Source organism: Perna viridis, chromosome 8 (genome assembly GCF_037379345.1).
Source record: "Perna viridis isolate PV_CMFRI_1.1 ecotype Kerala chromosome 8, ASM3737934v1, whole genome shotgun sequence".
Classification (NCBI taxonomy): domain Eukaryota; kingdom Metazoa; phylum Mollusca; class Bivalvia; order Mytilida; family Mytilidae; genus Perna; species Perna viridis.
Genome location: NC_142452.1, coordinates 31970050 through 32114228, shown reverse-complemented (window position 1 = coordinate 32114228; position 144179 = coordinate 31970050). Strand labels below are relative to the sequence as shown.

The 144179-nt window shown below is 32.4% G+C and overlaps 6 protein-coding genes, 2 long non-coding RNA genes and 1 pseudogene across 27 annotated transcripts in view; 4 read left to right on the top strand and 5 right to left on the bottom strand.

Annotated features, from left to right (window-relative positions):
- The window catches only part of LOC148610257 (uncharacterized), an 18682-nt gene extending 16555 nt beyond the window's left edge, over positions 1-2127 (bottom strand). Inside the window, exon 1 of the mRNA XM_088542563.1 lies at positions 1773-2127. Coding sequence (XP_088398689.1) covers positions 1773-1812 — 40 coding nt within the window. The 5' untranslated portion in view covers positions 1813-2127. The remainder of the gene's footprint in view (positions 1-1772) is intronic.
- A 19132-nt stretch (positions 2128-21259) lies between these two features.
- On the top strand, positions 21260-24952 carry LOC148610256 (uncharacterized). Its single transcript, XR_015914526.1, has 3 exons — positions 21260-21452; positions 23533-23661; positions 24743-24952. It is a non-coding gene; the product is annotated as an uncharacterized LOC148610256 (long non-coding RNA).
- Positions 24953-32888: 7936 nt separating this feature from the next.
- LOC148610255 (uncharacterized) lies at positions 32889-35238 on the bottom strand. Its single transcript, XR_015914632.1, has 3 exons — positions 35104-35238; positions 33642-33790; positions 32889-32941 (listed from the first exon to the last, which is right to left on the bottom strand). It is a non-coding gene; the product is annotated as an uncharacterized LOC148610255 (long non-coding RNA).
- Positions 35239-42155: 6917 nt separating this feature from the next.
- Positions 42156-54273, bottom strand: LOC148610254 (RING finger protein 141-like). Its single transcript, XM_088542562.1, has 6 exons — positions 54175-54273; positions 51770-51990; positions 50793-50901; positions 50202-50359; positions 49029-49142; positions 42156-47359 (listed from the first exon to the last, which is right to left on the bottom strand). Exons 2-6 carry the CDS (start codon positions 51901-51903, stop codon positions 47209-47211), a joined length of 666 nt encoding a protein of 221 aa, XP_088398688.1. The 5' UTR covers positions 51904-51990; positions 54175-54273; the 3' UTR covers positions 42156-47208.
- On the top strand, positions 54261-98406 carry LOC148610253 (uncharacterized). 14 transcript variants are annotated; one of them, XM_088542551.1, is made up of 8 exons: positions 54261-54337; positions 60113-60198; positions 62154-62273; positions 69051-69124; positions 78020-78118; positions 89776-91437; positions 92503-93075; positions 95191-98406. In XM_088542551.1, the coding sequence occupies exons 6-8, from the start codon at positions 90021-90023 to the stop codon at positions 95310-95312; spliced, it is 2112 nt and encodes a 703-aa protein (XP_088398677.1). In that variant the 5' UTR covers positions 54261-54337; positions 60113-60198; positions 62154-62273; positions 69051-69124; positions 78020-78118; positions 89776-90020; the 3' UTR covers positions 95313-98406. The 14 variants fall into 14 exon arrangements, with proteins under 14 accessions (XP_088398677.1, XP_088398674.1, XP_088398681.1 ...); XM_088542548.1 differs by having other exon boundaries at positions 62126-62273; XM_088542555.1 differs by lacking the exon at positions 78020-78118 and adding an exon at positions 93929-93951 and having other exon boundaries at positions 62126-62273; positions 69051-69128; positions 89780-91437; positions 95191-95318.
- A 975-nt stretch (positions 98407-99381) lies between these two features.
- Positions 99382-107729, bottom strand: LOC148610252 (uncharacterized). Of its 5 annotated transcripts, none has more exons than XM_088542556.1 (7): positions 107558-107729; positions 106692-106750; positions 105417-105528; positions 104442-104521; positions 103983-104051; positions 102940-102996; positions 99382-101870 (listed from the first exon to the last, which is right to left on the bottom strand). In XM_088542556.1, the coding sequence occupies exons 1-7, from the start codon at positions 107635-107637 to the stop codon at positions 101149-101151; spliced, it is 1179 nt and encodes a 392-aa protein (XP_088398682.1). In that variant the 5' UTR covers positions 107638-107729; the 3' UTR covers positions 99382-101148. The 5 variants fall into 5 exon arrangements, with proteins under 5 accessions (XP_088398682.1, XP_088398686.1, XP_088398683.1 ...); XM_088542560.1 differs by having other exon boundaries at positions 106692-106760; positions 107558-107687; XM_088542557.1 differs by lacking the exon at positions 102940-102996 and having other exon boundaries at positions 107558-107728.
- Positions 107730-108786: 1057 nt separating this feature from the next.
- On the top strand, positions 108787-133833 carry LOC148610250 (uncharacterized). Of its 3 annotated transcripts, none has more exons than XM_088542539.1 (17): positions 108787-108854; positions 109635-109707; positions 112803-112986; positions 113434-113733; positions 115457-115511; positions 115990-116054; positions 118126-118182; positions 118927-118977; positions 119761-119925; positions 120197-120526; positions 123708-124025; positions 124809-125126; positions 128361-128639; positions 129129-129373; positions 130267-130479; positions 131179-131308; positions 132280-133833. In XM_088542539.1, exons 2-17 carry the CDS (start codon positions 109663-109665, stop codon positions 133320-133322), a joined length of 3798 nt encoding a protein of 1265 aa, XP_088398665.1. In that variant the 5' UTR covers positions 108787-108854; positions 109635-109662; the 3' UTR covers positions 133323-133833. The 3 variants fall into 3 exon arrangements, with proteins under 3 accessions (XP_088398665.1, XP_088398666.1, XP_088398664.1); XM_088542538.1 differs by having other exon boundaries at positions 108788-108854; positions 109640-109707; XM_088542540.1 differs by lacking the exon at positions 118927-118977 and having other exon boundaries at positions 109640-109707.
- Positions 122823-123302, bottom strand: LOC148610251 (uncharacterized; annotated as a pseudogene).
- A 7748-nt stretch (positions 133834-141581) lies between the features above and the next one.
- Positions 141582-144179, top strand: part of LOC148610249 (uncharacterized) — an 18491-nt gene continuing 15893 nt past the window's right edge. The window contains exon 1 of the mRNA XM_088542536.1: positions 141582-141719. Coding sequence (XP_088398662.1) covers positions 141718-141719 — 2 coding nt within the window. The 5' untranslated portion in view covers positions 141582-141717. The remainder of the gene's footprint in view (positions 141720-144179) is intronic.

Sequence of the window (144179 nt, the reverse complement as noted above, 5' to 3'; positions counted from 1 at the left end):
GGGTCTATTTTATGAAATGTGTAATTATTCATTAAAATCTTCCTGCTCTTAGGAGATAATCAACATTGAAAATCCAATAGATTCTATTGTATTTGAGTATTATTTACAGTGTTATCTCCCTCAATCTGAATTCTACAGTGCATTCTATATAATTTTTATCTCCTAACAACACGGGTTATATGAAAAACTGAATGTTAATTTCTGTTTACTATGGCAATTTAAATAAATAACAAAAACAATGTGTAGCCTTTTTTACTTAATATTCACATTTTGCATGATTCGTAGCTGGAGTGTTTCTTAACAACAAATAAACCAAAACAATGTATTTATTCAGATAAAATATATTGAACACATTTATAAATTTTCCTTCATATATGTATTTTAACCAAAACACTACAGAACAATGTAACTTTTTTCTTATTTGCATTTTATATGAAATATGATGGGCTGCCTTTGGGTTGCTGTGCATATATTTATTTCTTCATGATAATCCGCCAATGCTGGATAAGGAATTGTTAAATAACTTATATATGGTTGATTAAAATTTTATTTGGAATTACGACAATTCTTTTGTTTGTTATTGTAAAAAGTGGACAGTTGTTTTACTAATGATTCAAATAGCAAGGCCCATTAAGCATTCTGGCGTGTTCGTATCAAGTGATACAATATTTATAGTAGGAAGGTTCAAAATAAACTATTGACAAAAAAGAGCATGAACAATGGACAATTCAAACACTTGAAAACACAAATACATTGCCAAAACATGAACGAATAATCAAGGGAACCAAAATTCTAGCGGAAATCGAAAGAATGCATTACTGGAACAAAGACCAGACATCATGAGAGCAGACAAAGACAATAAAGAACTCCACACAAAAACTGTGAGCGTGAACCAGGTGCACTGGTAGGGAAAACAGGGAACAAGGGTGATCTACATAATGTACACACAGAACAAACTATATAACATATAAGAGCAAAAATAAAGTGCAATAATTGCATGTTACACAAATTCGGTAATAGTATACCAACAACAATGCAACTCTCCGACACGATGCATTCACATCAAAAACAATCCACATTTGGGCAATATTATTCAATTAAACAAAGCATCATGGTGAAAAGAGAGTAAATAATAAGAAAATGGTGGAAAATTATCCGAAAAAAAAAATTAAAATAAATTCATATTATCAAAAATGGCCATACAACATGGGGCATTTACGAATTATATATATGTAAAAACACCGGAACATTTAATTTTACACTTGATATATAACATAGCAGTAAACCATGTGAAAAAAATGCCAGCTGGTCATGAATCCAGTTGAAGATCCAAATGGAAAAACAAATGTATCTTTTTAAAATTCTAACGTGATCACATGATGGTAGCGGGATTAATAAATGTAATTGATAAAATACCTTGGTGTATCATATGACCAAGCTCCATTGACTTTCTCCGATTCACGTACACAGTGACACTATCCGAGTACAGGTCTGTTATATGAACTCACTTTTTGAGTCTCCTTAATACTTATTTTATTTGATACGGTATGTATAAATTAATGTGATTATTTTTTTTGTTTTTTTGTTTTTTTGTTTTGTTTTTCATTACGTTAACTGGCGTTATTTGGTAAAACAAATAATAGCAATGCTTATCATGATTAATTAGTGTTTCGCTTAAATCTCACTTTAACAATCAATTGAAGAATGGAAAATACTTTTATAGAACATATACCGCATATAAACTACCTTGCACTATTTACACGTAGTCTTACCTGTATGCATAACAGTTGTCAACAAGAAAAGGAATTCCATTCATTTCATATAAAATAGACATAAACTTGTGCACGTAAGCTTCAGTATATGAAGCGTCAAAATTAGATTGCTCCGTCCAATCAAACAAATGAAAAGAAACTTCTCCTTTCTTTGGATGTTCACTAAACATCTATTAAAGCAATGATATTTCTTATGTTATAAAATCGGTTCGATATTCGTATTAGGATATTCTGTTTGGGTATCAGCAGTAAGCCCTTTGGAACGCAATTAAGGCAAAATCCTAACGCGCTACATGATTGATTCTACATTCCTTAATCACCAGAATGTCTCATATCAGTCATATTTTCTCGGCAATACGTGAATGGCAAAGATTCTCACTGCGATATATAATCACAATGCTGTATTGATATAATATAATTGCTATCTGTTAAATAATGGCAACTAACGTCAAATACATTGTAGCATCATTGTTATCACATTGTAAAGATGAATAACAAATACATGACAGGTAAGAAATACTTTACGTATGCAAAAAAGGTTGATTATATATCTTCGTAAATTTTTTTTAATTATGGTTTTAATATCTTTCGGTGTTCACAGTATGGTAGTATCAATTTAATAATGTTTTAATAGGTATTATATTTTCAAAACAATCATCGTATCTGCAAAATTAATATTAGTTTTCAAATAAGTATTGAGCTCTACGTCATCCTGTATTTCGTCAATAAACAATAAAAAGTAAATTGCATGTATAAAACAAACATCCACGTTTGCTCTAAAAGACTATATGTGTACAAGAATTCATTGAAGGTTTGATCAGGAGGCTGGAAAAAGTGAAGCTTTCGGCGATGAAATTTTTAAATGCAAGTAACTTAAGTTTGTTAACTTCCTTCTTATTTTAAGAAATTGTAGCAAACTTCTTAACATGCAAGTGTAAGTTTAAAAATGTATTATTTCGAATGATGTGACATAGATATCAAATATGTCGACTAGAAAAATAAGATATCGAAGCAAATCTGACTGGATCGTGTTATATTTCTATGAACAAATGTCACATATAGCAATAAATGAGACACAGGAAATACGGAAAGATAAGACTTGGAAAATAAACAAACAATAATGTCTTTCGTTTCCATTTCCTGGAAAAGACAAGTTACGTCATTGCCATGGGACATTAATTTTTATACACAAAATCTGGTTCATTTCCACATCATAAAAATCTTGGTCGATACACAAGTAGGCGTATAATTCAGTAAAACCTAAAACGCTTTCCCTATAATATATTGAATTAGAATGAATTGATGGACCCAGGTGGTTAGAGTTTACTATATATATGCGCTTTCATTTTGAGAATTCATCTTGTTCCTCTATACGGAATATACATTTATCAAGTCATATTCGTATATAATAAAAGATTAACCATTTTACGATTGGTTACAATGCGTTCATAGTGCTTTTATCATGGCGTGTCACCATCATTTTCTAACGACTACAGCTAGATAACACTAACAGCACTTCTTCATTACCTAGTTAATGCCCTTGAGTAATTCAAGATAAGCGATGTCTTATGACTTTGTGAAATTGCAATATTAAAGTCTCTTTTTTAAAAAAAAAATGAAGGCATGTTTCGAACTAAAGTTGACAAATATCAAGCAATTGATTTATAGTATAAGCGGCATTTGAATTCGAATAATAAAGCCGGTAAGAGCTGTGTCGAAATGGCAAAGGAATTAGGTATACAGCTATTCATGATCTTGTGCATACCGATTTTCGACCATTAATTGAATAGACTTTCGTCATCTGCCATCAAGAAGTACAGTAAACTCCATAAATTCGGTACTACCATTTCTACTATAAGCACCAACAAACTCAATCAGACCTACAATCGAGCTAAATGAGATTACTCGAAGTCCGCAAAATTTGAGTAATGCCAGAAAGCTTTAAAAGCTAAAAACATATGTTTGCGTTTTTGATAAATGTAGAATTGTTCACGTAAGAGTAATCAATGGCACCAAGGTTCTTTCGGAAATCAAAAGAAAAATCCAGGGACAAAGACCAAACATGGAAATCAGGCATACACAACAAAGAACGTTAAGTAACTGAAACAATATATACACAGTAACAAAAGCAAATGGGCAATTCGGACTCTAAAAACTTGGAGCATGGACCAGGTGCACCGGAAGTGAAAGCTTTCTCTGCTTTCTAAAAACACCCGCTGAGTTGCTCATAAAAAGTCAAATCCGGGGTAGATAAAGAGGAAAGGAAAACTATGACACGATGAACAAATCAGTTTTCATAGTGTAGATGGATACACCGTAACGATCCACGAGTTCATGGTAGCCACCATAAAACTTCTGTAGTGTTGACTTCAATCTTGTAGCAATATAACCCTGTTCCAGAAGCCTATCTGTAGGAATTTTAACGTGACACAAAAAGTCAGCGTAGTTACGACAAGCCCTGTCATAGCGTATGATATGTAAAAGTGGGCAATCGCAGAATTTTAATTTGCAAAGATTAGTTTGTTTAAGTCTGTGTGTGCCCAAAGTTGGTAACAGTCGTCAGCGCAACTCTTTGTTAACACTCTCAAATTAGCAAATCAATTACATTCTTGAAATACAGGGTTTGTAAAACGAGTTAATCGTTTTTTTAATTTTCAAAATTAAGCCCCGAAGTCCTCGTTTTTTTACTGATTTAATACAATTCGTTTTATCTATTTTCAGACAGAAAAGTCAATACTACGAATGAAAGACGATTCACAAAGAGGATTACCAAACCAGTTGAAAGTAATCTACGCTTATAATACCTTATGATGTAATGCATTTTTCTCGAACACTGAGATGGAGTGGGGGACTTTGAAAGGCGTCGTTGAAATCATTCATCTGAATTACTCTTGTTTAAATTCGAATACAAATACTAATTACGTATATTGATTTTATAATAACATCAGCACCAGCTTGATAAACTAAAGACCAAGATCGTAAAGTAAAAGTCATCGTCTACAGTAATTGACAACTCTTATAACATTATCAAGATACCGTTGAAGGGCAACGTTTCTCCATGTTTTAGGCGACCGTTGTCAGTCTTTTTTTTCAATATTTTTTCTACCCTAACGTAGGTCGTAAGGCCAAAATTTGGGTCCCGTATTATCTTTAAACAATCCTAATTTCGGGGATTTGATACATCGATTTTACTCCAAAGAACTTAAGATAAAGGATATTGCTGACACTATGAGGTCAGCCTCATATCTTGACATACACTTAGAAATCGATGGTAAAGGAAAACTATTTACAAACTTTACGACAAACTTGATGACTTTTCATTCAGAATTGTCAACTTTTCTTTCATTTGTGGCAACATACCTTCAGCATCTGCGTATGGAGTGTTCACATCACAACTCATACGTTATGCCAGAGTTTGCCGAAACTACGCAGAATTTTTGTATCGCGCTAGAACCCTAACAAATAGGCTTATGGAACAGGGTTATGTTGCTACAAGATTGAAGTCATCACTACAGAAGGTTGTCATCATGAACTCGTGGATCGTTATGATGTATCCATCTGCACCATGAAAACTGTTTTATTCAACGGGTCATAGTTTTCCTTTCCTCGTTTGTCTACCCTGGACTTGACTTGTTATGAGCAACTCTGCGGGAGTTTCTAGAAAATCACAGGACGCTTACCCTACCGGTGCACCTGGTCCATGCTCCCAGTTTTTAGTTGAGTCTGAGTTGCTCATTTGCTTTTGTTACTTTGTATGTATGATTTTAGTAACTTTGTGTTCTTTGCAGTGTATGTCTGTTTTCTATGTCTGGTCTTTTCCCTGGATTACATTCTTTTGATTACCGCTATAACCTTGGTTCCCTTGATTACTCTTTATATGTTTTACGTTCTACTTGTATTTTGTTTGTATGTATTTCCTTTTCACCTTTTAAATGTGTCGATTGTTCATTTATTCATTATTCTTTTTCACGTTCAACTAAGGCACTTTACACCATATTTCATTTTCATTTGGACTCATACCTTTGTTTTATGCCGTTGTCACCATATCCTCTCTTAAACACTTCTCTTCAGAGTAGGACAAATTTGAAGATCTTTGCTCACCGTTTATCCCCAACACTTAAAGAGAACATCAATTGACCTATACAAGGTCACTACGAGCCTCCCTAAATTTAACAGTCATTTAAGTTTTCTTACACGTTGCATTTCTCCTCTCGTAGTGGCTAAAAGTTTCAATTTGTACTTTCATCCCATTGATGACATTTGCAACAACGAGGAGTTTTATTCCGAGTTTCAATTCAATTCCTTTCTCGTCAATACTCGTTATCACTGATGCTTATGACCGTTCACGATGTCCAACATAAAACGCCTTCGACTTACAAAGGACCTTATAAAAATACAAGCTCTTTTTTTTATTGTAATCCGAATGTTGCAAAGGATATTGTCGGAAGAATTCGTCAACACAACAATGATTTTGTCTCCTGGCAAACAAATCAAAATAAATCGAATCATCCCAGATCGTCCTCAGAAACTTTTCAATCGTTCCAACCACGAACCCAACAAAGGCAAGATTGACGGGATTTTCAATTATATTCCAGATTCAGTAGTGCTTATCGATCTTGAAAAAGGTTTCTGTCAATTTGTTTAAATTCTGTTCCTACACATATGATCAATTCATTCCAAAATCAAACCAACCTCTAACGCCACGGTCGATTTATTCTCCAAATTTCAATGTAAAAAACTGATTTTACCCCTTATTTCCTAGAAGAAGCCCTGTGTCAATAATACAAAAGACAATCAGAAAGTAGTTAAGGAATTCATTTCAACATAAATAGATATTCAGGATCTCCCAAAAGAAGCCCTCAATTTGGTTGTATCTCAACCAATAAAATCAAGCTTCTATATGCTTTTCATGATATATAAAATTGGGAACACGGGAAGACCGATTGTCGCAGCCTGTAGCTGTGCTACTAAATACATTTATTATTTTCTTAACGACGTTTTCATGTCCTTGTGGAAAACATACCTACATATATCAAGTACATTAATCTATATACAAGTATTCCAAAAAATGAAAGAGCCATTTTCTTGACAGAAGACCTAATCCTTATGTCAAAACTAGCATAGTCTTAAGTCATCAACCTCAAAGCATCATTTCGATTACAGCCATTCAGGAGGGGAGGGGATGGGAACTAAAATTGGACATAGCTTTCCTTGTCTATTTGTTTGACTTCCTGGAGAAACAAAATGTTCATAGACCCATACCAGATCTTAACATCTTGGCTATTGTTCATTTGTTCATTATTCCTCATAAAATGTTCATCGAGAACTTGTTTTAATATTCGTATGATTCTTGTTACCTCCGGCTCTCTACCATTTGCTTAAACCTAAATAGATATTTTGTATATAAATTCATTATCGAAAATAGGAACTGCTTAATGATTATTTGAATTTACTGAGTTTGACATCTTTCACCTACACACATATTTTCGTAGGTACCTTCAAGCTGTGGTCATTGTTTTACAAAAAAAAGAACTTAGTCACCACAATACTTTGATATTAATGACGACGATTGTTTTATTTTTTTTTACATTCCACATTTTGAAAGGAAGACTAAGCAATTTAAATCTTATATACGATATAAGTGACTTATAACAAATATGCAAATTCTAATGATAACATAGAATGTCTATCCTGAATTATAAAAAAAAACTTTTAGTCGTCAGTTGATGAAATCAATCATGTTCTTTTGCAATGAAGGTCTTAATTTTTAAGACTTAGGTGATCATCAACTTTTCTTAGATTAAGTTCGAATTGCTTCTCTGGGTTTTCATTTCTCAAAAAGACAGACAAACAACGGTATGGTTGACTAGTATGTACCTAAAATGATCAATCAAGCTAACGTCAATATTCTTAAACGAAGTCTGTGAAATGGGATAATGAAGTCAGATATAGAACCTTAACAAAATTGCCTAGAAAAAAATATAGTGTATGTTAGCGTCGGCCTACATTTGTATTTCTTTTTAAGTTTATTTAAATAACAGTCTGCGTAAGAGTCATGCAAAATCTGAAAAATGTGATACACCCCAAAAATAAGGCTACATATTTTTATTTTTGTAATTGAGTTGTGTAATGGGTCTATACTATGAAATGTGTAATTATTCATTCAAATCTGCCTGCTCTTAGGAGATAATCAGCATTGAAATTTCAATGGATTATATTGTATTTTAGTGTCATTTACAGAGTTACCTTGCTTGATTTTGAAATCTACAGTGCATTCCATATAATTTGTTGTCTCCTAAGAACACAGGTTATATGAAGAACTGAATGAAAATTTCTATTTACTATGGCTACTCAAACAAAATATCAAAAATAAAAATATGTAGGCTTTTCACCCATGAATCACATTGTGCATGATTCTTAGCTGGAGTACTACTTAATAATAGTTTATTTTTGTGCAATTCTGATCATGAATTGTTTAACAATATCGAATAATTATGTCCATTTCTTTTCAACCGAACTTGGTATTTTAGCCAAGCCCCTAAATACGGAACTACTTCAATGGAGTATCCCAATATACACAGTGCATGTAAATTACAAATGGCCTAAGCGGAATCGATTCGCGTTAAAAAATGTTAATAACATATTTTAATCAAAATGTAGGAATTGTTTCCCCTTTTTGCTTAAATTATGGAACGCTGTAGCATAAACACTCTTTGGAAGTTTCAAGAATGACTATGTATTCATTTTTGTTATGTTAAACCATATTATTCATTTTATTGTAAGTTTTTTTGATGTTGCGTTTGTATCTAATGCCGATAATGATGTCCAAAGTTACTTAGGAAATTGTGTTATTTAAAAGCGGAAATTACATTGACTGATATCTCTTTTTTTCTGAATGGTTAATGAAATTTACGCTGTCAATGTTCGACAGGCATTCACGAAAATGAATTTTTCGTAACATCATATTTTAGTGTTTAACAAAAACAATAGACTGTATTGATGATGTTTGCTGTGCACTGATACATCTATATATAGACCCTTATCCGAATTAACCTTTTTTATTCGGTTTACGCTTTTTTTTTTATCCTACATTGACATGACATTCAACAGGCAATACATAGAATGTCTTACAATGGACAGGACCTGTACAATCGTTTAAGGAGGTAGACCAAGGGTAAGGGAGGCAACTGTTGAAATCAGTGATATGTTTGTATCATATTCAATTTTACCAAAGCCCATCAAGCTTTCCAATGAAACAGAATGAAATCCGTCCAAGTTACCTTGAAGCTTGCATGAGATTTATGTAAAATGCTGAATACGAACGTTCCATTAATTTGTATGAGCTGTGTACCTTACCCTAGGTCTACCTCCTTAAGACACTACTGGTTTTAGTTCGGATTGCACAATTGTAATTTTGTTTTTCGGGTGTTTGTTTAATGTTGTGTTTTTGTGTGCATCTTCCTTCTTTCTCTCTCATTTTTTCGGAATAAATCAATTCACAATCACACCTGTGATAGCAACTACAAGCATACAACTACTTTCTGTTTCGTCAGATGATTGAACTATCTCTGTGTAGTGATTTTATGTAAAGCCAATTTATATATATAAAGACTTCCTATTTTATATGATCAGAAATTTGCTCTCCCTAGGAAGGTCGTTAAGACTGGTTTGACTGAATCAATATTTATGGCAATATTGGTATATTTTAAGAAAGGCCATATGTATGAGTTACGCTTGACAACAAAATTCAGATGATAGTGCCAAAATCGCAGCATCACTATCTAAACCGTATAAATTCTAGCTTTGGTTACTGCGTATTGCGTCAGTTAGAGCCTAGATTAGATATATATCATACCAATTGAAGCCTTAAAAATTATCTGTCTTTTCTTAGTACATGCCTTGCTATAGTTAGCCTGTGATTCAATGTCCAGAATTTTTCCTATACGAAACCTTACTAAACGCCATTGTAAATATATCACTTAACTCGTCGGAAATATAGATGTAAAAACCAAACAATCTACAATATATACTTCGTATAAATGAAGCCAATAAAATTTAAATCTGTAAATAATCTTGAAACGCTGAAGTAAAAACATGCTTATTTTTTTCTGATAGCTTTTTGTGTTTTATAGGGATAAGAATCTCAATGGCTAGATGGATCTACCCAGTAACTATTGTATGTTCTTCCTTCTATATAAGGATGACCTTCAATAGCAATAGGTAAGATTTCATACCGCAAGCTCTTACTAACCGCTGCAGACAGGCCTTTCGAAATTCTCTGGAGTTATTCAAATCATACGAATAATATTGCATTAAATCAATCACTTTTTCCCAAGTCTGCAAAATTCTTGCATTTTCTGAGAGGGCTAGCTGCAGCGTCTACAGTGAATATCAAACGTCAGACACTGTACCATAACTTAGTCATACAAGGAACGAAAACTGCTCATTCGTTTTTATTTGTTTTATTTGGGTGTGTGCATTTTTTGTGTTGTTCGTTTTGTTTTACGTGTGTTGTTCCTTGTGTAGTCATGTCATTTGTACTTACACTTGTACATCACTGCCACTTTTATACCACATTTACGCATTCATCATATACAATCGAAATTGGAATTATGTAATTAACAAACGTTTACTAGATGATATGTGCATGCTTATGCTACGTTAATATTTCTGGAATCCATGAGTTGACGATCTCAACGTAAAAAGTAGGTTTGGAAATGTCTGTGGAACTACAATTATTTTGGAATACCGTTAAACTCGGGGAACGTGTACGGAATTAAGTCACCTTACAAGTGTCCAACAGAGAATTCAAGATCAACTTGTAGACAAGTTGAAACAAAATTATCCATCTGCGAAATCATGGTGACATATATGCAACCAAATATCTGGTATGAAGAAACGACAAATCGGCATTCCACCGTTTTTTGAATAATGGTAGTCTCATTACCGATGAGACGGCTAAAGCGGACGAATCTACCGAATTTTTTGTTCTTCAAACAGAACTGAATGACTCTAACGCTCATCGCCCGAACCATATCATTAGTGATAACGAGCTTACCGAAATCGTTATCATTGAAACCGAGGTAGAAGAAGTACTCAAAAACCTTAATACTGGTAAGGCATCTGGCTCTGACCTTGTCAGATCGAGATTTTTAAAGACCGCGTTTTCCGAATTGAAAGGTCCATTATGTAGACTTTTCAACTTATCGCTCTCGAAGTCTTTCTTTCCCACTATGTGGAAAAGAGCTAACGTAACGCCAGTTTTCAAAAACGGGAACGTGCGAGAGGTTAAAAATTATCGGCCTATTTCTTTACTCAGTGTCATATCAAAATGTATGGAACGTTGTGTATACAAGCATGTAAATTTTTACCTGAGAGAAAATCGGATCATCACTCAGCACCAATCTGATTTACGCATGGCGATTCGGCTGTGAATCAATTAATTGACATTTCGAATTCGTTTGGGCAAGCCTTAGATCACGGTAAGGAAGTTCGTGTCGTTTGTTGCGACATATCTAAGGCATTTGATCATTTTTGGTATAGCGGATTATTATTTAAGCTACAACAATATGGACTAAATGGACGCCTATTACGATGGTTTCGTAGTTAATTATCGGACTGCAACGCTTTGCTTTAAACGGTGGTTTTTCTGGTTAGAAACCATTGAGAGCTGGGGTTCCGCAAGGATCTATACTTGGTCCTTTATTATTCCTCATGTTCATAATCGATATCGTTGATGACAATGATGCTTAAATTAAATTATTTGCCGATGACACTAGTCTTTACATAATAGTGGAGACCCCAGACGACGCGGCCATAGCATTGAATAGAGATATTGAAAAAATCCATCAGTGGGCTTCACGGTGGCATGTACGGTTTAATCCTCAAAAGACGGAAGCGATGTTAATATCACGTAAATATGTCAGACAGGTACATCATGCTCTACAGATGAATAATTTCGATCTTCAAGAGATCTTCAATCACAAGCATATAGGGATTTACTTTTCGGACGATGGTTCGTGGCATTATCATATTGATTATATTGTTAAAAAGGCGTATTCGAGGATCAATGTACTTCGGCGTGTACGTTTGGGTCTCGACCGTTTTACTTTGGAAAAGATGCACATGTCATTATTTAACAGACCTATTCTAGAATACGGAGATGTAGTTTGGGACAACGGGTTACAGATTTTGATTGACAAGATCAAAAGTGTTCACATAGAAGCTATGTGTATCGTAATTTGTGGTATAAAATTAACATCGTTATGCAGCCTATATCGAGAAACTGGATGGGAAAAGCTCGCGGATAGAAGGCGAAAGCACAAGCTTGTGATGTTTTATTAGATGATAAATGGTGACACATCCGAATACTTGAGTATCCTTGTACCAGACGCGCGGGTTAGCATCCATGACCGTTTTACTCGTCAATCTAATAACATATCAGAGATACGAACAAGAACATCCTTGTATTCGAATTATTTCCTGGCGTCCACTATTCGATTGTGGAATAACCTTCCGATCGAAACGCGCAAATCCAGATCATTAAATACATTCAAATAGCGTTTAGATGTTTCGAACGAGCGCTGACGGCCAGTATATTATAACATTCATGATATTGGAAGCAGGCCAGGACAGGTACTGCACACCAGATTGCGAATAAACAGTAGTTCACGCAACGAACACCTGTTTAAATTAAACTCGGAGATCATTCCGGTTCACCAAATGTTTTATAATACTTTTTTTATTTATTCATTTGTTTGTTTATTTTGGTCAATTGCTTTACTGTTATTTAATATTCAACATCGCATTTTCAAAAATGTTTCCATTGACAGTTTGCAGAAAGCGGAAACATGCTTAAGTGATATGTCATGATTAATAAACATTAGAGTTACTTTCTTTCATCTAAAATAATACAGTTTACGTAATAACAGAAATTCGAGCGTGATTTGTACCTTAAATCATTCTTCATCAGTAACTTAGGAACAACACTAAATTAAACTTGACACTTTTAATTCAGATTTCTAGGACATTTAAAAAATCATCGGATAATTTAGTGGATAAAAATTAACAAGTCCTTACGACTGTCATCATACATTATTGTGTATCTGATAAAACAAAAATTGTAGAGGAAGAGGCCCATTACGGGTACACAAAACAATTACAAGAAAGCAGAAACTCTTAAAATAATATAATCCTGATACAAACATAAACATGTCTGATCACTAGGATTGAAAAGGTGTAGAATTAGAGTAAGAATTTCAAAGGATTTTTGTTTAATTATTGTCACTTTCCTATCATTTCTGGCAACATTCCTTCAGCACCTGCATATCATAATTTATAAGTAATGCAAGAGATTGTCGTAATTATGCAGACTGTGTCGCGCTACAATTGATTCGATTAGGCTTCTGTAACATGGTTTTGTTGCTACAAGATTGACGTCATCGCTAGAGAAGTTTTATGGTAGTCATCGGGAAATCGTTGACCGTTACGGCGTATCTTTCTGCACCATGAAAACTATTTGTTCAACGTGTCATAATATGCATTTCCTATTTTATCTATTAGACTTTACTTTTTATGAGCAACTCGGCGGGTGCTTCTAAAAAATTAGAAATTGTTTACCCTACCGATTCACTTGGTCCATGCTCCTAGTTTTCTTTATTGGAGTCCGAATAGCTCATTACCTTTTGTTGCTTTATATGTATTAACCGGAGATTTTATGTTCTTTTTTGTGAGAATCTGTTTCCCATGTCTGGTATTTGTCCCTTGATTACATCATTTTGATTTCCGATAGAATCTCGGCTATTCCAATCCATTTTGGAAGAGTCGCAAACCAACAGTGGTACGATTTATGTAAGTGTATCTTAATGAATTGTATCTTTCACATTTATACGCATTTTCTATAAGTCGAGCATTGTTATCTCATGAACTTCATTATATTCATCTAATAATATATTCAATTATACATACTACTTATTCTGTTTTTATGTTTAGTCGAACTCTCGAATCGATAATGTTTGTTTATATGCTCATGCTATCTTGGTTATTTCGTGTTCTTTTATGTCTGCTGTTATCCTTGTCTTGTCGTTATCCTTGTATTATATTCTTTTGATGTCCGTTCGAATATCCCGGTTCCCTTGTTTTCCCGTTCATTCAAAAATATGATGTAGTGTCTGGCGGACTTATTTGCGATCCTAATATGAATGACCTGAGACGTTTTTATGTTGATTAAATCTGTCAAAAATCAATAGTGGTAAGTATCTAAGATGTCAAACCTTAGTGATCAATTTCCTTATAGTGTAAATATAATGTCCATATTTCTAATCTTTATTGCCAAAATACTTAAGAACTGTTAATATTTTGCAATATTTAAAATTTATCTGAAAAACAACTGTGCTCGAGCTATCATGATCATGACTTTCGTTATGCAGGATCGGTCGTGAGGAATATATCGCCGTTTATGGATTGCCATTGTGTATGATTTTTAATTAACCAATGCTGGTGTCACGATTTTCCTCCAAAACGCATCATTTTGTACGACTGAATATTTACTAGCATGATTATAATAAAAAAACGGAAAATTACACATAATACAAAAAAATCATAAATGAAATAGCATAAAATATCATTTACAACGGGCGCCTGTTGCGCATAAATAACGATACAAAATTCTTTCGAAATTCATATGTACAGTAACCCTGCTAAGGAACAGATGAAATAATCTCTTCTTTCTAATTTAACAATTTTCAATTATCTCAAATATTTTGAAAAATTGTTTGAAGTACTAAAACACTTAAAGCAACAGAAAGATATGTAATGATTTTTTGTACTTCTGGTATGGCAAAAGCAGATTTTATCCAATGAAATTAAAAGTAAAAGTCTGACTTGAATTACTTCTACAATGAATTGTAATGAATATACGATTACCAAACAGCAAATAACTCGAATATTCAAGCCCTTTCCGTCTCCGATTCTCTCCACCCGAATGGAGCAATCGTAAATCGACGGAATTACACGACTGTCATTAATCGGGTTAAACAGCAAAGTACAAATTTTTGTCTAAATGTTATTTTGTGAATAATCAATACTGCAAAAATGGAAAATCATCAATTTCACAAAAGGATGAGGGTCAATAAAACCTTGTTCTGCCAATTGAAATAAATGGCCAAAAATGTCCCCACATGTATTTGATATTACAAAGTTAATATATGCAATACGTTTGTTCAAGTTTAGGCATTTTTGTGTGTAAAAAATCATGTTGCTTTAGTTTCTTGTATATAAAGAAATTTTTCCAACGTTTTTTTCGTATTTAGCGTACACCTACACATACGCCAAAAAAAAAAAACATGTAGACACTTAAAATACCCGTATTTATATCAAAACTGTTACCTGATGAAGTACATTGATGCACTGCTTAGGAGGAGCATATATGTACAAGTTTATTCTTTACGTTCAGGTGTAAATATAATTTTAAATAACCTACATGTAGTTTTAGTATTTGCTAAGATAGGTCTAATATAAGCGGTCCGGTCGTCCATATAGATGCATTAATATCAACCTTTCCCACATTAATTTACTACTATTCGTAATCATAAATTCTAATGAAAAAGTTTTTTTTATATTTTTCATTCATGTATTTTTAAAAGAGTAATCAAGGCAACCAAGCGGAATCAAAAGAATGTAATCCAGGGACAAAGACCAGACTTGAAAAACAGACATACACAACAAAAAACATAAAGTAACTAAAATCAAACATACAAAGTAACAGAAGTAAATGAGCAATTCGGACTCCACTAAAACCTGGGAGCATGGACCAGGTGCACCGATAGGGTAAGCGTCCTCTGCTTTTCTAGAAACACCCGCCGAGTTGCTCATAAAAAGTCAAGTCCGGGGTAGAGAAACAAGGAAAGGAAAACTATGACCCGTTGAATACATCAGTTTTCATGGTGCTGATGGATACACCATAACGATCCACGAGTTCATAATGACGACCATAAAACTTCTGTAGTGATGACTTCAATCTTGTAGCAACATAACCCTGTTCCAGAAGCCTATTTGTTAGAGTTCTAGCGCGATACAAAAAGTCTGCGTAGTTTCGACAAGCTCTGGCATAACGTATGAGTTGTGATATGAACACTCCATACGCAGGAGCCGAAGGGATGTTGCCACATATGAAAGGAAAGTTAACAATTCTGAATGAAAAGTCTTCACGTTTGTCGTAGAGTTTGTAAATAGTTTTCCTTTACCATCGATTTCTAAGTGTAGGTCAAGATATGAGGCTGACTTCACAATGTCTGTAGTATCCTTTATCTCAAGTTCTTTTTGGTAGATGCGATGTATCAAATCCCCGATATTTGGATTGTTTAAAGATAATGCGTCATCTATATAGCGGACACTGAGATTGAAGGATCTAGCCAAACGATATTCTTTCTTTCTGATCAGATCAGCTATAAAGTCAGCCTCATAAGAGTGAAGGAATAGGTCAGCAAGTAAAGGAGCACAATTTGTTCCCATTGGAATGCCGACCGTTTGTTGAAAAACACGTCCTCCACACTGGACAAATATGTTGTCGATTAAAAATTCCAGCATTTTGTAAACATCTTCCTCTGTATATTTGGAAGATGATTTGGAATTATTTCTTACAAAGTATGAGGAATCTCTACCAAGAACTATATATTTGTATCTAGGTGTACCATTTTTTTTTTTGGAAAAAAACAACGATGTATAATGTTTTTAAGTCGGGATTTTAACTGAGTATGGGGAATAGAAGTATACAGTGTTAAAAAATCATAGGTTTTAATGCTATTATATTCAGATAATAGTCTTGAACTGATTTTCTCCAAAAGATCTTTCGAATTTTTCAGGATCCACATTGAATTAATGCCACTACGGGAGTAACAAGTGTTGTGGTAGGACTGTAGACCCTCTTCGACAGTTGTGAGTATAGAAGTTAAAAGTTTTGAAAGAGGTTTGGTGGTACATTTTGCAGATCCAGCTATGAAACGTTGCCTGTATGGATTCTTGTGGAGTTTACGAATCCAGTACATAGACGGTAAATCACAATCATCGTCCTTAGTAGAGAGACCAAACGACGATAGCACAGATTTATGGTTTGCCACATTCTCTTCTTTGGAGAGAGCGGTAGCAGTGTAGGTCCTATCACTGCTATTATTTTCTACGTCTTCCTCTGATAACACAGATTGGATATAAAACGTTTTGCAGACAAAACCAATGTTGTTTTGAGCTTTGTCTGCTGGTACGACAACATACTTGTCATGTATAGTAGACAATGTTTTTGCTACATCGGGGTCTTTTAAAACTGATGTAGCCTTGGCACTCATTGACCTACTTAAAACCTTCATTCTTTCAAAATTAAAGACCTCACGGCCTTTAACCACTCATACAGAGAATCAATGTCTTCTTGTTCTCGTTTTATCCATTTTCTTGCATAGTCCTCGACGGCATCCATAAGAACTTTAAAGTTATAATTCCAATTTATAGAGCGTGGTTCACAGTACTTGGGACCTTTAGAAAGGATATTACGCAGAGATTCGTTTTCGATAATGGTTAAATCTCCCGTAACGACGTGACCAGAAGGACCATATTAAAACTTCGCAATTATTATAGGAATTGTTGATTTAATTAGAAGTAATGATGAGTTTATCAACAATGATTGTGCATGTACGTGCTTATCATGTTCAGTTATTGTTCTCAGAAAACATTTAACACATTGCGCAGGGATCTCTCTGTTGGTCTGTCTGTCATACAGTGTTACCATATAGTCGAGGAAGTAACGGTAACACATGATTTCCTCATCGCTGTTGATTATGTTTTCTGCGGAATGTACTCTGACATTCGATGATCACCGAATTTTATACTATGGCTATTGATGCCATTAACAAAATGCAAAATTTCTTTTTATTCCATTCAATAGAGTTTTGTTTAAAGTTATATGCATATGAATTTCATATTGAGATATCATATTGAGATATAATTAACGGAAGTGGAACATTTTCTGATGTGTAGTATGAAATTTTGCGTTCTATTTATGGAAGAATAATCAAGGGAACCAAGGTTATAGCGGTAATCAAAAGAATGTAATCCAGGGACAAATACATAAAGTAACTAAAATCATACATCATACCAGATGTGAGTGTGCGAAGATTCCCATCTGGGGACATCACATACTTACAAGACAACAGAGTGTCCGATCTGCTGTCAGGTTCGGACCTTGTTATACTGGGCGACGTCCGACACCATTTTCCCACGGCACCAACCGCATAACCGCCCGAAGAGCAGTACGCTTACCATTACGCAACCATTTACCCTCACAAAAAGATGTTTAGAAAACTATTTAGTGGCTGCAAAGTAGACAAACGATGACAAAAAATGAGCTGGTTCTTGTTAAACATAATTTTTGTCTGCTAGTTAAATTTACCAACCATTTTTTTCAATGTTTGATTGGAAAAGATGTTTTATTAAATTGTTGACGGTATTCAGCATACATGGAGATACTATAAACTATACCTGAAGTTAAAGCAAAAAAAAAAGCACATTTTCATGACATATAAATTAACATATATTGTTCACATTAAATTCAATATCATCGTGAATTATATATTTTTATTTTTTGGAACGCTCGAAGCGTTTCCGATACATTTTTTTTTAAATGTCAATATAAAGTTTGAACAATTAATATGAAGATATATATGATTTTATAAAAACTGGTAAAAAAATAAAACCCAAAGAGAGTATTAATCATGTATTCCTACATTGTTTAAATTTCAATAAATCTAAATTATATGAGCCAACATATCGTTTTATTGTGACAACATGCTTAAATCATCCTTAATTTTATGTCAAGCAACTCCATCTATGATCCTTATACAATGACACATTTATTAGTTCTTATTAGATTCAAGAAATATCATTACAAAATTCAGTGAAAAAAAATGAGTTATTCGAATTGCACAATTAGTCAAAGGAAGGTAAAACTAATTGATATTTATAATTTCTAAGCTGAATTTATAGCTTATCGATTATACGTAAATACAATACTTACTATTCCAGTGAGGTAAAACATAAGAAATATTGCAATTTGAACATCAATATAAGCGATATACAATACCGAAAATGGTTCTAATTTAAATTTCAGAAGTCATTTTTTTCATTAGTTATGTGGACAAAAAAGTATAAAGAACATAACAAAACATATATTTGTATCTAGGTGTACCGTATTTTTAGAGTAGCAACGATGTGTAAGGTTTTTGAGTGGGGATTTTAATTGAGTATGGGGGAATAGAAGTATTATGAGTTGAAAAACTATGGGATATTGTATTCTAATAATAATAAGGAATTGAGGGTTTCCAGAAGATCTTTCGAATTATTCAGGATATTTATGAGTATAAAAGTTAAAAATCATGAAAGAGTTTTGGTGGTACATGCAATTACGTTCAGAATATTATAATTATATTTTTTCCAAACTCCTTCATATCCATGAAAGGTTTATCTTACTGTATTTGTGTGATAAAATGTAATAAAAGTTTAATATGACATTGGTAAATAAAAATCATTGAGTCGGTTAGTATGGCTACTTGTGGACTGTTGCTTCTGTGAGCTGGCTAAATAAAGATCCGGCTAAGTGTGTCGCACTTTTACAAAGCAGTGTCTGTAGGATTGTCAATCGTTCTAGTCCTGGAATGTATGCAATATCTGTCATAGGACATTAATTAATAATTAATAATTAATCAATCAAATCAAGACATTTCAACAAAAACATGTGGTAACTTCTCATAAGTTAAGTAATGGAATAATATAAATTCAGTGACGGTGCAAGCCGGAAACATCTATCCTATTTACAACCACATTTGATAAGTTGAAATTATTTTATAGCTAATGAAATAAGACAATGTTTGTAAAATTTAATTTGATCCACCCATCAACATATCTTTTTTGTGCATTTGTGAGCTTACTCTAAACTGCCCTTAAAAGATATATTTCCGATATCATGATTTATTGAGAAAAATCTTCAGTTTCTGGCTAACAGACTATGGACGATTGATTTTCATAATGCTATCAATATATTGTCTGTACTGTTTTGACTACTGTTTAACCAAATTTTACCTATAAGTGACAATTTTACGCTGCCTGTTTTATGTCGCAATATAACAAAAACAATTAACCGTAATGGATTCAGAAGAATTAATGGGCTTTAAAGTCTGGTTAACACACTCTTTTTATCTGAAATACCTGCAATAATAATTAAATTGTACGAGTATATTGTCTAAACGCATGATACTCTCATTCTAGCGAAAAAAAGAAGGAAAAAAAAACAAAACGACCGATGCGGTTAATGACTGTTGGTTGTATTGTGGGATAAATACAGGTTAAGCACGTGTTAACAGAAATTGACAATGCATAGTGGAGATTTGCACTGCCATGGACAAAGAACGTGGTTTCATGATGACAATTTTCACAATTGGTTAATTTGGCTTCTCTTGGGTTTATGTTAAAAGTCATTTGATATTTCATTACCTTGACATTTTAAGATAGTGTATTACTGGGTAAGCAGGAAGCGAGGTAACTTAAAGATCTTTAATCACAATATACGTATATACATATTTTTTTCAATTTGCCTTCTTTCTTTTTGGTAGTTTGTTTGTTTGAACTCGATTAAGTACCTGTCAACATAAAGTTCAGACACTGCCAATGGTGAAGTGATTCATTGTATGGAAAAAAAAATACCAAACATTTTTTTTTCAGTCTATATATGTTATATTTTAACATAACAATAATCATATCTGTACTCACATCTCATTTTTTAACACAAAATGATACATTAATCTCCCACTACAATCAACCAAATCAAAGAAAATAAAAAAATAAAACAATTCGGAAGGTTTTTAAATATATATGAATCACTTCCTTTCTGATTTTGATAAAGACTGCTACTTAATAAGACCGAAGTTTTATATCTGATATGAAATGGTAGATTTTGGTCTTAATCTTGTGAAGAATTGTCTTGATTAAATCGCCCCGTGCGGGTCCAGGTGTCAAAAGAATAAGCCTGCAGCATCAATAAACTTGTCGTCAAAGGCGATTGAATAGTGCTCAGATCCCTGTTATTGTAATCCTATATGCTAACGAAGGGAGCGTTTATATTCCGTACAAACATTTCTTTGTTTTAATTGCTTTTGCAAATTTGTATCATTTATTTACATTGATAACCACCCTTATGTTTTGCATTAATGGTTCAGTCTCGAGAAGTGGACATTAAAAAGTTAGATTTTACCTTTGAAAAGTGTGATATGGCTTTAAAGTATATGTTTTTAAACGACACGAAGGTTTTTTTATTATTGAATTCAATTTAATTTTGTATAGATCTTTCATAATTTGATGACCTTATTTCCGATTTAATTTATCCAATGCCACAAACCAGTTTGTAAATGGGTGTTGTCAATAACTAACCGTACATTTTCAAACGGTTGATTTCAATAGCAAATATTTGAATTGGTTCAGTTTTATATCCCAGTGTATGTTTGTCCTATTTGTGAGAAAGAAATTTAAGCATCATAATGAAGCGTTTTATATTATGTCTTCTGTTCGGAATTTGCTTTGGGTTTGCAACGAAGAAAAATCTCAACCAAAATGAAGGAGGAATACATCTAAAGAAGATAGAACAAGGTAAAATACATTTTTTTAAATCCACAAAGCAAATTAGGCTTTAAAAGTATTTAAAATGATTTACTCTGCAAAAGCCTTTTTTTTCAAATATCGATCCATTGATATTAGCAGTCATGTAACTGTTCAAGTTTAAAAGCCTCCCTCCTGGTGCATTACTTTGTTACAATATATATATTTTTGAACGACGTGTTATTATTTTCTTCTGTTAATTTTGGTTGGAAGCTCTTTTCATTTAATATAGTTTAGTTTAGCTCTTATTTTTCCTTTATTGTTTAAAAGGGGTTTTACGCTTCCAAAAGAGTTTGAAATTGTTTCATTTTTTCGTTAAATTCAAGAACAAATTGTAATAAACTACTATTGGAAATGTTTTAATTAATATCATGACAGCAAAGTTACACCAAACAACGAAATGACGAAATTAGGCATATCTCAGAGTACTTTGTTTAATTTCATAATTGAAGAGAAGGAGGTATTTTTTTTCTGGAAACAACCTTACATTGGATTTCATACTTTAACTCATAAGAATGTTGTAAATGCCAGACTTATAGTTAATTACCCTTTATGATGGTAGATATATGGAATATAGGTTATTTCCATACTGTAGTCTTTCCTATTGTGATGTAATAATAATAGAATAATTAGTTGGAAAAAATGAATAACCCAAATATGATCAGGAACGCCGTAGAACACCTAGATTTAACGGGTATGCTGAACTTAATACGCGCACGAGTTAAATATTAATTCGTTCGTGCATGATCATATTTTGGATAAACGCAATAAGCAATTGACTTATTATATAAATATTATATAAAGTTCCTCCATTATTCGATGCATTTTCATCATAAATTCAAAATTTTGTAAATAGTGTATTAATATTTGGTAAATTTTGGTGGGAGTAGTGCGAGAGACAAATTACCGAATTTATTTCACAGTGTGATTTGTCGAAATTTTGTTCACACTGGGAACATTTGGTAAATCACTGTTATCTATATGATATTTTGTCATACTATTTGTAACTGTAAACATATCATTTTGGTTACTTGAATGCTCTTTATTAGGGTTCATTCCCTTCGTCTTACCGTTATCCCTGGATTATGTTTTTATTTAAACTATTTGAATCCTGGTTTCCTTCATGCATGTAAGACTGTGCATGACCTGATATTTACTATTGTCTCATTGTCAAACGAAACTTATTAACATAAGAAGATGTATAACGTGAACGGAAGATATCTAATTATGGTCTTTAAAAAAATCTGCAACATTTCAACCTCTGCACATTTTTTCTAACATGTTAGTACATCAACAAATCAATAATAAAATAACAATGAAGGATACAGCATACCCATTTAAGTGGGTAAACTTGTGAAATGTGCACTAAAATGCTTTTATACAAAAAATAAATAAAAAAAAAACCTTTGCTTTTTTTTTTACTTTAAATATGTTTGTACACATTCAAGCTGCAATTATTGACATCTGCTATCGCTTTGTTCTAGGCCATTTTGCTTGCTGTATAATTTTGCATTTGAACAAGCTGTGTCGGATTGACTTACTAGGCATACTTTAAATGTTTTAACGGTTTATCAAATAAGCGGACTGGCTTATCTGTAAATATTATACTAACTCTTAAATAACTTCGCAAAATTCGTTATGCAAACAAGGTTTAAGTAAGAGCACTCTAAATACCATAATTATTTACAAAAGTGATGAATATCTTCTTGTCGTCGTCAATTGTTTTAAAAAGTGACATTTCTCAACATTTATTTTGTTAATGCATAATATGTTTGTTCCCATTAATTTCTGATTCATAAAGTCCATACCTAATTCAACATCTAATCATATAAATGCCATCTTATCGTGTGTGTCCCAGACCAACTATGAAATAATCAAAATACTACGTTCAAAGAAACCAAAGGGAAACCCGGAATCCACTAAATACTAGATGCATGGACCAGTTGCACCAGTACAGTAAGAATCCTCTGCTTTCTAGAAACACCCACCGAGTTGCCCAAGTAAACATATTACATGTATTTGCTAATTGGACATTCCGTAACAAAATTTGAGCATCTCTGATTTTTCAAAGGTTGCCACGGAGACCTGTATCCACTGTCAGTTTGCCATTACTATACAGATTATTGTTACATTACTGATATTAATTATCTATGCTGTGAGACCTGCCAAAGTACAAAGAAGACTCTGCGGGAGAGCAAAGGTAAATATTAGTTATAAAAGAGAACCAAACCTAGAAAAAATCAAATCGAATCAAAACTTAATCAAAAAGTAATCCAATATGGTCTGTAAGTCTCGCTCATGTTTCTATTTTAATTTAGAAATCTGAAGACCGATCTGCATTTTATTGTTTACTTCCAGGATCTTGAAACGCTGTGTTACGATTCAAATCTTCTATTTATTGCTTTTTCCTAACACTTGTATCATATAAAACATAGATATCTGTCATTTTTTATCGACATTTTTACACAATTTGAAACTGAACCCATAGCTCTGTCAATGATAAATCTCCATGCATTAGAATGGTAGACAAGCACCTATTCTTGTGCAATCACGGAGAGTCACATGTCGAGTTACAAACCCTATGATAACGACTAGACTTGAAAAGTAGATACACACAACAAACTTATCAAAATAGCACACACATAGATACAAATCAGCGCTTAATGTTTATTAAAACTATAAGCATAGTACCGGCACAGTGGTAGATGAGAGTCCTAAGCTTTTCTGGAAACATCTATCAAAATTTGTCGACCCCATTGTCCTTGTGTCCTATCCCTTTTTCATTTCATCATCATTTCATGTTTATTTTATCATCAATTCATCAAGTCCCTTTGACAAATAACAAACAAATATTAACAGTCACACAAATATAAAACAAAATACAGGTACACTAAAAACTCTTGAAATATGGAAAAGCTCATTAATATATTTTGAAAATCATAAATGTATAATTGCTTCTTTGCTTTTGACGAAAGGCTATATTAAAAGTTGCATATTAGCATATAAAAGAATAATGGTTCGTTATACGTAATGCTTTTACATTAAAAGTATTAGTACGCACAAATAGCAATCATTTTCCGAAAAAGTCGTTATAGTGTATAATAGAATGTGAATTTAGGAATTACTATTCTACATGAATGTTTTGTTGTGATGTCGCTACTTACGATTAACACGATACCCTGACGACTTTTTCGGGAAATCGACACCACTGGTAAAAAACATATATTGATTTCGTTTTTTTTTTTAATTCCTTTGAACCTGGATGGTGATTTTATTTTCAGAGAAATATCGATTACTGAATATTCTGAGGAGGTTCGTCGAGAAGGAAGATGACATGTAGATTGAAATGCTTTTTCATTGTTTGATTTAAACTTTCAAATTAGTTTTTTTTCCAATGTTGTACACGACATTGAGCTAGAATTCAGCATTTGTTACATTTTTGAGTGTTTTGGTGATGTTTCCAAATTAATGTCATTTAAAAGTCACGTTGATTTCTTTGCTTGTTTGTGCTGCTTGTACTGATTCAATGTTTTGCTTCATCACCATCATCGTTTTCCAAAATTATAACTTACCGATGATCTATTGCATGAATTTAACAATACTTTCAAGCACCTTGATAATATTGTGGCCGTAAGTAATCCTTACTTCGAGAACAATGTTCAAGATATCAACCCAAAAGATCTTAAGCTGACCAAGTCTAACACTAACAATACGCATAGACTTTTTCTTGTTTAAGATATTGCATTCGAAAATGGAAACCTTCAAACTAAAGTTGATGACAAATAAGATGAGTGTGATTTTCATATAGTATATTTTCCATTCCCAAATGTTGATATTCCTGAAGCACCCTCTTATAGTATTTAATTTTCACAACTGGTCCGCTTGCCTTGTATTTGTAATAAAGTGTTAGATTTTAATGACCGCAATGAATTCCTCATGGAAAAACGTTTGCACCAGGGGTATTGATATCACAAACTTCTAAAAAACATTTAGTTATTTTACCGTTACAAAACTTTGATACAAATATATAATAGCACTTGCAGGTTTTTATTTAAAAATGGTATTTTCCATCCTGTTTTTTTCCGAATTTCAGACTATAAAAACATTTTTCAGTTTTTCGACTGCCCTTACAGGTTTATTCGTACAGGATACGGTTTTCAAAATATTGTCTATTCTTATTTTGCACTACATCGAATCTTGCCTCTTTAGCAGTAGACGTTACTACCTTAAATACAGCCCACTGCAATGGCAGTGACCGATCATTCCTAATACTGGTAGTTTTTATGGTATTTTCTTTCTTTAATATGTGATTAGCCCTCAATAACTTCGAGTTTTCTTCAAGTAAAAATTTCATTGGTCTATGTGGCTTATATTGAGGAATGATATGTATTATTTTATGAATTTAATGGTGTGTTTGTTTGTTGGTTCGAATTAATATTTGACTTTACATGACAGGGAAATGGAAAGGCCTTATGAATCTAGTTTAAATCCAGCAAAGATGTCATAAGCCTGTCTTCAGTCAGGAGATGTTGGTTATTGATATATCTTTGTATCGTTATATGACCATTTAGTTTAATTTTGTTATCATTCGGTTACCGTGGATACTATTAGTTTAATCCTTAATATCGGGGCGTTCCAGAGTTTCTGTAAAGTTGTGTTAACAAATATTTACCTTTTGTGATGTTTGAAAGTTCTTTCTATTCTGTATTAGGATATGCTCTGGTGCGTTTTTTATGCTTCAATATATTCGTCATATGTTGGTATTAATGTGTTTTCCTGTCGATACTTGACTTTTTGGTTTATATTGAAGAAGTGTCATTGTTCTGTTACCATGGTTTTCTTTACATTTGTTGTCGGAGCCTTTCAGAGCTTACTGAAAGGTGTGTTTACACTAATTGAAGACCTTTTGTCTTTAGTCAACATTTGTAAACGCATTCCATTCCATTCACGTTACATTCCAAAAATAAATCGTTTGATTATTTGTATAGCATTCAAAATATACGGTTGTCTATTTTCATAACATTGCAGATAAACGTTTATGGAGTCGCACAGCATTCTAAATAAACGTTTGTCTATTCGCATAGCCTTCCAAACATTTAAAACACTTCTTCAATGTAGGTCGAATGTTTACCTTTCATATAGTAACGTTCCAGTAGTTAAAAAAAATCATTTGTGCTTAGTTGTATACTGTGTTCTATTTGTATTTACGTGTTTAAATGTTATTCAGCTATTCTGTTATGATATATTTTCAAATGTGTCAATCAAGGTATATTTGCTCTGAAGTTTGTGGTATCGAGTTCAATTACATACAAATACATAGCTATCTTACGATGAACGTAATACAGATTGATACAAAGAATTACCTTTCAAAAAGATAGGCGACGCATTTTTTCGTAATCTGCATTCCAAATCAGAAATTAGATTTATTTGGTGAATCATTTTGCTATGTTTCGTTTTTCAATTATTTAATTGGTTCAACGGGTAAGCTATATCCAATTGCTCAACATGACTTAGAAAACAATATATTTTTTTTATAATTGCCAATCAATATCTTACTCAGCCAATGATTGTTTTTTTTTTTTCTTTTTTTTTATATAATCTGACTACTTGTTTGAATTTGGTGGTAATTGTGTGTGTCCATATCATATTAATCAATTTATGATGCTCTAAGTTCAAAGAATCTTTTAGTTAATCTTTCCACTTCATCTAGTTGGAAAACACGAATTTGCAGTGATGTGGATAATGATCAGAGATTGATTTTCCGATGCACGTGTATATTTTGTCAGAAACAACATGCTTCAAGATTTTGTTCTTTACTAAATGTAAATTTTGTAAGAATCTGGCAAAATGGAGAAAATCAGAAATCAATTTACCAAATTGATATGGAAAATCTTGTCTTTTTTTCTTGATTCTGATAGAAATAGTCAAATGGCTGTTTTTTCATACCATGTTTTATCGACTGCCTGATCTTTACACAAACTGACACTGAAGTGAAAACTTTTATTTCAACTGTAGTGTACTTACATACAACTGTCATATAAAAATATGACAAGTTGACACTTGCTGTTCTGTCTGAGTTTTAGCACATATACGCTCTGATATATACCTTAAAAAAATTATGATAGTTTAAGATTTTGTTTTTACACTCCTTGAGACGTTTAGCTTTCCCACACACACGATACCTAAACGAACCCTTCTATCGTGCGTTTAAACGAACGCTCGTATCGTGCATTTAAATGAACGCTTCTATCGTGCATTTAAATGAACGCTTCTATCGTGCATTAAAACGAACTCTTCTATCGTGTGTTTAAACGAACGCTTCTATTGTGTGTTTAAACGAACGCGTCTATCGTGCGTTCAAACGAACGCTTCTATCGTGCATTTAAACGAACGCTTCTATCGTGCATTAAAACGAACTCTTCTATCGTGTGTTTAAACGAACGCTTCTATCGTGTGTTTAAACGAACACTTCTATCGTGCGTTCAAACGAACGCTTATATCGTGCATTTAAACGAACGCTTCTATCATGCATTTAAACGAACGCTTTTATCGTGCGTTTAAACAAACGCTCTCAAGGAGTGTATATGTTTGTTTGTTTGGTTTGTTTTGTTTTGTTTTCGTTTTGTTGATAATTTTTTTTCAATATTATATAGTGTACGGTTTTTTAACTCGTTTAGGTTTATGATAAGTGTTACTCAGGCAGGCATTTTCCGTTTTTTATAAGTTACAACATCAAAATAAGTTGTCTTTTTTTTAATTTCTTATATTCAAATAACGACGCTATAGCAGAAGTATAACAAACATAAAAAGCATGAATCTCCAAAACAATTTATTCTGAATAACAATAAATACTCCTTAAGCGATGTCCTTATACTTCTATGCTGTAAGAGTAAATCTGAGCAGACCATCGATGCAAGGCATGATATTTTTTAAAAAGACAAATATGACGGGGGAAAAACATATAAAATTGCAAACAAAACGATGTGTTAATAAAATCACACGAACAATATCAGAAAATTCAACGCACTTACGTAGGTAGACCTGGGGTAAGGGACACAACTCTTGAAAATCATTGGAACGTTTGTATTCATCATTTTGCAACAATCTTTTGTAAGCATCAAAGTAACATGGACTGATTTCATTCTGTTTCAAATGAAAGCTTGAAAGACTTTAGTGCAATTGAATGCGATACAAACATATCATTGATTTCAGGAGTTATGTCCCTTACCATAGGTCTACCTCCTTAAAATATAGGAAAATGTACTGGAACAATAAAAAGAAACGCATTCTAGTAAAAGTCATTTTTATGAAGAAAAATTGGGTGACAAACTAATAATGACATGGTGTTAAGGTTTGTAGTTTTATTTATTTTCTTTTGGTTATGCTATCGACGGAAAGAAAGTCAGTTCTCTTTGCAAGTCAGACACTTAAAAGCCTTTTTATTTTTTGACCTATATCCTACCCTTAACCAGAAAAATATCGTTACCGTTATTGGTAAAGACAGCACATAACTGAACGTAGCTGTTGTTGTCATGATGTCTAATACTAAACTGTTGTCAATGTTTAAAAGGAGAAGTAATTTCGAACAAAAGGAAAACACGGAGATTACAGTGAAACAAATATTTAACAAGACAATAACACGTGTAATTCTCGAAATATTACATGCCTGCTTTGCTTGATTAATCTTAAATTTGGCTCGGAATTGTGCCTGTCGTCTAAGAGACCTAATGAGAACATGACTCAAACTTAACATACCAATGAGTGGAAGAATATCACTTACTGTTACATCTACTACCCGTGACGCAAAGGTTATCTGTTCAATGAAACTATTACGTACAAACGTGTTTTTAAACCTACATGTTTCCACGATGATGTTGTTAGTAGTATCTTTAGCAAAAGCCTTTTCCAGTTTGTCTCCAAAAGATGATAAAACGACATTTGTTGCCGACACAATTGTGACAACAATTGCACATACAATGAATATCTTCCTGTTAGTGTAACGTTTATGATCTAAAGGTTTGAGAATAACAATTGTTCGTTGATAAGCGTGTCCAACTTTTAACCATTGAGAACAAGTATAAAAGAAAGCTTGAATATGAAAGCATATGATAAGAACAAAGTAGCAGTAATCGTATACAATGTACTTTCGTTTTAAGTTCAGAAAGATAGACATAACGGTACCTGAAATAATCATGGCAGAAAAATCTAATGCAGTATATACAGTCATGAATTTCATTATTTTAAACATGTCCTTTTCGTATACTGTGTATATCATTGCCCCAAACAAAACTATACATAAAAGGCATAGCGGTGGGAAAATATAAGTGTAGACAAAAATTTGTAATGGCGTCAATACAGTTTCCAGTGAAAATAAATATCGTTGTTTATGTTGTTCAGTTAGACTTAGCACTCCTTGGATGGTTTTGATCATATTCTGCATAATGTCAATATCCATGGCCTGCCTAAAAAGAACAAAAAGCGATATAATGTATACACATCAACAAATACAAAACCATCGCTCATATCAATATTGCAGATTCTTCTGCATCAAGGGAATCATCTCATCCGCGGCATCAGAACCAAATACATATAAATATCAAAATCTAACAAACATGTTTACAGGAAGTTCTCAAATCAAATTTATCGAAATTATGTGAACATTCATTAAATACATTATTAGTAATTTTTCTCTCTCTTATTTTGCAATATCATTTTGTTCAACTTGATTAATATTATTCTTCGGTTTTAAAACAACATGCAAAATGATGACCTCACATACCTATGGTTGTAACTGTTGTGAACAATCAATGATTTTCGGCTTCTCGGCCAAACTGAAGTGTTTTTTTTTCTGTTCCAAAAATACGTGTATCATCTGCTAGTTAATGTGTTTTCAATAAATAACTGGTTGCAGGCAAACTGTGATGAAATGCTTAAAAGCAATACCTTTCCTTCGGTTGTAAAGAATAAGATTAACCGACTCTAAATGCAAGTGTTTCACCAAATATATAGATTTTTGTAGACCATTCGCAGTACCGATTTGATACGAGAGACAGGGTGTGTTATTCATACTAATTCAATCAGCGGATATATCTTAAATTCGATAAGCTGTTAGATAAAGGTATATCGGGTTATATAAAGATGACACTATTTCAAATTACCATGGTTTTCAGTAATATCTTTACGGTTTGATTCTGCTTTGAACTTACCGCACGTATACTAGTCTAAAACTTTTAACTATTTTTTTTGTATAGACATAATGCAAAGTAAAATACATTTCAAGTTATTGGCTTCCAAATCATTCTAAAATTGCATATTTTAAGACATAATAGATGGCGGATTCCGATGACAGTATATCTCATTTAACAATAATACTTGAAGTGTTACTCTGAAGCAACTTACCTTTTTTTTCAATACTGACATGTAGTTTCCACACTATAGAAGAAAAACGCTCTAAACAAAATAAACATGATTTTTGTTTGTAAAACTGGAACTGCCCATATTTTACGTTCAGTTCAGACCTTTATGAGGACCTCATAAGGTATTTTTTGGAACCAGGTTATACGCTGTTGTATTTGTTGTTGTATGTCAGCATGTCCGTTTTCTCAGAGTGTTTGTTTCATACACAGTTTTTCGTTTAAACATTGGGTATTTCTACTTAATCTTGTTTCCCCGACAGTCATATAATACTGCAAACGAATTTCTATATTTGTTTATTCCGAAAGAGTAATCAAGGGAACCAAGGTTACAGCCGTAATCAAAGGAATGTAATCCAGGGACAAAGACCAGACATGGAAAACAGACATAAACAACAAAGAACATAAAGTAACTAAAATCATACATATAAAGTAACAAAACTAAATTAGCAACTCGGACTCCAATAAAAACTGGGAGCATGGACCAGGTGCACCGGTAGGGTAAGCGTCCTCTGCTTTTCTATAAATACCCGCCGAGTTGCTCATAAAAAGTCAAGTCCGGGGTAGACAAAAGAGGAAAGGAAAACCATGACCCGTTGAATACATCAGTTTTCATGGTGCTGATGGATACACCATAACGATCCACGAGTTCATGATGACGACCATAAAACTTCTGTAGTGATGACTTCAATCTTGTAGCAACACAACTAGTTGCATGCAACAGAATATTATTGCATATAATATAGGTTGCTTCTCTTCTGTGCAATGTTCAGAACTTAATTGTTTTGATTTAAAGAGTTATGTATGTATCAAGTTACTTGTAATTAACCTCGAGTTATAAAAAGAAAGTGAAAGCCCTACGGCACATAACTGTATCTCAATTACAAAAACCTTAATTCAGCTTGAAACAATTACTAACACACAATAAACATAGAAAAAGTGCATGTGATAGTGTATTTTCAATATGGTCCTTCATCAGCTTCACGAGTGGCCCTAATTATTTGGGCTCCAAGCCAGCCATAGAGATCAAATGCTACCTCCCTGTCATAAAGAATCGCATATTGGATACATGTTTTGGTTAAATGTTATTATTTTTACCTTCTGTATCTTCAAGACATAAGCATGAATATAGAAAAGTGATTAATTTCAGTCACAATCAATAACATTTGATATTCGACACTGTTTATTCTTTTATTATTATCATCTGGTTGTTAAACATCCCTTACCCTGGTTTTGTTTTTTAGTTTTTCTGTTTCGTTGTTTTTGTTTTGTTTTGTTTGTTTTTTTTCTGTTTCGTTGTTTTTGTTTTGTTTTTTTTTCTGCTTCTTTGTTTTTGTTTTTGTTTTTGTTGTTTTTCTTTGTTTTTAGTTTGTTTCATTTTGTTTTATATATATTTTTTTTATTATTTTTTTTTTTTCTTAAGTTAACAATTTACTTTTAATCTAGTGCTGTGATTAATAATAGGATTCCTTTTTTAAAAGAAAGAATATAACCAAAATATTATCACAACTGCAGAAGAACGCCTAGAAGTAACGAACTGGGCATGAATGATCATATATAGATTTTTATTCACTATAACTTATTGATTACCATATTTTTTAAAAGATTTTCTTCATTATTCATCGCTATTTCAAACATGATTTTTTACGGATTGATATAAAAAAGTAAAGTTACCGAATTTATTTCACAGTGTGAATTATCGAAATTAAATATTACGGGAACAATCGATTAAACACAGATATAATAAAAAGCAACATTTGATTTTTTTAAGATCATGAAAGTTATTGTTTTTTTTCTTTTTTTTTTTTCAATTTCATTTTGCAGTCCCATGTGTACAGTAAACAAAATATACAAATAAAATCTACAATGTAAACTATTTATGATTCATCACTGTATCTTAAATATTTTGGACTGTATTGATATGATGCTACTTTTGAATTTTTGATAGTAAGAATTGTGGCAAATTCAGTATGTTTCCAAACTGTCATGACATTGACAGAACAAAACTTAAAAGTAGAATAACAATAGCTTTAATCAGATGGTTAATCTTTGATGCAGTCTTTAGATCTGTAAAAAATAAAAGCAATTTAAAGCATTACCACTCATACTGTTTTGACATATTTGTGAGAATAATCTTACTTAGGTCTCCTCTAAACAAAAAAAAAACAAATTTCTTTTACAATTTCGATAAAATGGAAATAAAAATGCCCAATATGTGCGTAAACTCTTGACATATTAAGTTTTCAACAAACGTTCCTTTAAACTGTGATCTTGTAGTAATCCTTTATACAAAGTACCACCTAAAAGCGCACGAAATATTAAGTAAATTCACGTATTATCTTCCCATTATGCATCAGGATACAACTGCACGTTTATTTACTAATCTGGTTCCCTGTCAATATCATAAGCAAACTCAGATCACCATCGATGGATATGCACAATATATGAGTAAATTGCCGATTATGAAATAAATTGAAAACAAAGACGAAATTATCTAAATTAACTATATTATTGTGCATTTGTATCGAAAGATGATATAAGTAATTTGAGAGAAATATTTTAACGTTTCTTTTTTTTCTTAATTTGAATATTAGAACGTATAATGATAAAATAAAATAACGTCATATCCGCTCAGCCAATGAAAAAAAAGAAGACGTACATGGTGACCCGGGGTTATATTTGAGAGAAATTTGTGGAACAAAAATATTACCCGGGCTGCCAGGTTAGTTTATTAACTTGCACCAATCATACTTAAGTATATACGTACGTTAAATCCCAAGTGAAAAAAAGAAGTTTAAGGTAGATTGCTACATGTTGCACAGCACATATTTTTAAAATGATAATCTTTACAATTATCGTCTCTTTGTGCACAAAATCCGTCGGGCAATCTGTCTACACAAGTAGGAGAGGAAAGCCCTGAAACATACATAGTTTTCAAGTTGTATTATAAATACTTCATTCTTATATTTGGTTTAAGCGTATAAAATAGAATGCATTCCAAATAATATGAACACATATTCTGTCTGATCTCAATCTTACACGGTGAAGCTTGGATTTCGAGAAAATTGCAATACTTAGAATTTTTTCGATGGTATCAAAATATCAACTACTGTTTAATTGTTAACCTTCGTGTTTCATTGTGTTACCTACATATCATAGTAAAGAGAAACAGATTTACACATAATAAAAATAAAAATAGAAAACGAAAAAATGTGCACGAAGTTCACTACGGGATGCCCCCAGATCCCGACCCAGACATTGTATGCCAAAATATAATCAAAGACGTCAAGACTATGCCGTTCAAAATTATTTTCTTTGATATGGCATACCATTTTTAAACTTAGGGAAAATTTATTAATCAAATGGCTTTGTAAGAATTCTATCATGAAAATCTTGTGAACAGCTTGATTATAGAATTCCTGCTATCAAAGCAAGGTTATCACATTTAAGCACTAGAGCTGTTCACAAGATTAATCTCGTTCGTTGACCTACTCATAATGTTTCTTTAAATTCTGGTATTTCTATCTGATGTGTAACTGATGACGTATCACAACATATAAAAGCTGTGAAGTTTCTGGTTTGATAGTGCTAAAAATAAACACGTTTATTCACTAATCATCGCTAATATCATGCTATCACAATTTGTCTTAATATTACAATATCATAATTCAATTTCAGTTGTGACATCCTTTCTGATTGGATAAAAAAAGTTAGTCCATTATCTCATAAGCCAAGTTTTGTTTTAATTGAGATACTTCAATCAAAGTCCATGGTGCACACTTGAAAATAACATGCTACGTATGTTATTTATTAAAAACACCGTGATTGAGGTTATGTCTCCGTGGACAGAAAACATAACAATCATTACTTAAATAACATCGGGTGTACATTGAAGCGCCTGCCTTTTCGAAAATAAAAATGTCACGAATGTGGTGGGATATAGAGTAACAAAATTTTAAATTCAGAGAAACACGGGAAAAGTATAATACGTTTTTATTTTACCGAAGTTGTTGTTTATGGGGATTTGTTAAAGTGTTGTTTGCGTTAAAATTGGTCCAAATATTGGCAAACAATACCGAAGCGTCAGCATTGAAAACACCCAAAAGGAATAACTTTTAGTCAAATAACCCATACTTGATTGAATGAATGCATCATTTAAGTTTTAATACTGAATATTGTAAATATCAACAATATACAGGCTGTGGTTTCGATGATTATTTCAAACTTACCTTTCGTTTTAATCCTCTTCTCCTTCATTTCATTGTTGCACGTCCTGCAGCACATTGATGATACATCCTCTTCTGAACAAAGGCCCTTCAACCCCATACAAGCAACATCGTTATATACATTCACACATTCATCTGTTGTTCTTAATAACTCTGTTAAATACATATAAATTGGGCTGTTTTATGTAAAAATAATGCTGTATGTGTTATATCATTTATTTAGAGAGTGTCCATGTAGAAAAGCTATTGGTAGCATATATATATTTTTCCACATTTTTACACATTTTCATATACATTTATATCAATTTTGTTAGGGCAAGATACCGTATTTATGACGGATATGCTTTAAAAGCGTTTACGACGTTCAAATAATCCCAACAGTGGAATGAATACCCGGTGATGCAAGCCTTACGGAAATTTTTTATCATTGACCATGCACATATAAAAATTTGTAACTTACGTCTTTTATTTCGTTTTATTTTTGGTTTTGTTTTGTTTTTGTTGTCTGTTATCGTCGTTTTATTTTCAGGTTTTTTTTGTAAATGTTACCACAAATGTCGATGGTGATTTATAACAGTTATTACTATTTCTATAAATATACTAGAATAGGGCATATGTCAAAGGGACAACAAATTCACCGGGATACCGGGATAAAAATGTCAGCCCAAGGCCATCCGTTGGTCATCAATGAACGACAAGGAAACCTTAATACCACAGGGCAGGCGGCTGCAGTTTGGCCCCAAAACACCATTATACATTCTCAGGTACAGCGAAAAAAAAATGCCCTTATACTCATAAAATATATAGATATATAGATGCCAGATATCCCTGACTTGGTACAGGCGCAAAATGTACTTTGGCGTAATCACAACCTCCACCCCCCCCCCTTTAAAATCTGACCACTGTGGAAAAAAATATTACACATTTAAAAACAAATACAATATGTCAAACATTGGCAAAAATATACCAAAGTGACATCAATAGGTTGATTCAAGTAATTCAAAATCCACATAAAAAAATACATAAAAACCGAAAATAAGGGAAAGAAGTCTACCTTTTGGCTTAATCCATTTCTCCTTCATTTCATTGTTGCACGTCCTGCAGCACATTGATGATACATCTTCTTCTGAACAAAGGCTCTTCAACCCCATACAAGCAACATCGTTATATACATTAACACATTCATCTGTTGTTCTTAATAACTCTGTAAAATACATAAATGTTGTTGTTTTATCACTGCTTATGTAGATTCTACGACACTGGTGATAAAGAGAATGTTTAATCCCACCAATGTTTGTTATAATGTATTATTAAACTCATTATGATTTTAGAGATAACATGGACTTTTCTCTATCAAAAGTTGGTAACTCATATTATATGTTGAAAGTTGAGTGAATTATGCACGGGATGAATGATTTATTTTTACTTGATTTCAGAGTTTGGGTTGTTGTCTACGTGTTTTTGTCATTCTTACCTTGATGTAATTTACAAAACAAACAATCATTTTTTTTTAATCTTAAATGGATGAACTTGCTTTGGAAACAAAATTTGACATGTGCCATATACTATTTCGGTCCATGGGTACCCTCCTCTTTATTTTGAGATCAATTTTAAAGATTACTTTTCAGAGAAAGATTAGTTTTCAACTAGAGAATAAAAATTGACATGTCTGATCCGACCTAGAAAAAAATCCAATTCTAAACCAAAAACCAATCGCACGAATTTCTACAAGTAAACACATATCACAGCCATATAGTTATAATATAACACCTTTCTCCTTGCTTTAACTTACGTCTCGCGTATTCCTTTTCCCAAGGGCACGCAACAATTTCGAAAATCAATGGAACCAGTTTTCGATTACCAAAAATAAATTCCTGAGATTACGACTAGACCAAGAAAAGAGAAACACACAACAAAGAAAGTGACATAGCCAAAATAGCACACACATAAGAAGTAAATGAACAACCCACACTACAATAAAAACTTGGAACATTGCCCAGGTGCATCGGTATCATAAGCGTCCTCTACTTTTCTAGAATCACCTGCCGAGTTGCTCTTAAAATGTCACTTTTGCGGTAGACAACAGTGGAAAACTGTGACCCGGTGAAATAATTGGTTCCCATTCATCTGATGGAATAGCCTAGCTGGTCGAGTGGTCTAGGGCGCTGGACTTTGTGCAGGCGGTGTTGCCATAGATGACACAGCGGTACGAGTTCGAGTCCTGCGGAGGGAACGACCAAACATTTGCATCACAAATTTGACAGTTCTAACATCGTTGGGAATTTTTCAGACCTTTCTATACGTTTACATATCTTCCCTGTATCAATTTGATCCGATGGAGCAGAGTAGCGAATAGAGTCGTCACATTCTGAGACGTATATATATATATATATATATATATTTGTGTGTGTGTATGTGTGTGCATTGTGGTTTCTGACCAAATGAAGATTTATCAGTGCCAGAGGGCGACCTTGAAAATGATATTGAGTTATATCTCTTACCTTGGAAAGGTTTTACGTTATTTTGTGTTGACGGCATCGCCTTCACCGCAACTGCCAAGCAAACAAGACCAACGAAGTACGTGAATGTCATTCCGAAAATGTTTTCATCCAAGTAATATTGTTTACTACTTACGGTACAGCTTTTATACATATACCTTATAATTAAGATTTAATCTACAAATGTGTTGACACTAATTATGTGAGAGAACAGCTTGAAATGAACCAAAAGGGCCATTTTGAGAAAGGTATTATCACAAATATTGTCTAAATGAATTCAATTCATTCATATACGGGTTATAATTGGTGGTTAACGATCTCAAATAAATTTATATTATATAGAATTAACACTAGATACTTTAACGTTTGTTGAAATGTTGAACTTATTTCACCACTCATTTCCAACAAATTTGATTATATATGCATGATGTGAGCAGACATTTTGAAATTCTGTCTGAACAAATATATCGCTATGGGAATGACAGTGAAAACAGATATACGCAACAAAGAACACGAAATAACCAAGATATCACGTACAAAGAAGCAAAAGTGAATGAGCAACTCGGATTCCACCAAAGACTGGGATCAGACCAGGTGCACCGGTAGGGTAAATGTCCTCTGCTTTTCTAGGAACATCCGCTGAGTCGCTCATAAAATGACGGAATATCAACAGTCACAATAATTTTGTGTACATGATACGGCCAGATGAGAAAAAGTAGTCTAGCCCTGTATGCTTCGGTTGTCACAGTAAATGCTACAGTCCTCCGTGCCCCGTATTGTGGCGTGGCTAAGAGTAAGACGAACTCCGCTACAGTAGCAAATCAAGACTTATACCCAATATCATATGACGGCAGGGCTTTCATTAAAAACAAGAGAAATGTGTCTACCTTTCACGCATATATTATTTCGGTTAATTATGAATAAGCTGAAAATTGCCTTCTCAGTTTCAACCGAGAAGGCAATTTTCAGCTTATTCATTAATGTTCTGTCTTAAATTCTTGTCACTTGTATTTTATTTGCTATTTACAATGCGAACAAGGTGTTTGAATCTGTTTGGAGTCTTCCAGTTAGTCTTTATCATACAGATTCGATATATTAAAAGTAATTTAAAAGAATAATGATATCTGAATTGTGAATATACTACATTGTGTATGTTCACACACATTTCGAACTTAACGAATATTTCTTCGTTTCAAAGTACTTAAGTAGCTGTCTTTGTAAGCATCATGCAAAATCTGAAAAAAAAATGTGATACACCCCAGAAAAGGTTACATATTTTTTATTTTTGTAATTAAGTTGTTTTATAGGTTTATACTATGAAAGGTGTAATTATTCATTCAAATCTGCCTGCTCTCAGGAGATAAATAATATGGCAAACCAATAGATTCTATTGTATTTGAGTGTCATTTACAGAGTTACCTCCCTTAATTTTGAAATCTACAGTGCATTCTATATATGTTTTATCCCCTCAGAGTACGGGTTATATGAAAAACTGCAGATTAATTTTTGTTTATTACTGCAATTCAAGCAAAATATCAAAAATAAAAATATGTAGGCTTTTTACCCATGAATCACATTTTGCATGATTCTAAGCTAGAGTGCTACTTAATTATTGTTTTGAAGAGAAACCATGGCGCTTTCTCTAAAATATTTTCAGGGAAACAAATATGTGACAACAAACGAACCAATAGACGTATATGTGTGGTGGTTTATGTCATAACTGGGATACTTTCAACAATTATCGGCTTACTTATAAAAAATATCGGATAAGCCACTGGATAATATCCAGAATCAATAAGGATTGTGCAATAATAATTTCGGTGAATATAGAACATAAACAGAATGTGTGTAGAAAAAAAATTAGCTGGTATTTTTTTATGACACCTAGTTTGTAATTCAATCTGAAAGATCGTGTGTTCCGTGTGAAATAAAGAACGATAACAACCATATATCACAAAAAGTCATGAAATAAATTGTTGTTACCAAACTTTAATCTGTTGGTGAAATTTAGTCACTGCTTAATTGATATGTTATTGTATACTGTCAAGTTTATGTTTCAAAAAGCAATAAATTGCAGCTGCCCCATATTGAAAAGTTATGACATATGATACGGTTTCTCTCACACGAAGGCGGCCACGTGCAGGTCCGGGTGTCAAATGAATAGGTCTGCTGCAGCGCTAAGTTTGTCGTAAAAGCGACTAAATAGTGCTCAGAAACCTAGCCGGGGGCTAGGCGCTCTGCCCACAGAGCAACTGGGATGTGTGCCCCAGGTGGTGGAATGGGGTACCCCAGGGGTGTTACATGCAGGGGTTGTCAGGCTATAATACGGGAAATCTGACCGCAAACCATAGTGGTGCATTGTGTTGGAAAAGATGTCACGTTCCTCGCACGTTAAAGAACCCTGCTGTGGTATTCGATAGGAGTAGGAACCTTTGCGCTCCGCCCTAGGAGGCTAAATTGCCCGACCCTACCCATCCCCCCTTTTTCTAGTGGTAATTGTTTACACAACTGTGTCGATGTAATATCATATAAAAGAAATGTTAATATTTGCTTTTATGTTAATATAATTATGTATTTCAAGACAAAAGACAAAAAGGAATCGATTCTTAAAAGGTTCCTTAAAGAAGATTTGTTATCAAGTGTTTTATGAAAATTATTGCATCTATCAAACTAAAAATACAATCCGACAAAAGAAAACTTTAACTTTGTTGTCTATATATGTAACGATAAAAGCAAGGACTAAATTAATGTACCTATATTTTGAAAAAAAAAAAACATATCAAAATTCCTATTTTAGTTAAGTGATATTATATTTTGTTTTCAAAAGACCTGTCTGATGAATACTAGAACATTTCACACCAAAATTATATATTTTATAATTTGATATCCAATTGAATACAGAATGTGCAACACAGTTTGGTTTACTACCAATAAAAATATAAAGAAACATCTTTTGATAAATGATATAAATTTTATTACATAATAATAAGTTTAAAATACCTATTATTATCAATGAGAAGTTGACTATTTGGCGTCATCCCATTTGTCCTGCATTTGTTACAGGCAAATTATATATGTAATTTTGTATGACAAGTTATTTACCTCTTAGATACGGACCATTTAGCATTAATTTGAAAATGTTCAATATTCACTTACGCGAGGTAAGGATTAGGTAGAACAAAAAATTTTCTTCGCGGAAGTGTATATTAAGCATGCTCCAGTCAACAGGTAAATATATATGTAAGTAATATTTTTCATTTTTTTGAAAATTTTTGACAATACATGTAAAATTCATTTCGTCCGTCGTTAACAATTTTTCCACTCTTCTTCTCTGACACTATTTGACCAATTGGAACCAAATTTGGTATGAATGTTCATTGTGGTATCCTGCATAGAAGTGATGTTGGGATTATTGATCTGTAGAAAAACATAGCCGTCGTTACTAAAAATATAACATAATATAGAGGTCAGACAGTAGTTTTTCGCATATATCCCCAAAACCGTTAGGTTAAATCAAATTGTGACATGGGTAAAAGTGTTCAACATGATTGAGATCTATCTGTGGTCATAACTTCATTTTAATCTGTGAAGCCATGTTGGAGTTATTCCCCCTTTTCGACATTTTTTGTTTTTTTTGTTGCTATTTTTAATGTTATTTCTTTCCAATATCTTAACCTCTGACACTACATGACCAATTGAAACCAACGTTGGTATGAATGTTCCTTGGGGTATATCCTGATTTGGAAATTTTTGATCTGTCAAAAAATATGGCTGCTGTTACTAAAATAGAATATAGGGTTCATACAGTAGTTTTCCGCTTGTCATATCTCCAAAACAATTAGGATTAGCCAAATTCTTTCAAATGCTGAAATGATCCTTATTATAAGGCCTACAAAAATCCACAAGGGATCAAAGTTGTCAGATATAAGAGTTGCTGCCCCATGCAAGACGAAAAATGAGTTTTTATTAACGGTTTTCTGCCAATACCTTGAAAACTATAATAGATAGAAAGAAACTCTCAATTGCTGAAATGATTCTTATGATAAGTCCTTCCAAAGTCTTCTTAAGTCAAAATTTTTGGACAATTCTTTGTTAAAATTATTGCTCTTGAAAGACAAAATTTAACAAGGTGAGCGATTCAGGCTCCTGGGAGCCTCTTGTTACAATATGTTTGTGTTTTTAGAAAATATCAGTCCATCCTCAGTACTTCCATAGTAACTAGCTCACTACTAACCTGATATTTCAGAGGAGGATCCAAGGGTGGCCCAGGTCAGTTGCGTCTTGCCCCTTATATAACTGTAAATTGTTATATATTGTTATCTAATGTATAAAAAGAACCTGAAAAGCACTCAGAAAAAAATAATTCAAACACGCCACTAAGTTTGAGTAATATAGGTTCAATACTATTTAAGTTACAGTTTACCTAAAGTAGGTCCGCCTTAGAGCAGACTGGACAGAGTGGAGCGATTACTAGACCCACCTATGGTGACAAATTGCTAAGTAAACAGGCATGTTTTTAGTATCTAATGACAGGAGGAATAAATACAACAACACAAATGACTTGTTTGTTTTATTATAAAACAATTTCAGAATCATTAACTAACACATATTCTTCAAATTGCATAACAACAATAAAGTTATATATATATATATATAATAGTATTGTACAATATTTTGATTGTATATATATAATCAAAATATTGTACACAGACTAAATTCATAAAAGAAAATTAGAAGTTACAGCATCAGAAATACTGCATACAAAATTAGCAGTAATCTTATTCATCTATTTTTAGCATTTAAATATACATGTGCATGTTTTTTTCATAATTAATAACACTAGGCAATTTTCATAAAGTTCAAGTTTCTTCAATAATAAATGTTTCAGGTTAAAAAGGTATTTATGGAAATAGACCTAGGGTTAGGGATATATCTCCTGAAATCATTGGTGTGTTTGTATCATATTCAATTTCACCATAGCCTCTCAAGCTTTCATTTGAAGCAGAATAAAATGAATTCAAGTTGGATACTTACATAAGATTGATGTAAAATGCTGAATACAAACGTTCCAGTGATTTTTAAGAGTTGTGTCCCTTACCCTATGTCTACCTCCTTAAACAAAAAATATTTCAGGAATTATTGTATCTGTACATATATAAAGCATCTCAGAAAAAAAAACCGAACAGCAACCATACATACCGTGAAATTTTCGTGGCAGTTTTATTTCAGTTATTATCTATCGCCCCATGATTCATAAAGCAAAATTAAACTGTTATCAAATATTTTCTTCAAAAAACATTACAGTAGACTTTGAAGAATGATCACAAATTTAAATCACAAAAAACAGACAGCATGAAAATTTCTGTTTACAATATAAATATGAAGTAAGTAACTTACTGGTACTCTTGTGTTTTGTTTGTATAATGAAACCTGTCGTAACTGAACCTTGGATAAACTGGTAACCTGTTTAATCCAATCATCTTCTGATGTCCCTTCTATCAGTTTCAATACTTATAGAATTTGCATGACCAGAACACCTGTCTAATTAACTAAACAGATCTATCAGTTCACAAAGGTTTCACTGTAGGCAGGTATCCCTGTACAAAAAATGCCTATATCATATATATATATATCTGTTCTTTCTGGCAAAATCCTTCTTTAACATTTAAGGGTAACTTTTAAAAGAATCATAAATTCAAACAATTTTTTCAAGATAGGTAAATTACAAATTAATTAAAAAAAAAACAAAAAAACACAAAATGGAGTTTTGTCTTCAATACTTACAGGCAGATGGAAAGCAACAAATAAAACACTTAGTATATAAAAACTTACCGGGCAATAACTAACTGCTAGATAGATAAAAAACACAACCCATGAAAAAAAATGCTAACTTATACAAGTGCTAAAGGGGACCGAGTTATCTGTTATGCAGTCATCACTTTAAAGAAAAATGCAATATGCCATTCAGAATCAATTTTACATTAATAATTTAGGGTAGTTAAGGCCAATCCACGTTAGTTTATTGGTTCTTTGGCATAAATGGTGAAAAAGAATGAGAGAAGTTGGCATTTCATTTTACTTTAATATTTTATGTTTTTATTAAGGAGGTAGACCTAGGGTAAGGGACACAGCATTTTACATCAATCTCATGTAAGCATTTAATCAACTTGGAATCATTATATTCTGGTTCAAACAAAAGCTTGAAAGGCTTTGGTGAAATTGAATATGATACAAACATATCCCAGACTTTATGAGTTCTTCCCTTACATTAGGTCTACCCCTTTAAAATCATGTAGTAATAAAAATGGACAACAGGGAAACCTAAACAAATATTGGCAATTGTAAAAATGTATTCTCAGACTGGTATTAAAACTGGGATTTCATACATGTACGTTGCACATGTTAATTTTTCCATCTTCACTTAAAGCTGCATTAGCTGCCAAATTTGTTCAGTTTTGATTCTACTGAATTTTGCTGATAAAATGATACAAGTTAGTAGTAATGTAATTGCAGCAATAAATGTCAATAATACCTACAGAATATTGTAAAAACTACGTTTTTTGCAATCAAAGAACAACAATAGCTCAGATCTAATTATTTTTTGCCTTTACTTCCGAAGATTGCCGACAGGACAATAACCCGGGTTAAAACTACTTTAACCTTGGTAAAAAAAAAATAACAATAACGGATACTCAGGTAAGCATGTGTCTTGTTCACATTTCATTTCATCTATTTCTTGATTAGTTTTCAAATAAATAATGACAGTTACTGACCATATTTGTGTCACATTATATCAAAATACGTAAATTTCATAAGGATCCTTGCATTATATTTGAACTTTTTTCTTTTACTGCTGAAGTCTGACGGTCTTCCTTGCTATTGATTAACCACTTTTGTTTTGCAATCAGATTTGTTTTTAAAAAAAAAGCGACCCTTACAGCACATGCATGGATTAAGGTCACCAGAAGTCACATGCATACAAATTTATCTAGGTCAATTTTTTGTCCTGCAAGACAATAAATATACAGACACCTATTTCATGTATTTAACACATTTTGTTTGTGGAAATCAGATGGCATTGAACAACAAAAGTGCAGTTTTGTAGAATTAAGGCATATTTCAACAGAATTTTTTTTTTTATGAATATGACACCTGATGCATCTTTAATATTGCACTTAATATGTGGATACAGACAACACAAAACAAGACTATCTATTTGAATAAATAAAATAAATACATGTACATGGTAATCCAAGATTATTCACCGGTGGTACATGTACATTTTGTATATGTCATATGAATTGAAAATTTATGAATGGTTTTTATCTAGCCACTAAGGTATACAAATATGTGACTAGCACAATCACTTCTACATTGAGGTACAACCACTGTAAAAATCTGTAATAATATGGCCTTGAATGATGTTTTAAAAGTTGTATATCTTTCAAATTATAATTCATAAAGTTTAAAAATATCAAAATAAAGCATTTTTAACTCCCGAAACCTTCAAGCAGAGATTGAATGTAAAAAAATAAGGTACTGGTATATACAAACTACCGTTATTGCTAATTCTTTGACTGGATTGTCAATATAAGCATAGTTAAGTACTTCTCCATCTAAGAATCAGGCAAAATGTGTTTAAGGTGTGGCACATGAAGTAAAAATACACAGAAATTTCATTGCATTATCCAAGTCTTTATACCTCATAACATCAAGAAATTACTGTCTAAGTGTTTATAAAGTTTGCCTTTTTAAGATATTGATAGTTAAAATTTAGTTGAAATGCACTATGGAAAAATCACAGGAAAAATTTCACGAACTTTTTCCATATATAAACAGTCAAAAAATATGTCACCAATACTTCAGGATAAATTTAAATAGCTTTTCAGTTGTTTTCTAGATGTATTTGAATATATTTGAGGCAAAATATACCAAATTGAGATAAATGATGTGCCATTCATTGCCTGATTCATACACAGAATGGTACTTAAATTTACAGTGCAATTAGCTACAAAATCAAAATTCATTCAAATCTACTTCAAATTGTACATGACTGTAATCCACTACATGTACTAAAAAAGTTCGCAAGTAAATATTAAGTATTTTCTTCACAGAAAGAATGCAAAAAATATGATTATGTGTAATTATTTTCATTAAAAGCCTTTTATAATTGGCACTATTTTTAGATCTGACACAATATGATATTAACCTTTCAATATTAGAACTATTTTGGAAGACTGGGTGACCCTTAATAGGGTTTGTAAGTCTCGTTCTAGTTTCAGTTTCCCTTCCGGAATTTCCAGTTTAGAACGTATTGAAATCCAAAGACCGATATGCATTTTAGTGTGTACTTCCGGGTAATTCAAACGCTCCTTCACAATGCAAAATCTTCTGTTTTATGCTATTCTAAACATTTTTATCTGTTAGAACTTGACAATTGTCATTTTTAATCAGTATTTTTACCCAAAAATGATACTTCGCTTTTAATATTGAACTCAATGCTATGTTAATGACGAATCCCCATACATTTGAATAGTAGACTAGGACCCATTCTTACGAAACCACACAGTCACGTGACGAGACTTACATACCCTATAACCTTTATATATGCATATCTTTAGTCCATTGAAATGCATGGATATACAATGTTGATTGGAAATGTGTAAACTGCATGTAGTTGATCTAAATAATCAGGATCCATGATTTGTTTTAAATATCCATTTTGAATGACCAAATAAAAACAAATAACTTTTGACAGTGGTTCTACAAAGTATATCAATCTTCACTACATAGTCATATTGTCTAGTGTACCTATGTCTGTAAAGGTTTAAATCTACATTCAATGAAAAAAGGTCCTGGATTTTTTCGAAGTTTCACACCAATGTTCAACTATGGGGAAACCAATAGTGACAAATTATATGTCATTGTAAAAGAATGCAGGTCAAGGAATTAGGCAAATGATTTTTTGAAATAGCCAGGGACTACAGACCCATACTAATTTGAACCCTTAGGATGAAGGAGTTCTCTAGTCAAGTCAATCTGCAGGTGACCATGCCAAATCAGATTAATTTACACAAGCTAAAAAATAGTCAAACATAAGAAGACAAAAAAAAATCAAAGAATCTTAAATTGATTTATACATGTTTATATAAATATAACTCAGAAAAGATTTGTTTTTGGTACATACATAATAACACTTTCTTCTGCTAAATTGAAACTATTAATGCCTTTGAGTTATCTATCTTTGATGACAAAATCGTAAAGCATATCATATAAATTATACTTCAAATTACTGACACTAAAAAAAACGAATGCCATTTCTGCATTTCCGAAAGCATTTGGAATAAGTTTTTATGGAAAGAGTTGTTTTTTTTTCCCACCATGATTCACCCACTGCCCGACTCTTACAGAGAATAACACTTTAATAGAAAACAAATCAGTCAAATGGAGAAGGAAGAAAAACATACACCATGCTCACATAAGACTGAATTAGCTTTACTGGATTCTATTTGTTTACTATCTGAAGGGAGGTAACTATGTTGAGCAAACAGTAGTATATTTTTCCATACTAATAAATTCAGCATAAAAAAAAAAACTGCTGTACAACCAATCAAGGGTCTTTCCGGTCAGCAAGACTAACTAAGTAACCTTTCACGTCTTTTTCATATTCTCGAGTGTCAGGTTTCTCTGTCATTACCCACGTATCTTCAACACTATTGACTCTCTCTCGACATATTGGGCAGGTTTTACTCGAGACATTCCTGTAACAATAAAAATCACACTAATTTCTCCAATTCTAAGCAGGTGACTTACAATGGACATGACTTTTTAACACCTGGACTGTGATATACTTTCTTTGAGAGATTTCTTGCCTCTCACATTTCAGTTTTCTATGGATTTCTATGGGAGAAACCAATTCTCCCTCAGCCCATTTTGGTTTTAAATATTAAGATTTTAACATGCTCACAGAAGATTGTAAATACAAAATCTATAATTTTTTTGATAGAGAATGGAGAAATACTTTTAACTCATGAATATATGGATTGAGAATCTATATGTACCATATATGAAAAGTAGAGGCTCAAGAGAACCTGAATCGGTCACCTGGTTAACATTTGCTTATTTGTAAAACTTGAGGAATGAGAAAGGCTAAGTTACAATTAACTGAATTGTCAAAAACAGGAAATGCTTTTAATAGCATTTTTATTACCTGAACCAGAATTTTGCTAAAGCCAACAGTTTTTGAATTATTTAAAAAAAATTGTCCTCCGACCCCTATGTTCTGTTTTTAGTATAGGCACCATATCTATTCACAGATTAAAAATCATAAGTCATTTCTAGCACAACACACTAAAGAACCAATATGCTTATTTTCATTGAATGGTCTAAAATGGTATTAGAGGAAAAGATTTTCAAAGGCGTACATGTGAAAAAAAAAATGCTTCAGGGATTATAACTCCAACATCGGTGGAGGAATTGTTTTGAACATTTCTGCGTACATCCATCTCATTATGTTAAATAATATAATCCAGACAGAATTTCGCTGAAGGTAATGATTCTTGAGTTAATTGCAAATACTGCCTTCCAACCCCTTTGTTCTATTTTTAGTAACAGCGGCCATGTTCACAGATAAAAAATCCCAAAACAACAGTTCAGGGGCCGTAAATCCTGCATCAAAAGATAAATTGTTTTGAAAATATTCGGAATAGGTCCACATCATGATGCTGAACAATATTACTCTAACAGAATTTTGCAAAAGGCAACAACTTTTGAGTTATTTGCAAAGAGCTGCCTTCTAACCCCTATGTTCTATTTTAGAAACAGGGGCAAAGTTTTTTTCAAGGATCAAAAATCCCAATGGTCATTTTGTGTGGGATACCCTAAGGAACTATTATGCCAACTTTCATTGAATTCCGTAAAATTGTTTTTGAGAAGAAGATTTTCAAAGTTGTACATGCAAAAAATGCAAAAAAAAGCTGTTTCAGGGGCCATAACTCCTACATCAATCGACAAATTGATTTGAAAATTTTGGCATAGGTCTGTCGCTTGATCTATTGCTGAATAATACTACTCTGCCAGAATTTCGCTAATGACAACAGATTTTGAGTTATTTGCAAAAAAATGCCTTCAGATCCCTATGTTCTATTTTAGTAACGGTGGTCATGTTTCTTCAGAGATTATAAATCCCAACAATCATTTTATGCACAATACTCTACGGAACAATCATGCAAAGTTTGCATCCTAACGGTCTAGTAGTTTCAGAGAAGAGGATTTTTGAAAAATTGCCCATTATGATGATGATGACAACTGACGCCAAGTGATGACATAACCTCACTTGGCCAGGTGAGCTAATAAAAGATGTTACCATTTTTTCATCTCTAGCGAGTTTGGTTTTTACACATATTGATGCATAAATAATTGAAACTTTACCATTCCTGTATGCAGCCTTCACAAAATCTATGTGTACAAGGTAATATCAGCTCAGCCTTGTGTTCCATACAGATACAACACTCCTCTTCATCATCAAGAGACCTTAAAGCCGATCTAAAAAATGGGATCAAAGTTTCATGATAAAATTACATAATATTAAAAAAAACCCATATTTTTCACAAAATTGGAAGAACGAAAATTATAAGGTAAAATTAACATCTACAGTTGTGTCCTCTTTACATGTACATACCAAGTTTCTTTAAATTCTGTCAATAGTTTCAAAAGAGCTATGATGACAAAACAAGGACTGCCAGACTGTCAACCCAGAAACATTACACCCTATGTAACTTAAATGTATGAGTTATACAGGTAGTTCCTATTTGTTAGTATCATATTTCATGGTTTGTTGAATTTCTGTTAGTTCATGAAGTTCTAAATTCACAGATTTCAATATAAACTCTTCATTTTCAAAAGAAATATGCTTTTCATAGGAATTTCAATTACCAATAATATCATTGTATATGGAGTATCAAATTTCATGGTTTTCTTGAAATTGGTTAACCATCAAAATTGGTTCCTCAACAAACAGGAATAATAGGATAATTAATTGGAAGGAGTGAATAATCAAAATTTGATCAAAAGTTGTGTTTTGGCACAAGTGATCATACTTTGGTTATTCACGATAATCAATTGATTATCCTATTTATTATATATAGATTTCTTCCATTATTTATTGTTATTTTCAACATAAATTTAAAATTTTGTGAACGGTGGATTGATATTCGTGTAGTGACGTTTTGGCGGGAGAATCGTGTGGTGACGTTTTGGCGGGAGAAAGGGTGACAGTGAAATTACTGAATTTATTTCTCAGTGTGAAGTACCGAAAAAAAATACACTGGGAACATTTGGTAAATCACTGCTACCTATATAATAAATTTACAATATTTATGTAAGACAGACAGGAGTGGTTAAATCTACAAATCCACGAATCGATGAACTAACATTTTCCCCTAAACCACAAATTGGTACACATGGCCACGAATAAAAGTACTTTCATGGTAGAATACATGGTTTGTCCAAACTACAAACACTACCAAAATTGGTACTACATAGTATTCCTGCCAATGAATGTATGTACAAATTGATTAATTATATCAAATTAATGGTAGTTACTGTTCAAATATGACAGAAGCACAGATATCCACCCTCTCCCTGCTCCCAGTATCTGTGGGTAAGGCAGAAACCTGGTCTGTTATTTCTTTATATATCTCAATGTATTGCTTTAGATTCAGCAGTCTAGTTGAAAGAACTTGGTTTCTACTGGCCAGTATCTGAAAATAAATAATTGGGTGTTAAAGCTTGATGATAAGTAATTATATACCAGTACACACCTTTATTTTAGGTTGAAATATGCTTTTCAACATTTCAATGCCAAAATGACTTGATGCAGTTTTCAAAGTGGTTGACATTAATTTTTAAGCAGTAAGTAGTCTGAAGGGCTACAAGTGGTTAAAATAATTAACTAGAGACCTTCCTGAATATTTGTTGCTGAAAAGCAGTGATGGCAGAGTTAAATGCATCCAATCAATAAAAATTTGAAAAAAAATATTATTTTATGCAAATCATAGGCACTGAATAATTCTGTCTCAAGCTGTCTCTACATTTTTGTGCTCTATTTTTAATTTGTAAAAATTATCCCTCTAACATACCATTCTATTTGGTATAATTTGATTTTTTTGGTGACGAAAATGTAAATTTACACACCTTTTTACAGCATATCCTGACGGTAGTTTTCCAAAACACCGAGGAGTCAGATCCTTCCTGTACACTAAATTTTAACTGTTTCCCTCGCTGGTCACTAAATGATGAGGTTCTATCAAAATAACAAATCATTGATCTTAAAACAAGTGTACATGATTTATATGTAACAAAACCATTCTCCATTTCTACATGATTATTTTAGTTTACCTTTTATTAATAAGTATACATGAATGATTGCTTGTTAGGGTTTAAGGCCTGAGCAGCAATATTTCAGTTATATTCAGATGATGAACATAAAATGGAAGATAAATTGAACATGAATATAATATACAAATAGTGAATTAATTCTAAAGCCCCTTAAACTGAATGGCAGTAATCAATTTACTCGAAATAATCTCATAGTTTTTATTTATACTGTGATTACAGGGGAGAAGTGCCTAGTATGGCAGGTACTGCTAGAGCAATACCAATAATTTTCATTGGTATGGCATGTAATACCTAAAATTCTATTAAAAACTGTACAAACATGATGTTTTACTCATTCTGCAGTGTCAATCAATTTTGGGCTGCAATGCCGCTGGACCCTGAGTGATTCTTATGTTTTGAACAATGCGATCCTTTTCTGATAAAATCAATAAAAGTACTCTTTAAACATCAATAATTTGTCTTCAAAGAGCATCATTGTTCAATTACCAATTTCTACTAGAAATATTCCAGAAATACACGTACCTTTATGTTTAGTTTGTATTTGATAACAAAATACAAGTTGTCTATAAAATGATGTTTAAAAAGGTAAATGCAGGCTTCTTATTGTATGGTTATAAATATTTCAGACACATATGTTTCAGTGAGGAAGTTACATGCACATGTATATATACACATTTTTATAAGGCTATAACAACAAATAGTACATGTAATTAGTTTGGAAATTTTAACAAAATTAACAACATACGCTACAAAAAATTGTTGAATAAACTTACATTTCATTAAGTTCAAGAACAGATTTAAGAAAATCATCATATGACAAATGAGCAATTCTTTTTATGATTCCTATATGTGAGTGCAGCCTTTTAAATATTCTTTCGGGATCTGGTAAACTATGCCCCTGTCCCATTCTACATAATACGTCCACTCTTGTCTCATGAAAACAATCTTCTTTGTGTATGCATGCACATGTTAAGAATAAAATGTTTGGCAGTCACTGCAAATAAAAACACAATTTCAAATTCACCATAAGATATAGTTATACAATTCTTCAAAAAGAGTTTTTAAAAATCAGAAAATAAAAAAAACTGAAAAACTGTTGCAATTGTATAACATTGCTGAAGTGTAAAATCTAAGACATAATGTTAATATGTTGTTTCATAAGCATGATAAGGGTGCTATAGGTGAAAAAACAAATGCACAAAAAGTCTCCAAATTAAATCATCTTTGGACATACATGTATTTAGACCACAGATTATGCTGAAAAACATTTTTAAATCATGCAATACATGATTAGATCAAATAATAACTATTCTGCTTTGCTGCCAAAGGCAACAAATAAAAAAATCCCAGCACATGTCAAGATTTACATTTATCTGGAATATGAGGGAATACTACAGACAATCTATCAAATTTCTGGCCAGTTAAGTCCCATTGCCAATCCAACCAAAGTAAATCTGTCCCCTGTTGTTAATTCATCCCTCAATGGCACATCGAACCAGCCAATTGCTCAAGAAAAGTTAGTTGCTCTTTTCATTAATTTCACTTAAATTATAGAAAAGTAATTATTAAAATCATATTGAAATTAAATTTTATTTAAACATATTGTATTATCATAATTATAGATCTGTTTTATATTGTACATTGTAAATCTAGTACATTTTATATACAAAATATTGACAGGGCAAAATGGGCAAAATCAAGTAATGGATGTATATTTAGGAACTCTCTTAGGGCTCAACTGGTCAGAGAGTAGATCTTGCCATTTTCAAGACAGAGGCAATTCTTGCCAAACTGCTCACCAGAATAGCATTCCTCAATGAAAATCTTTGTACATGTATGAGAACTCATTTTTGAAAGCAAAATATGCATTATAGAAACTCAACAAAAGACCTTTGAAAACTATTTATTTTTCTGTGAAGTATTGACATGAACCCCATAATTATGCTAAGGCAGCTAATTTACATTTAGCATTGGTGTCTGCTCCAAGTCATTGTGGCGTGAACATCACATTTAAAAAAAAATGCCTCAGTCAATGTCACAGTCTAAATATATGTGCTTTCTTCCTAGTCTAATTGTTATTTTGCTTTCTCGCCTTTATGACAGATTAAAAAAATGTCTCAGCAGGTCATGATTATTTTGGTATAAATTAAATAGTGAGGACTGTACAAAAAACTTTCAGCAATCAGTACAACATTTCCAAAAAATATCCTTTACAAGTTAACTAATTTCTAAATGAGTTTCATGTATAGCCCAAATCAACATTTCTAGCTAGACTTGGACAGAGTAAGTAGGGATAGTAAGTCCATTATAGTCGGCGTCACATAAATAACATACTGTTAAAATTTGAATAAAAATATTTTCTACGACTTTATTGACACCTACCGTCGTTTAAATTGTCTTAAATGACTTGCTCATTCGTTTAGCCAAACGGCTTCTCCCTAAACATTGAATCGTTAAATTCCGGTCAGATTTTAATTCTAGGTGCCAATATTTACATTGTAAAAAGTCAGCCATGTTTACAGTGATCGGGTTGCTAGGAGATGTTGTTTACGTTTAAATGGTTTGTCCAAAAACCGAAGAACCCAGAATGCACTTCGGCGTTATTTCGGATATCTCGGATTTATTTTACGCGAACAACGTACAATACCGAGAAGTTGATTAAGCAGACGATTGTCACCGGAGTTCGACAGGAACTTACGAACTTCGTTTGTAAACAAATCGTCCTGTAAAAACCAACATGGCGGAAATTAGTATGGGATTTTCCCGTAAGGATTTGTTACGCATGATTTAAGCTAATAAGCGACTTGTTTTTGAGAAGCTGTTTGGCTAAACGAATGAGCAAGTCATTTAAGACAATTTAAACGACGGTTGGTGTCAATAAAGTCGTAGAAAATATTTTTATTCAAATTTTAACAGTATGTTATTTATGTGACGCCGAGTATAGAGATTCAGTGTCCGGGGCTGTTTTCTGATTTTGCCGTACACTAAATCAGAAAACAGTTCCGGACACTGAATCCCAAAAGGGGTTAGAAGGGCTAGTGAGTAGTGTGTAGTGCCAGTGGTTATGTACTAATTTGGGCTGGAAATTACGATTCCAGAACATGAAACACAAATCCTGTTTCGGAAAATATTAACTGCAGCATTATCAAAATTCCATTTTTTAAAGATATAACCTTACATTGATATATTTAAAACAAAATATCAGCATTAAGTCTAGTTTTTGCCTTCTGTCAAATGATCTCCAGCACAACCTTGTGTGTACTACGTCATCAAAAACAGTGTACACATGCGGAAATAGAATTACCTGTCTTGTTTACATCCAGTGAGATTATTTTTGTCAGGTGAGTAATAAAATTCGTTTTGTTAGATTCAAAAATTATTTTGGTTATATAATACACATAAGTAAGACTGTATGTTAGAAAGTACATTGTGTACACTAAAAGAACAAACTATTTTAGTCATTTAGTTACGAAAATGAATTCGACGTCTTCTACTAAGTTCTAGTTCTACACTGTTCTCGTAGAATAGTTTGATGAAAACCTGGCATTCAATGCCAGGTGTTCATTGTTTATTGACCCCTGATTAACAGGAACCCCATCATCCAGCATCACATGCATCCAATATACAACAGGAAATAACCAACCGATCGGATACCAAGTCCTACTGGTGGTTTTACCTGTACAGTTAATTATCACACACAGGTGGTTCACCTCAGTCCTTCAGATTTAATATACTAACAGGATAAGTTAAATAATTTAAATAATTTTTTTTTGTAGTTTACTGCTTACAAATTTTTAGAATAAACACAAACATGTAATCTGAATTTCTTACGACCTTGCAACCCTTCCCTTTTTTTATTTGAATATTGATATGTTGACATACCAATATCCAAATAAAAAAGAGGAGGAACGTTGCAGGGTAACAAGGTAAAATTTACTTCAATTCCGAATTCAGTAATGGTAACAGACCACAAAACTTGTCTTGGTTAGAGTGTCTTTTGTTCTTGCACTTTTGAGAAAAAAATCATATAGATTGTGTATGAAATTTGCACTTTGCAAGAGTTACTGTTCTTAGTTCATTTTTTTTTTTATCATTGATGATTTATTAACTGATTGGAGATTAATGTGTGGTTTTCTCAAAAGTACAGATCTGAATATACCACATACATCCCGTCATACATTTGTACCTGTCAGTTGAACATGATTACAATACACAAGGGAATGAAATACTTGGAGTGACTCCGAAATATTCCAGATGAGAGAAATCACTAGGGGGATTTTAGGGGTGGACTCTAAAACTCTGTGATCCACTGGACACCAAAATAAAAGTAAGAGAACCCTCCCTCTCTGGGTGTACTATAGTATTTAGGACTAATATTATTCAAAAGTATATGTATACCAAAAAGTATCATTTGTTTGCTTGGGTTTTTCTCCACCATGAATCACTAGTACATTAGGCAGTGTCTAAATTTTATATGGATTGGTACTTAAATGCATGTTCATGTATACTGGTCTGTGGGTAAGATAATGCTTATAGATGCTATTCTTGGTTCAAACAAGCATTTCAATGTATGTAGGACTGAAAACAGAGGTTTTAAGATGTGGTAAGAGTAATCAAGGGAACCAAAATTAAAGCGGTAATCAAAAGAATGTAATCCAGGGACAAAGACCAGACATGGAAAACAGACATACACAACAAAGAACATAAAGTAACTAAAATCATACATACAAAGTAACAAAAGTAAATGAGCAACTCGGACTCCACTAAAAACTGGGAGCATGGACCAGGTGCACCGGTATGGTAAGCGTTCTCTGCTTTTCTAGAAACACCCGCCGAGTTGCTCATAAAAAGTCAAGTCCGGGGTTGACAAACGAGGAAAGGAAAACTATGACCCGTTGAATAAATCAGTTTTCATGGTGCTGATGTATACACCATAATGATCCACGAGTTCATGATGACGACCATAAAACTTCTGTAGTGATGACTTCAATCTTGTAGCAACATAACCCTGTTCCAGAAGCCTATTTGTTAGAGTTCTAGCGCGATACAAAAAGTCTGCATAGTTTCGGCAAGCTCTGGCATAACGTATGAGTTGTGATATGAACACTCCATACCCAGGAGCCAAAGGGATGTTGCCACGGATGAAAGGAAAGTTGACAATTCTGAATGAAAAGTCATTCATGTCATGTCGTAAAGTTTGGTCAATAGTTTTCCTTTACCATCGATTTCAGGTAAAATAGACAGTTATATATGTAAATTGTTTTTACTGTTTATCTATGGAAGGGCTCATCAAGAGAAAGGAAAGATGCTGATATATTTTAAGCCAGGTGGAACACTATAAGCATTTTTGAATTACATATTCATATCACAATGTTGAAAGTACAAATGTAGCTAATTAGTACATTTACTTAGTTTTCCTTGCAGCTTTTGAAAACAGATCTGTGGGTATCATCCACTTCATACAATGGTACTTTAGCATGATATAACATCAAATTTGAAGGCATGTACATGTGAATCATGTAAGAATTAACAGCTGTTTAAGGTAATAGACAAGGGGCTTAAAAGACAGGCAAAATGTGCCACACCCTTGACAAACTGTCTGTAGGCAACAATATACATGTTTACTCAGTAAATGATTAAAAAAACGATTTCATTGAAATACATATACCAGGCATACATGTACATTATATTAAATCTGGCATCAAATCAAACACTTTGATTTGTTATAGTAGTTGTTATTAATCTTTCAAACACATTCCAATGTATTAATCCTTGTGCCCTGCCTCTTAAATCTTTAATCTTCTTCAAAAATATACTTAAACCAATTATACACACAATGAATTTTATAGCCTTCTGTTGTCCGATTGTTTATTTTTGGGTGGAAGTACAAGTGTTTAAATATTTACACTTAAAAGTCAAAAGAAGTCTTGTTCATATTCATATTTAAAGTGATGACACTTTAAATTGTTCTTAACTAAACACTATGCAGGTCAAGTCAACCAGGTACTGTCTATACCTTAATAAACCTAACCCAATAGTAGGTGATGAAACTATATGTGTCCTAGCTAGAATCTGAACATCGGAAGGGCACAGGTGCAGGGCACTTTCCCTTTTAATGCCCTGGCTAAGCATTGCTAATTTTTTTATATTCATTGCAAGTACATGTAGTATACATTGCCCATTTATATGCCCCTTGAAGGAAGTTTACTTATTTGCAATGTTTAATTAAATTCATTTAGGGATGGATTGTCAGTGACACTGTTTATTGAAATGTCATTTTGGCATCTTGAAATTACAAACTAGGGCACTCAGAGCTCCCACCACTTTGTTCAAGCGAGTTCTCTGTACATACATGTACATGTTATTGTACCAGTAGTTACTAGGACAATATACAATATACATGTACTTGTTGAACTTGTACATTCAAAGATTACATGTATATATACAAATGTATTATATACATGTAAGTTACATGTACAGTGTACCCTCCCTATACTGTCTCACTTATCGCCACACTTGTCCCAGATCCCTTTTGTCCAAAATTACTATAGTTTATATATAAATACATGTATTCCTTGATCTAGCACCATTCTCCACATCTCCAAAATTTGGCCTGGTCCCTAAGGTGACAATATAACAGTACATGTATTGTGGATGCACTGTACATGTACGATTCAATTGCTACATCTCACAACATACATGTACATGTGTGTATTCAAATTTTTTTTTGGTACCTTGATTAACGACAATTAAAAAAGCTTGATCTAGCTCATGATACATGTACATGTACTACAACTTTTTTTACTTCTTACACCGACATGTACCTGTATAATACACTTTGACATATTTTTTTAGTCATCTCCCTTTATGATGTTATCAATATATGCAATTATTAATTATATCATATCTGTTAGTTTTGTCATCATTATATATACATGTATATGTATGTAATCCTAAATGCTTTTCTAACTTGTTGATATTGTTTTTGGTTAGAATTAAGGACATGTATAGTATACATGTACTTGTATAATCAAAATAATGCATTGTATTCTGTATATTGAAGGAACCCATGTTAATTGTTATGAAATAGAAAAAGCACAGTGATTTTGTGGCATATATATATATATATATAGTAGAGCTCTCTAGGCTTTTGAAGAATTTAATAGTAGAGAATGCTTACTGAAAGAAATTCCAGGAGTAATAACTTTTATTAATTTATAAACTTGGCCAGGGGAAATAAGTCAGGATTGAGTTTTATGACTTATATCTATTCTTTCAACCTACCTATATTAACATGATGATACTGTGCTATTTTGCACTTAATTATCAAGCAAATTATTATAGAATTTCCAGGAGTACAGAACTAAAAAAAAAAAGAACTTCCTATAAATTCATAAACTTGGCCAGGGGAGATAAATCAGGATAGAGTTTTATGACTTATATCTATCCTTTCAACCTGCCTTTATTGACTTGTTTGCGCTGTGCTATTTAGCACTCAATTATCAAGCAAATTATTATAGCAGTTATTTTATGCATACATTTGTATTATAGTAAAATTTATACAATTTAAATTATAAACATTGATGAATGCAGAACATATTGTGGACTTAGAATTGTACATGTACATACATGTATATACTGAGGGTAACTTTAAAAAAAGTATCTAAGAATTTGAATTCTGACAAGTTTTTTTCTTGAGAGAGGTCAGAGTAACATGCAACTTTATCTCATTTAGTCCTTTAAATTCTTCTGCAGTACATACATGTACTTATCATAATGTGTACTGGTGCATTGTTTAGTGTCACAGTTTACTCACAAAGTATTTTATGATCAAGTATTTGGGAGAAATAAATTGAGAGAAGATTTTCAATATCCTAATGTGCTCTTATACTATACATAAATAACTTTATGTGCTACATGTACATTTTTACATGTACAATGTATACATTTATCTTATTCAATGAAAATTAAGGTAGAAGGGCACCCATTCTTAAAAAAGGAGATGTACACTTCAAATACACTTTTTACATTATTGTTAAAATTATGGTTGAATGCTATTTGATTATTTCAATTAAGCAATTGTTTATTTAAGGCTTACAGAAACTATTTTGTTAAGGGAAGTCCAACCCTACCTTATATTTTTTGTGCCTACCCTAACATTTTTTTTGTCATTTTACAACAAGCACTATTAAAGTCATGGACGGCATCCCATTAAATTAATGGAAAATAATTCTACTACCCCACCTAATATTTTTTTAGGATGTTAATCTAAAAAAACATTTTTTTTTATTAAGCCTGAGTGGATTTTATAACAGGTTTAATATAAAGAGTAATCAAGGGAACCAAGGTTATAGCTGTAATCAGAAGAATGTAATCCAGAGACAAAGACCAGATATGGAAAACAGGCATACACAACAAAGAACATTAAGTAACTAAAATCATACATACAAAGTAACAAAAGCAAATGAGCAACTCGAACTCCACTAAAAACTGGGAGCATTGACAAGGTGCACCGGTATGGTAAGCGTCCTAAAAAACCTATCTGTATAAAAGTAAAATTAATACTGAAATTTTTTGCTATATTATTTATAAAATGAATGGTTGATAATGATAGGCAATATTTGTATACAGGTACTTCTCTATTTTACGCTATGTTGCATTAGGTACTGTTTGAAGAGAAATATTGTTTGAATTTTATTCATTTATATTTTACTCCTTAGTTTTTAATGTCTCACCAATGGTGTAATATTCAAAATAGTCACTCTATTTTTACTTTTAGTCTTACCATGCTGTATGTAATACCTGATTTAGCCTTAAAACTTTAATTCCAAATAATTGCAAAATATTTTTCCTTTATGGAAGTAAATACAATGAGAATTTTAATTCGATTACAGTAATTAGATTATGATCTTTCAATACACGAGAACTTGACTTAATGCCGACCAATAGGTGATATACATTTGTAAATTGAATTAACACTTTTTCTATTATGCAATAATTCAAAAAATTAAGTTGTAAGATCAAGTAATCAGTTAAGTAAGAGATTATTTGTTTAATAGAATGGTCCTAGTGGTTTATTTTTCACTTTTGTTGAATATCTTTTGTGATTCTTTCAGATTTGGGTTACCACATTTTGGCTAACCACTTTTGGAACGTGAAGAAATTCTTAAGCAGATCAGTGGCAATCCTGGAATTTTTCAAGGTATGTGATCGATAACTTAAATACCAAAATACATGTATATATGTCAATCTTGCATGTGGAACATTGATACTTGTACAGAGTATACTTCGGATATTCATGTAATATGACAAAAGTCTGATTGTATGTATTGATATTTAATTTTGTTTTCAAGGACAATGGCAGACCCTGAGATTAACAAATTGGGCTAAAGTTTTTGCCTAAAGAAAAATGTTGAAAGATCACAATTTTCACTTATTTTATTGATTTGATACTAAATGACCAGTTTGCATGATAACATTGAACTATATTTTTTCTGAGTGTTTTTTATCTTTTGTTCATACTAAATTATGTAGAATGGAACAATTTGCAATTGTATAAAGTGGCCTGTCTTGCAAGCTTTGGGCCGTCTTTGAGTCTGCCAATAACATTTTATGATACAATTTTTTTTATATTGTACATGTTCTGTACATGTATGCATTTAATTACCATGCTGCATGTGCAACATTACCTTCAATCAGAGATAGCTTTTTAAGGTTGTAAACTGCTTGCATTTACAGTACTTACAGTATACGTACATGTACATGTATACCTTGAGTACATATACATGTTAGTACGTTTACAAATTTACATGACTGTTTATGGCGTAATGTTATTGTATTGAAAAGATAAAAAGAAAAAAACAAATTGCATAGAAAGATAGCCTGAATGCAAGAATGGCAGAAATACCGGTATGGACTCTGTCTCCTGTCAGCTTTTTAAACAACATGTATGTAATTATTATATTTCTGTCCAAATATATACATGATATTTTTATCATACTTTTAACACAACATAGTAGAATTATTTTCATTTAAATGTGGACATTTTCAACACCTTAGGCCATTATTAAACAATCATCTCACCATTCGTGGTTTAGTTGTCAATCATTCTATATGATATGGTATCTAGCTACATATATTCCATTTAAAATGGGATTAAATAAGATTTCCCACGCTGGGGTATAAATGTACAATTTTTCACTGTTATAAACAGAATAGATAAAAGGTAACTCTCTTCATTTACTTAAAAGTAAAAGGTATACATCAAGGTACAATATTACATTATATAATCTAGAACATTAATGTGACATTTTAGATAAATTAAGACTAGACTGTAGGAAATGGCTCTGGCTTGCCACTGGTGTATTTGTACATGTACATGCAGTCCATGTCTCTTACTGTGCATGTACTATTGTTCATGGGGTACCAATTTTAATGGTTTTCATGGGTAGGTCAAACCACGAAATTTGGTATCCAACACAAAGGAGAATAATATTGATGTGTGTATTAAAAACCTCAAAACCACGAATTCAGGAATCCAAGAATCTGTGTTTCTTCCCAGTATAATCCACAAAAAATTGGTATTCACGAATGTATAGTACTTGCACAGTATATGATTAAGTGTTTGGTTGAAATGAAAGTCTCAGATAACCTTAGGTCTGATTGCTGATCTAATCAATAGGGCAGTTGATGTTGAAATTGGGGAATAGAAGATGATGGTATTTTACATACATTGTATGCCTGGTCAGACTGCCCAAGTTAAGGATATCTTCAACCCTAATTAAGCCTAATGGGATTACATGGAAATTAATATAGGCATTGAATCCAATTTATTTAGGGGGACGTGGGGTTGCCTCATCCCCTTATGCTAAAAAAATTGATTGATGATGTAGAAAAATCCTGCAAATCATTGAGACAGACCCCCCTAAAAGGTCAGTCAACCCTCCTCCTTTTAGAAATTTCTGGTTCTGACACTGAACTATTTATAGTCAGTGTATATTGTATAAGAATAACACACATTGTGGAAAGTGCTATAAATAATATTGTAAAGTAGACACAAATGTTCAAGAGTATTACCTATTTTATTATCAAGGTAATAATACATCTGACATAGTTTATCCTCTATTTAGGTCACTTTATACCTGTTTATTTAAACAGTGATTTTGACACAGTGGAGGTAGTCTATATAAATTGCCCATGAGTGGACTCTCAAATTGTTTTATGGTGGATTATATTACTTTGACCAGTCATTTGTTCCATCTGCAGGCCAAAATTAAGGTAGGAGGATTTGATATGTACATGTAGGACAGGAGAGAGATTATAGATACATGTATATGTTTTTTTAAGTTGTTTTAAAATTCAATTTGTGATTCTCAGTATTGCAAACCACTAGGTTATCAACCTATAATATAATAATTGTCATTTTAATTTTGAGACTTTCTACTTTGTGAAACACTTACATGTACTTTATTGAATTCTACATGATTTAAACATCTTGATATGAGATGGTAAATGAAGTCATAAACTTACAATAGGGCTATAACTTTCATACATACATGTACATGTATGAATTTATTTTTTTAGTCTTTTGCTTTTTATTTGCTGTTTTGTTGAACCACAAGTAAAGGCTTCAAATTTAAGCTGATGTACTTTTATTTTTAAATCATTACATTGATCATATAATTGCATGTATATGTTACATGTAAATTAATATACACAAGAATTTATGTGGAATATTGTAATTTTTTTTGGAAACCTCACATATATTTGTAACCTAAACAGTAAAAACTTTTACACAAATCTTAATTTTTTATATACAAATGTATGTCAGACTAATATAAGCTTCCATATTTTCAAAAAATTCAAGTACTGTTAAAGTTCTTTAATTCGTGGATACCAATTTTCATGGATTAGGGAAGAAACAAAAGTTCACAGATTCTTGAATCCATGGTTTTGTGGTTTTCAATATACACATAAATGAAAACCTCCTTTTTGTTGGGAACCAAATTTCATGGTTTGGTGTACATGAAAACTGTGAAAATTGGACCCCATGAGCAATAATACTTTCACAGTATACATGTACCTCCTTTATCAAAAGAGAAAGTATGCATGTGACTCAGGAACTTATTGTGTATTGAAAATGTTTATTGCCCAAGGGCCACTGACTTTCTAATCTTTTTCTTTTATACTGTTATTTACTTTTAATTTAGGCTATCTTTCTTAATCACCATTATAGATATTGTTCAATTTCTATCCTTGGTCATTCATCACTATTGAATTTGTAAATGATATATGACGGTACTTTTATTCTTTTTTAGTTCAAAGGTTAATTTCCATCAGGATACCATTTCAGCAAATGTCCTTTCTGATGGGATTTTTAGAATAATAGGTCTATTTGTTCTGTCCTCAAATGAGTAATAAATGACACTTATCTTTGTGAAATGCCTTATTCAGGCATTTTGGAGAAAAAGTATGGACAAATTTGCCATTCGGGAGTGAAAATTAGAGAGGGAATGTTAAAATTGTGGGAATATTGCACGATTTTGACATGATTTTTTTTTAAAAAGGGTCCATTTATTGGACCCTGCAGAATGCTAGAAAAATCCATATCCATATATGGTATATTAACTTCACCAGTGGTTTGGTCAAGATACAAGTAGATGTACATATATACATATACATGTATTTAGAAACATTTATAAATTTTACTGGGCATTTCATTATCAAATGACTAACTGGAACTTTTTGAGCATATGAGACTACCTACGAAGACATGGAAGCAAGATTGACACCAGCTTCTTCTATTTTGATAACTATAAAAAATATGCACACTGTTCCATGCAGCTTCTGAAAAGGGCAGTGTATGCCAGGTAAAAAAGTCATTATAGGAAGTTACAGGCAAGTTGAAGCTACATCATGCACACATTAACATTTGTTCAGGGAAAATTGAAAGAAAATGGAATAAATCCTATTGAAAAGGGCAAAGGGTCAGCACCCTCCAAACACCATATGTACAAGTAGCCGACAAGGGAACATTGAAAAAAAGAGCAACATTTTTTCTAGTACCAGTAAATTCAAGAGAAGAATATCTAAATATATATGTGCACCTTAGCTAACCACATTTCAGGGAAAGACTTCACAACAAATGTGAAAAAATTGTTATTTTGCATGAAATGTCGATTTTTCAGGAATTCTACCCCCAAAAAGTCTTGTCTCGCTTCGTTAGGCCTTCAATCCTATTTATCCCCCTCATCTGAAATATCGGATCCACCTTTGTTGGCACTTACATGTACATGTATATGCATAAACTAGTCATTGGCAATTATTGCTACTAAAATACAAATGTTACAAGTCAGCAATTTAAAAAACGTATTGAAAACAAGCCAAAGTCGAACAACAAGATTATCTCTTTTTTTTTTACAAACTAGTGATCTATGGCACTTTGAACATGACTACAGGATAATATGATAAGTGATTTAACAGGATCACAATCATTGATTGGCAATTAGAGTTTTTGTTAATGAACTGAAGTTATGATTATTTGCCAAAACTGTACTGTTACATTGTAATTATTACAAATGCATTTAAATACTTCATCAACAGCTGATATACAATCTTGCCAAAATGATACCTTAATTGTGATTGGCTGGCCCATTAGATTTTAGAGCATTTTATATCATGTACATATATTTCTTCAGGTATTTAATTTTTTTATTAGTTAGGGGATGACCATTTGATTTTTTTTTATTGGATGGGGACAAGCTTAGAAGAATTCTAATATACATATTTAATCATTTACATATATAAAAATGAATTGCAAATATATTTAAAAGAGTAATCAAGGGAACCAAGGTTATAGCGGTAATCAAAAGAATGTAATCCAGGGACAAAGACCAGACATACACAACAAAGAACATAAAGTAACTAAAATCATACATACAAAATAACAAAAGTAAATGAGAAACTCGGACTCCACTAAAAACTGGGAGCATGGACCAGGTGCACCGGTAGGGTAAGCATCCTCTGCTTTTCTAGAAACACCCGCCGAGTTGCTCATAAAAAGTCAAGTCCGGGGTAGACAAACGAGGGAAGGAAAACTATGACGCGTTGAATAAATCAGTTTTCATGGTGCTGATGGATACACCAAAACGATCCAGGAGTTCGTGATAACGACCATAAAACTTCTATAGTGATGACTTCAATCTTGTAGCAACATAACTTGATGTTTCAGCTGTCCAGTTCTTCAAGCATTAATATACAATTGTTTGTTGAAAATATATTTTAACAAAATCTTGGAGCTGTTAATTTAGCAAGTCTTGCATTTTAATTGATGTGATTCTTATTTTTAGAAATAACTATTTAGAGACTTGAGATGCAAAGTTTTTACTTTGAGCAAATCAATTTCTTTAATTGTACTTCAGAGAAGTGAATGCTTTTTAATTTTTTTTTTTTATTGATTTTCCTTTTTTTCATGTAAAATTTTAATTACTTCGTAAATTATTTTCATCAATACTTGATCTCCTTAAAGCCACTGATATTTAAACACAGTATATCTTATGATCAATAAACATGAAAAAAGGACCCACAATAATAATTACCCATAGTGAATTTTACAGCATTTAAAATACTTTCCACATGAAATATAACCAGTTATGTCTAGAAAAAAAAACTATTTTACAAACATATGCATAATATACGGTAATAGAGTTAGAGAATATATATTTTTGTTATATATCTTTATGTATAACATACTGACTATTGAATCGTCACTATTTATGTCTATCCAAGTGTTAAGGCTTTAAAGAAAACAAATTGTAGTTACTCAGGTGGTACAGGCATTTGATACCAAAATTAGCTCCATTGAAAGTCGTTTCTTAACTGATAGTGTTTATATATAGCTGTCTCGTTATTTTGTGTTTATTTTTGCAAATGGACAAGAGTTGTTCCAAGTTTTTTTCCGTTGTACTTTGTAGACAAGGTGTAAACATCCTCCCACATATCTGTGTATTTAATGTAGACAACACGGGAATAACAATCCTAGATTAACGCTGTAACTTGCTCATGTGTAAGTTTTTGACGATGATTCAATTTTTGTGTTAAATTTTCTCTTCAATCTAGTTTTTCGATATTCATCTATTTGTACATTCTGTGACTAAGGACCTTAAACATTATTATGCGATATTCAATTAATAAGTAAGTAAATGAAATCATGCTTTTACTGTCTTCACAATATCATGAATAAACCAATAGTGCAAAGCACAGGGCTAGCTGGTTTAATATGCTCACCTGTAAATAAAACTATACTTTAAAATTTTTCTCTAAAAAATGGTTTGGGCTTAGCTTTTTAATGTTCATAAAATTGAATAAAGTGAAGACTGTAATATAAGTCTTATAGGCCAAGATGTTGAAATTGTAGAATTTAAGTAAGTTATAGAAACTAACATTTATCTTGTTCTTTGAGAATCAGTTGTCTTAAGTGAGAAAAAAATCATGATCTTTTAAATATGAGACAGGGGTCTTAAATCATAGGGGCTAAATTTACATATAGAACGCATTACTATTAGGAATTAAGACATCTGAATCATAGTTTTTAAGACATTTTAATGGTACAGGCGGATACCGAAACAGATTTGAAAGTTAATAGCTTCTTTGTATTGAAAGAGTTACTTGTACTTCCTTGTATGGTGCATACATGTATCTTTATGAATAGTATGCCTGCATGTATATACCATTGTTGGGATTTTTATGCAACCAAAAAAAAAACACAAAAAAAAACTGTGGTTTTATTATGGTATGGTGCTGTCATCTTTGCATTGTTGTCTGTAGACACCTAATTGGTTTTCGTGGAATACATATAACTTGAGTTTTATTACGGTAGGTTATTCTTAATAAGATTTTAAAACAAAGTCTCACATTGCATAAGGAAACTGATACATGTATTCATTTTTGGGGGTTATAGCCCCAACCATTTTAGAAAGGTAGGGGCCAAAACAAGCATTTCTTAGAACATGTAGAATTAAACTACTATACTCCAGTAAAAGCCTAAGGATGATTATGATCTATATTATTCCACTGTGTTCTTTACCGCTAAGGTCATACTGGTGTTGATTTAGCAGGTTATATATTTAATAAAAAATTAAGATATATTATTCTCAGTTTGATAAGGAAAAAAAATAGTTGCATGATTTCTATACTTGTTATAGATAAATATTATTCTCAGTTTGATAAGGAAAAAATAGTTGCATGATTTCTATACTTGTTATAGATAAAATTCAATTTCTGGAAGCAGGATCATTAGAGAGTCTATTTCCTCAAATGCTTAAATGATATTGCATCCTATGTTTAATGACCATGCAGTTACATGTAAGTTGATAGGAATTTTAAATTAAAGTGAATTTTTATTTGAATTGTTCTTTATGAATACAGCTACATGTAGGGAACAAAAATTGAGAAGTTTTATATTTATGTTCAGGATAAATATGTTTGTTTAATGTTACAATTATGATTTAATGGCATACATGTATGTTTTCACATACATTATATACATGTAGTTTTAAGTTTTCTGTACTTCTTTTTAAAAGAGTTAAAGTTACTCTGTACATTAAATTTTAATAGCTAAAATTTTACATTTTCCCACAGTGCCATCATGCAAGTATTTATTTTTCTTAGATATCAATTTTACAAATGTTTTGTTGTTAGATGCTTGAGACAAAATTTTTGAAGATTAAAATATAAAATTTTCTGTAAAAATTAATTCATTGTTATATGTATATTTCATGGTAGTAGTACAAAATGTATATTAATATACATTGTTTTTCCACAGTGTTCTGTGAATGTGTATGTGATTTTAGATAAAAAATGCACTATTTTGTAGTTCCACTGAAATTGATGCATCCATAAAATGACATTATATTTTGTTCTCTGGGCAGCCTTGTTACATCTCCTAACATCTCAATAGTACCCCTTTGATCTGTCTCCTCACATGATCTGTATTAGTGCCGCTTTGTTCTGTCTCCTCTGTCACATGATCTCTATTAGTGCAGCTTTGTTCTGTCTCCTCTGTCACATGATCTCTATTAGTGCAGCTTTGTTTTGTCTCCTCACATGATCTCTGTTAGTGCCCCTTTTTACTGTCTTCTAACATGATCTCTATTAGTGCCACTTTGTACTGTCTCCTTACATGACTCTATTATTGCTGCTTTGTACTGTCTCCTCACATGGTCTCTATTAGTGCCCCTTTGTACTGTCTCCTCACATGATCTCTATTAGTGCCCCTTTGTACTGTCTCCTCACATGATCTCTATTAGTGACGCTTTGTACTGTCTCCTCACATGATCTCTATTAGTGCCCCTTTGTACTGTCTCCTCACATGGTCTCTATTAGTGTCCCTTTGTACTGTCTCCTCACATGGTCTCTATTAGTGCAGCTTTATTCTGTCTCCTCACATGATCTCTATTAGTGCCCCTTTGTACTGTCTCCTCACATGGTCTCTATTAGTGCAGCTTTATTCTGTCTCCTCACATGATCTCTATTAGTGACGCTTTGTACTGTCTCCTCACATGATCTCTATTAGTGCTCCTTTGTACTGTCTCCTCACATGGTCTCTATTATTGCTGCTTTGTACTGTCTCCTCACATGGTCTCTATTAGTGCAGCTTTATTCTGTCTCCTCACATGGTCTCCATTAGTGCTGTTTTGTTCTGTCTCCTCACATGGTCTCCATTAGTGCTGTTTTGTTCTGTCTCCTCACATGCACTATATTAGAGGTGTGGTTAGTAATACCACTTAAATTGATGCATTATTAAAGTGACATATTTTGTTCTGTGCACAGCTATGTTACATCTCCTCACATGATCTAAGTGCTGCTTTTTTTCTGTCTCAATCATCACATGATCTAAGTGCAACACCTCAATCTGACATTCCCGACATTTGTACCTTTCTAACTAAGGAAATTAAGTACCAAAGATAACTTCATTAATGAATTATTTTTATCAGTTCTGTAATATATAATGTATGCAACCACATGTTTTCAGACACTAATGTTTTTCTGTTACAGACGAGTTGACAAAAATAGCCATAGACAGCTGGAGTGACAATCTATTTGGCAGAATCCATGTTAGTATAATACAGGTAGGTTATTTTACCTTTCACATTTAAAAAAAGTAAAGAAAATCGTGGTGTTGTGACTAGAATACTGCGTACCAGGAAATTAGGAAAGTGCGTGCATATATGTCCATGAAGTGGAGGAAGTTTTTGTTGATTGAACAGTTTGGTTACCTGGTAGATCAGTTTTCATGACTAGTTTAGGAGAAAACTCCTTAAAAATAGTCTTTTTAAACTAAGTATGGGGGTACTATTATTGTTGCATGTTAGCCATATGCTTGATAATGACTTATTATAGTAACATGTTTATGCTGGTGGCTCAGGACATTTTAATTTAGTTTGGAATCTACATGTTGCTTGGTTATATGGAAGTGTTGTAAATATAAGAATAACATTCCAACATTGAAATACATGTACATGTATACTTTTAGAAAAGACAATTTGGGTTTGGGTATTGGTCTGAAAAACATTCAAATGAAATAAACAGATAAGAAAAATCTTATGAACAAAAAACCATTCGATATTAAGCTATATGCTTCATTTTATGGGTATAAATCAGGCAAATAATGTGTATTTACCTAAATTATGTGAATTGTTCCCCAAAACTATGGTTACTTTTCTACTAAGCTTTGTGTTCCTTGATAATCTTAAGACATCATGTTCAATCAAAGCCCTGGTACAGATGTGTATTATTAAGTTACTATAGTAAAACCTGTCTATAGCAAATCCCCTATGGTCTTTAAAATTTGTTCAATTTACCAGAGTCCAAAATACATTTAAACTGATATACAGGGACTTGAAACTTGAAATTTGGCTCAGACAGGTTTTTTTTTTTAAGATTTTCAAAGTTTCGGTTAAGATTGGTTTTTCCGTACAATTGAGGACTTGCCAACCTTGAACAATCTTCCATTGATAGTGTCAGTCTCTGTTTTTTGATAAAATGCAGATTTGAATCAAACCGATATAAGAAATGCCCTCTTCTCCACCAATTGGGATTGATTTACACTTGCTTTGGATCACTGTCTTGATAAAATATAACCTTACCCGAGTTTAGTACTCCAGTCTGGCTATGTAGATATAAGTGTAATCCTCCTCCTTAATGACTAAAATTAGTAGACCTACATGAACCATTGTTTAGGGCTCTAAGTACAACTTTGATTGATATTGACTAGAGACATGGAAGTCCCCAGTCCTGATATTACCCTTGACTCCCAAATATCAATGTAACCCTACTCTCTTTGCATGAATAGAAGACCAAGTCAACCTATTCCTGGCCACATACATACTCATGATATTGCTTTTTTTCAGCAATTGTAATGTTTTTCCATTGTTCCTGTTTCCGCTGTCTGATATTTTCTCTCCCAAGCAATATCATATTGATTGTTGTGTTGCGGATAAACAGAATTGTGCCAGTTTCGAACATCTGAAGAGAACACCACATCTCACCCTATCAAATCCCAGCAGTATTTTTTTCTCAATTTCTAATCAGGTGTTATAATTCTTCTGTTTTTCTTCATACTGATTCCGATTGAGACATTTGACCTTCTGTTCTGTTGAGTTAATAAATACAATTTATATACATGTAGCTAGTAATGTCTTGGCCAGGCAAAAGTAGGAGCCAGAGAGGACCTGTTTAGGCCGCATATGTGCATGTGGATTCTACCAATTTTTTTAATGATATTAATGATATATAGAGTCCTTAGACCTGCAGTCCTGATTTGCTATAATACTTGACTTCCAGCTATCAATTTAATCCACCTCTCACGTCCAGAAGAAGGAGACAGAGTAGACTTATTTTGACCTTTTTTTACCATACACATATTTACATGTAGATACTGCTCCACTTAGATTGATAACCAAGACCACCAGTCCTGATGTACAACCCTTGTCTCCCAGCTATCAAAATAATCCACCTCTCTTGGCCAGAAGTAGACAACCAAGAGGACATGTTTAGACCCCATATTCACTTCTAGCTATAATACTGTTCTGTTTTGATTGATACCTTGGACCCCTAGTCTTGCTGAGCTATGACCCTTGACTTCAAGCTATCAATGTAATCCACCTCTCTTGGCCGAAAGTAGGAGACCGAGAGGACCTGTTTAGACCACATATTTACATGTAGATACAGTTAGATTTTGATTTGATACCCTAGACCCACTGTCTTGATAAAGTATAACCCTTAACTTTCTATATCAGCACTTCACACTACTTTAACTTACAATTTATCAAAATATAGATAAAATGCTGTTAAGGATAAATTCCTTGATTTGTTGAAATCTGTACAAGTGTTTAAATGACAAAGTCAACAAATACCATAAAATTATTGTGACATATTTAGATAGAGTGATGTTTATTTGTATTTTGTTTATCGATACCCTGAAGTCCCTTTGTCGGCTTCCTTTCGTTTGACAATCTGTTTTTACTGTGTCAACAGATCAGTAAGTAATGGTACTGTTTGTAAATATGAATGAAATAAAATAAGGAATAGGAATTCTAAATCTCCATTGATAGATTTGTACTAAATGTGTTTTCATCAGAGTAGAGATAGAACTGGTGAACTACTGGGATCATTAAAGGGGAGAGGATTGAGCTGATAAAACTAAATGAACTACTGGTATATATAAGAGTAAGGTTTGGAGGAGTTGACATGTGTATCAGTGATAATGTTTGCCTTTAATTACTGTTTCAAAAAGGCTGTTCCAGTGGAGAAAGTTTCCAAAAATGACTGAAACTTTTTTCTAAAGGGTTTACACTTCTCCCTACTTACATGTAAGTAAAGGATTGGTACCTGAAGCCAAAATTTTATCAGATAAGCATTTCAAAGCACTTTTAATACATATCTAAAGTGTTCAAAATTGATTTCAGAGCCAGGTATTGTTCACCTCATTGATTTGTTCTCTGAGAATAAATTTAGCAAGTGAGTGGTATGTTGAAATCACCTTGTTCATCTGTAGTTCCCTCCTGTCCCAGTTCGGTCAGAATTATCTCTGATATAGGTGGATTAAATTTAAATTTGATGAGTGGCATTATACATATGGGGTATAGATTTTAAGCAGTTTTAGGTGCCGTTCAGTATCTTCCTGAGCAAGTAGGGGGTATGTCTAGTACAATGATGTATGCAGCTTCATGTATGGGTTTGTTTGCCTTAAGTGGTTTATATAATTTTTATGTGTGTTATGTTGACTGTTTCATTGATGACTTCAGTAGGGCCACTTCTTGGTCATTATTTATATAAAAAAGTTCACTACAGGTCGACAACAAAATTGAATGAACTAAATTACTGAGTTTGTGGTAGGTTTCATTCTCATGATAAGGTTAAGTGGTCATTGATCTCAAGTTTTGTCAGAGGATATTTAGATATTTGCCCCAACAAAGACTTTATGGTCATTTTATGGTGAAATATGTCACCATAATAAAAATTTCTTTGTCATTAAATGTCATTAGCTGCTGTTGGGTTTAAAAGATTGATTTTTGTAGCATGAAAAATAGGTTTAGGTCAAATAAATCAGATTCCGGATAAGATCGATGATAGTGGTCCAATTCAGTGAGGTAAAGACGTTAGGAAAATAACCATGAGATAAACCACTTCAAGTATGGTCATTAAATAACTATGAAAGGGCACATATTTTAGCCCTTAATTGCTAGGAGTAAGTTTAATTGAATAATGAACTCTTGGTACGTATGCATGTATCCGATGTAACAAAAACAAAGTTTTTCAATACCAATGCTATGATAAATCATCAAAAAATAAATATTGGAACCTAATCATTGTGCAAAAAGTTTCTGACTTTTAGCAAGTGTTAACAAAAAAAGTTGGATATCGAAATTCACAAAAAGTTGTAAGTGTGAAATTGATAGTAAATTATAATGCCACAATGCTATTTTAGGTTGTGACGTCATTACTTACTATCAACTTTACTCTTACGATTTTTTGTGAATTCATCGCCTGGGCTGGTGGTGGGTATGAGTTTGTATCTCGTATATATTACATACCATTATTTTCGATCACTGTAAATTGAAAAGTCTATGATGTTGTGCATTACTGATTTACAGTAAAAAATTCTATATATACCAAATATAGTTATATCCATTTAAAATCACAACACTCTAACCCTTTTGATCATAAAGTAAAACTCAAACATGCAATGCCAATGCTAAAATAATAAGTCTTTGAAAAAGAACATGTATCGGAAATAGTTCAAATATCTTTGTTTGTTTATTGAAGGACAAATTCTTAACAAAATTTCAGATTAAATATTTTGTACCTACAGTGAAACCTTATCTAAACTGAACCCTGAATAAATTGTAAATTTGTCAAACTAGACGTTATTTTTAAGGCCTCATATCTGGTTTTTTCTATCAATTGTATTTCAAACCTGGATAAACCAAACATCTGACTAAACAAAAAAAAATCCACAATCTAAAATTAGAGGTTCAATTTAAGCAGGTCTCACTGTATTTTGGTAATTATTATGGTATCAGCCTTATATTGGGAATAAATTATCAAGTATAAGGGATGGAATTTGTAAATTCAGCTTAAATACTTGATTTTAACTACTGGCGAAAATACTAGGACCTTTTATTTATTCAATAGTTTACATTCTTTCTGTAACCACAACTATTTAAAGAATTTATTCAGAAATTCAGTGTTTTCCTTCAGATTTGAAGGCAACAAGATAAAGAATAAAACATTCAGGATTTTTTTTGTAATTAAATGTGATTAAAGATAAATTTAAAGGATGGTTACATACCTAATTATTGCACATGTTTTGTGTCATTTGTCTCTACATTTTCTTTAATTAAGGAGGTAGACCTAGGGTAAGGGACATAACTCTTGAAATTAGTAATATGTTCGTATCATTTTCAATTTCAACAAAGCCTTTCAAGCTTTGCTTTGAAACAGGATGAAATCAATCCAAGTTATTTTGATGCTTACATGAGATTGGTGTAAAATGGTGAATACAATGATTTGTAAGAGTTGTGTCCGTTACCCTAGGTCTACCTCCTTGAGTATAGTGTAATTCTTGATTTGATTGAAGTAATATTGCAGTAAATTAGATAAAGTGCCTTTATTAAACTGCACATAAATTTAAGATACACAGTCTGAAACTTTGGAAACAATGGAAATTTAAGACACAATGGATTATATAAAAGTTTTAAAAGGATGCAATCAATTAGAGGGCCTCCAGTCAATTTAAAAACCATTGTCATGTTGTCATATGGATCCTTAATTATAAACCTTTTGTACATATTTTGGAGAAATTTTTATATTATCAAATGCCTGCACTACAACATGCATTGCGTGTGATTTCAGAGTTTAAAGTGGGGTACTGTATTTAATATGATTTTAAAACTCTACCAAAAATAGCAAGGTTAACCAGTAGTCAAAATATTTGATAGTACATGTACTTCTAGAATTCATGCTGAGTGACTGTTTACATAGTCATAAAATATGTATGACCTACTATCAATTCTAACCTCAGGATATTTTTTTTATTTTCCATTTTTTTTTTCAGTTAAACTAATCAATAGAAATCTAATATGTGATGATGAATGACCTCTGCCTTGGCCTCAAGGTACATGTATATTGGAACATATTTCCGTGTATTTGCTATGGTCAAAATTAAATAAGGTTTATTTACCAATCTATGTAACTCTGTTTACCTTCTGCTGTTTTCTGTTTTTGAAACAAGTTTCATTTTGTAATATATTTTCTGTTGGAGTACATTTATGTATTGAATGAGGATTATCATAGTTCAATGTACGTACCAGTAAGTTTTGATTTTCTTTAAAATATTCCATCCTTATAAAAAGTTGAATTATGATATGTTTTATTGGTGCATGCAAATCTTGGTAAATGTGGGCACTTTAAAATAACCAAAAAAAATGATTGAATCCAAGATCACAGTTTTTTAGCAAGAGTTTGTTTAGTTCTATTTGAGAACCAACATTTATTCATTATGCGAAAAAGCCACAATCTCAATAAAACTTGATAACTTACTCTTCAGAATAATATCTTATAGTGTTTGAATAAAGATTTTGTCAACCCGAATGTTGAACTTTCCATTTAAATCCAGTTTGTCAATCCAGGGTTCTTGGGGGTAGGGGTTGGAACTCCCTTTTGTACGAAAATTATGTTAATTTTATGCACAGTTTGGGCAAAAATGGGCATATTATAGTCTAGAATCCCCCTTTTCAAATTCTCTGGATCTGCCCCTGCCATATATATTTACACTCATATGACATATGCAGTTCTGTTGATGACAGTCTTGTTTCCAAATGTATTTGACCTTTATAGATACAATGGCGCTTTAATTATTTTAATCATGATTTGAATATGCATTACATGCATCAAGTTGACAGTTTCATGACTTGTCTTGCACTAATTTCTACATGTATTTAGTACAAGTTTAAAGTTTATGTACGTTGGTGGTGTGTGTGTGTCATTTATTTACATGGAAAAGATTCAACTCAGGACAATATTTATATATATGTCTTAAAACCTTTTCTGTCTAGTTCAGATATCTTTGTCATGTTACTTTAACTGTATCTATTTTTTGTTCAATTCTACAGTATACCTACACTCTTGGAGTGGGTAGAATATTTGAATCTTTATCCTTTTGAACCAAATTAGTTGACCAAATTAATCATTTCAATGTACCTTGACAGTCTGACTCCTAATGATGGATTGATTCAAGTTTGGTTTATGTGGCTAAGTTGTTAGAAATTTTTGTCGCTATTAGATACATCAATTTCCTGTATAACTCAGGGACTATATACCTAACATGAGATAATGTTCATATGATAGAACTTTTTCCTATAGGGTTTGTAAGTCTCGTTCTAGTTTCAGTTTCCCTTCCGGAATCTCCGATGTAGAACGTATTGAAATCTGAAGACCGATTTGCATTTTATCATTTACTTCCGGGAAATTGAAACGCTGCATCACAATGCTAAATCATCTATTTAATGCTTTTCTTAACATTTTTATCCTGTAGATATTTGTCATTTTTTATTGGTATTTTTACACAGAAAGATATTTTGCTTTTTATATTGAACTCAATGCTATGTTAATGACGAATCTCCATGCATTTGAATGGTAGTAGATGAGGACCCATTCTCATGAAACCACGGAGGCATGTGACGAGACTTATATACCCTATTTAAAATAAACTTATGAGTTGGATTTTGACAGCTAGAGTCATAATACTCATGACAGTGCTATTTTGATATCATGTTTGAAGTTCTCTCTTAAATTAAATGTTCTGCTTCAAATTGGATGTACAGAAAATAAAGCAACTGTTACAGACACATTTGTATTTACATAATTGAAATATTTTAATGTTAGATAATTCTGGCAATTTAGCTCCTATCAATTTTAAGAAATATTTGAAATATTCCCAAAGTTGAGCTGCATGTAAAATATTTACATGTTTTACAAATAGACAGTAATATATTATGACAGAAACTGTGAACCATTTATTTGTCCTGTCACAACTGTCGAGAGGATCCTTTTTGGGTGATTCAGATTTGTGTTCAATGTCACTTTTACATTGTCTGAAATAAATTGAGGTTATGCTTGTAAGGTCATGGTCTTCAGAAATGTCAAGGATAGTTTGATTTTTATAGTACATTTGTACTTAGTGCTGTTGATATCATACCTTTTCTGAGTATTAAATTGACCTCCACATGGTATTTTATAAATTCACAATTTAAACCATATGAATTTTCATATTGTTCAAATTTTTGCTGATTTTGTGGTGGAATAAAGAATCATGAAAATAGGTACCTGCGAAATTGATTTCCACAATATATTACTAATTATTTTTTTAAACTGCAAATATGTTTACTTTACAAAATCTTAAAACTAATACTGTAATTTTTCTAAGGGCACTTGGTTTAAGTATGGAATGTATGTGAAAACAAGTTTCTCTATGATTATTCATTTTATGGTTCCATATCCTGTGTTGCAAGTAATGTACATGTATTATGTTGCCCCTAAGTTTCTGTTTGCCCCCTTCAGATCAAATTTTGGTACATTATTAGATTAATAATGGTTTAAATAAACAGTCTATGCTTATCTTTTATTACACTTCAGATTTCCCATTTTACTTATTAAATGAATTAGGCGTGTTCAAATGCATCTCAGCAATGGGTTTTGCCACCAATTTCATTACATTATACTTCATCTTGGCTTCTAAATTAAGGGTTCTCAGATTTCTATCAAATCTTTCAAGCTTTACCCAATGTTATAAGATATGTCGTGGCAAGGAGACCTTATTTTTGATACTCAGTGTCTTACTGTAGATGTATTTCTTTTCCTCAACACTTACATCATAGAGTTTGTTGGTAATATGAGAATTTGCTTTATTATTGTATAAAATGAAAATTTAAGTTCTCCAGTCTCATTTTGAATAGGAAAAGTCAGGCCCGAGAACATCAACTTTTCGTTTTCCTGACTAAACCATGTATCAAGATGAGTTGCTGATAAAATTATTTCTGAATTGTAATATTTCCCATAGTAGAAATTTAAATCGCATTAAGGAAGGAAACTGTCTGGACTCAAGAAATGTATTGATTATAATTCAGTACCCTCTATAGGTTAGGCCAAGAAAAAAGTTATGTCTGTTTTATACTGTTACATTGGATGAAAAATAGGATAGGTAGGTAGGCAAAATCATGTATATTTTTTTTTATTATTTTATATAGATACTAATGGGAGGATTTCTTGACTTGACTAATGCTCAACGAAAAAATTATAGGTCAGTGGCGTTTCATTAAAAAAATAACAATAAGATGTGCTAGGGTAGGCACAGAAAATAAAGTAGGAAGGGTATTAATCTGAAACAAACAAGGTTTTTTTCTCTGGCCTTATAAGGTGAGGGAAGATAATCCATTAATCTATATGTAATTGTCTCTTGAAAGGTCAATTATTTAGAGACTTTCTTTTGAACTTGACCGTCACTACAAGTACATGTAGGATAGATTGCTTAAAAGAAGAATTAGTGGTCAAGCACAAAAAAGGTAAGTAAATACCCTAACTTGTTGTTTTAAATTTAGGTCACTTTTCAATTACAATATGAAATTTTATAATGAAGGAAGTATGGATTTAGATTTGTTTTCTTATCAAGGAAGACAGATTAAGGAAAACATATTTTCTCCAATTTTCTACTCCTTTTTGAATGAGGTTTAATATCTTCCTTTCTGTGGACAATGTGTATGTGTGTTTTATCTTTTGTCATATTATTAAGTGATTTGACTTTTTCTCATTTACAATGTGATTGGTGCAGCTGATGTAGCAGAACATACTTACCCTTCCAGAGCACTGTTGTCATGCCGGGTTGTTTTTTAGGAGAATATTTTGCAAATGCTTAAGTTCGTAGTGTCGTTTTTAATGTTTTCCTTAAAAGCGAAGTGACTATATACACAGCTTGTCCCATTGTTCATTTTCTTGAGTGTTATCTGACACCCAATTCAATTCAGTGTCCACTTTGAATTGGTAATGAGGGTAAGATGTTTTTGGTCATTCCATACAATGGCCTTCCTTTTGATGTTCATTGTTTATAGCTATTCTAAACATGTTAATGTGATGATTTTAGAAATTAACTGAGTCATTTGTACTTTTGACCCCTTAGACAAGGGAATGCTAATTTTTCTGTCTCACCTTTAAAATTTGTCATGATTTTAATTATAGAGATTATTACAGGTGTGTAATTAAAATTCTGAAACCACATGTATATGTGTTTTGTGTGGTTTATTTTACACCTTTTTATACATACATTGTATATAGGTGTTTTATATTCAACATAGGGAGTTGAATATATCTTACAACACTGTATGGGAGATTTTCATTTGCATATTCCTTTGAATCATTTGTGCGTTTAACTTTTTCTCAATTGCACATTTCTATTGTGTCCTTTGAATGGCAAAATTACAGGAGACAATACTTTTTGGGTAACTTATAACTGTAGAAGAAAAGAATTACATCTATATATACATATAATATACACTACCCTAATGGTTTTGCTCAATTATTTATATCATTTCATTAATTGGTATAGATTTAACTCCTTGTGTCAGTTTCACAAAAAGTCGTAAGTGTGAAATTGATCGTAAATCATGACGTCCCAATGCTATTTAGTTTATGACGTCATTACTTATGATCAACTTTACACTTACAACTTTTTGTGAAATCGAGACCTGGATCAGAGGTAATGTCAATTGCTTTAGTAGATATGCTCTTCAGGAATTTAGTATTTAATATTTTTTCTGTAATGTTTTAGACTTCAGGAAATGCAAACCAAAAACATTTTTTCACAACTTGGACTTACCCCTTTTCTGTTGATGGTTCATTGCATTTTTTGCTAATATTTGCCTACTTCATATCATATATGCTATATATACTTTTATCACCCCCCGGACTTGACTTTGTATGAGCAACTAAGCAGGCATTTCTAGAAAAGCAGAGGATGCTTACCCTACCGGTGCACCTGGTCCATGCTCCCGGTTTTTAATGGAGTCCAAGTTGCTCATTTGCTTTTGTTACTTTGTATGTTTTATTTTAGTTACTTAATGTTCTTTGTTGTGTATCCGAGTGTATGTCTGGTCTTTGTCCCTGGATTACATTATTTTAATTACTGCTAGAACCTTGGTTCCCTTGATTAATCTTTCCACCTGAGAATGTATGTTGGCTGTTTAAATTCAATTATTATATTTTTGGTTATGTACAAGAAATACTCTAATTTAGCCTTATACATACAATGTGTCAATTTTTTTTTAATATATCTGATTGTCTACATTTTTTTTGTATATGGAGATAACATGAATAATGATAATTAACTCCAAAAAATAATCTTAAGTTTTATCTAAATGACACTTGAAATCCTCATCTTCTTGAACAAAGAAATTATACAAAAATATTTGTCAGGTATTCTTAAAATGTGTTATGGGTCTTTAAAGTCATTTGTTATTCAGAACACCTTTGAATTGTCCTTGATACAAAAAATATTAAAATAATGTACCAAAAACACATAGAGATCATCCGATTTAGATTGCTGCCGCCCTGGGACTGTAAAATGACAGAGGATATGATACCTTAAGTGTTATTTTTTTGTATCTCATTGTGTAGAGATTTTATAGATGTCAAATGCCAGATTAAATCAGATTACAACACTATACATTTGTTTGCCCCATTTATGATCTTACTTTATAACTGCAATTTTATGCTTATATCAACTGTAGGTATTTTGAAAAGTTTTCTGGTGGTTTTTATAACAATAAAAATAGGATCGAAGGTATATTATAGCTTTAAACTTTGTTTTTATCAAATTGCCCTGTTTTGAAAGAACATTATAAAGGCAGCCTATACAGGTTTTAAAATATGGTCTCATGGGTATTTATTTATAAGCTTGTTGTTAGGATATTTTGAATTATGAAAAAGCATGATCTTGAAGCTTTATTCAGAGCTACGAAAATCTTCCTTGCATTCAGATGAATTGTTTGAATTTATGTTAAATTTGGTGAAGGTCTTGGGGTATGCATCAGCTACAATAATTAGCAAGTTGAATTATTATTAGGCACAATGTAAAGGATTTTGACTGTACAAGCTTACCGAGCAAGACCGGTACTAATTCTTATCCTTTTAGATTGCTCTGTTTTGTACCCTATTTAGGGAGATTGATTTATTGATGGTTTAATGTCCTGTGACCTGAATTCATATTTGACCAATCAAACACACTCTGCCTTGTACTAGTCCAACTTGATGAGCTGGATTTTTATTGTGTGTGATACTGTACCATGCTCACAGAAGCAATAACCTGTAGGAATATTGCCACCATACTTGAACACGTTTTTCTGACATTTAACCAACCATTCATCACCCTATCCCTGTAATGACATGTGCTTGGTGGAGAAGCAGTGTCTACCAAAGTCTTTGGTGTGACTTGACTGGGGATTGAACCCACAACATCCTGCAATTGAAGCCAACAGGCTACCCTGAGACTTAATTGAGGAGGTTTGGAGATGTAAGAGTGCCAGGATTGAGGAAATTATGTTGATATTTAAAAGAATATTTTATAGTATTCATATTATCATATAATTTTAAAAATTGTAGAAAGTTTTTGGAATCCCATTTATAGATAATTTCATCATTTAAAGGGAAAACATTTTTTGCCATCTTGTTCTTAAGCCTATTCTGTTTTGCATGGAGAAAGAACATTTTGTTCTCAAGAAAAAGAGGCAGTCGAGAACTCTTTCATAGTCATTCAATTAAATGTTATACCATATTGCCTATATAGGAAGAGAAAAATAATATGTGATAATTGTAAACTGAAAGTTTGATCTCAAGCCATGTTAAACTATATGGGCTCTTGATAATTGCTATTTGATGGAATTTTTTTTCACAGTAAAAGAATATACCCATGGAGTAAGTACTTTAGCATTGTCTCTGTAGAAAAAGAGTTCATTTAAGGTGTCTCAACCCTAACTGCTACATTCAACACTTTATTGTTGTATATCTATAATATAATGTTGAATATTGATTTTAGGAAAGGGTTTCTATTGTATTATTTCATCTGACAGGTAAATACAGATATAAAAACAGGAATGTTTTTGTCAATATAAAACAATATAGGTTTGTGGATACAATATTTTGATTGAAATATTACAAGTTTGTTATGGCGGCATTTAGTAAAGTGGATTTAGGGTCATTCAGGAGGTAAGGTACACACAGAATTTGCTGAATTTGACGCAGCTGGTCATAGAAAATAATTCATTTATTGTTCACCTTTCCTGTACTTTTATGTGCATTGATCATTCAATTTTTAATTGAAATTTTCTTCTAAAAACTGAGGTATGTGCATTTCTAGGTTATCAAATCAATATTAATACATTTAGATATCACTAAGAATTTGGAGTTGTTTAATACAGAAATCTGCATAGGTGGATCCAAGAGGCTCGGGTGATTTACTTCTCCCTTTTTATGCTTGAAAATTTTCAGGGGGGTCTATAATTTTAGGTAAGGTGTGTAAATAAATTCAAATTCAGAACGAAATGAGGTGAAGAAATTTTTGGGGTAATTTTATGAACAATCAAGATTTCATGCAAAAAAATATGTTTCCCATTTTTTTGGGGGAGGAGATGGGGTGTGGGGTGGGGTGGAGTGCTCCCTCATTTAGGTTTGTGTCTGATTTTAATTGATAGAAAATCAATGGACAGGACTTCCAAGCAGGCTTCGGTGCAAACACCCCTTTTAAAATTTCTGAATTTGTCACTGTTGCAGATGGTTTGTTACTTGTCTCTTTCATGAAGTTGTACACTGCATCTGCACTTTATCAAAATATTTTTATGGAAGGTAACAAATTCATAACTTTGAAATATGTCTTTCCCTTTAGAAACATCCTTTTTCAATCTATTAAGTGGGGACATTGTAATTCCTGTTACAAGATCTTGAGATATTACTTCTCATTATCATTTTAAGCCTAAGATAAATTGGTTATTTGTATAGGACTGATCGGTACTAATCCCCTGGGTTGTGAATCTTTCCTTTTCTCTAAGTGAAGAAGTTGTGTTTTACTATTAAGGTCAATACACTTCTTAATTTTTATTATTTTAGGTACTATAAATATATGGAAATAACTGTATATTCTTTGTACTGAATTACTGTACCGATCGCATTTATTGCTTATTAATAATCTGTGTGGGCCAGAACCATTATTCTTTTGTTTTATACATATTAGTAATTCATGGTTGGATGAACTTTGGTAGATAAATTTTGAAAAATAATGGCTTACCTATACATATGTATTATTGTGGTTTTAAAAGGATTTACCCACCCAATATGAAGGTTGAGTATTCAAAAGATGATTAATAATGTATAGATTTGAGATATTTGTCTCATTATTGTAATGATAGAATCATTGAAACTTGTGGAACTCAGTATTTTAATGCAGTTTTTTCATGATTTTTGTGGTTTTTGTGGTAAGTAAACATATAATTTCTGTTTAAGTAATGTAAGCAAACTCGATTATTTTCATGATTTTTTTCTTATGCATGTACATGTATTGGTAGTGAAGAAATTCGCTGGCATAAATACCAGAGTTTTGTTAATGCACTGGTTGGCCTCGTTTCTGGTATGGCAGGTACAATAGCTGCAGCGTTCCAATAATTTTTAAGTTAGAGCCAAAAAATGTTTTTAAAAGTTTATACACAGCATGCATTATGAAACCGTTCAATGTGACTTGCTGTACCAATTTGGGTGTTCTGCTACTCAAATAATATTTAAGTTAAAGCCAAAAAAATAATTTTAAAAGTTTGTACACAGCTTGCATTATGAAACCGTTCAATGTGACTTGCTGTACCAATTTGGGTGTTATGCTGCTCCAATAATATTTAAGTTTAAGCCAAAAAAATAATTTTAAAAGTTTGTACACAGCTTGCATTATAAAACTCTTCAATGTGACTTGCTGTACCAATTTGGGTGTTATGCTGCTCCGATAATATTTAAGTTAAAGCCAAAAAAATGTTTTTAAAAGTTTGTACACAGCTTGCATTATAAAACTCTTCAATGTGACTTGCTGTACCAATTTGGGTGTTATGCTGCTTCAATAATATTTACAGATATACTGCATGCGGCTCCTTAAGCTTAAGCAAAAAAAAATATTTTTAAAAGTGTGTACACAGCATGCATTATGAAACTTGTCAATGTGACTTGCAGTACCAATTTGAGTGTTATACTTGCCAGAGGTTTCATTAAGAACCGGCTAATGTCGAAATGTAGACCGTTCAATAAGTGGAAATGGACAGTTCACAATCACAATGGGTCCCATTCCCCCTTTGATACATTTTGAAGGTGTAGATGGTCCATTTTTTTCTATTAAGCCTTTTCACTGAAAAGATAATGAAAGCATCTGCAACCTGATATTTAGTGTAAACTTAGTTTCACATGGCGGACAATGCTAGAAAAAATTAAGTAAAGAACATCTGGAGATTATTTACTTAATGGAAAATTATTTATGTTTTAAAAAGTAATGGGAGACATATTCAGACAGATTATACAATTTGCATGTACAATGTATATACAATGTACTTTGCCACAATTTTTCCCTGAAGTGTTAGCACCTGTGAAAGTCTTGTCTATTACATGCATTTATTAATGTTATCTGGATTTTGCTTTGTTATTCTGAATTTCCTTGCAATAAAATCTGTCACAAGCCATGGTTATTACTTGCTTTCATTTGCATTAAACTGTCTCACTGAAGAGATCATATATCAGAGTTGCATAATTTAAACTCCAAAGTCATTCTGATAAAATATTATTACCAAATATCAAGTATTTTGTAAGGATACACTGGACTACTGTATAATTTTAGGGGTAATGTTATATAACAGATTTGAAGTACTGTTTATAGTAGTGGTAATGCATGTTGACATGAGTAGTCTATTTTTTATATTGGGGTTTGTCTATATACATATTTTGGTATATAACCAATGTAATGGGCTGTAGGTATAGCTATTCCATCTGTCTGAGACTGGTATAAATAGTCATTAGGATGTTAAAATTGTAGATATTCTAAGATAATTAGTACCGGTATATACAGATAATTAGTACTGGTACATACAGTGTTGTTTTTGTGATTTGAACATTTTTTGGAATGAAAAGATCGATAAATTGTGTTTTCAATTCTTTTGATGGTTAGGGAATTGTATGTCTGTAAACGTTGTACTTGTGTACCTTAAGTATACTGGTCTTGTTAGAATTATGAAGTGTAGATGTGCACACTACCTAAGGAGTTATTTGAGTTGGATGTTTTTTTCATGCAGCAAGTTTGAATCAATGGTGATTGACAAATGTTGGCAATCTATTTTCTTTTAATCTTCTGTATAAATAATTATATTTTTTTTGGTTTAAACTAAGTTGTTAATATGGTCTTTTTTTGCTGAGAAATTGTCTCTGGTTTTGAAATTTTTTAAATGAATAAATATGCATTATATAGTTGGGAGACAAATAATCTATACATTCTTATTACTGGTAAAACTTTTAAGTATATCGTTTGTGTCTGAACTCCACACTTGCTTTGATTAATAGGAAATAATTGATATGCTTTATGCTTTCAATGTAAATTATATATATGATGTACAAACATGCATTTTTCTTTTTTACATGCATCAAAATACATTTATTGATTAATATAAAAAAATTACTAACAAGAAACAAACAAAACATGGACACGGTGTAATAATGTTTTATATTCGATTTTCACTGATTGAAGGCATGTGACAGGGTTATCCTATATCCCAGCTAACATGTTTTAGACAGGACATGTTTGGGGAAAACATCCAGTCTACTATAATTGTTATTTATGATCTGTTTTGTTTAGTGCTGACAGTTATTGTTTGATATATGCAGTTTTGATGAGGCTTTTTGAACCTTAAAACATTAATGGATACTTTTGTTACAGGTGTTTTTATTTCGACATAGTTTATTTTATGGAGTGGAGATGTGGAGTGGCACCTTGGAGTATAATTTTGGAGTACCAGTAATATTACTTGTAGTATTTTACTTTTTTCAAATCATTCATTGACTTTCTAAATAAATACATGTAGTTTTCTTCCAGAGTAAAACAAAAATATACATAATTTTGTTAAAAGAACATGAACTTCCAACACTGGTTTTGTTAGCCTAATATATTATATGTTAATATAACTAGCAAACATTTAATTTCAAATTCAGATCCTACTATCAAATCAAAGTTATCAGTGGAAAAATCCACTTCTGGACTCCACTCCACAACCCCATTCCATAAATAAATTATGTCTTTTATGACTACCTTTCATGCATATGTGAAAGATAATTGTTGTTATGTAATGGTCTATTTACTAATTAATTATGACAAGGTTTTGATATTTTAATCATGTTCCTCTTGTCAGGAATATGGCTGATTTTTGTTCAACTATTGTCACTAAAATGACACTATATACTGAACTGGGATATATTTAATTCATTAAGGCTGTATTTCTCATTCAAGGTAAATTTTCATTGTTTCAGGTTCGAGTTATTTAAATATTATTTATTTGGGAGCTATTTACTTTTGATAAATAATTATGTTTTTTTTATGATATTATTCAGTAATATTGAAGGAAACCATGCTTGATTTTTTTATATGTCTTGAAAAGAACCGTCTTTCTTGATGCTTGAAATGAAATAAAAATGGGCATGATGGAAATTATATGAATTATCATCTATTTGCATGAATCCACTGGGAATCTATCATTATTTAACTTTCTGCAATTCAAAACACATTGTCGCTTCAATATCTGAACACCTTTAATAAAAGAAATTACAGAAAGTTCAATAGTTACATAGAAGGTATTGCCAAGGACTTTTCTTTAGACTAAATTAGGAGTATCGTGTCTGATATATTTTGCTTAAGTAAGCCTCAGATAACAGCATGTTATGTCTGCATGTAAAGTCCTGCTGTGTACATGTATAAAGTGTCAATTCCTGTCAGAACCAGGCAGTAGATTAAACATGGTATGAAAAAGAACATCATTTTGATAGTGTAATTTGACTATTTGTACCATCAGAATAAAGGAAAACAGAGAAGATTTTCCTTATCATGCTGGACCATTCAGTTACAATTTCATTGAAAGGTAATGAAAATTAACATTTCAAGGGCAGATAACTCTGTCAAAAACCTCATTTTTCTAAGATTCTATTGAGAAATTTCTGAGCAAAGCCAATGATGCAGAGATCAAACAAGGGTCTTTTCAAATAGAGAAAGTATCCTTGAGTGATGTTTCATTGTCATATTGGTTTTGACATGCATATTTCTTATTGTTCTCATTTTGCCTGATTCTTACGAATACTTACACTTAATAACTGGACTGAAGAAGCAGTAGTGTCTGATTCAGGTTAGAGAACAGGCAGTTATCTCCCTTACTGTTTTGAGAAATGCTAAGCTTTGACAAGTATTAAATCCTTCCCTAAACCAGCTGTCCTATTTAAGGAATTTAAGTTTAACCCTTGACAGGCACCTTAACATGTCATAATATTTCATATTATGTCATAACTGATAATTATTATGTTTTACTCTATAATTCCCAGTGTAAGTCAAAGGTTAAGTGATATTTTAATGATAAACTATAAGACCTTACAGATAAGGAGAAGGTCTGATAAGTCCCAGAATTGTTTCCCTGTTAATATTTAAGATAAGAACATAGTAATTTGTAGTCATTTGTGAACTTGGACTATTTTGGATGTACACAATACTTAAAGGTGTAAGTACCCTTAATTTGATATTTTTCTATAGTACTTTATAGTATGTGTAATTGAAACTATTTACTGTCACTAATGATTCTCGAACTTTTTAAAATTTTAGGTTAATTATCTCTAAATAGGATCCAATTATATGAGTTTATGATTTATTACTTTTTCTTGAGTCTGTAAATGTTTCCAAAGGTTTATAGTACCTGTATGTTTGATATTTTATACCTGTCTTAGAGCTTTGGTCTTATTTTGTCTTCCATTCAATAAAATCTATTAAAATGCTTGTTTGTATGTTCTGTCTGTCTATTCAATCATTATAGGTGGGTGTCTATACATGAACTTTAAAATGACCAGTATCTTGATTATAGTGGTTATTTCATAAGAACTGCTGGTAAAAGAGGCTATTCTTTAGAGGTTATTGCCCTTGACTTTAACATAAAGCATACTTTTACTTTGTGAAAGGTGGGGTGGATAATATTATATCCACTACACATGCTTAAAATTTTTCATTCTTTAATTATTGATTGAGGAATTTTCATCCTGGTCCAAAAACATGTGAACAAAAACATCCTCTGACTTTCATATAACATGTATAAATTTTCATGTATGTGGATGTACTTGAATGTTTACCCTGGAGAGAGTACCTGATGAATATACAGACAGACGGACACTCAGACATCTTGATTACTATATACCTCCAGCTTTCAAAGTATTCAGCATAAGTGTAAAATAGCTCTTTGTTGCCCTACATATACAAGACTTTTTATATCAGAATGTACCAGTTTACCCACGGAAGAGTTACAACTGGGCGTCCTTACACATGGCTTAAAATACATGTAGGTTATAAGAGGATGAAGTTCAATATATAATATAGATATGTTTAAAAATTTGTCATTTTTGTCACTTTTTCTAGACATCTTAATGGTTTTTGTCACTTCTTGACACTTTTTGTCTATAATTAATGAGACGGATATAACTTTATATATTAGTGTTTAAACTTTAGGCCTACTCTTATGACATATGTCAGAAACAAAAAAAAATAAGTGTAGTGATTTAATTAATTATTGAAGACCATATACGCTTTTTAAAGCTCTGAAAGACTTAACTTCTTGTCAGACTGAATTCAGGCTCTAATTTTACTGCTTCCAAGCTATCACTTTAATTTACATTAAATACCATTGTGATGAGGAAAGAATATCATTTACCATCTGCATCAAGCATCAAGACCTTTTTGATCTTTTTTTTTGGATAAATTTCTAGTGTGACCTATATTTCTGTGTAGGTCTTGAGGTCTTAACATAAAATCTCTTAAGATAACAAATCTCTATTTGTCTTCTATGTTTAAAATTTGACCTTTTTACTGTCATTAAAATACTTTTTCCTATGAGACCATAATACCATATAAAAGTTATTCTGGGGGATAGCTATTTAAATTTTATTGAAACTTTTTTTCTGATTTAAAAAAAAAATGCATAAATTTTACCCTGACTTTATTATTTCACTCATTCATAATATCCTGCATTTATAAATATCAGAAGCTGCCTTTATTTTCATTTCAGTTAAGATCCTAGATCCCACGTATGAAATTTAAATTGTGGCTCCCTAATGTATCAAATATAAAAATACTTGATATAAAAAAAAAAGATGGGTCACTAGAAACTTTGCATTATTAGTTATTTTCATAACTGTCTATGCAGGTTTAGATTGCAGGTAGATAAGATCCAGTACTGAATCCTCTTCCTGAGAGACTATATTATTACAATTTATCATTTCAACCATATTTCAGGCAAGGATCACACAGACTTGAATGTAGAATTAAATTGATTGAATTATGATGCATGTACTACCTTGGCCCAGTTTAATCTTAAAAAAAGTCTCAAATTGAGATTTTCCTCATGTCTTTTCTCAATGCTAATTTCAACCAGTCATTTCATTTGAAATAAAAGATTTTAGGAAAAACTCCAGGATTTGTGGAAAATCTCAATTTATTAGTTTTTTTATGAAACCCAGTCCAGATGTCAATGAATGCAGCTTATTTCCCTTTCTTTTATGGTAGAAATATAAAATATTCTCTGAAGGGAGATAACCATTGTGTTTGAATCAAGTTCAAATTATTTCTAGGCATCCTTTCATTGTATGAACTACATTTACTTTGTTAATGTAGTTACCATGACTTCTAAAATTGTTTTATTTAAACCCATTCAAGAAGGTTATACCAATAAATAGAATTACATGTTTCACAAAACTTCCTTATCATCATAAATAATCATTACGATTTAAAGCTTACCTGATCTTTAGTCAGACTAGTGATATAGGTATTTGTCATTGAAAGTATGTAATATAATCTGTATAGATAAAATATCTACCCTTAACTTGATTGTCAGTCGTCACTTAATATGATGTGTATTTTTTACAGGTAGAACTAAGACTACAGTGGATTGTTGTGGATTAACCGAACTTTCGACATAAACAATGGAAGTACAAGACTGCAATAGACTTAAACTGTGTACTTGTAAACTGAGGAGGGATTTACTGCTATCAGTGCATTCATGTTTTCCTAAACGGAGATTTTAATTGGATTTTAGTATTTTAAGATATTTAAATTTATGTGTGGATTTTAAGCACTCTCAAGTTCATAGTGGTATTTTTTTTTCTATAGCAATGGAATTGAAAGTGAGAGTGGATGGAATTTCGAGAATTGTGTGTGGGGTCACTGAAACTACAACATGCCAGGATGTAGTCATCGCCCTTGCTCAGGCAATGGGCAGGACTGGAACATTTACGCTTATTGAAAAATGGCGAGATAGTGAAAGGCCATTGAACAAATCTGAATATCCAGTTAAAGTTTTACAAAAATGGGGAGAATATGCAAATGAGGTTCAACTTCTCCTTCAAAAATCTGATCACCCAAAAAAGACAGTGCGTAATGATACTGTTAAAGATCCTGCCAAATTAAAAGAAAATTTTAAGCACAATTTTAGTCCACAAGTTCAGAAAGAGGGACCAGTTAGGCGTTCATTGACATTTAGTGGTGTACATAACATGTCACATCCTCCGGTGTTACAACGGGATCAGCAAAAACATTCTCACAATCTTCAAAACATTTCTGAGAAGGAAACCTTAGGAGATAGTGCTTTAACACAGAGCTTACCTACTTATCGTTTTGTGTCATCTTCAAAATCTCTCACTGTAGATCAAACCCAAGGCTTGCCAAAAAATCCACCTCATCCATTACCACACTCGTCCAATCACCATCCTTATGCACAAGTTAGGAAAATTACTAGGAATCAAAAGCCATCTGAGTTACCTATTTCCTCTCCACATTCATCAAATTTCCCAGTTTCTTCTGCCCATCCATCCAAATTTTCAACAACCACTGCTCATTCATCAAACTTTCCGTTGCCAGCTGCTCATTCACAGCCTCACTTACCTCAGGAGAACACTGCACCTTATCATCAATCCAGTCGACAGTTGACAACTATGAATAAAATTCATGACGGCCATATGCAATATCAGGCTCAACCTAACGTGCGGAATGATGCATCTAAGCATAAACAATATTATGGACACTTGTACGAGAAAAACCAGGTCATTCATGGAGCATCACCTCAAAATAAATACTCACCTGTACACTCTCGGACAGGAAGTAGTAATTCAAGTAGATCCCCAAATAAAATTTCGTCCCCTATTTCGCCAACTGACTCTCGAGAGCAAAGTCCAAGTCTTTCACTGTACAGTAGGAGTAGACAATCTGCATTCTCTCCTGTTATTCCACGTCAAAAATCTCCGAACAGTCCAAAAACTCATGTTAATGGTGATTTAGACTTTCGAGTATATAGTCCTGATCAGGAAGGTTCAGACTTAGAGGAATATGTTCTGGACAACAATTTTCCTGATTTAAATCATGGTAACAGACTGGATCCTGGTCTAGAAGAGTATCATATGCCCGGTGAACAGTTAGTGAGTTCTCCAGTCCAGGAGGTCGAGAATACAGAGTTTACCAAAATGCAAGAGTTGGTTACTAGGCAACAGGAGAGGATCAAACATCAGGAATCACAGCTAGATATAATCAACTCAGGTACTTACGGTAACAAAACCTTTTGACGGCATATATATAGCTTAGAAATAAATGTACTTTGTAACTGCATGTCCTGTACATATACATTTGGAGGAAACTCTTTCTTTTAGAATATACATAAATTACACTGGTTTACAAGTAGAAAAATCTTAATGGTATTTGTATTTACATGTACAATAAAAAAAAACATTCCCACTTTTAAAAAAAAATCAGTACAATAGTTAAGCAAAACTGAACAACTAAAGTAATACACATAAAGATGTAGGGTTTAGCATTCTGATCATGGCAGAGGCATAGCAGTAATTTTGATGGCAAGCTAATTTTGGAGCATTTTTGCTTTCTGTCTTAAAATGACAACACATATTCCACGAAATATTTACTCAGAGCTAAAGTAGTTAATGCACCACTAGGCATCTGCAAACATTAGAATCGGCAACATTTTTTATATATGTTTTTGCCTCAAAATTGCTAAATTTTACACCAGCCAAAAAAACTGCCATATGAATATGGAATATAAATTTTTGTACATGTACAAAACTTACTTTATATTTCATATAAATGCTTGCCATCAGCATGTAGCATTCTATCATGCTGATGGCAAACAGTTATTTGAAATATACAGTATGTTTATAAAAGGTATCTTAGACAACAGTGTTTTGGGATCATCTGTTTCAGTGACAGACATACATGTACATTTTATTGTATGAACCAAACAAAGCATAGATTGACAGAAAATAATTTTGTTGCCTGGGACGAAATGAAACAGGTTTTTTTTTTTTTTAATCAAAAATGTTCACAGCCTAATTGGCAAGGGTAATAATTTACATAAAAGCATTTTGGTCAGGGCAGCCAACAGAGTTTTCAGTTAGCTCTTTACTGATAAGAAATATTTTGTATAAATGTTGACTTCATAAATAATGCTCAAATTTTGAATAACAAATTCTTGCAATATCATTTAGAAGTTATTTCTCTTGGCTTAACTAGGATGTGATATTAAAGTACTTTTTTAAAATGTGTTCATTCTTCTGTGTATTCTTTTACTTACATTACTTACATGTATTACAGAAATTTCAGCTCTAGAGAAGAAAGATGCTGATCAAGCAACTGAACTCACTAAGTTGGCTGAAGAAAAAGTTCTTCTGGAACAGAAACACAAACAGTTTGAATCAGAACTCTCAAAACTGGAGTCTACTAAATGGGTGGACCTTGTTCAGTCTGAGAGACAGTCAGAGGCTAAAATAAGGAGTGAAATAATGGAATTTAAAAATCGGACTACAAAAGTTGGTTCAGAACTTCAAAATTTACAAAGTAAATTGACTTCACTAGAGAAAAATATAGAAAATGAAAAAAATGAACTAAAAGAAGAAAAAGAAAAACGAGATTTAGAGGAAAAACAATTAGAAGAGGAGGTCGAACAGGTGAAAGTAGAGGTTAAAAATATTACAGAAACTAACGATAGTAACAAACTGTTGATAGTTCAGCTGGAAAGTGAACTGAAGGAAGTTGGAGAAGAACTTAATCAAAAGAAAGAACAGGTAGAAAACCTTGAAAAAGAATTGAAGGAGGTCAATATGAAGGAGTTCAAACAAGTGACCCCAATGGGTGGAGACAAAGTTACACCTACAGATAGTGGCGAAGGTATTTATCTACATGTACTTAAGTTATGTATTCATCAGTGCTTGAAAACTAATTAGCATGAAGCCCTGGTTTGTTCGTTTTGTTTTGTACACAGGCAAAATTATTTCACATGATTTTCACACGAATTTCACTTGATTTTCACCGGAATTGAGGAAATAAACTAAGTGACAGAGTTCACGTGAAATTCGGGTGAATGGAGCCTTCACGTGAAATTCACACGAAATGTTCACATGAAATTCGTGTTTAGTGAATTTCACATGAAAATCATGTTAATTTCATGTGAATTTCACATGAATTTCACGTGAAAAATATTTGCCTGTGTATGTATATTGGATTCAATCAATCATGCTGATTGTTCAATAACATAGATATACAACCTTGTCCTTATGTATGTGTAGATTTTGTGAAATCCTTCTGAATAGAACTTAGAAAAATGCAGAATTAAGTCTAAATTTTATATTGTTTTCTGGTCTTTTAACATATTTGGTATATTTATATTAAAATGTTAGCAATTTTAAACTGTCTTATGGTTTAACGAATTTGTCAGTGTAAATTAATAGTACCACTTTAGAAAAAATTCCATGAACTTAGACAATTTTGTTTTTTGATATTTTATTTCTGTGCATAGAATGAAGGATTCTCTGAAAACATTCCACCATACAATAAATTAAGCATTTCATACTGTATAAAAAAAAATTGAACATAAAGTTGATGCAAAGATTCTTAACATCAAAATCTATATAACTTCATACAAAGGGAGACAACTCTAGACATTTTACTTTGTTTTACATGTTAAGTCTGAAAATGTCATTGTCACATTCATTGCATGTTCTGCTTGACTGTTTTTGTTCAGGATTTTCCAGAAACTTTATTAAGGTAAAGGTGTAGACAATATTTGTGGTGTGATATTTTAGGATAGGCAGTATTTTTTTGTGCTGACACATTTTGAAGTAGAATTAGTCTATAAATGTATAGTGTTGGTTTCTGTCATGTATATAAGTCTTGATATTTAACAAATTGTACAATTACACGTACCAATCCGACTAGGGTTGAATTACCAGTATTTCGTTATCATCTCTTTTTCTTACGATTTAATACAGGCTATACCAGCGGTAGATGTCACAAAATGTCGTAAGTGTGAAATTGATCGTAAATGATGTCATCACAATGCTATTTATGGTTGTGATGTCATTTCTTACAATTAACTTTACATTTACGTCTTTCTGTAAAATTTACACCAGTTCTTTCCAACTTCTTTTTAGTGGTATATATTCTAAAGTATATTTATGAAAACAAAGTGCATGATATTTTATATATTTTTTCATAGTCTTAATTTTCTTCTTCTCTAATGCATGATTTCATATACAATTTACATGTACTTGAATAAATATATATATTTTTTTTTCAAATGGTATACATAAATCAGAAGTTATGTGTCATAAATATCTTGTGTATCACTTGTTTGAAGAAGTTTATTCAATGTAAGTGATAAAATGCATTAAAGATCAGCTCTTAGATAATTCAAAAGACAAAATTAACATTGAATACAAGTTCTTTTCTTTATGTTTGAAGATTCTAGATGGCAAACTAGTTTCTTAAATCACAATTTGAATGCAGATTTTTTTTTTATAAGTAAATTAATTGAACAACAATGTGGTTTGTTTTTAAATTCAATTTTATTGATAAACAAAGTTAGACCATATGGTTGTCAAGGCATTCTATGGGATCTGTAATCACATACAGTGACCTTAGAATTCTTTAAAAAAAAATATTGTAAAGGACAAAAGTTGAGGTTGCAGCTTGCGTACTATCTTATGAGTGAAGCACGTTGATTTGTAAGGTTGCACCAACATTTTTAAGGAAAACTAATATAATCCACTTCAGATGTTTTTGCAATAAAGCATTATATGATACTATGAACATGTAGGTTACATGTATTTACTGTTAATTTCTTACAAAGGACTGAGCCAAAATAGTTCCATTATACTTTTGGAATTTTTTTTTATGTTTCATTAGTCAGATGATATAATGGTTGATCAAATAAAGGGAGGCAACTCAGCCTTTGAAATAATAATTGATACTCCTAAATAATTAAGATTTCTATTTTCTTTCCAGTGGTACTAAAGGTGTTAGAAGGAAGAAAATCTCCTAGTCTTGGCATTGGAAGGAAGATCATATCAAGTCCTCTCAGTAAAATACTGTCGGTGTCCAAAAATCCAAATGGTGTCTGGGTATAGCACATGTACTGTTTATAATTAAATGATTGTGTTGTTTTTTTTTGTATTTTTTACAGTGAATCAGTTAAGTATAACAAGAATAGAGCTTAAGTAATGCATTCCTTGCAATATTTGTGAAGTTTCATTTTTTCATTTTTATGTATGTTCATGTACATTTTCTTCTGCTCTATTAAACTGACACAGAATTACAGCGAGAGAATTAATAAACTTCAGGGAATAATCTTGACTGATGAACTTCCTAAGATAGTTTATTGGACAGTTTACAAGGAGATGAAACTTTATGTCAGTTAAAATACCTTTTAAATGATAGAAAGTCTAAATTCATAATTCGATTGTTAATGATGCAGTTAACTAAGAAGGTAATGCTCATTCAGTCAAGTTCAATCAAGAGTAGACCAACTCTTTTCCCTGAAGTTAACTACTGTACTCACTGTAATAGATTTTCTATAAACAAGCAAGAAATGTTTTATGTTAAACAAGAAATTTACAAAGGAAATAACAGTGATATTGTTTGCCTTAATTTACCTCAGAAATACAGCTGTTTCCCTTGTTGAAAGTCTCCTAATACGTCAAAAATGACTCATGAATTATCTCAAATAAGTTTGTTTTTTTTTCCAATTTGTAGTTGAAGTGTAATGAAGTGGTGTTTCTGTTCAAAATTACAATGATTTTTGTTATGATCTATATGTTCTTGAAATCTTCTATGAAATTGATAATTCCAAATTTCCCAATTAAAAAAACTGACGGATATTTCCCTAATAAAAGAAAGGATGAGGTACATATAGTTTCTAAAAAGGTGAACAATATCACTGAAATAGTTACGTGGCAATTTAAGGTATTTTTACTATCAGATTTATATATATAACAATTTTTCTTATATAGATCAAGCCATAATGAAATAAGTCTAGATTATCGTTTATATAACCTGCCATTTTGAAAATATTGGGTGTGTTTTATTATGAAATTTTTCGCCCAATTGACAGAGTACTCTGAAAGTAGTATTACTGGGTAGTAATTTTTGCGGTTTAGGGGAAAATAATCAGTAAGTAGATTACTGATTTCGTGGATTGAGGGGTGATATTGGAACTTTTATGGGAAATAAATTGTATCAAATTTTATTTTGATTGTAATTAACAACACTTATATATCAGCCATGCAGCCAGGCTGTTGTTGATAATTTGTACTGATGTGCACTGGAGCATATCCAGAGATTTTGAAAAGTTTTCGGGTTTCTAGCTATTGTTTGTTCGATTTTGACCAAATATTGCATGAAAATCACAAAATTCAAGTCTCAATCTACAGACCCCTATCTTTTTTGTAACTGCCCCTGATGCAGTAACCTATATTTTTAGTAAACATAGATTGTATTAGTCTGTTGGATGCAGATTTTATTAGGGAAACTTATTCATGACATCAGGAAATCAGATTTTTTAAAAGTATTTTGTTAGTTTATGATATTGATGAAAGGGTGATAATCTAGACATTTTCGTTATGGTTTATTAAGGAAGATTATACGGTTTTTAGAATAACTACAATCTGAACTGACTCAGCCTCTTTCTCATTACACAGATGAAAAACCTCATATGCATTAGGTGGAAAAATTTGTCAGATACTATTCTAAAATTATAGTTTAAACTGGTTGAATTTTTTTACCATTACTTTTTTTATTAGCTCTTCTAGTTGCACCATAATTCTTTGAAGAGTTACTGTTCTTTCCAATCCAAATGTTTACTTGAGGTTATTTTTAGTGTAGTGGAAATGGCTGAGCAGTTCTGAATGGGAATAATAATAGAACATTTATACATTCCTGATTATATTCATGTATAACAAGCTTTATTTTATTGATTTATTTTTTCAAAACCAAAACCAACAATCTGTTACATTTTTTTGTATTAATTTTTATACCCTGCCACATGAAGTGTCCAGATATGTGATACCCTCCTTAAAGTAGGGTGTCCATCCCTCTCTCTGTCCATCTGTCTGTGCCCTGACTGTGTCCAGATAATAACTTTCAAAGATAATAAATGATCCATTGCAAACTTTGTGTAGGTGTTTAGTATTATGAATTTAAATTGTTTAATCCCACACTTTTTTTTTTGGATGAATTTGAGTTATCTTTCTTAGAATATTGGAGTTATCTTTCTTAGAATATTGGAGTTAACTTTCTTTGAATATTAAAGAATTTGAGTTCATGTAATTGAATACAACACAATGTGGCAGGGTAGCTAGATACCCTATTTTTTCATAGTTTTTTACTTAATAATTGAAGTTTTTAGATACTTTTCACAAAGTCTATTATCTTGTCTTTGCTCTAGTCTTTTGTACAGTGAAACCTGTTGAAACTGAACCCTTTTTGGAATGTGGAATTTGTTTCAGTTAACGAAAGTGTTTTGTTTACCCAGATTTAAAACATTGTTGAACAATATTGAAAATGATACAAAGGTATTTCTGAGGATGCTTTGGTGGTTTGAGTTAGTGAGAGGTTTATTAACGTCATTGACTACCCTGTCGGATATCGCATGGAGAGTAAAGGTTTACATGGGTTGTGGTTTATCCAGGGTTTGGTTTAGACAGGTTTAACTGTAGTATTGTTTTCTTATGTATGTAAATATTTTCAAAATTTTATTTTGGTTTTTTTTCTGATTTAAGATTATTCAATGTAAATTTTCAAAGCACTTGGTGATTATGAAAAAAAGTAAAGAATTTCAACTCACTGTGTATTATAGGGATTTTACACTATGTTGTTTTTAAAAATTATGCCTAAAGTAAATGAAGAATTATTCTTGACTAGATCAATTTCAAATTTGGCAAAATTTGAAAAAAATAAAAAATCTTTTTCTGTTACTCTAAAAACTACAACTGATTGCATTATTCACTAAAACACACCTTTAATTTATTTATTTACTTTTAGTTTCTTCTTGTTTTAGTAGTATTCATTTAATTTTTTACCAGATATAAAACTTATTTTTAGAAGCGAGATTTGACACCAGTCTTAGGAGAAAATTATTTATATGTGGCAATGCTTTGCCTGAAAATCATCTGTGGGCTATTGTGCAATGATATTCAGATTATCAATAAATTGTTAGCAACTTTATACTAGTTTTGTTGCTCCAGTGTTTGCCTTTATGTGGTGTTAAGTGTAAGTTTTTGTAAGAACCAGGCAAAATGGGAAAAATCAGAAACATGCATGTAAAAAACCCACCAATCTGGCAATATAATTTCACTTAAGGATGCTTTCTCTATTTGATAAGACCATTATTTTAAATTAAACATTCAAAATAGTGTTGTTTTTTTTCATATCATGTTTCACCCACTGACTGATTCTTACAGGGACTGTCACTTAAACCAAAAAATATATAAAAACAAGACTCTGAGAGTGGTGTGGATACAATATAGCTGTTTACACCCCCTACTTGATGCCAATTCAAAGTGATATTGAGATGTCTATAACTATGCTAAAAAATAACGGTACTCAGCAACATTTATATCTGAATTTAGAACGAATAATGGTCTGACAGAAGGGATACTGAATAGGGAAAAAATGTTTCAGTTTTTTTGCAATGAAAACCTCATAGCCTAAGGCATGTAATTTTTATAATTATACATATAAATAAAACTTTATTAAAAAGAAAAAAAACATCAGCATGCTCTAACATACCGATAGTTATGTCAATGCTTGTAACATCTCAAGAACATCAAGATACGACCACGTACTGAAGTTGTCTTAATACTTACAAACACGTAATTTGTTTGAATTTTATTTCAACAAAACTCCAGGAGGACAGTTGTACAAAGCTTTATCATATATTTTGTACTAAATACAACTGTTTAGAATATCTGATAAACTACTAGCTAGCTACTAACTAGTTTTTAACGTCCTTGACTACCCTGTCGGCTCTCGCGCGGATGGCATTTGCTGTTTCATTAGTATCGGGCATTGTAACCTTTACCACACCCTCTTTGTAACATCCCTACTCGTATTTCTCTTACGTTATTGTACTCGGCGTTTCTCCGGATTTTCCGGAATAGCAAACCGTAATGATGTGGAAAAAAAGATTTAAAAAATCAGTAAAAAGTAGAAAAAACAACAGTTTAATTAAATAAAATTATCAAATTGAAATTTACATGTTCAGTGCACTCGAGCATCAAAACTAGGCCAAAGGAATGGTTACATCCTCAACAATAAAATATCACCAATTCTTTTCTGCTCAAATATATGATAAAACGTAAGTTGTGCACGTATAAAGCTGTATCACCCTCGACCAATATCAGCTCTCGAGCTGGAAGCCCTCTGGTTAATATTGGTATCTCGGGATGATACGGTGTGTAATACGGATGTTGCCATGTATTATTCTCTCTATATACCACTTTAGCTTGTTTTTACCAGGACTAAACCAGACTTGCTTTCGCTGTTGATGAAATGTGTGACAAAGTTATTTTCGGGTTTGATTTGATTGTTCACTGACACGGGATTGAAATTTTATTTAAGATTCAAAGTCAGACCTTACGTCCAAAGAAAAATGTTCTTCAATTATGCCCACCCTATTTCTCAATTTTTTTCGTTTCGCTTTGGAGAGAAATACATGTAAATTACATGTGCACAAGAATTATGTTTTACCAAAGTACAAGGCAACGTAATAATCTGGAAGGTCCAATTTACAGTGATACATCAACAAAATGAAATTTGGCGGAACTTTGAATTGCTGAAAAATAATAAATGCACCTCAGTAATAATTCACATGTACACTTTAATTTTATAGTGGTGAAGGTCCAGATTGGTGTTGAAATGTTTGCGCCATTTCATTTTCCAACATTAACCACGCTGTCTTGGTTATTTTATGATATTTTATTCAGGGAAATGTACCTATTGGTACTTTTATGATATTTTATTCAGGGAAATGTACCTAACATTTTTTAATCTATGAGTAAAATATAACACCTCTCCCCAACAAGTGAACTTTGAAATCATTTATCAAACGTGTATTGGCAGAGACAATTTTCTTCTCCGGAGAAAGGATTTATATATAGCATATAGCATATATTGGCCGGAGTTAAATCTTTTTTATTCAAAAATTTACATTGATTAGAATTTCTTTGTTGCTCAACTTTGGATTTTTTTTCTTCAGATAACCCAGGTTCCCCCAATATACAAATGGTTGGTGCTTTAACATGTTTTAATTGGAACTAACAACGACCCCTGTTGGAGCGATATTCCAAAAAGACAAAACAAACATAGTGGCGGATCCAGGAGGTCTGGGAGTTCACACACATATAATTTTGTTAACAAAAATGTGTTAAATTCATGCAATGGTTTGGGCAAAAATGAGAAAAAAAATAACATGGAATCCCCCTATTTCAAAACTTCTTTAATCGTCCGTAACAATCATAATATCGCTGCACAAAATGCGACTCCGCATGTTATAGCTAAATGGACATTGTCTGTAAATATTTGTTTTCAGGGGCTGTATTATTATTAAACTTAAAACATACATGTAGATCTTGCTAACATGCAAATGTTCAATCACCAAAGTAAAATAAAAAGGGGCCCAAAATGCTACTGTTATGTTTATGATAAGCTGGGCTGTTCAGGATATATTATATATTTTTTCGAGGTCATTAAAAGCTACTTTATGCAAAGCCTAATGGATTTATTTTAATTAGAAATTAATTCTGAAATCCCATTGAGCACTTTTATATATCGTATCTCCTGGTTACATGATTCTCACATTGTACGAAAGCAAGTATTCTTACAAATCTGTATATGAAAATCAACTACAGAGTTACTGTCTTCAGTTATTACAATGGTTCTCCCTTTTTGTAAAATTCTGAAACGACGTTAGAAGGACGATCGGTTGATCCTGCGTTCTATCTTCGTCTTGTTATTTGTAATACAACTATCACTTTTGAAATTTCTTTCCAGTTGGACCAAGTTTTTATCAGGAGACTGAAAAGTTTTGTCAGAAACAGAAGCAACCTCAATCTCTGTAATCTTAGTAGTGAGAATTTCCATATAAACTGGAATCAGAGATGTGTAGCGCTGAATGTTCACTTCTTCTCTTTTAGTTTGCAAATATGATGGTTTCTCGGTCAAAAAACATTCACTGCCTACTTTTTCTGACAATTCTGAACAGTTCTCAGAAGTTTCACACCTTGAAGAAATAGACGGACTTGCGTCAATTGTATGTCTTTTCCCTGGCGTCGGTGTGCTACAGGGTTGCAAGTATCCATCATTAGGACATGTGCTGGACCAGCTGGAACTGCTCCTATATGATCTTCTAGTTGTATTTGAAATAAGAATGGCGGTAGGCGGCTGTCTTTCTACTTGATGACTATTTATTGATCGTGGAAGTTCTATCTGGTGTACAATTGTATTTTCATCAATATAATTGTACTGAGATTCTCTGATTGTTTCTTGTCTTCGGTTCCACTTGTTTGCGATTAATCCACAGAAGCGTGGATATATAATCTTGTAAATGCAAAAGCTGATTCCAAAAATAACGAGAACTGCCAAGCTCAATGTCGAAATAGAATACGGATTGATTTCTCTTTTAATTATCCCTGAAAGTAAAACAATGTGATGATTTTAGTTGTTTTCGTAACTACTATTAAAACTGTGTTTATGCAGATGCCTTTTCAAATTTAACAACAAAAACTGTGAGTAATGCTCACTAACAAATGACTAAGTAAATGTTTTGCTATGTGAAGCCCCAAATTGATTCGGGTCATGGTGTTCAATGGGAACATGTCATAAAGATTCTGTCAACGTTTCATTCAATTCCATTCAGTGGTGAAGGAGGAGTAACGGATAAGAAATGCATCGTCCCCTCTGTGTAACGGAAGGACGGACGGACGGAAGGATGGACAGCCCTATAACTATATATCCCCACTTTGTAAGTGGGATATAAAAATAAAAGGAAAGTCCTGCGCAAAAACTAAGTAAATGCTCCCTCCATGCTGCAAGCTATATTTTGTAAAAAAGAAATAGATGTTTGATTAGATTGAGCGGATAAGTTGCAGTTGTTCGAGCGATTTTGTTATCCAGCAACTTACAATGTACATGTGAATGTTCTTCAATAAATCATGCAAATTTCTAAGGCTAGTTGATCTGCTTTGTTTCCCAATGAGGCTAGTATCAATTTATAGATCCTTAATACTACCTGTATGAAAGTTTGATAAGGAAACAACATAGATATGATTATAGTTTCAGGGTGTATGAACATACACGCTTTGCTACAACCAACTGCATGAATTTTACAAATGATTGTAACAATAAAACTAAAAACGAATAACTGTAGCTTTGGATACCGGAAAATATATGACCGATATGAATTTTCAAGAGAAAAAAAAAACATTTATCGATGTTTTTGTTTTTTGCACGGTTTGTGTGCTTGTACCTGGCATGGATCCATGGACAGGCGTAATAGGCTTACCTTGCTTCTCCTACATGTAGCTCTAAAATTGGAAAATATTTTTGTGGACAAAATCTTTATTTTTTTCACAAATTTTACCCTCCAAATTTTTTTTTGCGTCGCTTCGTTTGGTATTTAATTCTATTCACGCCACCTTAACCTGAAATCCTGGATCTACCGTTGTGTACACCCTGATTTTATTTCTCAAACAATATTACCTTTATTGTCTGATTTCACTGAATTCGTCGATAAGAGAGCGACCGTCAATGATTTTCCTGAGAAAATAATCAGTGCAACAACTCTTTACTGATAAATACAAAATGTTGGTTTACCTGAAGTTTAATAATATGATATAAAAATGTAAATAAAAAAATCATGTTCACATGTCTATTGAAGACGGTCATTAAATGGCCTCTTATGTCATTTTATTTATTTTTTTTTCATACCTGGCTCCGCAATAGCGTGAAATTAATCCTTTTTCGATGACTAAGGTGGAAAATAATTGTATTTATTATGTAGATAGCAGTGTATTATCGAATGTTCCCATTGTGTAATAAAATTCGAGAATTCACACTGAAAAATTCGGTAATTTCACACCGGACTTTTTCCCGCCAAAACGTCGCAACTTTTATATCAAACCGCTAAATTAAATTATATCACAAAATTTAAAATGTCGATAAAATATAAAGAAAATCTATATAATAAATAGGATAATCAATTGGTTATGGTGAATAACCAAAATATGATCACTCGTGCCAAGAACGCACAGTCGTTAAATCTAGGTGTTCTTCTGCACGCGTGATCATATTTTGGTTATTCACTTTTCCAAATCATTATCCTATTATTATTAAACAAAGGGACTCCAGCGGCGAATCTAGGGGTTCAAGGGTTGAACCCCCTCTTTTTGTTGGAAAATATTATAATTGTGCACTCTTTTGGCAAAAAATAAGCAAGTGTCAGGGGCGGATCAAGACACTTAAAAAGAAAAGGTCCCAGCCGGGGTTCCTCAGAAAAAGGAAGATGCTAGGGAATTGTTTCCCATTTTTTGTCAATTCTACACATGAATATGACAAATTTACCACCAAAACAGAGCGGCTCCAACCCCTGCAACCCCCCGCCCCGGGTCCGTCGCTGAGTGAGCCTTGACAACTCTAAACCCTTTTAATTGTTTTGATCGGAACTTCCTTCTTTCAATTATTCTGAATTCAACCCTAGACTCATTTTATTGTAAACAACATTATAGATAAATCAAAACGCCTACCAGTGAAAGGTCTGGTTACAGAAGTTTGAGTTGTGCTCTGATGAAAGAATGTAGATCTAGACTGTTCAGCTATAATAAGAAAAACAAATTCAAACCACGATTTTCTTTTTATTATATAGCATTTTTTTTTTATAATTTTGATATTATAACAAAATATGCATGTCCTTTTTAATTTACGTAAAGTGGCTAGTTTGGTACATGTATGCCTTGCGTGCATACATCTTATTATTACAGTTCTTACATGTGTAAATGCCATACATGTACATGTATGAATAATGAAAGGACAAACTACACGAACAGAGATAAAATATTTTCAAATGAAATATATATTTACAAATTGTACTTTATGCAATATTACTGAGTTGGAACTACATGTGAAATAACTTTTTGATACAACATTGAAATTAGCAGACTTGTACTGGTAGACTATTTGGGGTGTGTGGTACAAATATACACTACATAGCTGAATATCTTTAGTTGTTCCATCTGTAGCTATATCTTGAAACTGATGATTTACACAACCATCTGTGAAACTGCAACTATATTGTTAGCTATATATATATTTGGGTTATATGTAACATTTTAGTGTAATGTTTTGTTTTGTTTTTTTTTTCACGTGAAAAGCTAGACTAAGCTAGACACAATAAGACATAACATAACAATCGTTATACATGTACGCTCTTCTTTTTTACAATCTCGAACAGCTCTTTAAGAAATATGCTGTTTAATTGTGTAATAATTTGCACAGTACAGTAGCCAGATTTTAAAGGGAGAGGTTGTGCATCACGCTAAAGTACTTTAAACCTGCCGAATGTTTGCACCTGTCCCAAGTTAGGAATTTCTGGCCTTTGTATGTCTTGCATGCTTCACTCTCACCTTTAGTTTATTTTATATGTTATTTGAGTAGGGGCAACTCTTTCGCTATACCTGTGTATAATAATGTTTTGAGACCAGCTGCAGCCTGCCCTGTGGTATGAGTATTTCCTAGTCGTTCACTGAAGACCAATGGGTGACATTTTCATCCCGGTGGGGTTGTTAAACTTTTATCTTTGACAAATGCACAGTACCTTTCAGTTATGTGGTAGTATTAGGCCATGAAAGCGATATTCTGCTTTAAGTACATTTTCTGCCCCGTTTTACACTTTTTGAAAAATGTATGCTTGTAAGATTGTCTCTGATTCTCATAATAAGTTCATGGTTTGGAATTTCGACTCAGAATGTACAGATATTATGTGTCCTACAAATGTTGCTAGGTATTGCAGAATAAAGAATTCACACACATTAGGTCTATGAAAAAAATATGCATCAGATAGCTTTATACACAAATATACACTGCAATCGATCATAGGATGACATATATATTGAAATAATTATATGGCTAGTTTATATGGGATCATACGGATTTTCAAAAAAAAATATTTTGGTAATTCTTACGTCTGATATTCTCCACAAGAACTGCATCTTCCATTACATTTTCTCCCAAATCTTCCTTTCATACAAGGCATACATGGTTCACCGTCCTCAGATGTGTATCCATCTTTGCATTCTGAAGAAATCGTGTCTTTAGATATTAATTAAGCTTACAACAAGTATCAAGTAGCAGTCTTTGTAAGAATCATGCAAATTCTGTAAAATGTGATACACCCCAAAAACAGTCTACACATTTTTATTATTAAGTTGCTTTATAGGTGTATACATGCATGATTAAATGTATAGTTATTCATTCCAATCCGTCTAGCTGCTCTTAGCAGTTAATTCACAATGAAAATCCAATTGTTTCCAATGTATTTTAGTGTCATTTACAGAGTTATCTCCCTTAATTTTAAATCCTATAGTGCGTTCCATATAATTTTCATCTCTTGTGAACAAAGGTTCTATGAAAAGCCACGTGTCATGATCTGTTCACATAAGCATTTTAAACAAAATATCAAAAATAAAAATATATAGGCTTTCCAAACATGTATCATTTTTTTTCATGATTCTTAGCTGGAGAGCTACTTAATAGTTTAATTGCTTCACAAACACGACACCGTTTTGTTGTTTTTCAGCCCCGTGTAAATGTGCATCTATAGACCCTTTTATGCTAAGTTTATGGGTATCTTCAGCGAGGTACATGTAGGCCTTGCTAGAACAAAAAGATAGCCCCACTTATGCTCATCATAGTCGACGATCCTGCAGTTAGCACGAATTTGTGTTGCTAACTTATGAGTACAATTCAGAAACTATCAATCAATGTATTTCCTCCAATATTTACCAATACTTCATTGGTATATGACTGATTTCATTCTGTGTCAAATGAAAGCTTGATAGCCTTTGATGTAATTGAATATGATACAAACATATCACTGACTTCATGAGATAAGTCCCTTACCCTAGGTCTACCTCCTTAAACATGTAACACTTTACAATATTTAAGAACTAATTACAAAAATCCATATGAAATTCAGACAACCAAATGAAGGACAATAATTCTTGCCCATTTCATGACTGTACGCTTCGTATATCATTATCTCATATGAGCAGCCTATAACAACGTTATAGTTAAGTGGTCTTACTGATTTTGAATTATATATAAATATACCTGTGACTTTTGCTAATAAAATACATAAATCACCCCCTGTCGGAGTTTATAAGCAACTAATTTAAGCAGAAAACGCGTGTGTTATACATGTATTATTATAAAATCAACATTTTTTTCAGATTGCTTACCCACACATTGATTTCCTTTGGATTCTGAATTATTACAACAAAATGGAACTCTCTTTCCACTGAAATAGACTAATGTTCTTGTGTATCACATTTGTGCAAATATATAATCTATATCATACATGTAGCGATGAAATATGTTGATCAAAAAAATTTAAATATTGAAAGTAGAAAAGTTATGACGTCATGGGCTCTGACATTTATTTTGAAGTCAGTAGAGATTCCACTCGAGTCTCCAAAAATGTAAAATTTGCTACTGTAATTCAAGTTGCCGCGACATATAGATCTGCTGCGTCCATTATCTGTCATCGTCATGAAATTAACTCACCTCCAATTTTATATAATCAACACTACCATTCAAAGTCGAGTGCGTGAAGTAGTGTCTCCCCGACGAAAAGTATGTTGGTACTGTATACTGTATAAAACTTCCTCTCCAATTGTGGAAACTTATTTGTTCATTTTGTGATGCTTATGTGTAACTTAAAATGTTGCTACCTTTACCATAGGCCTCTTATATAAAAATTATATCTTTGTAATGAACCATTTTTTAAGAACAGAACCAAGAGCAACCACCAAGTTTACAACGACGTTTTGAAGACAAAGAGATGGAAACACAGCGAGAGAAACAAACAACATATACAGAAACCAAAAGATATACATGTAGTACACTGAAAACAACAAGCCAACTGGTATTAACTAAAAGTTGGAGCAGCATACCTACGTACGTCATGTACGGATTTTTCAGTATTTCTTAAATTATTTAGCGCATCTTTATTTTCATAACCCATTATTGTGTAAAAAGTTTTCTAAAAGTTGTCCCTGACTTACCTCATATATTTCAGTATTCACCCAAATAAAACTTTACTTACTTTACATCTTTGTGACAAACATCTGAATTTACAAACACAAATGTAAAGAAAAACAATCTTGCCACGTGGAGATTCTTCATTTATAGCCTTAGTCAAAATGGCATCTCTGATATATATGATGTGACCAGAATTGTTTTAAACAATATGTCCGGGTACGTATGCGTTAATAGAAACTTACCGGAAACCTGTTGTTCCCTTGATGACGGTAATATATGATATACGCTCTATATATAGCAAACAATCAAATCAAAATCAAAGTTGTTTTTTCCTTGTTAATGCAAAAGTGAAATCCTACGGAGCCCTGATACAGACATGTACAACGAAAAACAAAATATTTTGTGCGTATTGTAGCTGATGCTAGATGAACTGCTTACTTCGAGGGAGGATGCTGTGATAACATGCAAAGAAATACCCCCAAAAATTTCTGGTCTGCCCCCTACAAGCACTAATTATCTTTGGTAACGCGGTAGTTCAGATGTGGTCTTTAATGTATCTATTATCTCAGCAGGGTCTAAAGTTGGATTCTGGGGCGGTTTGTCTCGGCATGAGAGCTAATTTTGATACAACACTAAATGTCTAGAAAGTCTACTTTTACATATCAGTTGGAAAATTTAACGCAAAAAAGTTAGATTTTTTTCTAGTAAGTTCTTCATTTCAAAGTCGGAACTGGCATTTGTATATATATATATATAAGCTTATATTTTTACTGGAATACAACTTAATGTCGTAAATAAGAATAATAATTAATACTTGATTCGAATATGGTCTAATTACATGGAGTGTATTCTTGCATGGATCCTGCCATCAATGGTTATAATAGCTAATATATTATATTAATCCATATTTGGATTCCGTGTTCGGAGTTGTTTTTTTACACTACAGAGGTTATAACGTACTCGACGACCCCTCATTTTTTGTTTAAAAAATACTTTTATATCTTGCAAAATACATGGGTAAACAACCAAATAGCTGCCCTAATTGCCAATTTTTACCCCCATTTTTACCTCATTTTTGCAATCGGAACAGAACACGCAAAAGCCAGTATAGTTCCGATTGCTCATTTTAAGTTTTTTATTCATTAAAGATTTATTCTATAAATTAGATCTAGCTTTGCTTAGTAAAATAGGATATTGATCAGTGTATGTTTATACGTAATTATATATATTTTTTTTGTACGTCCCTGGCTCTGTAAATTATACATTGTGTATTTTTAAAAGGCACAATTCCGGAAGTGTATAGGATATTTGATCTACTTTCGTTTTTGACTATTTTCTGAAATTCGGAGCGGAGAAGAAAGGTAAATTTCCTGTTTATATATAGGCGTAATTAGGTATACATGCTAAAGTAGACTGCCTCTAATTAATGTAATTGTTATAATTAGATCCTCTGTTTTATCTACTTGTAAACTTGTATTATGTAGATCACGCCGGTTCGATTGACATTTCGTTTTAAACATCCCGACCTAGATAAATAAAATTAAAGTCCATCTCCTATTTTTGAAAATCTTTTTCACGTGTGCTAAAAAAAATAATCTGTAATACCAACATGTGATTTCAGCATTTGATCGGATATTGTGTAGGATGTACAGTTAGGCATAGAGCCTAAGAAACATTTACATTGTAGGTATTCAGATTAAGTTCGATACAATGTCCAACTTGACCAGCTTGTTAACAAATCCTGCGTTATCACTTTCATATTTTAATGTGACGGGTCAATGAGAAACTGTTTTGTAAAAAGCTATTATGAGACCTTTAATATTTGCTGCCTAGCTTGAAAAAAAAAAAAAAAAAAAAACCCCCCCCCCCCCAAAAAAAAAAAAAAAAAAAAAAAAAAAGAAAAAAAAAAGACAAAAACGAAAATAAATTGCTCGCTAAAATAATTTGATTTCATATTTGTAAATTCGAATAATGCATATTGACAGATAGGGCTAGTCATTATACCAGCAACTATATGTGCATACACCTATATACAAATGATCTGTTTCCTAAATTATTCACAATTATACATCTGCTTTGATCAGAGATGATAATCTACACATATGCATTTAGGTTAATATTCATTTACATTTATCTTCCATTTAAGTTGTTGCATGCTGACGGAAATGAATGAGAAGATCCAGTATGTTGTTCGTTCGCATTCTGTCAATGTTGGTGAGTAATATGAAATAGAAAATGAAGCAAAAAAGCTTAAATCAGAGCCACATTAGATTTTTTTTTCACACAGGATGTGACATTTTATGAACATCCAGGTTGGTGACTCTTACCCTGTCGATGCACCCTGACCATGCTCGAAGTTAAAGGGGAGTCTAGATTGCTCATTTCCTTTTGTTTGTAGGTGTGTTTTATATTAGTTCTTTGATCTTTCATGATTTTGTTGTGTGTATTTTCTTTGACTGGTCGTTGTTCCTGGTTATTATTCTTTTTGATAAACTTTCTATTAGTCCTGGCTCTCTTCATTCCCATTTCAGCCAATCACGGACTAGTGTACATGTATGATAGAACGCATCCAAACGAGTTGCCCCAACTGCAAAATAGTTCCTTGGAAGTTTGGATAAACACGTGTTTCACTGCACTGTTCAATCAATCATTATGGTTTTAAACTGTGACTGTAAATGAACTAGGATATTACACGTAAAATTCGTACAGTCACTGTACGACGTAGCCCATTGTGGAATTTACAATCCTATATAATACCCTGTTTTAACTTTAAAGTGTCCTATCAAAAACCTTGTCAAAGAAAACTTGCACAGACAAAAAAAAAAAAAAATAAAAGCTGTCTGCTTTCTTTATTAAGGCCGGTTAACAGAGTCTAAATTTACCATAGTTATAATTTTTTTCTTCAGATATTGATAAAAAAAATAGTAAAAACAAACGTTGTCAAAGTTGCCTGTTTACACGAATGACGTATTATGAGTAAAATCAGTCAAATGGACAAGAAACAAATGGGGCAACTGCTACGTTTTTTAGCACTCAATTACATCATAGTCCGCCAAACGCTGTATCAAATTTACATGGTCAAACTCGGGCAAAGATGTTGATGGAAAACATTGATCACCATCCAATATTACCTGTTCGGATGATTCCACAGAATGGGAAGCTTACCCTATACAGGGTCTGTGCCTCGCATTATGACTACATCTACTTTGTCCATTCATTTTTGTCCATTTTGAGCAGATCACATTCTTTTATTGCATATATATGTATATATATATATCTGAAAAATTTCCAACGATGTTAGAACTGTCAAATTTGCATCGCAAATTTTTGGTCGTTCTGTGCGCGGGACTCGAACTTGTACCGCTGTGACATCTATGGCAACACCGCCTGCACTATAATAAAATACATAATAGGCAAACTTTTCAGTCAACAAATGACCTTCTTCAGTGCCTTAAATAAACTGAGTGTGTATGAAAGTAAATGGTCTGTTTACTTTCATACACACTCAGTTTATTTAAGGCACTCGTTGTATATACATATATATATAGAAGGGTCTGAAAAATTCCCAACGATGTTAGAACTGTCAAATTTGCGAAGCAAATTTTTGTCGTTCCCTCCGCGGGACTCGAACTCATACCGCTGTGACATCTATGGCAACACCGCCTGCACTAAGTCCAGCGCCCTAGACCACTCGGCCAGCTAGGCTAGTGGTCTAGGGCGCTGGACTTAGTGAGTTCGAGCGGTATGAGTTCGAGTCCCGCGGAGGGAACGACAAAAATTTGCTTCGCAAATTTGACAGTTCTAACATCGTTGGGAATTTTTCAGACCCTTGTATAAGTTTACGTTATCTTCCCTGTATCAATTTGATCCGATTGAGCAATGAAGAGAATAGAGTCGTCACATTCTGAGACGTTATATATATATATCAAGAATCCGTTTTAATCAATTCTTAAATGATTTCAAAGTCCACATCATTTTACCTGTGGAATTCATCTGAATGACTTTTTCTTCATTTTTACCATGTGTTTTTTTTTTATTTTATCATTCCTTATCTAAACTCTTGTATGTTTATTTTAATCAATTTTTTCCAGTGTCTAGCAAAATAGGATAGAATTCTTTGTTGAAGAAACCCCCAGTCTGAAATCTTTGTCCATATCATTGAATGTTGTTTAGTGTATTTGGAGGCTAAAATTATAAAGATTACGTATAATTTCTTTTTTTTAATTCTGATGGGGTGGACCGGCAAAAAAGTAAGGGAAATCGACGAAAAAATAGCAGTTGACTAGTTGAAGTACACATGTAATTGTGCAATATCTAGAATTTTATACATAATTCCTGTTTAATAAAGCTTTTTTTAAATGTTTGGTTCAATCATTGTCTCTAATTGCCCGGTTCATTTTTATCCATGCATAGAAAATGACATTGCTTAAATTTTTACTTGGGGCCATTCAGAGCTCACTACTGGGGCCTTTCAGAGCTCACTATTGGGGCCTTTCAGAGCTCACTACTGGGGCCTTTCAGAGCTCACTACTAGATGAGGTTATTCTCATGACGAAGGTCTTGTCATGACTGCTGATGGTATTAAATTTACCGCTGGTTGTAATGGTGGTTTGCATTTGTTGCGTTATACCATATCTGTTCATTTTCAATTGCATGAAGTGTATGTGCACATAGCAAAACACACAAAAAAATTATTTCTTTTTAAATGAATAAATAGTGTTTTTATGTGAAAAAATGATAAATATGAATAGCTCTTGGTAACACAACAGTTTACAACTCCTTTACAGACAACTGTAAAAATTTGAATAAACTTAAATAATAATATATCAAGCATGTATTTAAACAACTAGAATTCCAAATTTCAAACAACAATAACAAATGTAGTAACCTTTTCAAATATTGGAAACATTCCTTAAATAACTTGTGATTGTACTACATGTTTCCTGTTCTGTTTTGGATAAATCAATACATATATAGAAATTTCATTTTAAAACAATGCATGGGAGGGTTGACTTTTTTTGGTACTTGAAAGAGGATTTTTCTGTGTTTGGAAAAGGGGGGGGTAGTTATTTTTTTCAGGATCATTTTTTCAATTTGCCGGCCCACCCCTGGAGGTAAATAATGACCGGTCCCTGATGTGTTTTTAGATAAGATTCAGGAAATTTCATTAATTGCATAAAACAGCGCAAAGATATGCTACGAATGAATCATATTCTACATTTCCACTTACAATATCTTAGAAACATCAAATGTACCTTTTAGTAAAGGAGCTTTAAATGTTAACTTAATTGTGGAATTCTTTATTGTAGCTGCCAGGCATTGTCTCTACCACGGCATCTTTTTATTCAAAGACCTGTCCAGAACAATCACAAAGATGGTTACGTCAGTTGGCATTTTGTAATGCATTCTCACAATATTATATCTGTTTACACGATACTGAAAGCGTTGACGTCAAAGAAGATTGTCAAAATCACACAGACTACGCTGCGCCCGGTAAATATTCAAATATGTTCGAAAAAAGAAGACATTTTAAGCTTAACGGTCTCTATATTCAAACCCATTTTCAGCTAAATTTCAAATATCTTCACGGGTAAAAAGAAGTATAAACACTGAATCATTTAAAGTGTATTCATGATAAAGCATATTGCATATTCACGGCGTTATTTGCTACTTTAATACAGCATTTCACTAGAGTTGTATTGTTTAAAGTTATGGGAGAATCAGCAAGATATTATGTCTTTATTGGGTCAAATTATCGTTAACAGTCAACCCTTAGTTAAAGTACTTTGACGTCTTCAATTTAGTTTTCAAGGTTTAGGAGATCTACTCTTTAGTTTGCATTCCCCAATTTCATTTTTTACTCAACATGCACACTTTCATTTGAAAGATCAGTACAAACTGTGACTGTTACATGTTTAAAAGCCATCTTTGTTTAATCAGGGGAGCGGTACGTATGGACTGGCGGATTCCGAAATATCGACTGTCCACTGAACAGATTTCAACCATATAACTTGTACAGAAATGAAAGTCATGAATGCCAGTTTCTAAAGTCAAGCTGTTGTGGAGAAGGCCAGGTACTTCACAGCAATGGGTCACATGAAGAAGACATCTCATGTCGCTGTGACGAAACAAAAAACTATAATTATGTGAAAGAACCTGTGGGAAGAGCTGATTGTATTCCAAGCAAAGACGATTGTTCGTGTTATTTAGTTCCATGTCCCACTTATAATAACCAATCAGGTAAGAAAGGATGGCGAATGATAAATGTTTTAAGGAAGTATGTATCATGTGTATCATGTATAAATTCAATTTGCTATTTCCTGTTCCTGGTTTCAGAACCCATTTATATAATAGTTTTTTTTTAATTGCATTAAGATTGAAGTTTAATTATAATTTTTCTCTCAATTACGTGTATGTTGTTCGTCACTTTTGTCATTCTACAAAAACACAGATTTTACTGTTCAGACCTGGTCGGATCTTGATACATGTACTATCCGAAAATGAGACTAAAATGCTTACTCTCCTTTGCCTGTTACAATTTCTTCGCTTTCTTCAAAATGACATCTTCATTAAAAGTTAATATTCATGTTGTCAGGTTTTATTCTAATTGTGTAAAACAACTCCTTGTTTTAGTTATTGCACTTGAAAGACGAAAGAATTACGTTTTTGCAGTTTTTAGCCAATATTTTGAAAACTGTAATGGATAGAACAAAAACACAATCGATGCAAGTTTTACCATAAGGTCTACGGCAGTCTTTTGTGGGCCGAAGTTTAAGGACTCTTTGTGAAGGTTATTGGGATTAAAAGGTGAAAAATGAACCAGATAAACCATTCAGGCTCTTGTGAGCCCCTAGTTGTATCTAATCCGGTCAAAATAAATGGTGCATTTCAAGTGTTTTAAGGAAATTTGTTTCATGTATTTCCTGTACTCCTATTGTTTTATAACCCATTCATATTTTCCAATTACATTATGATTAAAATTTAATTATCATTTTGTCCACTCAGACTTTTTGTATCGCGCTAGAATTCTAACAAATAGGCTTCTGGTGCAGGGTTATATTGCTACAAGATTGAAATCATCACTACAAAAGTTTTATGGTCATCATGAACTCGTGGATCCTAATTGTGTATCCATCTGCGCCATGAAAACTGATTTATTCAACGTGTCATAGTTTTCCTTTTCTCGTTTGTCTACCCCGGACTTGACTTTTTATGAGCAACTCGGCGGGTGTTTCTAGAAAAGCAGAGGACGCCCCCCCCTACCGGTGCACCTGGTTCATGCTCCCACTCTTTATTGGAGTCCGAGTTACTAATTTGCGTCTGTTACTTTGTATGAATGATTTTAGTTACTTTATGTTCTTTGTTGTGTATGTCTGTTTTCCATATCTGGTCTTTGTCCCTGGTTTACATTCTTTTGATTACCCCTATAACCTTGGTTATACTTTCCCACAATTATGTTGTTCATCACTTCTGTCATTCTACAAATAATTAAACACTTGCAGATTTTTACTGTATTTTTGTTCAGACCTGGATGGCTCTTGATACATGTATTATTCACAGTATAGGCGAAATTACTTACTGTCCTTTGCCTATTACAATTCATTTGCTTCCTTCAAAATGACATCTGCATTGAATGTTAATGTTCATGTTGTCGAGTTTTATTTTAAATGTGTAAGACAACTCCTTGTTGTAGGTATTGCACTTGAAAGGCGAAAGAATTACGTCTTTGCAGTTTTTAGCTACTATCTTGCAAACCGTAATGGATAGAACAAAAACTCAATTGATGAAATGATCTTTACCATAAGGCCTATAACAGTCGTGTTGGGCTGAAGTTTAAGAACTTTGTGTGAGAGTTATTGGCATTAAAAGGTGAAAATGAACCAGATAAACCATTTAGGCTCTTGGAGCCCCTATTTTTTTAAGCTGCACATTTCTATGTACTTATCATAAAATTGTCTTACAGATCCCAACTGCACCATATTGGTTGGACAAACTAAGCAAACCTATCCAACATTGAGGTACAAATTCAAGTTTTTTTTTCTGATCGATGCTCTGGTAGTTGATGTCATCGTTAAACTGCGGCTTTGTTAATTTAGAATATTTTATTAAGGCATAGAAGTCATCCTCAATAAAATGTAACATAGGGAAAGCATGTTGATGTACAGAATAATGAATATAGGGGGAGAAAAGCAAAGTTAAAGGATTAAACAGCCAATAGTGATGAAATTACAAAAAAAAAATAAACAAACAACAAAAACGAACAACAAAAACAAACAACAAAAACAAACAAACAAAGCAAACCAAAACAAACAAACAAAAAGCAAAAAAAAACAAACAAACATACAAACTCAAAAACACAAAAAAGATAAATCTAAGAGAGACATGTCGATTTTCAATTCATATGTCTAGTGCCAGAGAGCCAATTATTTACACAGAGAAGGATGCCATATTTGCATTGCTATTGTTGCTCAATTTATCTATATTTTATTTTTGCAGTGGGATAACACACCAAGACCACACTTCTTCTGTCAATGACTTACCTACTACCAATAGACAAAAAGGTATGAATTGTAAGAATAAACTTGACTATATTCTTTTCTAAGCAAAATAAGTTGTTTACTAGTAATTGGATAAGTATCAATCCAAAAGATAAGTGTATCTGATGAGGACGTATGTCATTGATCGTCTTGACCTTATTTAGATTAAATATTAACATGAGAGGTAACTCTACTGTAACATTCTATTAAAGATATTCAAAGTAAGGACAAACTAACATTCCATTAACAGAATGCCTTCTTAGCAGAGAAAGATGATAAACACGAAAAATCCTAATGATTATTTGAAGTATGCAAGAAGCACAAATGAGCAAAATATACGCTACAGGTCAATGTTTAATCAGTGAAGAATAAACATTGACTTATCAAATTAAACGAATGCAACTAATTTCTGAAAACATTGGTAATGGCTTCTTTCTGGGATAGCAAAAAGGACACACTTATTCTTACAATCAGACCGTTGCATAACTCGATTTTATCATTTAAGAAGGTAGACCTAGGGTAAGGGACATAACTCTTGAAATCAGGGATATATTTGTATCATATAATCATATCCACTGTCATTATAGCCTATCAAGTTTTTCATTTGTAACAAGATAAAGATAAAATCGGTCCAAGTTAGTTTGATGCTCACATGAGATTGATGTACAATGCTGAATACAAACGTTCCAATGATTTGTAAGAGTTGTGCCCTTTCCCTAGGTTTAGTTCCTTAATTCAAAATAGTTCAACAATTATTTTCCCCATACAAATAAGATTTTTACGAAATTATTATTATGTTTTAACTTAGTATTAATTCTGTGTCAGAACTTCATCTCCTCAAAACTAGCTTGTTAGATACAATGTACATGTAAACGTCTATCTAATGAACAAAAAAGGAGAATCATCGGAGATTATCTTAAAACTCTACATGTATTAGTTTGATGTTGAAGTTAATCTCCCAAGAATGTAGAAGTGCTCATGCATATGATCATGTCGGGTTATTGCCAGTGACCGTTTTATCCTTCGTTTTTGCTTGGGTTCTGCATTTAATAAATGCATTTTCAATTTTTGAGATGAAGATCAGTTGTGATCTATGACAAAATGAGATAACGAGATAACGGCATTTTTTCAAATTTCATCTGCCAATAATAATATTCAATGTTGGCATATCAAAAATCATTTTCCAAAACAGTGTATACTAACAATACGTTAGTTAGCATTATATTAGAGATTATTAATTAGTTTGTGCCATTGAGGAGGCTTCTGATATTTAGACCTTTGATGCCGCAACAAATTATTAATTTAAACCTTTATGGTAAATCATCTTTACATATTATCTCTTAATCATCACCCTGCAGTCAAATGTGTTAAGGCTAGTTAAGTAGACACTAGATATTTTTCCTGTGTATGCTTTTAATGATTTTTTTTATGAATGGAACCATGGCTTTCCTGTCAATGTTTCTGATGGCTTTGCGATTTGTATTTATATTACCTTATTCTACCGCTGCAAATATATATTAAAGTTATTCAAAGCGATAGAGTTTGAATACAACTTTCACTTAATATACCCTCTTAGAATCCCCCCCCCCAAAAAAAAAAAAATACACAACTAGGGTATAAATAAAAGCAAATATATATATATATATATATATATCCCTAGATTAATCCTACCAGGAGGAATGACCCGGCCCACGAAAGCTACATTTATATATAGCCTAGCTGGCCGAGTGGTCTAGGGCACTGGACTTTGTGCAGGTGGTGTTGCCATAGATGTCACAGCGGTACGAGTTCGAGTCCCGCGGAGGGAACGACCAAAAATTTGCATCGCAAATTTGACAGTCCTAACATCGTTGGGGATTTTTCAGACCTTTCTATACTTTACTTTATCTTCCCTGTATAAATTTGATACGATGGAGCAGTGTAGCGAATAGAGTTGTCACATTCTGATAGGTTTATATATATATATATATATGTTGTCAAGTGTGTAAATGAATTAATATAGAAAAAACCACTCAAATACAAAACAAACATTAAAAGGTATATAACTAGTTCAGTAATGATAAGCAACACAATAAAGGCTTCTTTTTTGTTCCAGGAAGAAAACAAGTCGTGTGGATGTTTATATTAGTCATTTTATGTACTCTTTTGATGGGTAAGTTAATGATTGTAATTGTATTCATGGCAGCGATATCAAATATGTATGCAAATAAAAGAGTCATGGAAATACATGGACAAACCAAAATATTAATAGGGTGAATTACGCATGTACTTGAGTAAATAGAATTAACACCAAACAACAATGCAAGTAAAAAGAACACTGATCTGGTACTTTAAGATGTCCCATGTGTTCAAATATTCTTTTGATAGACGTACAGGTTTACATTCTGAAAGACAGATTTACATTATGTTTGATCTTAAGACTGACGAACAAACGGAACTTTGCAAGCTTTTTCGTATGAGGACTTGGAATGGGCATACGACGATTGCACAGACATACACCGATTAATACGCACTGTATATGAAAGTTGCTACATTAATTTCATTTCTAACTGTTATAATAGCAAACTGTAGTATTCATATTATCATAATCATTGACGCAAATATTTTCTCGCTTTATCAAAACTGAAAAAGGTATAACAACATTTATACAATACATGTTGTTGTTTTAGGCTGAAATTTCCGTCTTAAATTCAGTCAAGAGTATCTTCTACTGCAAGAATGAAATAACAGCTAACGAGATTTAGGGTCTCTGACAGACGTTTTTTTCTTTGATGTGCACCCCTTCACTTAAAGTAGAATCAATTTTATAAGACCACTTTTAGTTTTATTAATAAACTCTTATATATAAATATTTTAAAGATAATAGCATTACTGATAATGTTTTTAATATTTTCAGTTTTTTTATGTACAATTGGTTTAACTCACTGGAAGCCATCATGGTTTTATGGTATGAATTTCTTTTCTTTTCTTTTTCTTAAAACGAACTTTAAAACATTTATTACTCAACAAGTTGAGGATGAAATTCCTATAACACCATATATTTTTTTGTATTTCGTACATATGACTCTTCATTAATCCAAAAACATTATACTAGAAGTAAACCTGAATTTACCTTCGATACAATACATATATTACAATTTTAATCATCATGGAAGACTAAGCAAATGAAGTGATATCAAATCAGCATTAGTTTTCATTGACAATGTTGATGTCATCTTTGAGAAAGTATAGGTTAACCTGTAAACAAAAATAATAGTTATGATCTACATAAAATATGGATTACATTTAAGTTCTTACTATCTTGAGCAAAAAGATCAACGTCTTTAAAGAAAACGATTAGTTATCACAATTTTAATGTTCAAGATAAGAATATTATGAACCACTTCGATGTCTATAAGATTGCAAATAACGTTCACAAGTGTGAAATAGTTGTATAAAATAGTAAACACAGTAGAATTTTACATGGAATTGATCTTTACTCGTCTGAAAATAAATGCACAAAAGTTGGTTTTGCTTAAATTGATAACTTCAGAAAGCAATGAGCAAATTGACAAGGTGCAGGAAGCGCGTGTCAAACCCATGACAGATATGGCTTCTGATCTAAACCCTATATCGTACTGTAAATCACTTACGAGTGGGTACGAAAAGTATCAGAACATGCAACATAATCAGCACAAAAATAATCTCGTTAAGCATTTAACAATATTTAAAAAATGATAAATCATTTCAGAAACCCAAAATGAACAGAACAATGGAAACGAAGAACATCATTCTACTTCAACATTTACCCAATGGCAAACTATGGAGCCCAACGACACATTTTATTGTAACGTGACGACTAGTACTTCTTTCAATTCATCGGAGTCGGGACCAGTTAACACCTTGTGCGATGGAGGTAAGCATACAAATGTATAGTATGTCTTGTGATGAAAAACGAAATTATCTGTTTTCGTTTTTGACAATTCCTGTATTTAAACATAATATTGTGTTTTTCGGTTTCCAAATTACTTGAATTTGTTTAAAAAAAACTACTCATCGACAACTGAAAAAAGATAATATATCTTCAAATGTTTTGTGTTCAAGTCGTTTTGGTTAGTTACGATATATTTTTCAATTATCGAAGTCACTATATATATTACAATGTCATTTTCCTTTAAACATTTTAGCTGAATTGCGTATTCTAGTGAAAGAGGTGGATTGTGAAATAAACAATTCATGCAGAATACAATGTCACTTGTCTACAAGATTGGACACTGAAGATCCTGAATGGCTATTTCGAAGGGCAAACGAAGAAGATTTAAGTATTCCATCTGTAGGTTCTACGAAATATCGGATACAAACAAAATTTTTGTCATTTTACAAAGGTATTAGGAAATGTAGATTGACAGAGTTGACTGTTAATTCAGTAAAACCGGAAGATGCAGGAGAATATGTGTGCAAACTTCGAATCGGGAATAATAAAGAAATTAGCGATGTAGCAATACTGAGGGTAGTAGGTAAGCCTACGGTAACAGCAATATCATAGATACCTGTCCGATTCCTATGTGGAAATTCCCTTTCAGATCAGGATTTTGAAAATAATGCGTATTAACGAAAACGCATTCTTATTTGATGGACTTGAAGAAATATATCATTTTAAAGAATAATAACGCAGCTCAGACTCCTCTGAAAACTTGGAGCGTGAACTAGGTGCATCGGTAGGGTAAGCGTCCTCTGCTTTTATAGAAACACCCGCCGAGTTGCTCATGAATAGTCCAGTCCAAGATAGACGAAACAGGAAAGGAAAACCATGACACGTTGAACAAATCAGTTGTCATGGTGCAGATGATACACCATAACGATTCACGAGTTCATGATGACTACCACTAAACTTCAGTAGTGACAACTTCGATCTTGTAGCAACATAACGTTGTTCCAGACGTTTTATTGTAAGAAGTGTAGTGCGATACAAAAAGTCGGTGTAGTAACGGCAAGCTCTGGCATAACGTTTGAGTTATGAAAACTCCATATGCAGGTGCTGACGGTATTGAAGAAAGGCATCAAATATTATATCTATTCCCTACAAAGAGAGATAACCAAACGAGTGTTTATATTTTTACAATAATAAATGATTGTATATTTCACACAGATAGGAAAGCAACTACCAGGTGTTATTCACTATACATAGTCATTTCATAAGCATGGTCTAATTTGTGTCTCTTTTGAATGTGATAGAAACAGTTTGACTGTCACAAAAAGTGGTTGATGTCGTTGGAAGAAGTGACTTTCGACATTGATTTGTATAAAGCTTTAAAAATACTGTAAAAGTACTTTTGGGCATGGGGTACCAATTTTCGTGGTTTTCATAGGTGAGCCAGACCACAAAATTTGGTTCCCAACAAAAAGCCGATTCCCATTGATTTGTGTACTGAAAACCTCAAAACCATGAAAATTGGTATCCACGAATTAAAGTTCTTTCCCAGTTTATAACTAAAGGTGTTTGCTAACAAACATTAACTGACGAAATAGCGCAAAAAAAGCTATGTAAAAAGATTTTTAAGGAGTAAACAAGGGAACCAAGATTCTAGCGGAAATCAAAAGTATGTAGTCCAGGGACAAAGACCAAACGTGGAAAAACAAAAAGGAACATAAAATAATCATAAATAACACAAACAAAACCACACGGACTACACCAAAAATGGGAGCATAGACCAGATATACCGGTGGGGTAAGCATCATGTGCTGTTCTAGAAACACCCTTCTAGTTGCTCATGAAAAAGGCAAGTGCATGGTAGACAAAAGAGAAAAAGAACACCATGACATATTGAACAAATCAGTTTTCATAGTGCAGATGAATACACCGTAAAGATCTACGAGTTCATAATGACGACCATTAAACTTTTATAGTGATATAGTGATGACTTCAACCGTGTAGCAATAAAACCCTGTTACAGAAGCCTAATTTTAATAAATGTAGTGCGATACAAAAAAAATATGCGTAGTAACGACGAGTTCTGGTATAACGCATGAGTTGTGACATGAAAAGAGATATTGCCAGAAATGAAAGGAAAGTTGACCATATGGAATGAAAAGTCATCGAGTTTGTCGTATAGTTTGGTCAATAGTTTTCTTTACCAAAGACCTCGAATTGTAGGTCAATATATTTAAATCAGAATATAATGATGAAATACTGAGACCTCATGGACATAATGGGGAAATTCAAATTTACATGTCTATTTCGGGTTTCCCGACCGACCCTCATTTTTTCTCCCGACCCTAATACATTTTTGACAAATCGGTAATTTCCGCCAATTTCCGGTATGGTACGGATCATTTCCGGTAAAACTGAATGTACGTTAAAAACCAGGTCACAGTAGCGTTTGAATAGGAGACTTATTTATATCAGTAAATCCGAGCGTAAATACAGTGTACTTATATTTTGTTCAAAATTCTTACAGAAAATAAGTGTATTGTAATGAAAGACATGATTAATAGATGTGTATGTTAAAAATTAAACTTTCTACTTAAAACCATACACTTTCATGACTTGAAAATGACAGTGTGGGTATTCGACTAGAATTACATTAACAGGTTGAGAACAAGTCCAGAAATCAGGTTATGCCCACCTGACCCCACCCCCATTTCAGATATAATTTTGTCTTCACCCTAGGAAATACCATACTAGTTTCAGTCAGAGTCTTGCTCCCTATACTTAGTCCAAGGAGTGAGGCTCTGTCTGAAATGGGGACCTACAAATGCATATATGTAATATGACGTTGTACTGATCAAACTGATAAGCAAGACACATTGTTTCTAACCTGCCCCAAGCTTTGTGTTTATACTGAAACTTGGCATCCCCTTAGAGCTTTTGTTGTCCTTGTGCGTTGTACCATATGCAACTCGGTTTAACTCGTTACAAGCCATACATTGCACATACAGGTAGTCACCGAGTCCACATTTCATTTATGCCTTCACTGTTTTGTGGCTAAGAATAAGCGGGCAAGCAAACATTGTCTACAAGACTGCAGGTTGTCTAGAAGTGTGCCCCATTCAATCAATCTTCTGCCCGATGCCAGGACGTACTAGTGTTTATCTTGGAACTTCGCAGAAGTTTGTCAATTCCAGGACAACACGCTTCACAACCCGTTACCCCCGACATGCAAATATGACCTATACCATAATTGTGGTCAATTTCTATGTTCTTAGTGAAGATTCGACTGTCTGGTTCACTGTCATTCTGGAGGGCTTAGAAAATCGCCCACATCTATCCCGGCAGATGACCGAGTCAGCCATGTTGTTGTGTTGTTGTTATGCAATGAACCGCAGTTTTTATTTCCGATATTTTTTAAAGAAAAAGGGATTACTCTATATTTTTGTTGAAAATATTCAATTTCAAAGTATTTTATTTTATTCTTAAAAATTGAATGAAAATTAAGTGTACTTTCGTTTACTTTACGAAAATTATCGAGGTTAAAAGAAATAAGACACCTCGGTAAACTTCGGAAAATTGACCGTAAGGATACCTTAAACATGATGCTATTTTACAAATGTAGGCTCATCTTTAGTCGAGAAAAAAATAAAATGAAAAATAAAATAAATAAATAAAATGAAAATGCCTACCGACCTACCCTATTTTTGGGAGGAATGTAACCCTTGCAGACATATTTTTTTGGCCTTACATTCATTTGTTTATTGTAGTTCCAGTCCTTCCAACACCAGAGTTGTCGTTTCCTTCTGAAGATGTGATTGGAATCGCTACTAGTACTGCTACAATAAAGTGTTCAATAAACATTCAAAATTGTTATCTAAAATCGGTAGAATGGTTCATTTTGAGAGGTACATTAACACACTGCATTAATACTAGTAATAACGACAAGTACTCAGGAGGCAACAATGAGGAACTGTCACTCACCATAAAAGACGTGAAGCCGGATGACCAGGGAAAATACTTCTGCAGAGTCTCCATTTACAATGGGATAGATATCCGGACTGAAAATATTTTTCTAAAAGTAAAATGTAATTATGCATTATCCAGACAAAAAAAAATCCCTCAGATTTTTATTAAATATTAAATTTGTTTCACATACCAACAGTACTTTTTGAAACCATAATTTCTTTTCCAGTTCACTGTTTGATAGGCTTATCTTCTTAAAAGGGCGATGCGATTCCCTGCTGATTTCGTCAAAAGAAAGTACGAACTTGCGTCATCTATCAGCCAAAGCTGAATTCAACTTTTTAATCGATACTGAGGTCGTACATAGGTTATATGTTCTGCTGTTGATCGTATATCAGGAACATAAATATTGTAATATTTATCCTCGACTGTCAGAAGGTCGCGAAAAATATATTACAAAATTAGTTTTAGAACAATAATTAAACTTGTGCATAAATAAATCATTTTCCAAAAATGAATAGTTATCGTTTAAATAATATATGAACGATATACATGTATATATTCTCCTTCATCCTCCAAGATAATACGAGATTTTCCTTCGAGATAATTATATTTCAACCCACGAGCTACAGAGAATTTGTTTAAATTTAAAATTTAGTTATCGAGAGTGGAGGAATATTGTTATCCCCGGGAGAATTGGGGAGAATCCCCATGACATTTGTTGAAATCTCAGAAATGTGTAATGGCTAAAAAAACTCTCGCAGAAATTTAATCACCGCCAGTTGGTTAAAAAGTGAATGCTAATGTTAATCACCAGCTTAAAAAGGGAGAAACTGTGTCCTCTGTTTGAAGTGTAGACAATGTTCTATTTTATTTAATGACTTATGTCTTCATTTAAATTCCAGTTGAAAAACCCTATGTTATTGCACAACCAAGTAAATATGTTGTTCAAGAAGATGAAAGTGTCGATATTGTATGTTCAGTTGTGTCACAATTTAGTGAGATCCGCAAAATACAGTGGATGTTTCAGCAAGATGGTTCCAACCTGGTAACAAATATTACGGAAATGTATCAATGCGGCATTGAAGATAATGTGGCCAGTTTATCTATAAATTCTGCAAGGATGAAACATGGTGGAAAATACTGGTGTAGGGTAACAAACACTGAAGGAACGGAAAATAGTAATGATATCAACCTTAAGGTCATACAGCGAAAACGTAAACGTAAGTCTAGAATATATATATATATATATATATATATATATATATATAGTAACTGAATGATTTATTTTCATTATGCATTTTAACATACATTCCTGTTCTTCATCTATTGCAATAATCGAAAATATTGCTTATAAGTATGCGTTAGTACAGTACTTCAGTAAGAAAAACTTCCCATTCCATATATGGGATTGGGAATAAGAGTTAGAAGGATATATTTTTTATATGATAAATATCAAATTTAATTAAAAACAATATTGTAAATGTTAATTTACAAAAGGAAAATTTTTGATAAAGTTTAAGGAAAAAGAAATGTTGATTCTATGGTGTGTGTATTTTTTTCTCGGGAATGAGGATTTGAAAAATGGGAAATGATGAGTGGTATATAGTGTAAATGGGAAGATATACCATTCAAAAGCTGTATCTGACCTGTAATCAGTTTGTTAAATTCGTTTATACGCGCTCTAAAAACTTTATCATTAAATACGTCCATTTACATATGTAGTGAGCATATATTGATGCGTGCTGCATTGTGTAGTCAAAGGGATGTTAGATATGTTGCTTTACAAATGACAGATTATTCCTTGATAAATAGCGTTTTAATTAATTTCCCCACTCGGTATAGTAAAAGTTAGAATTTTAACGTGTGCTCTTAAGTAGACGTGTTAAAATATACATTTTACCATAGAAAATGTTGAAATAGCTTGAATCAAAATAAGCTAAATAGGAGAAGCGGTTCTTCACATGGAATTTGTAAAAAAAATGAAAAAGGTAATAAGACGGGAATTTTTATTACTGCCGATTGGTAAAAAAGTCCTATACATTTTTATCTTTGGCATGAGTGTGAGCCCAGACAGCATGCATTCGTTGGCCAAACGTTGGCTGATGGTTGGTTTGTTGGGTATTAGTTAGCGTTGGCAAGACAACGTTGGCCGAACGTTGGCATAATGCAGTAGTCCGTAGTTATGGACATATTTCCTCTTGATTTATTTTTAACCAAAATGGTTTTTACTTGACAACCAAATGGCTTTACACGACATTTTGACATTTTTAATACTGTCATATCATAAAAAGGTTCTACGTTGGCCCAACGTTGCCGTACTATATTCAGAAGAACCATTACAATATTAGTTTTGTTTTGTTGTTTGTCTTTAAAAACGTGTTTAAGAAGCGAATTCTACGTGAGAGTATTGTAAAATTCTAATTTTTAAATCAAAACCATGATTACATGATTTGCATTATTCTACATTTGTCCTACCTGGAGCCAATGTCGAGCCAACACTTAACCAACTTTGAACCAACGTCGAAACGACACTGGTAACAGACATGTTAAAATGACTTAATAATATTCTTGATGCCAAAATGTATATTGGTCTCAAGAAAAGTAAAACTAGGTAGCAAATCTGGATGTATGAAGACAAATATTGTGTTGCATCTAAACTGCGATACTAAGTTGGGCCAACGTTGAGACACCAAAAGATATATATATATATATTTATCAATATAATTTTACTTCTTTTAAAAAAGTGTTGTTGGCTGTTTTCACGAATTCTGTTAACTGCATGTTTAATATTCAAGCAACAAGTATTCGCGTTTAATATTTATAAATTAAATACACCAAAAAAAGTATTATGAATAACCAAATCTAATTCATGATAACAATAGTGTACATGATTATCTCCCTCTTATGCAGCTTTGTAACTGAAAGCATAATACACCTCTTACAAAACAAAAATTGTCTTTCATTGTGAACAAATGTATACAAATTTCAATGTAAATTCAGCCTAAACACAAACTAATGACAGGTATTAGCATATGCCTGTTCAATGCAAAAAGAAATTTGCATATTTTTAATATACAGTATACCAATGTTCGGATTATCTGCTAATGTTTCAATAAATTTTTATGTTCTAATCTTGTAATCTAATCTAATCTTATTCCTTCACTCTTATGAGGCTGACTTTATAGCTGATCTGATCCAAAAGAAAGAATATCGTTTAGTTAGATCCTTTAATTTCACTTTCCGCTATATAGATGACATATTATCTTCAAACAATCCTAATTTTGGGGATTTGATACATCGCATCTACCACAAAGAACTTGAAATAAAGGATACTGCAGATACTGTGAAGTCAGCCTCATATCTTGACCTACACTTAGAAATCGATGATAAAGGTAAACTATTGACCCAACTTTACGATAAACGTGATGCCGTTTCATCCAAAATCGCCAACTTTCCTTTCATCTGTGGCAACATCCCTTCAGCACCTGCGTATGATATGTTCACATCACTACTCATACATTATGCCAGAGCTTGCCGACACTACGCAGACCTTTTGTACCGCACTAGAATTCTAACAATTAGGATTCTGGAGCAAGGTTATGTTGCTAAAAGATTGAAGTCATCACTACAGCAGTTTTGTGGTCGTCATCATGAACTCGTGGATCGTTACAGTGTATCCATCTGCGCCTTGAAAACTGATTTGTTCAATGTGTCATAGTCTTCCTTTCCTCTTTCGTCTACCCCGGACTTGACTTTTTATGAGCAACTCTGCGGGTGTTTCTAGAAAAGCAGAGGACGCTTCCCCTACCGGTGCATCTGGTCCATGCTCCCAGTTTTTTGCTCATTTGCTTTTGTTACTTTGTATGTATGATTTTAGTTGTGTATGTCGGTTTTCCATGTCTGGTTTTTGTTCCTGGATTACATTATTTTGATTACCGCTTTAACCTTGGTTCCCTTGATTACTCTTGTAAACTACAATCAGCTTGTCATTGGTATATTATTACTGTAAGGAATTTATAATGATAAACTGAGGGGAAATTTGAGCGCTTACTCAGAAGGAGTGCAAAGCATCAGCACTCTGCGACATGGTCATAAAATACATTATAAAACTATGTTCTAATATCTTAAGGAATATAACCGTCTGATCAATATGGTGGGGTTAAAGTTGGGCTTATGTTGGGCCAACATTGGGAATTCGTTGGGTCAATGTTGGCATTACGTTGGCCCAACTATTGCTTGCCTCCGATGGGCCAACGTTGGTTTTCTTTGCACTTACCACATTGGACCAACATTGGATACACTGCGTTGGTCAAACGTAAATAATGGCTCCGTTGAACCAACGTTGGCCCAACGTAGGAATTCTGTCTGGGAGAAAGCTATTTTCATTTTGTTTTTGTTTCAAAGTTGCACTGATGTCTTCTCGTGATCTTGTATATAATATAATATTTACACAGCACTTCCTATCATCATTCCGGATTGTCAAATGATAAAGCTTGGTTTAGGATTGACGAATTCCATTTCCTGGATTATGGTATCGGAAACTCAATTAAAACACATTTCTGTTAAAATGAGAGAGAGTGATGATGATGTGGCTGTACAAATTGTAAACCATATGACAAATCCAAATGTGACATTTGTATGCGTTAATGTCTGTTCACCTGGTACCTATGAGTGCCGTTGTAAAGACGAACATGGTGAGAGCAACAGTACAGTGCTCGTCGAGTTACTAGACGGTAGGTTAAATCAAGAATTTATTTTGTTTCCTTTAAAAACTCTAAAATATTTCAGGTCGTATTTTACGCATACCATTTAGTCTTATGTCTGTATGAGAGAAGTTGCTTTTGAAGTCTGTATAATGAATTTTAGAATCATACATTCCTATATATCTAGGAGAAATTCATATTAAAAATCCAATAGCTTCAACTATATTTTAGTGTCATTTACTGAGTTATTTTTTTTAATTTGAATCCTACAGTACATTCTAAATAATTCATAATTCATATAAACACGGGTTCTGTGAAAATACACGTTGTTTTCTGTTTACTTACACCTTATAAACAAAATAATACAAAAATAAAAATATGCATACTTTTCAACCATGTATCAAATTTTGCATGATTCTTAGCTGGAGTACTACACATCATTCATGTTTTATTAGTTTAACATTGAATGGTGAGTACTTTAGTCTTGTCATAGTATTGCCAGATTGATTCATATTTCAGACTATCAAGCAAATATAGACTATGTGGTGGCAATTGATATTGGGTCAATGAGGAGCAAATTTGCCATTTCAAAATTTTCCGATTGCTCGATATCAGACAACATTATGCCACACTCAGAGCCAACATGTCTGTTGTTTAGGAGTCGTGATGTATTATTTGGGGAACAAGCCAACACCGAGAGAAGATCAAACAGTACAAATGAAACTTTCCTTGAAAATTTTATTTCGGACTTGTGTAGATCTGAGGTAATTATGTACATGTAAAAATTGGAAGTTTTTAAAGCAATAAACTAGAGAAAATTGGATTTTATGTACAATATGATTTGCTTTCTGTAAAATGTATTATATATACACATGATCATTAATGATGTTTTAATTCAAATTCACATTATAAGCCCTATCAATGGAAAATAAAGGGTAGTATATTTATTTTTGTCCAGGCTTTTTCCATACTTCTTGATTTCGATTTTTCTTTGCTCGATTAATTGTTTACAGAGTTATGGCCCTTGAACATATTTTAGTAAAATGGTCAGTTGTTGTGAATTGCATACGTTTCCTGTTAGATAGTGACTACAGACCACATAATTAGTCTTTCTATTTAAAACTGTTGTTTCACGTTTAGATTTTATTACTCAGATTTTGCAGTAAATTGCAACTTTACAAGAGATATCGTTCTTGTTTTGTAAATTTAAAAAGTTGAAGAAGGTATTATTTTTTCTAAAATGTATAGATGTGTAAGGATATAGTTATATCAAATATGTTAAAAATGGCATGTGTAGAATGAAAAGAAAAGTGTTTGTTAGATTGGTTTTCTATTTAACAATGATTCACCTGTAAAATGTCGAACTTTTATATAGATTGGTAGTAAAATATTCAGAAACATCGAATACTATTTTGTTGCAATACAAAATTGGTGAGGATGAGATAAATACAATTAAATACTATTAGTTTCATAATTTTTCAAATGTTCAAATTTTGAAAAAAAAACTGTTTGTTTCCACTACATAAAATGTGAAAAGTAGATTCAGTTTTGTTATTTTATTTATTTATTTATTTTTGGAGTGATCGATTATTTTAAATTATATTAACGATGAAAACGTGTTGATATTTATTAGATACATTAATAACTATTTATACAGGATAAGTTTAAGAACGTGAAGCTTGGGGAAAAACAACTTATATCGGCTTCTGACGTTTTTATCCAAATTCTGAAAGCTCTGAGAACTAGTGTTATGAATGATTTTGAGATGCGAGGACAGCATTTTGAACAAAATAAGATCCTGACGGTTTTAATATTACCATCTCATATTGTCAATGCTGAGAGAGAATTCATCCTGAACTGCTGTAGCAAGGTAAAACAAATGATATCTGTATTATACATATTAATCTACTATAGTAACTAACTTACACACAGTAATAGGCAAGTGTGTTTCTGTATTGTTTTCATTCATTCCTTCAGACTCAGCTTCAAACTGAGACATCTTTTGCTATAATGACAGAATGAATCAATCTAATTAAAATTAGACTTATCAATCGTTCCATTCAGTCACTGCATTCTACTTTCTTTTCATATGGCCTTTTCAGAATCCTCGTTTTTTCCCCTTTTAATAAAGCTCATTTGCTTTTGTTACTTTGTTTGTATGATTTTAGTTACTTTATGTTCTTTGTTGTGTATGTCTGTTTTCCATGTCGGGTCTTTGTCCCTGGATTGCATTCTTTTGATTGCCGCTATAACCTTGGTTCCCTTGATTACTCTTCCAAATCATGACAGATGAGTTCTGATTTGCTGATCGGAAAAGGTCATCTGAACAGAGAGCAAATGGACTGAAAAGAACAGTTTTGAATATGTTTCAATACAGTCAATTCACAATTAACAGTGATTAAACAGACCCAAGTAATATGTTTTTATTCGATATATATAAAACGACAAATATTTATCTACTTTCATTTCTATTTCTTATTTGCTTAAGAAAATGCATTGTTACATTATTTGTCTGAAACATTTCTAAAATAAAGAACGTGTATAGTAGTTGTTTATTGTGTAATTGTAGGTGGAATTACATAGAAGTAGACTACTGATTATTTCTGATTCAACTGCTATTATGACCTCAACGGAAGACCAAGAGTTAACACAGGGATCTATGCATGATGATCAGGCCTATGTAATTATAGATTTTGGAGGTTAGTTTCAGACTATTTATTATTTGAGAAAAAGGAGTTTCATACAATAAAGAAAGGCATTCATATACAATTTTGAAAAATTGACTGATTGGATAAAAAGATTATTAATAGATATTGTACTAATTGCACATTAACGCCTGAATTCAGTTTAAGGAGATAGACCAAGGGTAAGGTACACAACTCTAAAGAATTATTGGAACGTTTGTATTCAGCATTTTCCCACAGTCTTATGTAAGCATTCATTTTATTCTGCTTCAAACGAAAGCTTATGAGGCTTTGGTTAAATTCAGTATGATGCAAACATGTCAATGATTTCATGAGTTATTTCCCTTACCATAGGATTACCGCCTCAACCTAATGAAATGTGCATTTGAGTACATGGTGCAAATAGTTTATCATAACACTATATTCGATTTCATTTTTGACAGGTTGGTTCTTAGTTCACTAGACAACAAATATAAAGTGCAGGTAGTGGGCGTAAATAATAACAGGATAATTAATTGAAAAGAGTGAATAACCAAAATATTACCACGAGTGCCGAAGAACGCCTAGATTTAACGAGTGTGCGGAACTTGTTCTTTGCACGAGTTAAATCTTAATGCGTTTTTGATATGAGTGGTCATATTTTGGTTATTCACAATAACCAATTGATTATCCTATTTTTAATATAGATTTCCTCCATTATTCGTTATTTTCAACATAAATTTAAAATTTTGTGAACGGTGGATTGATATTCGTGTTGTAAAGTTTTGGCGGGAGAAATTGCGATTGTAAAATTAACGAATTCATTTCAAAGTGTGGGTTATCGAAAAAAAAAATACACTTGGAACATTCGGTAAATCACTGCTACTTATATAATAAGGATAATCCCTTGTGACAACCAAAGAAAAGAAGAAATGGCCAAGCATCAATTAAGTTTCAGCTTAATTTGGATCAAACACGAAACCATCCTATCAGTTTTTCATTTTCAGGATATACGTGTAAAGTGTCAGCAGTTAAACATGTGGGATCAGACATAGAAGAACTAGCTAGAATGTCTTTGCTATCTGCTGGTGGAAATTTAATTGATGGTAAAATATGTGATATCGTAGAATCCATTGTTGGTGATCGAGTTATTGAAGAATTGAAAGAGAATGCACAATTTACAAAACAAGTTCAAGCTATTAAAACCAAAATAAATGACAAAAACGATTTTTATGAAGTAAATATGCCAATTGACCTGACAAATGCCCTTTGTTTGAAATACAAAAACAAAGACTTTTTGGAATGCCTCAACATATCTGAATACAACAGTAATAGAGGTGATAAAAAGATGTTCCTAAAAGAATCTTTATTGTACATCGGACATGCACTTGTCAACGACATAGTGATGGAGGTATCTGATATCATCATTGAACATACACAAACATATATAAAAAATTCAAATTATGAAAGATTTAATGGACTTATATTTGCTGGCGGATGCTCAAATATTGACTCAATAAAGGAAAGAATGGTCAAAGCATTTTCGGGACTTACAGTTAAAAGTGGAGATGGAGCCAAAAGAACACTTCAAGGTGCTCTTAAGTACTGTTGTATACCGAATATAATCATAAGTCGTGTAACTGAGTTGACATTATTAATGCGTCGTCAACTGGAGTTCAAAGAGGGAGAAAAATGGGATTTGTCTAAGAACTGTGATTCTGGTGAATTTATTACGATATTAAGCAAAAACAGTTACATACAAGAAGGAAAGGTTATGCGTGTCGAATTCAGCACATCCTTTGAAAAACAAGCTAGAGTTGACATTGAATTTTTCACTTCTTTAAATGATGAGGTGAAGGATGCAATGAAAGATAACCTTGAAATAGTGCTGTCTGAATCTGTTCAACTTGGTAATATATCGTCTGAACCTCAAATTATAGATGTGTATCTAGATTTTAGGTACGACTTGATAGGTATTCAGGTGGTGGAGAGAAGTTCTGGTATTGAAAGACTTTACACAATTCCATTGAATCGATTGTCGTCTTTCTGATATACGTAGAAGCACCAATCGCAGAGAGAAACATAAGAAATGAGTGTCAGGCGAAGACAACAATTGTGATATCATACACAAAATGTGCAAGTAATTTAAACAAACAGACAGACAGACAGACTATAATCAAATGTCGTTCTTTGATAACATAAAGGGTAGTGTGGATATTTCTGCATTGAACAAACAGATAGGCAGACTAAAAACAAAGGCAGCGCTTTGATGATGAGATTCATTAGGTATGAGATCTTCCTAAAAAACCTGGTTTGGGTTGATTGTCTTGGATATTGACAAGTGCTACTAAAATGACAACAAAATCACAATGATTTTATTTATTTGCCCGAATGGAACTACATGAACAAAACATAATGGTTCCTCATTGCGTAACGACTATCAAATACTAGACTTGCTTTAAGTAGCTTTTTAAACATAATTTTGTATTTACAATATGCATGTGGCTATGAATGAAATAGGCATTTTAGTTTTCAGATAAACCCTGAAAAGAACGTATAAAGCATATGATGTTTAATAGATAATAATAAAATATGATATTACTTAAAAACCCAAACAGGTGTAAATTTATTCATCGATCTGTCAATTCGACGACTTATTTTTAATAAGCATCATATTATTCATGATTGAATCTTTTATTGAACAAGAGGCTTTTCGTGGGCTTTTTCACAAAAATGGTCTTTCTTGAATGTTCATAAACTTTTTTATAAAGTACCTTTCCATACAAAATGCAGGAACTACCAATGGTAAGGATATATCAAGGTGCAGAAAAATATGCCTGAACAATAATATTTTAGGTCTTATAAGACTGAATTAATTACTATTGTCTCCATAAAGATAAGCGTAAAAATGTTTTTATTGTCCTGATGACTTTTTTGGGTGAACATTTATTATTTGGATAGAAATGAACGTTTTATCTTGATAATTATTTCGTTGGAGTTTACTAAAAGTGCTTTACATATAGGGCATTGTTAGGATGAGATCTGTGATCGATCAATTTTCGGAAATTCATTAACGAAAAATGTAAACTTTATTTTTCATTGGGAAAATTGTCATTATTTAAAGCAGTAACTTACCTTTACGCTTGACACTTTAAGACGCTAGACAAAAATACCGATTTCTGACTTGGCGTAATATATATCAATCAATTTAATGTGTATGGAAGTTTATTAAGTGAAATATTTCTATTTGACGATTTTAAACTTTTGTCAGTATTCATTAGATATTTAAAAAGCATCATCTACCAAATACAAAACTGAGTTGAAAAGTTTTAATAGAAAACAAAATCCTTGTTTCCTTGTTTCCACAACACTTTTTCTCTCTCACAATTTTCTCAGCAACTACTAATCACAGCGGCTTTAAAGTTTCAACACGTTCTTTCCGTAAGTATGCCATATGATGGGATTTATTTTTTTAAATCCAACTTATTCCTATTTACCCACAATCAGACAGTCACATATAACATAATTGTAGGGCATATAATTTCAGCAGAAAAAGAAAAAAAATGCTGAAAAGGTTACTACCGGCTTCATTAGTTTTCCAATGCTTTGTCAAAGTCTATGAAACATGTTTATAGGTTTGAACTCCATTCTGTTGTTTGCTCAATGATGTTTCTGAGCTAAAATATAAGCTCTGCTGTACACTGTCCTACTCGGAATCTCGGTTGTTCTTTTTGCAGAAGGTTGTCGACTTCGTCTGGTATTCTTTTGAATATGATTTTTCGCTTTTTCTCCAATTATCACAGCTAATTCGGTCTTCTTTCTTTGGTATTTAACCATCGATATTTTCTTCTTGTCACTTGGTACTGTTTCGTCCTCCTATACTTTTGTAAGCAGGTTGAGGACCTGTTTTGATGATGTATCTAGATCTGCTCTCACCAGTTCCCTTCTGATATTATTGTTCCCAGATGCCTTTCCGTTTTAGAGGTATTTAATGACTGATTTTATTTCATTGAACTGGGTTTTAACGTTTTTGGTTCAAGTTCATTGACAAGTATTTCTGGAGGTTGTGGTGGTTAGGTCTACTGAGAAGAATTTTGTTGAAGTGTTCCTGCCATCTCATTGTTACTTCGCCGCTTTCTTTTGTGAGAAGAGTTCTATCTTTGTCTTTCAGATGTTCTATCTGTTGCGGTCCAACTCTTCATAATATTTTTGTTATGTTTTTATACTGCAATCAAATTCCTTTTGCTGACTGTTATTTCTGCTTCTGTGTCGAGATTTCATGTGATTTCTTTCTTTCTTCATACACTTTTTTCACATTTTTGTAATTATGTCTGTATTGTTCCCTCAGAATTTCTTTTATCCTCTTAGATTTCGTTTTATCTACCTTATTTTTCAAAACCTATCTTTAATCAACAAGTTTCTAGCTGTCTGCGCTGATCACTTTTTGTTCCTGGACCTAGTCCGAATTTCCTCTGACCCTGTAACAATCCTTTTTTTTTTTTTTTTTTTGTTTTTGGATTTTGATATTCAGGTTGGGGTCACGCCACTTCACATGTATTACGATCCAAAATGTCAACAAAGCAGGGTCTCTCATGAAAAATGATCAAAGAAGCAGTAAAAATGTAATTTTTGTAGCAAGTACGGTATCGGGATACAGGAAAATGTTCCGGAATCGAACATGGTATTATGACGTGCACGATTTTAACTTGAAAGTCGTAAGAAATGGTTGAAGTGTAGTACTCCGTGGTAACATTGAATCTCCAACTTCTTGTATGGCATATCATTCAGACCCCAATCCGACACATCAATATCCAAATAAAAAAGAGGCGGGTTACAAGGTCAGAAGAAATTCGGACTATCTCGGACCACGAATGTATTTGCGTTGTTTGATTGTATTTGGTCTTGAAATCTGTAAACTTGTTTTCTTAAGTACCAGTCCATATAAAATTCAGACACTACCAATGGTAAAGTGATTCGTGGTGTAAAAAACCCACCGAACAAACGATGTTTTTGCAATCTTCAGATGCTATATTTGTAGGAAACATAAGTTTTGTTTCGTATTCTTGTCTGCATTTTTGAGAAAATCATATTTATCTCCCACTAAAACCAACCAAATCAAAACAAATCAAGAGCGATAAGTCTTGTAAAGTGCTATTTTCATGTACAATCTATATAAATTTTATCTAAAAAGCGCATCCCCAAAATGAAAAACCAAGACTGGTTACATGGTCTGTATCTGATTCTGAATAAGAAATAAAAGTACATTTGGTGGGTTTTTGACATGAATCACATCCTTTCTGATTTTTGTAAAGACTGATACTTAATCTTGTTTCTAAATTTTCAATATAGGTGTTGAATGTGTTTCCAAGTTCATTTATAGCTGATACTTTCAAATCTCAGGACTCGTATCTTTTTGATGTTTTCTTGCCTGGTAATTCATGTAGTTCAAGTTTAAGTTTGATGATTATTGGTGACTACAACCTCAGCTAATGTCATGACTTTCATATCATTTATGAATCATTTTAATTTTCCATTGATTGCAACGTGATCTGTATGGTTTGTATGTTGGCTGTAGGTGTTGTCAGGGTGTAGAAGTTGATGTCTTTGTGCGGAAACATGGTTGTTGTGATGATTATGTTGTTAAGGCCTCAGAATTTCACATTGATTGCTGTAACTCCCTACTATATTATTTTCTCCTGCGAGCTTATTTCAGATTTGGCCATTACACCACCCTATATTTTCAATTTCAATTCGAAGAAAACGGGCCGTTTTTGTAAGTTTTTAGTTTTTTACAAATTGTATTTAATACAAACATGTCTCAACAAGTAAGTATAAGAAAGGAAAGAATGACGTACACGGTAAAAGAAATAAAGGTTCCTGTGTTTTTATGGTATAAATAGTATTTACCTAACGGAATGTAAAACAATTGTCCATGATTTAATAATGGTTAGTAGTTATACTTGTGTGCTTTGAATAATAGCATAAAATTATAAATTTGTTTACCGAAATATGAGGTAACACATATTGAAGACCTTCAAAAACTGTGACTTCATTCTTTGTATTCTTCATGACATAATTTTTTGTAGCTGTACTTGGCGTGTTTTAAGACAATTTTGGTTTTTGATACTTCTGGCATACACGTAATTGTGGATCTCGATATTACATGTACAATTTATTCGGTTTTACAGACGCTGTTTAGTGGTCATTCCTTGACGCACGTATTCAGTACACCGAAACATTCAGTATATACGATTTGTATACAAAAGTTCAATCAAATAAAATACAACACCTCTATATATTGCAAGAGTAATCAAGGGATCCAAGGTTCTAGCGGAAATCAAAAGAAAGTAATCCTAGGACAAAGACCAGACATTGAAACAGAAATACTCAACACAGAACATAAAGTAACTAAACTCATACATACAAAGTAGGTAGGTATCGACACATTACTATGCGATTGCGTATATATTTAGTCCGAAATGATTCTAGTATTCATTTTTCCCCTACAATCGATACTACTTTGATACTGCAATGTAAATAAATTTAAATTTTGTTATTATATGCAATGACAATTGACTAACAATAACTTAAATTTGAACATTTCATAACTGTCGATGACACATTTAGGGGAGGCTTTCCTATTGGATATGAACGACTTATATTTGATATTTTATATCATACAATCAAAAAAATATTTAATGTTAATGCATAATGACAAACATTGTAAAACAAATTATTTTCCTTTGAGTGAGGCAAACTAACACATACTGTCCGTCTTCTTTTCTGATTGTGTGGTACATGTTCACATTATTACATTCATTTTCCATTGTAGACAATAAATCAATCTGAAACAATAAACATAAAAATTCAGTAAGACAAAAAAACATCAAAATTTGAACTGTGTTTTATACAATCATGTAATTACAAAACCTGTTTACTTCTTATCGTTATTTGATTTTAAGGAGGTAGACCCAGTGTAAGGGACATACCTCACAAATCATTGGAACGTTTGTATTCAGCATTTTTACATCAATACATCTATCTTATGTAAGCATCAAAGTAACTTGGACTGATTTCATTCTGTTGCAAATGGAAGCTTGATAGGCTTTGGCTAAATTTGATGTGATGCAAACATATCACTGATTTCAAGAGCTATGTACCTTACCCTAGGTCTACCACCTTAAATATAAATTTTCAGAAAAATAATATTACAATCAGCAAAATATAAACAAGAAAACTAGAAAGCGGATACGAGTATGTAAGTTATGATGCGATTTAACATGTAATTATCTATGATTTGTACAAACAGGATTTATATGAAAGTATAAAAAGACAGATAAATTTTAATTACATGTTTCTTGTGTCCTAATTTGACACTGTGGAAAAAATTACTGTCCTACATATCTCTGGTAAGATATCACAGGTTTTGTAAGTCTCGTTCTAGTTTCAGTTTCCCTTCCAGAATTTCCGATGTAGAATGTATTGAAATCAGAAAACCAATCTGTATTTTATTGTTTATTTCCGGAAAATCTAAACGCGGCAATCACAATGCAAAATCTTCTATTTCATGCTTTTCTTAACATTTTTATTATGTAGAATTATATATTTGTCATTTTTATCAGTTTTTGTACACAAAATACATTTTTGCTTTTATATTATTGAACCCATTATAATATTGTACCCATTGATTTGTTAATGACAAATCTCCATGCATTTGAATGGTAGACAAGGACCGATTCTCATTAAATCACGGAGTCGCGTGACGAGACTTACATACCCTATTTAGAGCCAGCTTGTATCTCATTATCAGATAATGTACTGTATTAGTATTAATTTTTACCAGTGAACATGAAAGCGCGAAAATAATAACTGCGATTGATTTTTTACACCATATAACGCATATCACTTTTTGAAACCGCAAATATTTATACCTTTGAATATATTCACTTTACAGAATCCACAAAAAAATAATGCGTTTAAAGTAAATGATGCAACCACATCTGTTTCTAACTTGGTCCAGTTCATTTTGAAGTACAGTACTGTGAACGACAGAATGAATATACCCAATTTTCATTATTAAAGTAAAAGTAAATTGTTAATTAAGAATGAAGTCATTAAGATATTATTTTAATTATTCCAACTCAATGATTAAAAATGCCAAAACGATTAGAAACGTTTTCAAATGAAAGTACTTTTTATGAGCAACTCGGCGGGTGTATCTAGAAAAGTAGAGCACGCTTACCCTACCGGTACACCTGGTCCATGCTCCCAGTTTTTAGTGGAGTCCGGAGTTTCCCATTGGCTTTTGTTACCTCGTATGTCTGATTATAGTTACTATGTTCTTTGCTGTGTATGTCTGTTTTCCCTGTCAGGTCTTTGTCCCTGGATTACATTCTTTTGATAACCGCCATAATCTTGGTTCCCTTAATTACTCTTTCATCAAATGTCAAAATAATGAACTGCATTTTCATATTAAAGATGCCAAACAGCTATAAAAATCAAATCGACTAAATTATAACATATTTATGATAATACAAAATGGTTTGATATTGCATAACAAGTCATTTTGAAACATTATGTTTATATCAACTGTTCAAATATAAGGCTTATAATTGTAAACATATGAATTAATTTCGTCATAATTTTTTTTGTATTTATGATGGTTGAAATATATAACATTCTACGCCTCTTTTGTTTGAATTATGAAATATAACTTAACATGAAGCTTTTCATAAAACCCTTGTTCGTTGGAGATAAACATTATATAGAATGTACTGTAGAATTCAAAATTAAGGAAGATAACTCTGTAAATGATACTAAAATGCAACAGAAAGTGCTGGATGATAAATGTGGATTATGTTCGAGGAGCAGAATAATTGGAATTAATAATCACACATTTCATGATATAGACCTATAAAGTAATTTAAAAAAAAATACAATGTGTAGCCTATTTTGGGGTTTATCACATATTACAGAATTTTCATGATTGTTATACTTAGCCATTACATAAAACCTATCCCCAGTGATGTACTGGATTGTTTACCCCACGATGTGTTACTCTTAAAACTAAGATACTGCGGTAAAGGTCAGTTGGAACTCTCTCTGCGTCAAAGTTATTTGAATAAAATTAAACAATATATTATAATTTGCAAAATGTCTGATGTTATTTAATGTTTTTATAAGTTACGTTTTTTCTGTTTATTGACCACAGTGATTTGTGTAATTATACAGGTGATAAAACACTTTAAACATATTTCAAGTATTTGGCTACAGTTGTTTCATCCTAATATGGTGATAGTGTCTCTCTTGTATCATGGGTCGCAAATAAAAATACAAGCTGCCTAGACAAATCTCAGCTATATCAATAGATGATAAAACATAAAAAAAAACTTTTAACCTGAGAGTTGTAAACTTAGCTGCAAGAATAATTTAACTCTTTGGAGTTACAAATGACTTTAAGGAGGTAGATCTAGGGTAAGGGACACAACTCATACAAATCGTTGGAATGTTTGTATTCAGCATTTGACATCAGTCTTACGTAAGCATCAAAGTAACACAAATTGAGTTCATTCTGTTTCAAAGTAAAAGCTATGATTGTATATGATACATATTACTGATTTCAAGAGTTATTTCTCTTACCCTAGGTCTACCTCTTTAAACGTAACTTTTAATTCATGCGTCACGAACATATGTACAAAAACCAGTACAAAACTGAACGTTTTAAAAATGTATCGACAATACCTTAAAAAAAATATGTTATTCCTTCATCATTTTAACCTAATTAAGCTATTGTCATTTAACATGGCATTTCAGTAGTGAAAGAAGCAGGTACAATACTTCAAAAAAGGAGCAATACATTATAAATGATGACAACTAATTCCCTTTTAAATGACACTTTTGTAGTGAAAGAAGCACATATAACATTTACAAAAATGAAAAACAGATCCTTACGATTTTATATTTCCATTTCTGTTGAAACAAACAAAAATTCAATTTCAAAATCAGAGGAATGATGACTTTAGATTCACGAATCCTGCAATACAGCAAACACCTCTTTAAGCCCAGGGAAGCTATAAAGGGGTTCCCTGATTTCTTACACCCTTCACACTCAGGGATTGTGTGACGACATACAAAAAAAAACTCCCATTTTTTTCAAATTAAACACTTGTAAATTAAATATTAAATATCTTGTACGACAACACAATTTATTTATTCCAAGTACCAGCCATCGACCATTATTAAAGAACTGAAATCCAATATCAATTAAATGCACTTTTAAACTTCTATTTCACATATCATTGGTTTTGAATAAAGAATAGACAAAAAATCGGTAAATTGTCGTAAACACGTGTTTATAGTGATCACAAAAGAAGTACGTGTACATGTACATCATATTTATATTTATTAAAAAAAAACGGGTGGATTATAACAAACTGATTAGCTGAATGTAAGTAAATTTTGTATTTGTAATTTCTTGAAAGAAACTTCCAGAACTATGTAAAGAAATTGTATGTAGCTAATACTTTACCATGCACAGAACACATACGACTATGATAGGACATGTTATGCGATTCATATTATACAAGTAACAATACATTAGAGGCAGTGTAAATGGCTAGCTGCAATAATGCTGTCCATACAATAGACTGCAATACTACATAAATATTTAATGAAGATCAATGAATACCGTTTTCATTTTGATGTATAGGTTATCACCTATTTTACATCTGTTTGTTCTTGCTATGAAGGCACCCTCGTTTACATTTATTATCATATTACAAATCATAAATTTAGAAATTGCCTTCTTTTGATACTTGGCGATATTCTTATATTTCAATATTGCCCACTTGACTGTCACCAAAATCGTTTCAATTAATAAATGTTTTACATCCTAATTTTGGCAATCCAATATTATGACTTTTCTAAACTTTGTATAATGTCAATTCTCATATTTGTGCACAAAAAGGCAATCATCTCAAAAATATCTTTCAAAACTTCTTTCACCAATTTGCATGTAAAAAAGTATATGATTAAAGTTTTCTCTTTCGTTGCAGAAATGACGTGAACCATTTAAAAAAAAATGCAACTATTCCTCGATATGAATAGTATTATGGAGCAGTTTCAACTGCAGTTGCTTAGCTTTTCTATTCCCAAAATTGTCGTTTAATGAAACCCATATTTTATCCCATTGAATATTTTTCTTTATAAAGAAATTCTCCCATTTTATTCCTCTCACAATTGGGAGTCAGTGGGAGTTCACAGAAACTGTATTTGTTTTGTTTCAATATGATATCTTTTGTCGCGAAAACCTTGCCCTTTCGTACAAAATGATTGTTTTTAAGTTCGAATGGCACTCTCTTCTATGCTAAATTAATATTATCGAATTATTTTAGAATATTTATATGCTCGGCTTTAAAGGCCGCCTTCATTTTTCTGTGTTGAGTTATCAAATTTCTCTTATAGTTCAATTTATTGAAAACAGTTAGAGATGACTCAAAAGAATTAGAATGGATGTTCCATACATTCTTTACCCTTTTTATCCCACTTTTGGCAAAATTATCAAAATTTTCCCGCCAAATTTAAAATTTGAGTTACCCATATTATTCTCCTCTAGAAGTTTTTCTCTAGATGAATTATTGCATCTATGTATCTTGTAACTCTATTCAGGAACTAAAAGGTAAATAAAAGTTTTGTGCATGTGCATATCAAACGTAATCAATATTGATTTAGATTTTGCTTACGCACTGCACCAATCGTATGAGAGAGTAATCAAGGGAACCAAGGTTATAGCAGTAATCAAAAGAATGTAATCCAGGGACAAAGACCAGACATGGAAACATACATACACAACAAAGAACACAAAGTAACTAAAATCATACATACAAAGTAACAAAAGTAAATGAGCAGCTCGGACTCCACCAAAAAGTGGGAGCATGGACCAGGTGCACCGGTAGGGTAAGCGTCCTCTGCTTTTCTAGAAACACCCGCCGAGTTGCTCATAAAATATTTTATGAATTTTATACTTTATTTTATAAAATATTATAGAAATATTTTATGCATGTAAAAGTATACTGGTTGAAAATGTAAACGTTTTTGTTCGACTTAAGGAGGTAGACCTAGGGAATATTAGATTATTTAATATTTTTTTTATGAGCATGAGAATTTGATAAGGTTATGTTAAAAAATTTTAACATTTAGATTGAATTTTGTTTGATTAGTGACAAGCTATCTTTTTGATCGGTTCATTTGGCCCTTAACAATTTATCATTGTTATTTTGTATTATTACCAACTTATGGTGGTAATGTGACGTTATAAACGTCGATCGACGCCCAATCCGCGATTCTAATACATGCAAAGAAAATTTTTAAAAAATTCATATATTGATTTGAATCCATTTGAAAATAAATTACAAGAAGTGTTTAAATTTTTGAACAGGTTATATAAAATAACATAATTTTGAGCAGTTTACACTTTTTATAAATCGTTATCTTTTATTGAGATATTGCAATAAAATGGAAGATTCAAGCCACGTAAACCCGTAGATCTGCCACTGTCATAATACATTAAAGATGCAAGTTTTAAAAAAAAAAACATATGCCAGACTTTTCAGTTAAAATCTAAAGCGAAAGGCTTCTAATACTTAACGATCACATTATCAATCCAGGGTGTGTGTGCCTTTGCTTGCATACATTAATTGTATGGGGTAAACTTTCCATTCCATGGTACATTGTACAATGTATATTAAGGAATGGGGAATGGGGGCAGGATATGTGACTAGATACATTGAATAGGAAGGATTTGGAAATTCGTTTTAAGTAGTAATTTAGATGAAAAAAATATATCAAATTTTATAAGTAATAAAAGTTGCAATGTTGCAGAATTTAGGAAAATAAAAAAAAATAATTC

Bases quoted from the DNA above. Each gene is read 5' to 3' on its own strand.
- LOC148610252 (XM_088542556.1), bottom strand. From the start codon at position 107,637: ATGAAGAATCTCCACGTGGCAAGATTGTTTTTCTTTACATTTGTGTTT. The intron at 106,751-107,557 runs GTAAGTAAAGTT...AGTCTATTTCAG, and splicing joins GTTTGTCACAAAGATGTAAA to TGGAAAGAGAGTTCCATTTT. The intron at 101,871-102,939 runs GTAATATTGTTT...TTTTACTTTCAG, and splicing joins AGTGAAATCAGACAATAAAG to GGATAATTAAAAGAGAAATC.
- LOC148610250 (XM_088542539.1), top strand. From the start codon at position 109,663: ATGAGAAGATCCAGTATGTTGTTCGTTCGCATTCTGTCAATGTTG. The intron at 113,734-115,456 runs GTAAGAAAGGAT...ATTGTCTTACAG, and splicing joins CACTTATAATAACCAATCAG to ATCCCAACTGCACCATATTG. The intron at 116,055-118,125 runs GTATGAATTGTA...TTTTTGTTCCAG, and splicing joins TACTACCAATAGACAAAAAG to GAAGAAAACAAGTCGTGTGG.
- LOC148610254 (XM_088542562.1), bottom strand. From the start codon at position 51,903: ATGGGACAGGGGCATAGTTTACCAGATCCCGAAAGAATATTTAAAAGG. The intron at 50,902-51,769 runs GTAAGTTTATTC...TTATTTTGATAG, and splicing joins GTTCTTGAACTTAATGAAAT to AACCTCATCATTTAGTGACC. The intron at 49,143-50,201 runs GTAACTACCATT...CCCATTTTTTAG, and splicing joins GCTTCTGTCATATTTGAACA to ATCGGCTTTAAGGTCTCTTG.
- LOC148610253 (XM_088542550.1), top strand. From the start codon at position 90,021: ATGGAATTGAAAGTGAGAGTGGATGGAATTTCGAGAATTGTGTGTGGG. The intron at 91,438-92,502 runs GTACTTACGGTA...CATGTATTACAG, and splicing joins GCTAGATATAATCAACTCAG to AAATTTCAGCTCTAGAGAAG. The intron at 93,076-95,190 runs GTATTTATCTAC...TTTTCTTTCCAG, and splicing joins ACCTACAGATAGTGGCGAAG to TGGTACTAAAGGTGTTAGAA.